Here is a 138,294-nt window from a genome sequence, read left to right on the forward strand (position 1 = left end):
GTTGGAGAGGTCAGTACTATGCAGCAGAATTCAGGTGCACTAAGGATGTAGAATCTGCAAGCATACATCTTCCACTGCATTGACTAGCAGCATACAGAATGCCAGGCTGGATGGCTTCAGGGAAATGTGGTCATTATTTCAGGAGCAAAAGGCTAAAGTGTTCACAGAACTAGTCTGCTCCAAGCCGTCACAAAAGTAGCACCAACCCCCTTTCAACATCATGAATGTCACTATTTCCATGCCACTTGCTGCCTTGTCTTACGAGGATCTGCTGCAAAGACAGAATTCCAGGTGCTTTGGTTACAATAGGTTCCATTTATAGTTTCACACAAACTTTAAAGAAAGTCATTTCCGACTTATCAGTACAAAATTATTTTTAAAACTTGCCAGAGTTTATTTTCTTATCATACACAGTAATGACTACTAAATTTCAGATGTGGTAGCCCCCCGGTTAAAGGCAGATGTTTTTCCTCTCCCCTCCACAGTGCACTGTACAGAACCACCAGTTATGCAGATTATAATGGATTACAAACTGCATTATGTGAAAGGACATTACAATTAAAAAGTGGATTTTTACCCCAATTTGCCCTGAAAAATCATTTCCAAATGTTTCACTTCCCTAGGATCATGCCGCCATCTCTCATTTGTACCACTGCCTTTTCAGAGGCAAAATTCAAAAGCTCCCAGTTGTGTTCCTTATTACCTCTCCCCCACATAAAACATCACTGAATAGTTCTCACTATATAGAAGAAAACAGTGTGAAGTTGCCATATTTACTGGTTGCGAATATGGTCTCTTCCACCAGCACTTCAAGACAGTACTACAGCGTGCACCAAAAAGACACAGAACAATACGCATCAATCTCAATGACTAGAGTGATGAAGCTGTAAATAATACACAAGAATAGTGGTCCAAGAGCATGAAGTCTTGTTGTTCTTGCTGTGTGTTGCAATGCCTTTGTAACTTACAAAACTTGACAAATATTCCAGCTATTTAAGAAGCCATGGGGCAGCAGGTGGCATCTACAGACACACATTTGGCCTAGTATAGAAAAGTCTGTTCCATACAACAGTTTCCTCTCCTGCCAATGAAAAGCATGTAGACACCCACAGAGGCAAAAGTACTTTGTTTGGCAGTGTCAAAATTCCACAGTTGTCTGTACATTCGTTGGCCTGGAACAACAAACTGAAAATTCAGGACTGATGTTTCAATCCTCCCTTCATTCGTCCACAGCCAATTTATTATTTGTTGGGTTTAAAAAAAAAAAAATTAAAGTATCATCAGATTTTATTGCTTTTCGTGGTCAACAGAAGTTAGAAGCGGGCCGAGAATTAAGCCTAACCAGAGAGCTTTGGGATGTCCATAGCAGGCCTTGAATTGTTACCATCTGTCTTTTACAATCCCTTTTTTTCCAGTTTTTCCAGTATGGCCTGGATTCTATGAACAGCCTCCTTCCTAGCCTGTCGAACATTGTCCTGGCCACAAGTCTCTATGGAATCCAGTTCCAACAGCTCCTTGGTCAGCATTTCCTCCAGGAGCCGGTATGCTTTGTCTGTCTTTTTCCCTACAAATTCATCCACCTCTTGCTCCAACTGCTCAACTTCCTCCATAACTTGCATAACTCTCTGAATCCCTGGCTGCTTTCCCAGGGAGTTTGACAAAGGCTGGTTGCTGGGTTTAAAACCTGCATCCTGGTTCAAAGGTGGTTTCCTAGGTACATTATCATACATTTGGGGCTGTGCGCTGTATTGCACTTTGGGATTGAAATGGGATGGTTTGGTGTTTAGTTGAGTTGATTTGTGATCATTCATAGTCCCAGAGGGCTGATGATTGACTTCTGGAAAGTAGTTGTTGTGGTTTGCTCCTTGGTCTGGTTTGTCATAAGAAGTATCCTAAATCAGAAACAAGCAGAGGTTTTAAAATTTGTTTCCTTCAACACCAGTTTTCTTATCCCACATCCTGCATCAAAGAGGGAATGCAAGCAGATCTCTGAGCAGCAGGGCCAGTCTGCCTCCCTGCTCATTTGGAAGATGTGCATGCCCAGGATGGCAGCGCAAAAAGGGTTCGGGTAATGGAAGTTACTAAGGATGAGGCCTGCACTTTGAGACTGTCATCCACCGTGATGTCATAATATTCTGTGACCTAATAACGTGAAACTTACACAACTTTCTTCAATAAGCATTGCTGCCCATAAACAAGCCCAAAAAGGAATGCTCAGAGACAGCTAGTGATCAAGTCTTTGACCTATTTAAGAACAAACTAGTTAGAGGAACCACATCTGGTTCACAAAACTCTGTGTCTGCGGAATGACAATGTGACAGTTGTGAAACAGCCCACAGCAAGGTCAGGATTATACTTGCTACAGCTATGTTTAGCCATGATATTTGCTAGCAGGATTCTAGCACAATTCCTCTGGTATGTGTGGATGTATTTGAGTGGATCATGAGAGATACTCTCTTTCCAGGGAGTATATTACACAATTTTATAACTATTCCCAGATGACAAATTCATGGCCATACTATTCAAAAAAATCCACATTAGAATCCTGCTAGCAAGTACTTTGTCAACACAGTTGTACCTTCTAGAGATCTGATCCTGGTGTGGCCAGGGCCTCTAACTGTAAAGAGGAGAATGGTGAGACTAGGAAGGAACAGAATCCATTATTCCCACAACACTAATTTTTAGCGACGTCTAGTAAAGGATTCCTGTGCCCAGGAGTTCACTTGGACAGGAACACAACAATTGCGTGTGGATCAGGACAGGCCCTTCTAGCCCAGTCTCCTGGCTCCCAGTGACCAGCACCAGATGCTTCAGAGGAAGATGCAAGAAACCCTGCAGCAGGCAGATATGGGATAATCTGCCCCCCATAAAGGTCTCACCCTAATCCCTACTAATGAGAGACTGTTTTAAGACCTGGAGCATGAGATCTGATATTCCCTCCAGTACCTCCCTTTAGTTTTTTGCATTAAGTATAACTCTGTATATTCTTTATGAATATCCAAGTTAATGGATCTAAAAGACCATTGTGAGAATTCCTAGTTTTAATTAGTTTAGTTCTATGTAGTATGAACCCATTACTTTAACAGAGGGGGGAAAGGTGGAAGCACTTCAAAGAAATGAAAAGTACATGTGTTTTTCAGGGAAGCAGTGTAGTCTAGTGGTCTGATCACAGACCTGCAGTCAGAGAGCTCATCCTGACTGACGGATTCACTCTACAATTATTTAGCATTGTACAGCGTTCTGAAGCTGTAAAAGCAGTATGTAAATACCAAACAGTATTGGATTTCCAAGCAAGATCTTTTCTTCCCTGCGCCAGCGGGAGCTAGAAGCACTGTAAAAGCAGCATGCTAAGCTTCTGGGGAAGGGGTTTTTGCACTGCTGTGCAGTGACCCATACGGCCGAGTTAATATAGGCACCAGTAAGTGTCAAAAAATTAAATCTTTACCTTTGTATCATGAGCTGGAGGATGAGGAGAAGGAGCTCCATTGCCAGGCCAGGATGGAGATGATTCTGAAACAAATGGACTTCCTTGGGGTGTTGAAGCAGCAGGCCAGGCATAACGTGGCTGCATCCCATAGATGCCAGAGGAAGCCCAAGATTCATCCTGGGGTCTTGGTTGTGGTGGTGGAGGCCCCTGCTGTGGAATGCCAGGGTTGGTATCTCCTCCATATGGATAGTGGGGGACAGGCATACCTGGGGTCTGCAGGAAGAGGGAAACGAAGGTAGTACTTTCAAGGTCATGTTCACTCAGTCATTGGAAATACCTTTGGACATGCTTCTCCACTCCTACTAAACACTCCTTGTTAAGAGCCACAAAGTCAGACCAGCTACCTTGGCTCTGACATGTCAGCCTATTAATTCTGAGTCCTAGGCCAAGGGAGTGGTTACACATCTTTATAAGAGTGGGCATGGCTGGCTCTCTTGGCAATTTATGTAGTTTAGCTGCAGTCTAAGTCAGCACAGTGTCAGTCAAAATACTGGGCTGTGTTGGAGAGATGAGAGACCTGGGGCATGAGATGGACCTCGGGGTAAACATTTCCCGTGCTGGAGCCAAGAACAGCAGCTATGTAGTGCACTTCTAGGGCTCAGACCTGACTAGCTGGTAGCTGGAAGGGCAGACTGCCCTTAGGCTAGCGCATGCCAACCTTTGCTTCAGAAGGGCTATATCCAATACTGAGCTGGGTTGTACTCACACCAGCCCCAAGCATATTCCCAAAGGAAGCATGTATTCCTTGTATTAGCTTCCTTACCGATGGTGGGGAGTATCCTGGGGCCTGCCTCCTGAGAGAGGGGCCTTCCGGGGGGCAGTCTGGTGGGGGATAATTCCAGTGCGAGGCTGGCGATGGCGGCCGGTACATGCTCGGAGACTCTGCTGGATAGGCGGCCCGAGGGTGCCCAGAAGAATAGTAAGTGTTTGACTGTGGCAGATTAGCATAGTGTGGAGCAGCCCCAGGGGCTGAGGGGTAAGGGGCGCCATAGGCTCCATTTGTGTAGGGAGACTCCAGTCCCTGAAAAACAAGCAGAGAACATATTTGAGAGATGGACACAGATTGAATGTGGACAACACCAACCGGGGGGGGGGGGGGCTACGAGCACTTTGGAGGACAGGAATGAATGCCAATTTGTCAAGATTGCTTTGAAAACTGGTCTGAAATAAGTAAGATAAAATCCAATGTAGAGAAATGCAAAGGACTGCACCTAGGAAGGAAAAAATCAAATGCAGAAATACAAGACGGGGAAATAACTGAGTAGGCTGCAATACTGCTGAAAAGGATCTGGGGGTTACAGTGGGTCACAAATAGAATATGAGTCAACAATGTGATGCTGTTGTGAACAAGGCAAATGTCATTTTGGGATGTATTAACAGGAATGTTGTATGTCAGACATGGGAGGGAATTGTTCTGCTCAACACTGGTCAGGCCTCAGCTGGAAAACTGTGTCCAGTTTTGGACACCACACTTTAGGAAAGATGTGAACAAACTGGAGCAGTCCAGAGGGCAGCAATAAAAATGATAAAAGGTTTAGAAAACCCGATCTCAGAGGAAAGGTTGAAACAATTAGGCATATTTAGTTTTGAGAAGGCTGAGGGAGGATATGCTAAGTCTTCAGATATGTGAAAGGTTGTTACGAAGAGGACAACACGCAATTGTTCTCCGTGTCCATCAAGGGAAGGACAAGAAGTAATCGGCTTAATTTGCAGCAAGGGAGATGTAGGTTGGATATTAGGAAAAAATTTCTAACCAAGTATTACGTACTAGAATAGGTTACCAAGGGAGGTTGTGGAATCTCCATCATTGTCTAACCTGTCCTTAAACTCCCAAACCCCTGTCTAGGTACACTTAAATCCTGCCCCAGAAAGACAGGAGGTTGCGGGGGATGGATTAGATAACTTCCTGAGGTCCTTTCCAGCCCTCCATTTCTGTGATTCTATGAGTGGCCAAAGGCTCTAGGGTCTGGAATAGGAGCAGCAACATAGCTGTGTAGGAGAAGAGTGGAATAGGTTTTAGACAACTGCAAAATAGGGATTTTAGTCTCAAATCAGGAAATTCAGAGTTATGGTTTCCATAGCAACTGTGCACACACCAGCAAGGAATATTAATCTTGTTGCTGTGGGAACCATAACTCTTTCTCACTGGAGTGATTAAAGTTTTACCATTGAAGTAGGATAGAGGTTTTGCATTTGAAAATTTGTGGGTTGGGGAAAAAATATAGGGTAGAAATTTAATTGTCTTCCTCCTGCCATGTCTTATTATCAAGCATTACAGAGATTCCAATGAGAGGCTGACAAGAATGCTTTACAAACATTAAGCCTCTCCACCACCCCTGTAAGGCAGGTCAACATTATTTCACTGTCAGGTGCTGCTCAGCACACTGCTTGCGATCCCTACCTTGTGCCCAGGTATACTGATTAGTACCGATTAGCCCTCTACAGGCTTATCCACATAACTGTTTCTGGTGCTCCATGGCCCTAGAATCCCTGGAAAAGGTTGATTTCTATCACCCTGACAACCAAAGAGGTCAATCTCTTTTCCATTTCAACAGACCCTCATGATAGAATACCCCTTAGCCCCAACAGCCCTCTTCCCTCCGCAACCCCCTCTCTGGTTTTCACAATCCCTGCCTTTATACAACACTTACAGTCAGTGAAGGATTTGCAAATACTACTCCACATCCTGATTCCCCAAACAACCCCCCCATATCTATCAGTTTCACAAGCCTTTCCAGTTCTTGCTTCCACTTCCTGATTGAGCTGGCCATCAGCACTGATTGTCTATCTCAGGAGCATACACTTGTTTGTCATATTGTATTGTCACGTCAATCACAGAAGCACCATGATTACTGAGCCCCTATATTTGACACTGATATTGGATTTGGAAAAGTAAGGAGAGTCACATAAGAACCAAGTTAAAGTTATACAATGTCATTGTGATACCCACAAGGTTATATTCTTCAGAAACTTGGCAACAGGAAACTTAACGCATTACATAAGAGATGCTTACAGAGAGTACTTGGTGTCCACTGGTGGGATAAAGTAACTAATGCTGATGTGTTACAAAGGACTGACCAACAGACTGTAGGGACAATGATTTGAGAAATAAGGATGAAAGTGTTTGGGTATCTTGTACAGATATGAAAAGACTACGGCTGTCAAGTGATGAAAAAAATTAAATGCGTGATTAAAAAATTAATCACGATTAATCGCACTGTTAAACAATAGAATACCATTTATTTAAATATTTTTGGATGTTTTCTACATTTTCAAATATATTGATTTCAATTACAACACAGAATACGAAGTGTACAGTGCTCACTTTATATTTATTTTTGATTATAAGTGTTTGCACTGTAAAAAATAAATAGTATTTTTCAATTTACCTAATACAAGTACTGTAGTGCAATCTGTTTATCATGAAATTTGAACTTACAAAGGAAGAATTATGTACAAAAAACTGCATTCAAAAATAAAACAATGTAAAATTTTAGAGCCTGCAAGTCTACTCAGTCCTACTTCTTGTTCAGCCAATCGCTCAAACAAGTTTGTTTACATCTGCAGGAGAAAATGCTGCCTGCTTCTTGTTTACAATGATACCTGAAAGTGAGAACAGGCATTCTCATAGCACTGTTGTAGGCAGCGTTGCAAGATATTTACGTGCCAGATGCGCTAAAAGATTCACATGTCCCTTCATGCTTCAACCACCATTCTGCGGGACATGCATCCATGCCGATGACAGGTTCTGCTCGATAACAATCCAAAGCCGCGCAGACCGACGCATGTTCATTTTCATTATCTTATTCAGATGCCACCAGCAGAAGGTTGATTTTCTTTTTTGGTGGTTCAGGTTCTGTAGTTTCTGTATCGGAGTGCTGATCTTTTAAGACTTCTGAAAGCATGCTCCACACCTCATACCGCTCAGATTTTGGACAGCACTTCAGATTATTAAACCTTGGGTTGCGTGCTGTAGCTATCTTTAGAAGTCTCACATTGGTACCTTCTTTGCGTACTGTCAAATCTGCTGTGAAAGTGTTCTTAAAATGAACAACATATGGTGGGTCATCATCCGTGACTGCTATAACATGAAATATATGGCGGAATGTGGGTAAAACAGAGCAGGGGACATACAATTCTCCCACAAGGAGTTCAGTCAAAATTTAATTAATGGATTATTTTTTTAACGAGGATCATCAGCATGGAAGCATGTCCTCTGGAATGATGGCCGAAGCATGAAGGGGCATATGAATGTTTAGTCTATCTGGCATGTAAATACCTTGCAACGCCAGCTACAACAGTGCCATGCGAATGCCAGTTCTCACTTTCAGGTGACATTGTAAAAAAGAAGCAGGCAGCATTATCTCCTGTAAATGTAAACAAATGTGTTAGTCTTAGCAATTGGCTGAATGAGAAGTAGGACTGAGTGGACTTGTAGGCTCTGAAGTTTTACATTGTTTTATTTTTTGAGTGCAGTTATGTAACAAACAAAAAAAATCTACCTTTGTAAGTTGCACTTTCACGATAAAGAGATTGCACTATAGTAACAGTATGAGGTGAATTGAAAAATACTATTTCTTTTATGATTTTTACTGTGCAAATATTTGTAATAAAAAATATACACTTTGATTTCAATTACAACACAGAATACAATATATGAAAATGTAGAAAAACATCCAAAATATTTAATAAATATCAATTGGTATTCTATTGTTTAACAGTGCAATTAAAACTGCAATTAATCTTTTTAATCAAGATTAATTTTTTGAGTGACTCACGTGAGTTAACTGTGATTAACTGACAGCCCTAGAAAAAACACATTCCTAGATAAGCCCTTGACTGGACACCACTTGGTGAAAGATGGAAAAGAGGAAGACAGCAGATGACATATAAGAAAACTATTGACAAAGATGTTGCTGTCATGGAACAGACTACAATGGAGTAAGAAATGTGGCAACCCTGGGTTGCCTCATGTGTCATAGGGATGAGAGCATCCGCTTTGAGCAGGGAGTTGGACTAGATGACCTCCTGAGGTCCCTTCCAACCCTGATATTCTATGATTCTATTATTCTAATCCAATCCCCACCCCTCCACCCACAGTGCAGCACTCTCAGGGTCGCAGTAAGCTATGTGACCATGTGTGCAAGCTTCCCAGTTTCTCATCAGGAAGCGCATTTGTGGTCCTTGAAGTCATAATCCCACCCCCTGCTTTTCCAGCCCTACATTTCTCCCTCACGGGACATTCTGGAGGCCTTACCAGTGTTGAGCACTGACCATGCTCCTTGATGGCCAGGATGTACTCCGCCAAGGACACAGCCCTACTCCCAGTGTCTGGCCTGTTCCTCCTAACCCATGCCTGAACATCATGTGGGAGGATCTGCAGGAATTGCTCTGTGATTAGCATGTCAGCAATCCGTGCTGCACTCGTGCTTTTGGGCTGGATCCACTTGTGGCAGAGCTCAGATAAGTGAGTGTAAGCCTCCTGGGGCCCTCTGCCTCCTGGAATCTGTACTCCCTAAACCTGTACCGACACATTTCTGCATAGTCGTCAGCCTCCCTCACATCACTGCAATGAGTCTCTTGGACTTATACGTAGGGACCACTGCTCTTTCAGCCACTGATATGCCCTCTGAATGTGTATCCAGAAAGAGCGTGATGGCTGTAAGTGGTCTGGAGAAGCTAGGTGAGGAGGGAGTGCTTCTCCAGGTCTGACCTGGGAGCTCAGAGCCAACCTGTTCGCTCTCTTTCCTAGCTCCAGGAGAAATTGCTGAAATTTTGTTTCTGCCTCCTCCCACCTTTTCTCTGCCTCCTTGCGCCTCCTCTCCCCTTCCAGAAGCTGGAGGAAGAGCCACTTCACCAGATCATCTCTTTCCAGAGAGCCTATATCCTGTTTTGACTGTGGGCAAGCAGCTGCAACACCCTGGATCAGACTGTCTCCTCCAACATCCCCATCTAAACACAGCGGAGAGGATTCAGAACCTTTCAGTGAGTCTTCTCCTTCCATCACCTCCTCCTCTTCTGGCTGCAGAGCTGTGGCCATGTCCCTCTCCAGTGGATGATCTTATTCCATCATTACTACTTCCCCCTGTAGTGGACAGTCTCTCTGCTTTACCTCTTCCAGGGGCAGCAGGTGCTGTGCTGCAGCACCTTCCAACTTGCCTTTGCTCTTCAGCCCTGCATCCTCAAGCACATCTGTCTCAGCTGGCTTTTGGGGGGGGCACTTTCCCCTCAATCTAGCATTTTTCCTATAGTAATTGTGTATTTTCTCTTGCGCAGAGAAATGGGATAGTACACTCTGCCTTCAGCTGTTATACGTAAGTTTCCTTCAGCCCCCAAAATGGGCTGTCTTGGGGCTTCAGGTTTCTCTGACCCAAATTGGAGTTTTGGCAACTTGTAGCTGTCTTTGGACTGCCCACAGTGAGTGGTCACAGGGGCCTGTAAAATCACGATGGCTCCCACCAGCCTTGAAATCTCTCCTTAGTCTTACTACATACATCTTGGTCATATGCAACATGTATATGTAATAATGGTGGTCAGTGACACACACCAAGGCTCTTAGCAACGAAGCATAGGAAGCAATGAGAGGGAATGGAATGCAGTGACATCCACAAGACAGTTGGAGAAGGTCAGTTTTGTTCTGACCAGGTAAGCTGGTAGAAGAGTCTGGTGTAGGACTGAGACGTGGGAGGCTGAAGTTACTGTCTGTGGGGAAGCTGTGTTTATAGCCTAACCCCTCTCTGTCTCTGTGCCTAAATCTGCTGCACTGAGAAAGGCATTTGTTAGTTCTGTCTCATCCTCACAGTATACTTCGTCTTTAGAGGAAGAGAGGGCCACAGCGGTCACAGCAATAGAACAGTCAGAACTAAGAAGGTGCTGACTTTATAATGGTTACATTCTCAAGAGTAATAAATAAATTAGATAATTTTGGAGGGGAGAATAAACTGACAGCCTTAACTGCGCATTGGCAAATTTTGTTTGGAAACATCCAAGCAACTTAGATACGAAATATCTTGGAGCATGTGATCTGGTGAATTAATATTTACTGATGTGGCTATAACACAATGGGATCCTGGTCTGTGACTCAGGCTCCTTGGCACTACTACAATACCAATAATAAATAATACTAACAGCCAAGAAGAGTGAGTCATGGGACCAGAGAGTAGAGAGAAAGTATTCTGTCAGTTCCCTTTTTTCTGCAGGCAAGCGGAAGTACAATGCCCTCTACTGAGGATTAGACTATTCTTTTTTATTATTTAAAGTGTCAGCCATTCTTACAGATTATCAGGCATTTCACTACCTACACAGCTGGGGCCTTTTATTTTGTTAATCTCTTTAAAAACGAGGAAAGTCATAGGAGTCGTTCTCAAGCACTAAATTCCCATCCTCTTCCCCTCCATTGGAGGACGCATTGAGTTCCTAGATTACTTTGGCTGTAATGCAACTAGCAGTTGGGACCAGACTCTTTCCCTACATGCACATCACATGTGTATTCCCAATCGTGAGGTTTGCTAAACAGTTTCCATACGCTCATGCCTGATGCAAGTCCTGTCATTTATAATGACAACAGCTGGCTGACATTTTTCAAACAATTTATTCCAATTTAAAAAATGGCCTATTTGAAGAGGGAATTTTTTGCAAAAAATTCTCTTATTTGGAAAAAATTGGAAGAAAAATTTAACTACTTTTCATTTTGTTTTTCCTATCCCCACCTTTTTCAATTTTGCCAATGAATAAGACAGGGAGGAAACTGCTTTCCATTCTTTGTGTAAAATGTTGAATAAATTAAGTTGCTCCTTTTCAAAAGCTGGGAATTAAAATGATGCATTTTCTGCAAAAAGCGTTTGTTATCTTTTACTAGTGCTAATACTGACTTTGCGTATGAGTAAGTGTTATTATTCCAATATTCCTAATAAGAAATATGTATTATTTGTAGTGCATTAGCATCACAGGGCCCATTGTGCGAGGCACTACACACCCACACTTGCCATTGCATTTATACCTTTTCCAAATAGCAACCGTTTGACCTGTGCATATCCAAAGGCTCAAGTTGCTTTTCCTACATGGCTTGTGTTTTTACAGATTTTACTGTACATCCAAGTTCATTCAAGGAGCATGAAACACACCTTATCCATAGTCACCAGAGTGAGGGTGTTAGTGTTCCCAAAACAGAAAAAGCTCTTTCCTTTTCAACCAAATAAAAAACGCACTAACACTGTCAGGTAAGAAACACGGTCACTCTGGTTCTCAAAAAAAAGAAGTGTAAAGTCCTTAGAGAATGACTGCTCCAACCACAATCACGATGGGAAACCAAATTCATCTTGTAACACAAACCCTAGCGCATCTCATGCTATAGGAGCATAAGGTGAGATTTTACTGTTATACTTTAAGCAGATGAGATGCAAGTATGAAACCCTAAAGCAACACGTGCTTTGTAATTAGCTAAATAACGTTTTCCAATGAGAGGAGTGTTCAAACAGAACATACCAGATTGCTATTGTATAGAGTAGGGCTTTATAAACAGGGTCACCAGCCATACCAATGTTGTATCTGCTTTAGTGGCAAGATAAGAGCGAATTTCTTCAGCTGGCAGGATAAAGAAACCAGAAGAATTTGCCCAGTACCAGGGTGCAAGAATTCCAAACACACATCAAGGATGGGCAGGGAGAGAAGGGCAAGGAAGAGTCTACTCTGCCCGCAGCTTTCGGGGAGTGGGCAGAATGTGTATGTCTTTCAGCATTTTCAGTCTATAGGATTAATTTTGGCTGCAATGTTAAATTACACAGGCATTTTCTTGCTTTCCAGAGCTCTAGTTTCAGATTGTAGCTTCTAGGGTGATCTAATGGTAGGGCAGAGGAGTAGGTTCTATTCCCACTTCCACCACTGACTCACTGCGTGACCGCAGGCAAGTCACTTTTTCTGTCTGTTCCTCAGTTTCCCTATTTATAAAACAGAATAAAAACCTGCCTAACACATGACTGTTTTAAGAGTCTGTAAAGCATTTTGGCATCTTTGACTGAAAGACACTAGAAGAGTCATTTGGGATTCTTCATTTAGTTGGACCACTGATAAAAAAATAATTACCCAAATTACTCTCAGTTTGCTGGCAACAAGACACAGTGCATTTCATATCAAGCAGCTGGAAGTCACCAACACTGACAGCAAAGGAGATTAATACATTTGCACTGAGCTTCAACAATTAGCTAAAGAGTTTCAGGCATGGATGCTAAAGTAGTTTAAAGTTTCAGTGTCCAGTTCAAACCCAATTTAATATTTTCACATCAGTATGTGGGATTTCCTGATGCTAATGCAGTCAGGAGAAATGGGCAAAGGAACCAAGTGCTTAGGAACATCGCCTGTGGGGGATTCTTGGGTCCTTTCTTTTCAAGGGAAACCAGCCCTTTAGTATTGGGGTATGGCTTTAACCTCACCCCAACAAGACAAACCTTTCAGATTCAAAAGAAACAAGAGGTGAAAGAGTTGCCCTTCTACTATACCTGGCTTTGTAACTCAGGTCCAGCGGGGTACGGACTTGGGTAGGGAACTCTGGGCTGCACCGCAGAGTTCCAGTAGTTGGAACCATAGCCAGGATAAGGAGGCTGCTCCTAAGAAGGAAAATAAAAACTCATTTGCAGATAGCAATGGTCACAGTCCAAGGGCAACTGCACGTTTATTCCTCCTTCATGGTCCAACAAGAGCACCTTACTCTCAGATTTCTGGCTCCCCAGCCATCACCTCTCTTGAGCAGAGACACGTCTCTCCCCCATTACTGGAGTACTTCCAGGCTGCACAGATCCCTGCCTACACTGTGATTTCCCCAGCTGTCAGACTGCCTAAACAGGCCTGCTTTACTTTTCTCCTCAGAGGCTATAAACAGTGTAATTGCCTACAATAAAGTTACCACACAGCTCTAAGCAAGCAGATTTTATTCTTAAAGTAAAAATCATTACAGAGAAAAAATATAAAAACAATAAAAGAACCTACACGCATGCTAATAAGCTTACCAGAGATGTCTCCCTAACTCCAACAAGGCTTCTGGCCGATGAACAGTCCTCCCAACCCCACACAGGAGTTTTTCTGTGGCCACAAGTTCATAACAGCTTTTGCTCAGAACAAGTGCAACCCCCTCCCCACCTGCAAATCTGAGAGTCAGTCTTGTATCCAGTTTGGGCTTCTGAGCTTGTCCTCGTGTAACAGGCAATCAGCAAACAACACACTTTCCTCAGGGCACAGCTGCTAAAAATTGGGTGAGAAGGCACCTTCCCCTCCTCCCAAGTATTTCCTAGCAAGCCCACTTAATTTGGTTTGTCTAACACAGTTTCAGAGTCCTCTGAAGCTCACAGCACTTCCCAGGGTTTACATTAGTCCTGTCCCCCTCCCCCATTAAAGAAGCTGCATATAATCCCACAATAATACATAAACATTAGCATTTTTATACAATCAACTCCTAAGATACTTAAACTTCATTCAAGTGAGGTTTGCCCAGGACATTGCCATATCGGTCACAGTAACGAACAGAAGTCTCCCCATTCGGGAAAGAAAGGGGAAGAGTTCATTCCGTGTATAACGAGGAACAGCAGCCCAAGCTCATTAAAGATACAGCAGCCACAAAGAATTACAAGAACTCATGCTGCCCGTTTGCTATTAGCAATACACAGATGCAGTTAACTCCTCATGAAAAAGGCTCTTGGAATGTGCTCACTGACATTCATGCTAGGTACTGCTGCAAACAACACTTTTACAGACGCACCTCTCCCCTGCCGTCCTTGCCTTTGCTATATTCAAGCTTACTAGGTGTCTTTCACTGTAAGAGCTGGCTGCTGGCAGCCAGGGTCAGCCTGATGTCAGGAACTGATGTGGAACACTGGCAAGCCTTGCTCTGAGCTGTACAGGTAGCAACACAGCCCCTGCTGCAATCTTCAGTCCCAGGAACCTGTCTGTGCTTAGGGTGAATCAGACTGTTACCATCTTACTGTGACAACAGAGCTAGGAAACCGTTCTTATCTGACACCCTTTTCAGCACTGCACTGTAATCCACAGCCCTTCTCTAGCACCTTCCATCAGGGGATCTTAAATTGCTTTTCTAAACAAATGAGCCTCACAGTTCCCATGGGAAGAAGTTACTCCTCTAATTGTACAGGATGCAATGAGATCGCCAACCTGCTTTGTTCCTCTGAGCACGTATTGTGGGGGTCTGTACAGAGAAAGGAATTGAAAGAGACACAACCCCTTTCTAAAAGCATGTTTTAACACATCTTCAAGCTAGCTCTGCTCTCAGCATACTTCTCACAGCTTACAGGAGGACAAGCTCCCAAGCTTGTGATCCCCAACTCTCAGACCAGGGCAGGGTGCTGACAGCACCACAGAAGTTGGATGCTCTGGGTAATTTCACTTTTGACCATGAATAAAAACCTGAATGTTCTAGACTCTAAAGTAGATGAATTAACCTTTGGAGTCCAACAAGCAGTGTTAACTCTAGAAACCACCGTTTGATCCACTAGTTCTCTGCTGCTTAGGATAGGAAAATTCAGACCTCATTCTGTTTTTCTGATGTCTCTTTTCCTTCTACAGTTCTTCCCAAGTCACATAAAGAGTGAGTTACCAGATCCCACTACCCAGGATAACTCCACTCACCAGCCACACTTCATCACCCCTTAGCCTGCCTGAAGAATTGTGCCTGTGGATTCTGAGATGATACTTGGCTACCACCACAGTGATGTCTAGACCCACATGCCTTAGGAGAGAGATTCCCTTTAGCCTGGTGACCCACCTGCTAAAAGGACCAAATTAAAATACAACCACAGTCTATTACCTCTTTGCCTTGAACTATATGAAAAATGGGCTGTTTGGGGGAGGAGGTTAACTAGGGGAGGGGAGGGGATGAGTGCAGACTTAGGAAAGAGCACATGATCTGCATTCATGTATACCCACTGTCCCAGAGGGGTGAAAAGTGACAGCACTAGAACTAGCAGAAGATTAGACAATGTCTAATCAAAAACATGCAAAGAGAATCCATAATAAGATATGTTGCAGTGCTGTGAATCCTAGAATACCAGGGTTGGAAGGGACCTCAGGAGGTCATCTAGTCCAACCCCCTGCTCAAAGCAGGACCAATCCCCAACTAAATCAGGGAAAGAAGAGCTTGCCTGAACAGTCTGCTATATGTGACTTAACACATTCTATAAAGGCCTGAAAGCATGTTAAGGTGTCAGCTATTTTCAAATCCTCACACACAATGTAATTACAAGCCTTTCCAGGCTTCTTGCCTCTCCAGGCTAGCTGCCAAAACCAGAATTCCTCCCTCTCCGGCCTTTGAGGTGGCATTGCACAGAGGCACTTTCCAGTAGCTGTAGGCTCAAGCCTCTAAGATAGTGCACCAGCTTAAGGGCGAGCTGATGGAGAGTCGCCTTGAGTATAGAAACAGCAAGAGAAATGTGTAATCAATTAAGCAGAGGAGTGCAAAGGATTCAGGAACACAGCAACTATTTAGCTTAATTGCATCTTAGGGCAGTCATCTTTTCCACACCAGGCTAGTGACAGACCACTACACCTGGGGCATCTGCACCCTGGAACCCCAGGAGCCTTCCCCAGCTCCCTTCAGGAGTGCTCATAAGGTACACCCACACCCCCGGTCTCTAGGGCAGGAGCATGCCCGGGGACGCCCCCAGCGATGCTCCCCTCCCAGCCCCTAGGGGCCTTCCAGGCTCTGTCGCAGGACTACCCCCCACAGAGCTCGCTCCAGCCCCGGGATCGCCCCCCACAGAGCTCGCTCCAGCCCCGGGATCGCCCCCCACAGAGCTCGCTCCAGCCCCGGGATCGCCCCCCACAGAGCTCGCTCCAGCCCCGGGATCGCCCCCCACAGAGCTCGCTCCAGCCCCGGGATCGCCCCCCACAGAGCTCGCTCCAGCCCCCCAGGGGGTCCCAGTTACCTGGGGGCCGCCGCCCCGGCCGGGCCTGTCCCAGTAGCTGCCCCCGGGCCAGGCCGGCCCCATCCCAGCCCCGCGGTGCTGCGGGCACGCCCGGGGCTCCATGCCCCAGGGGCCTGGGGGCGGCTCCGGCTCCGGCCGAGCCCGCTCCGCCTCCGGCCCGTACAGCAGCCGCCGCAGGGCAGACATTACCAGCCCCGCTGCCGGCTCGCTGCCACGCTACCGCGCCTGCGCCAAGGCCGCCCGCTGCAGCCAATCCCCATCAGGGATACAACCTCCACCAGCAGCATAACCAGGTCAGCCAATGGCCCTGACGGTGCCATCTCAACTCTACAGCTCCTGCAGCCTTAGCCAATCACTGAGATGGTACCGCCCACGCCGTGCATATCAGCCAATCAGCCCTAGCGTTCCGCATCTAAAGTCTCAAACAAAAATTTAGCCAATCAGCGTCAACTTTCCGTCCGTCCCAGCCCGATCCACCAATCAATGGAAACCGGGCTGTGCACAAGGCACCCGTTTCTTAAAGAGACAGGCACACGATGCCCTCGCCGAGTCCCCCGTCTTAACTCAGCACAGCCCCGCCCGAGCCCTACCCGGGGAGCGCTGGGCGAGGCTGTGGGTCGGGGGGTGCCCCACCCCCACCCCCGTCACGCCGCGCTCGAGCGACGGGAGCCCAAAGGGGCCCCGCCCGGCCCCTCACGCAGCCGCGGGCCCGCGCCCCGGGGGGGCGGTGATCCCGCGGCGCGGGGCGGGCCGGGGCGGGTCCATCCGGGGGCAGATGGCGGCGCTTCCGCTGCGTGCGGTGGGCGGCGGGAGCGGGGCGGGACCCGTCGGGCTGGGGCCGCAGGATGAACTACATGCCGGGCACCGCCAGCCTCATCCAGGACATCGACAGTGAGTGGCGCCCGCCGGGGGGAGCCGCCCCCTGGGCCCCGGACCGGCCCCAACCCCCCGGGCCCCCCGCTCCCGCCCCAACCCCCCGCTCCCGGTCGGGCCCCGCTCCAATCCCCTGGGCCCCGGCCTGGCCCCGCCCCAACCCCCCGGGCCCCCCTGCCCCCGGCCTGGCCCCGCCCCGGGCCCCGGTCCAATCCCTTGGGCCCCGGCCCCCCCCCCCTCCGCCCCCGGCCAGGCCCCAGCCCCCCCTCGGCCTCGCTGCAACCCCCCGGGCCTCCCGCCGGGCCCGCTCCCGCTCCAACCCCCCGGGCCCCTGCCCCCGGCCTGGTCCCGCTCCAATCCCCTGGGCCCCGGCCGGGCCCCCCCGCAACGCCCCGGATTCCGGGCTCTGGACCCCCCCAGCCGGGCTCCGCTGCCGCCCCTGGACCTCGGGTCCCGCTGCCGCCCCCGGGCTCTGTAGCTTCACGTCCTTTCTCGAAAGGCTCCAGGTCTCAGTTCTTGAGCCTGAGGGAGACCCGCGGACTCCCCCCGGAGTGCTCGGCGCTGTGCAGGTGGTCCGGGTTCCCCGTGTCTCCCTCAGGGCTGGGCTCCCCTCCCCGGGCGCCCTGCCGAGAACCGTGTTCTCCCGTCGGCCCAGCTCTCCTCTCCGTTCAGCTTAATAACGGTCATCTCGGCGCTAACTGAGCCGGCTGGGGCTCCCTTTCCTTTGGGAAGTCCCCTATTTCCTCCTCCCTCCCCTGCCAGGCTCCGTCTCACCTTGGCTGCCTTTTTCTGGTGCTGTGTGTAGTTTGTGAAGGGCTGCAGCATCCTCCAGGGTGCCGGGTGCTTCCCAAGTGTACCTTTTCAATCCTCTTCTGGGGTGGCTGTTTCCAAATTTCCAGTGCTGTAACTTTCTAGAGTCTCAGTATCCTCATTTCAAATCTGGGTGGCACTTACAAACTAATGGCCTGGTCTTTCAGCAGTGTGTCACCTGCAGCAGCTCCCCTTGATTTCAGTGGCAGCTGCATATGCTCAGATAATCCGGCTAAAAAACTATTGTAAAATCTTCAGAGCAGAGCCCTTCTTGTTATCTGTCTGCGCAGCACCCAGCACAATGGGGCACGGGTCCATGACTAAGCCTCCGAAGCACTGTCACAATGCGACTAATGCCATTTAATGCTGATTAAAACCTTCTTGTTCAGCATTTTAGTTGCTCTTTTGAATTTGGTCTATGTATGAATTGTAATCATTGCTTGATATTTTCTATAACGACTAATACTGATTTAACATCTCTTCCAGAAAAACACTTGGTCCTCCTTCGAGATGGTAGAACACTGATAGGATATTTACGAAGCATCGATCAGTTTGGTATGTGATCACATGGCCTCGCTTTTCCTCCAGCCCTCTCTGCCTCATGCAGCAGGTTTTCCTTCCCCTTATGTATGTCTTTAATGATGATATTTTAAAAATATCTACTTTACCATAAATCCACTGTTCAGAAGTCTCCAGTAGACAGTGCTGAAAGCTAGTATTCCATGTATGATGCATGTGCGTCCCAAGCCTTTGACCTGTGACAAATAGAAACATTCTTGGAAAAGTTACATGTGCCAAACCCAGTCCATGAGGTGTGGAGGGAGGTGAGGAATGCTCATTGTTAGTAATCAGCATTGGTTTCTATGGTACTGCTGCTTGGAGAAGCTTGCTGACAGATTTTAAAACGGCTGTTACTCTGAGTGCTGTAGAGAGAAAAGGGAGGAAATTTCACTGTGTGTGTTTGACTTTTAATTCTTCCTGTGTGCTCAGACATTTTTCAGCACTGTTTTGGTATGTGGCCACCCCTTCTTGATTGCAAAGATCTGCATCTTGCATCAGAACTTAGCTCTGAAAATGCTTCTAGTTTCAAAGTTGTCCGTTAAAATGTTTTTTCATTTAAAAAGAAAAGGAGGACTTGTGGCACCTTAGAGACGAACAAATTTATTTGAGCATAAGCTTTCATGAGCTACAGGAAAGGTGAGCTAATTCCAGCAGGAGAGTGGGGGGAGGGGCGAACTTTTTGTAGTGATGATCAAGGTGGGCCATTTCCAGCACTTTACAAGAACAGTAGGAGGGAAAATAAACATGGGGAAATAGTTTTACTTTGTGTAATGACCCATCCACTCCCAGTCTTTATTCAAGCCTAAATTAATTGTATCCAGTTTGCAAATTAATTCCAATTCAGCAGTCTCTCCTTGGAGTCTGTTTTTGAAGTTTTTTTGTTGAAAAAAGAATAAATGGACACAAATCAGACGTCAAGAATGATAACATTCAAAAACCAGTCGGAGAACACTTCAATCTCTCTGGTCACTCACCTTTCCTGATCACTCTTGTTACAGTATGTATGGTAACACCCATTGTTTCATGTTCTCTGTATATATAAAATCTCCCCACTATATTTTCCACTGTATGCATCCGATGAAGTGAGCTGTAGCTCACGAAAGCTTCTGCTCAAATAAACTTTAGTCTCTAAGGTGCCACAAGTACTTTTTACGGATACAGACTACACGGCTGCTACTCCCACCTGTTGATCACTTTAGATAAGCTATTACCAGCAGGACAGTGGGGTGGGAGGAGGTATTGTTTCATATTCTCTGTGTGTATATAAAGTCTGCTGCAGTTTCCACGGTATACATCTGATGAAGTGAGCTGTAGCTCACGAAAGCTCATGCTCAAATAAATTGGTTAGTCTCTAAGGTGCCACAAGTACTCCTTTTCTTTTATCATTTAAAGACTTTCTTAGCTCACCACTGGGGGGAGCCAGACACCTCCCAAAAAGTGCTTTAAGAATGGAGAGGAGCCACGTGGTGCACAGTTTTCACCAGCATCATAAATATTTATCTACTTGATGACTGTTGGCAGGGAGGAGGGAATGCCTTGGATGGGGCTCTTCGTGCACATTTTGGGGGGTAGAGGGCTTATAAAGATAGTAACTTGATAAGGATCAGGAATAATCCTGGTTGCAGCATTTTGTAAATGTGTAGAAGATACAGCAGTTGTGGGTCTGGGCTGTATGTCCAGCTGATGTCAGAAATTTAGCTGTGCTGCGGCCTCTTTCGATATGTCTACACTGCAATTTAAGTCCAGGGTTAGTGGGACTGGAGCCAGCTGACCTCTGTTAGGCAACCCTGGGTTTGTGTCTACATTGTATTTTAACCCCATGTTAAGACTTGTCTAACCCGTGCTCTGGCAGACCTGAGTCAAAGTAACGATGTCCCAGAGTCCCTAGTGTCCCTCTTCTCCCCCCCCCCCCCCCCCCGAAATGTAGCTGCTCTAGCCCTAGGACCATGGTACACTGTGAGAAAAGTTTACTGCCCCCCTGCACGGTACCAGGAAGGCGCTCGCTTGCAAAAGTCTTGATGGGTTCGCTCTCCGTTGCAGGCCCTGGAGGCGCTCTGACAGCGTGCTTGCAGATCAGAAGAGTCTGGGTTAACTCTGAGTCCTGAGCTGCTAGCATTTGCAAAGCATCGGGGCTTTCCTTTTTCAATAGAGTGGATTGCAGATTGTTGGGAGAGGGATGACTAAGGAAGTTGTCCCGTGGAATTGTGGGATACTTCCAGCTGACTCCTGGGACCCACGTCAAGTGGTGCTACATCTACACTGCAAAGCAATAGGGCTCGGACCCTTGTGCTTTAAGCAAGGTAACTTCTGTGGTACTTGAGCTTTCCAGTAATAGGAGCAGTATAACAGGATCTATGCTACCTTGCCCATGTTTAGACAAAGCTGTATGACATAGCTGTGGCAGATTTTAATCCGTGTAAAGATTGGAAAATATAGGTTGTAGCCATCTCTTAACTCAGGGAGATTCCTAGGCTAAAATATGGTTCTCTAGTACTAGAACAGGCTCTTCGGTCCCATAGGCAAGGGCAAAGATGTGGTATAAAATGGCTCTGCCCCAACTCTCCCCACACCTGGTTATTTTTGCAGTGTGGACAGGGCCAGTGAGTGCTACAGCATGGGACATGAGGTGACTCCCTGGGGCGGGGGGGGGTGCACGCTGCTGAGATGACATCTCACACTGTGCCCATTCCTACTTTGCCAGGCTTGTGAGTCAAGAGCTCTTCACCTTTTCAGGGTGTTGCTCCTCATCTTTAAAGCCCTGCAGGACCTAGGTCCATGCTGTCCCAGATGCTGCCCCTCCCTCCACATCCAGCCCTGGCAGAGATAATTGACGGGTGTGCTGCAGCTGGAGTGGCTCCCGAGGTGCAACTTTTTGGGGTACGGGGCCGGGCAGTCTCTGGGTAAGGCTACGGGGTTTCCTGCCAGTGGAGATCAAGATGAGTCACTACTTTGAGTGTGCAGTGCAAGGTCTGTAGGTCTGCCCAGCAGTGGCAAAGCACTGTGCAGACACTACTGCACTGTGAAGGTTCGCTGGTGAGGATCTTTATCCCCACTGCAGTGAAACACACAGGGGACGGGACTCATCCAAGGGCTCTGCCAGAGCCAGGACCTCTTGGTTCCCACCCCTGCGTCGCTCTCCAAGCTGGGCTGCTACAGACGGGATGTGGAAGGCAACTGGCCAAGTTGACCCTGCTTGTGTGTTTGGCTGAAAGGAGGGACGGGGAGAGTTTGGGTTAAATTTTGGACAGAATTCAGTGCCAGGCTTGGTTATGTGTGCAGAGCCTGATCCTTCTGTTGACTTAAATGGGGCATGATCACCTGAATGGTGCTTAAATACTGTGGTGGCTGTTAATGATACATAGCAATCCATAGTCTTAAGGGTGGGCAGCTCGAGGGATTAGGAATGCATAGGCTGAGAGGGTGCTGAAATTTTATCACAAAGAGCAACCAGGAGACCATTTTTCTGCAAGATCTCTGAGCAAAAGCAGTGAAACAGAAAATCTCCACTGAGGTTAAAGACATAGTGACTTTGTAAACAGCAAGTTTGGATCTGATGAGTTTCCTGTTTCATTTCTTTCCTGTGTGATCTTGGGTGCAATAGCTGCATAATCTCGAATAGCAGTGCTGATTTCTTGTCATGTGCCTGTCATAAACAGTACTGCACATTTCCTCAACTCCAGTCAGTCAAGGCTTAAAAGCACTGATGTGTATAATAAAGTGGTCTGACTTGAAATCTGAATTTAAACCTTGTTTGTGTTTTTAAATAAGTGTGTGTACTCCTTATGGTTCAGAGCTGGCATTATAAGCATTCTTATCTGCATAATCTTTCCCCTTGAATTTATGTGCATGTTGGGGTCTGGTTTTCTTCAAGATAAGCTAGTTTAAGATTTAGCTTACCAGATACTGGGTTTTATATATGCAGGCATTTGGTTGGTAATAAAAAAACAAAAAACAACCCTTTAATAAATGATGGTTATGTTAAAAGAACATGTCAAGATGTTCTTACTTTCTATGGTTTGTTAAAGCCTCTTTTAAAAGCTGGCTAATATATCGTCCCTTTTTTTTCTAGTTTTTTTTTTCCCCCCCTGCTTTTAATTGGCAAATGCTGACCTCTTTTCTCTTTCTGTGGATGTTGACTGAACAATTTTATTGAGTCTAGGACAACTGCAATTTAAATAGCCACTGAAGATGAAACATCTTGGTCTTTACCCCAAAATCAACAATTGAGTCCATACAGCTCCAGGGACCGTGTGACATTTAATTGCTGCTGCAGATGGAGCACAGGGTTCGTTTTCATACGGCTTGTACAAACACCAGTGTCTTCAACTTCACAGCGGTCCATAGAGATACAAATGAAAATATCGAGACTTTGCCACTTTTTTCCCTTTCGGATTCTGACAGACTTCAGTCACACGTGGACTGTGGAAAATGTGGAGTTTCCGAGTTTCAGGAAAAGGAGGATTAGGATGGGAAACCTCCAACCTAGACACGTGTCGTAGCTTCAGGACGTGGTGCCAGTGACTAGCTTCTGTCGTGACTAGCGCCCCGTGTGGTGCTGTACCGCTTGTGGGCAGTGCTCTCGGGTGGGTCTTGTGCTCATCAAGGAGCTGTGCTGCTGCCTGTAAGAGTAGGTGTTGAGCCCAGAGCCCTGGCAGCCTTGGTCACTTCCCTTGCAGTGGGGTCTGGTGCCTAACGCCAGGGCCTGGATGTCAGGTGACCTGCGTTCTCTTCCTGATTCTGACACTTTCCCTCCCTGTGCCCTTCTCTCCTCCCAGCCCTTGTCTTGTCTATCAAGGTCTCATGCACACATGAAAGTAAATTCAGATTGTGGTAGGGTGTGAATTTAAAGCAGATTAACTATTCCTGGTTAACTCTGTGTAGACACTCTTATTCTGGAGTGTGAGTAGTGTGTCCTTTAAGGGGAGTTCTTCTTGATTAACTCCATAAGTCTGTAAGCTTTTCAGGTCAGGGACAGCCTCCCATTCTGTCTGGAGAGTGCCTAGCCCAACAGAGCTCCAATCTCAGGTGGGGCCTCTTGGTGCTAAGCAATACTGCAAATTGAAATACTGCAAATGGATACAGTATTGTGCATTGAAGTGGTGGGTGAAATTCAACTGCCCTTTGCTAAAATGCTCGGAGATACTGGATGCTACCAAAGCATGAGCATTAGGGTGGCTTTGCAGTGCATGTGCAGCCCCTCTGCTTTGGGTTGGGACCACGACACTGTAGCCTCATTCAGACAAAGTCACAAAGGAGTCTGTTTTCTTCCTCCCTTGAAAACTGCAGCAAACTTGGTGTTACACCAGACGGTGGAGCGCATTCACGTGGGCAAAAAATATGGCGACATCCCTCGAGGCATCTTTGTCGTGCGAGGCGAGAACGTTGTCCTGCTGGGGGAAATAGTAAGTAACCCTCTCGTCTGTCGCTGTGCTGGACCGCGGGCTCCCTTTTTGCCCGGGATTGTAGTCTGTTACTCTGAGCAGCATTGCCAACAAACCTGACACTAGAGCCAGGCCTCGTCAACACCTGGCATGCGGGTCCCTTCCGTGTCAGTGATGATATGGTCACGCAGTGCCAGAAAAACAAGCACAGCGGGAATTATGTAACCCTTTACCCTGGCTCATGGAATGTGCCGTTACGTAGGCAAAAGGGCCGACCCTGCAATCGAGGGTCCTGAGCTTTTATTGTCCCTTCAATACTGTAAGGAGAAACCTGGTGCCTTCCTCTGGCTGCTCCTGGGGGTGGGGCAATGCAAAGAGTTTGGTGCAGGTTAGTTCATCAGAGCCAAGTGGGAAAGTGGGTGCCCGCAGAAGCTTTGAGACATTTCCCACCAGCTCCAAGGGTAAAGTGACCTTGAAGCACAGGGTGTGTGTGTGTGGAGGAATCTGCCGTGGTCCCAGGCTGAATGCAGTACTCCAGGTGCAGCATGGTCAGTGCTAGACAGAACAGCTGTCCTCTCCCTCCTCCCCCGGCCTTGCCTTTTTCCAGGTCAGATTTCCTCTTGATTTCAGGCTGGGGTCTTCAAGGAAACTTAAGGAGTAGGTGCCCAAATCCCACTGTAATTCATATGTACTCGTGACACTTCGTGGCTTTCTCAAGTGAAATCTGGCATTTAAGAATCCACATCCCAGAGCTGGGATAAAACATTGAGATGGTTCCCATCCGCCCTCGTCGTGGGGGGAGTTGGGCGTATCCTGGGAGACAGATCCTGCCATGGCTCAGCTTCTCTGATCAAGCAGGCCAATGAACTGATCTTTGGGCAATGCTAGGTGGTCACAGCCAGAAATACCTAGCAGGTCCTTAGGGGTGAGCACAAAGCCCTCTCCAGAGTCCATAGCATATGCCCAGGCATCTCTAAAGTGCAAGTGTGTAAGATTTCTGTTAGTACTCTTATGACTCTGATTGCAGACATGCCTTCCCTAAAACCTCTCTGGTGTGGGTCTGCCCTGACCATTCAGAGCATCAACAAATCATACATTGATTCCTTCACAGCTGCCGCTGGCTGGGAACAGTGTTGCTCCAACAATTTGCCGTCTGCAAAGGTGGAGCATGGATTGATTTTTCCCCCTTTCCTGTGCTCCATTCTAAGGAGGCAGTGTCAGCTGCAGCAATTCCCCCTCCTTGGGAAATGTTAAGCCCAGTACTAGGCACACAGTGGGTCCTGCATCAAATGACTCGAATTGAGAGGAGGAGATGGGTGAGTACTTGACATCCAGCAGGCCCCGTGGGATTCTTGGAGTGTGAGCAGATCCCGAGAGCTGTGATCTCAGCTATGACACATTCCTGATTTTGTTATGAGAGCAGAACATAATAGATTAATTGTGAAGCTGCTAAGGACCAATTCAAGTGAAACCTCCGTGATGTACCACTGGGTTCATGCCCTGCAGCACAACGTTTGTACTGAGTGAAAGTAGAGAGCTCCTGCTCCTCATACACTGAATCCCTCCATCCCTTTTGGGATCACGTCTCCTCTCTCACCTGGGGTGACTGTGTAAGCTAGGGATCTTGGGCCACAGGGACTTGCTGGCCACTGCTTCCCACATCTCCGTGCCGTGCCTGCCGACGGTCAACATAAGCAAAATGTCTCGTGGCCTGCCAGCGGATTACCCTGATGGGCCGCATGCCGAAGGTTGCCGACCCTTGCTCTAGGGCAGTGCTGGAAATCCTGGGACTCTTATCCTGTCCCATGCATCTGCATTGCAAAGCGGTGGAGCTGCCTGGGGACACATGGATTCTCGGCCAGGTTGTTAATGTGCTGCTTGTGGTCCAGGCCGTGCTGTGTTAAGCTCTTTCTATAATGTCACCGGTGGTCAGAGCAAGCAGAGCCTCAGATCTCACTGCTAGCTCCCTCCCGGCAACCCTGAATGGTGCTTCTTTTGCAGGACCTGGAAAAGGAGAGTGACACGCCTTTGCAGCAGGTGTCAATCGAGGAGATCCTGGAGGAACAGCGCGTGGAACAGCAAGCCAAGCAGGAATCGGAGAAGCTGAAAGTGCAGGCACTTAAGGAACGGGGCCTTTCAATCCCGCGAGCAGACACTCTAGATGAGTATTAGGTGTTCTGCCCATCGGACAATTCGCTCTGTCCGAGCAAGCAGAGCACTTTGTGTTTAGACCACACTTGGTCAGAGGGTGTGTAGGTCTGTTTGGAAAGGCTGTTTTTTGTTTTTAATTTTGGGCTTATCTGTTTTCCATGGCACAGATACACTATTAAAATCATGTCATTGTTTTCACAAAATCATTGTTTATGAAGAATGAAGGTGTCTGCATAGCCTTGAACATACCCACATGCAATGGTGCAGTTAGAGCATGTGTGCATGGAGAGAAATCTATTTTTTATTTTTTTTTCCCCCCCTCATGTGATTTTGGGGAAAACTGCTCTTCAACATGTAAATAAAACCTGGATCCTGACAATGTAATCAACAGTCACCTGTACTGGAATCTGCTTTGTTTTCTGGGCTGTATCTATATGGAACAAACAGAACATGGTACTGATCACAAATGGGATCTTACGCCCGCACCGCTTCCTTCCAACCTAGAGGGTTTCTCATATCACAGTCCAGGGAGCTGAGGAACCAATGCACAATGGAGCACTCTTCTTTCTAGCTTAGTGGAGGGGGTGGGAGTGGGGCACTTCCTGGTTATCGGCAGAAGGCTGGAGCCTGTTGCTGTCTGTATTTCTAGAGGGAAGAGCAGGACTCTGCTTTCACTGTAGTCAGGTGAATGGCTGGTGGTAGCATAAATGTGTCTGATCCTACAGTATCAGTGGACAAGTGACTCCAGTGGCTGTCCAGCTAACCCTCCTTGTCACTGACTGTGCCCTTGCAAGTATGAACCATCCTTTTGTCATTAAAGCAGATACTGTAACAGACAAGACAAGGAATCCACTAACTCTCTCCATTAGCTCCCTCTAACCTGGCTCTGCAGGGTCCACCATACTTTTTTCCTCTTAACAAGAAACTGGACTAGGTTTTGCTACTCATGATACACACCTGCTGCTTCTGTGCTGAACTGCCCAGGTGTGCCCAGAGCAGGCACTCGAATGGGCTCGCAGTGGCAGAAAGGACACCTGTCTTGATGCTGAATTGGCCAGGATGCTCTTAGATATCTTGGGCTGTATCACTCAGCATGTCTGTGATGTTACAAGGCCTCATCCACCCTGCAGCAAATGGTAACTTGGCAGCAAGAGTAAGGTTTTGCTGGGGGCAGCTTGTAAGGCTCTTCACTGTGATCTCCACAAAGGTAAAACCAGCTTCTGGTGCAGTGAAATGAGCAGTTCTTGCCTCCCCCTTGAGCTGCTTCTCAGAGCCTTATGTGCTCTTCCTCTGGAGGGACATTAGAGCTCGGAGACTTATTTTTCATGGAGGTAAATGTGTGATGCAAACTGATTCTCATCCCCTTCACTGGGAACTGTGTGGGCACTGTGCACAGAGATTCCTGTGAGAGGACTTCATGGTATAGTGTTAAAATCAGATTGGCCGTGAGAGTTACAGTAGTTGCCACTCTGTGCCTCTCTCCCAGTGCTCATGCTAGAACAATCCAGCAGCATCAGGTGTTCAACCTTATCAACCTGTATAGATTACACCTGAACCACTCTCCGTGGCTACTGTCCAACCTATGCAAATGCTCTAGGAAAAATAGTAGGTATGGTTGAGGCTGGTGACATTAAAGGTACAAATTACTTAAGCAAATGCAATTCCTTTTAAAAAAATAAACATTTTCTTTACAGCTCAGAGCTTGGGCAGCACTACTGGGACCACCCTGTACCATAAGCTATGAACCATACACAAACTGAACAGGGACTGCATCAATTATAAACCATGCTTAACCAGTGGGAAACAGTTCTTCCAGTTTTGGAGACTTTCAGTGAGTTCTACAGCCTAATCGGTTGGCAGCCTGTGACGTTCCTGTAACTGGAAACAATTCTACAAAGAGGAAGTAGCCTTTTTTCCTCCAGTAGCGTCTAACCGTTGCTTTCCTTGGGCATAACACAGCTCCTGCTTTGCAGAGTGCTAAGGGCCATTTTCCTCCTGTTTTGTAGATGCTCAGTTATTCTGTGGCACTCCAGGCCTTCGTGCACTGAGGAGGAAGAAAATGTAAGAAAGGATGAGGCAAATTCTGGCATTTGATACATTTCTTTACTTGTGTTACTAATCCACCTGGATGGTGAACAGTGAGAATTCAAAAAATCATGTGGTTGTCACACCCGCTGGGGGTTATTTTATTGCAATTCTGTCATCTTGGCCAAAGAAAAATCCATGAAGTAGGTTTTGTTTGCATGTTCTGTAGTCCTGCTGGGCTTAGGTCTCAAATACTGCAGGGAAATGTTTTCAAATAAATAGCTGTTTTGTTTGGAATACATTGTGGAAACATTTCTGTGGATTTATGCTTCATCTACGTGGATTATACTGGTATAACTCCCCACCTTATTCTGGTAGAAGAGTGGTTTTTCTGTATAGATTAAACCTCTTCCCAAGCAAGGTGAAAAGAGGCACTCTTATTTCAAAATTAGAAGTGTCCAGACTGGTACAACTATATTGGTTTAGATTCATACCTGATGTTATACCCAAAACACTTTCTCAAATGCACAAGGCTTTAGATTATGTAATATCTTTTTAAGTTGCAAGTGTCCTTTCCAGTTCCATGGGAACAAATTAACAGTGTGCTTAAATTAAATTTGGTTCTTATTGAATTCACTTTACATGTAATTTGTTTGTCAGATATCACCTATAAGGAGGCTCTAGAATTCAGGTGCACTTTGGGAATAAAAATAGCTCTGTAACTGTGGCTAACACCATCCTTCTGAGGTCCAAAGAGTTGCTATTACAATTTGACCCAGAAGCCAGGATTTAACACCTCGAGTCCTGTGAAAAATGCCATGGGCTCTTTAATAGGCAGGTTTTGAAATGAGCTCTTATGAGCATATCAAACCCCTTTCTGCCAAATCTTGTGTGTGAGATTCCTGGGGTCGTGGGCAATGAAGGTGGAGAAGCCCAAGTAAATCCTCTATCCCAGGCACCTATGCCTCACACTGCTGCCTCTGTTTCTTCATGGCACTCTATATATTTCACCAGTACGAAACCTTCCTATTTAGCATTAATTCTCTTCCCTTCCCCGTCAGTCCTGTTTACATCCTCTTGGGCCAGCAATCCTGGCTCTGTGGGCCTGGTTTGGCTTTTGTGGTGCCAGAGGACAAGCGAAGACCATAAAGCTGCCTGTGGAGGTGAACAGCATGTCCCTGGTAGTGTGTGCAGCCTTTTCCATGCTGCCTAAAATCCCCTACTTACGATGAGCCAGTTTGAGAAGCGTAGGCAGCACCAGCTGGGTTAGGCTGAGAGCTAGGGAACGTGGCAAAGCCGCTAGGCCTGTCTGTGTGTCCAGCTGCCTTCATTAAAACAAACAGAAACTTCCCCATAGTAGTATAAGAACATAAGAATGGCCATACTAGTTCAGACCAACGGTCCATCCAGCCCAGCATCCTGTCTGCCGACAGTGGCCAATGCCAGGTGCCCCATTAGGGAGTGAACCTAATGATCAAATGATCTCTCTCCTGCCATCCGTCTCCACCCTCTGACAAACAGAGGCTAGGGACACCATTCCTTACCCATTCTGGCTAATAGCCATTAATGGACTTAACCTCTATTAATTACAGGGGAGTGCTGTCCATTCTCTTGCTGTGAGGGCAAGCCACACTCTGGCCTTGTTGGTACAAATGGGAGTGCCCGGCATTGCACAGCACCCAGCCTAAAGAACCCTTTCAAAATGGTCTGCCTTAGACGTGAGGAACTGATCTGGCAAGGCTGGGTGAGAAGATTGTGGGCCCACCCAAGTAAGTTGTCAGGTGACATGGTATGGTGTGCACAGCCAGTCCCTAGCCACACTCCAGTGCTGTGTCCAGTACAGCTGGGACCTCACCTCACCCGCCATACTGGGATAGCCAGTCCTGGCTGGAATGGGGTCATCCTTCCTGTATGCAAACCACAGATAAAGGTAGCAGAGGGGAAAAGCCATTCCCAGCCTGGGGTGGTTAGCAAGCTGTGTGTGGGGGAGAGATTGCTGTCTTATCCCCATCATAAATCACAGCACGAGGGATTCAAAAGTGCAAATAAGGGGAGGTGGTGGTTGAACTACGTTACCCAGGATGCATTTGTGATTCCAGGCTTTATTTTTCTTGGGGGGGAATGGGGGAGTTACATAAATCCTAGTGCGTTGACCATCTGGTCCCGCCCTATGGAACGTCAGCTGCACTAAGCCCCGCCCCCATGGAACGTTTTGTAGCCAGTCAGTTTCAGATTGCTATAGTCTGTTCTATTCCATGCTATTTCCTGCTGCTGCTGGGGGATAGAGGATACCAGTCTTCTCCTTCCCCTTCGTGGGGCGCTGGATTTACACTGGGGGTGGGGGGGATCCTGAGCCCCTAACCTGCTCTGGACTCAAGGGACTGAACCCAGCATCCTCCCCTGGGTATGGTGCGTGGGGGTGGGAGGTGTTTTTCCCCCCAGCGTTGATGACCCCAGTGCCCCCAAAATCCGTGCAAGGGGCTGTTCTCACGAGCCGGAGATCTAGTTCCTGGGGTGCGGGGGGTGGAGGGGGGGGCTGGGGAGGAGGTGGAGGGGAAGGAGCCGCGGGGAGTCCTGTATCCTGGATTGCAGTCGTTCTAGGAAGGATCCTTTCCTCCTTTTGGGTTTGTGCTGCTGACTCTTTACCACCAAAGACTCCAGATCCTGGCCTCTGCGACTCCGAGTGACTCTTCTAGAAGAAGACGGGAGGGTTTTGATTTTGTTTGGGGTGATTGCTACATTCAGATTTTGGGGGTTTAGCCACCTCGTAGACTGTTCTCGAGGACACAGCTACTCCTTCCTTTTTCCATCTCTTTCCTCTTCTTCCTCCGGCAACATATCCAAATCTGGATCACTATGGAGCTGGAGAATATTGTGGCCAACACAGTCCTGCTGAAAGCCAGAGAAGGTAAGAGAATAACTTGGGTCATTTTGGGTGTATGATCTGAGTGTCTCTGAACATGCCTTGACACCGTGACTAACAGAAGGAAATTGGGAACAGGGAGTGAAGCATCTGCTGCTTTGTTGCAGCTCTCTTGATTTTACTGAGTGAAAGCAAACTGCCCGCGGGGGTGAGAACAGGATATTTTGTAACCTGAAATGCAGCTGTAGGAAACAGACCTGGAAACTGGGGTTTAGTGGGTTTCCTCAGTAGTTCCACAAGATGCTTTATAATACCAATATTTAGCATTTATAGCTTCATTTACAAAACATCCCCTGGTGTTTTCACCTACTATATACAGAGCAAACGTTTGAAAACCAGGCTTTTGGTTTTTGTGTAAAGTTTTCTCTGCAGTGACTATGGCCTGGGGATGGAAATTTTGCATCTCCCCTCCACCTCTGAACTGCAATGTGATTTTCTTGTGTGAGCTAAGAATTGGACTCTGGCTCTGTCTTTGAACAGGAAGCATGAAATGCATGTTTGCTGCTCTGTCTGATGCAAAACTCTGACAAGCAGATAAGGAAAAACATAGAAAGCATGTTGTGACTTTTGTTTACCACAGAAAGCTAATGCTGTGTTGCAAGACAATCCCAAGACTGTGTGTTATACCTGACCTGTCATTGATATTCTACAGATGGTCTGTTTCATGAGATTTGATCTAATTTATTATGCTAGGGAAAAGTGGTCATGCTGCTGACCTGGTGTAGTGTGGTATATTTTGTGTGACTGTGCTGTAGACATCACAGCAGAAATTCTGGTTGTGGTACATTTTAACCAGGCGTGGTGTAGTGGGAGATAGCTTCTCTTTATTTTCACCCATTGCACCACAAAAACGGTTTGACCTTCCTTATCTTTAAACCCTTAATGTAAAGTGGCTGCTGATTGTTCGAGTGTGGTAAATATGCGGGAAATGCAGAGGGATACTGTTGGAGGTGAAATTTTCAAAGGCATCAAAGTCCCATTTCCAGAAGGGAAACAGGGAGTTAGCAGCCAGTTCTCTTGCCTTTCATTGAGACTTTGGCCGGTTCTACACCGCTTTGCTGGTGTAGCTACCTAGGCTATACTGGCAAAGCGCTGCTAGTGAGGACACGGTTTATACCAAGGTTGTTTTGCGCTTTGCCAGCATAGCTTATTCCAGACTTCTTGAGCGAAATATCCTGTTCTAGCAAAAGCGCAGTTTTGCTGATGTAACTACATCTGTGCTGAAAAATGCTCCTAGTTCAGGTATGCCAGTCACAAATTGCACTGCATCACACCCCTAACCAGGGTAGCTATGCCAGCAACCGTCTGTCCTGCAGACCTGGCCTCAGGCTCCTAAGTGCCTACATCACTTTTAAAAATGGGACTTATGTTCCTAAATCACTTGAAAATTTTACTCTATGTTCCTAAGCTTTCATAACTGAAAAGCAAACAGGAGCTTAGAGTGACTTGAAATAATGAAAAGGAGGACTAGTGGCACCTTAGAGACGAACCAATTTATTTGAGCATAAGCTTTTGTGAGCTACAGCCCACTTCATCGGATGCACGCACTCCTTTTCTTTTTGAGAATACAGACTAACACAGCTGCTACTCTGACACCTGTGAAATAATGACAGGTTTCAGAGGAACAGCCGTGTTAGTCTGTATTCGCAAAAAGAAAAGGAGTACTTGTGGCACCTTAGAGACTAACCAATTTATTTGAGCATGAGCTTTCGTGAGCTACAGCTGATGAAGTGAGCTGTAGCTCACGAAAGCTCATGCTCAAATAAATTGGTTAGTCTCTAAGGTGCCACAAGTACTCCTTTTCTTTCTGTGAAATAATGAAATCCCTTAAAGTGACTGGGGGAAATATCTTGCTTTTAGGATGATCCCACAGCAAGCTAGTATTTATTGGAAGGCACATTCTTCTGAAGGGAACCCTCTCTTATCAGTGAACGCAGTGTGGGAGAACAGTGGGAGAACTGCTTGCCACACACTCCTATATTTGTATTCACCAGCTGGCTTGCTTGCTAATTGTGCCTCAGCCTGGAGCTTGGGAGAACCATCTCTACAGAAGAGAGTTCAGACTCTGTGGCTCATTTAGCCCTTTGCCTTCCAGCCAAGACCCGCATTCATAGGCGTGTGTGCTTTGTGAGCTGCCTAGCTACTCGTATGGGCACCTGTCTACTGAACTAAGCTCCTCGGCTCTTTTCACTTAAGCCATCGGATGTCCGATGAAAGCTCCTTTTGGCCCATGCTAACTCAAGTCAAAGTTGAGCTGGTGTGAGTTGGCTTCACCAGAGCACTGTAGCTCAGACTCTCTGCTTATTTCTTTCCTCCGAGGAAGCTCATTGTTAGGCAGGTGAACACCAGGCAGGAATGTGTAGCTTGTAAATTACTAGTATCAGAAACACAGACCGTTTTAATGGGAGGCAGAGCAACTATAAAAGCTCAGACAGAAATAGTGTGTTAATTTCAGCCCAAGATGACAACAAGCTGTTCTCTGATGGAGGCAGGAAAGTAACTCAACTGCCGGTCCTGCTATTCAAGTGCAGTGAGGCGATTTCCTTTCAGGCTTGATAACGGTTACTTTCCCTGATTTTTCATCCTGGGTGGGGTGGGTGCGGGGTCCCCTCGTGCATTCTGACCTTGGACATCTCCAGAGTCTACTTTTTCCAATTCCCAGTCTTCCAAGGCTGGAAACCTGAGCTACTGGAATCCTTCAGGAATGATTTGCACGAATGAGCTGCTGCTGCTGCACATCAAAGCAGCGAACAGTTCGTGCCACTAAGGAGCAGCACCAGTGTACAGTAGAAAGAACAGGAGGACTTGTGGCACCTTAGAGACGAATCAGTTTATTTGAACATAAGCTTTCGTGAGCTACAGCTCACTTCATCGGATGCATTCAGGACATTACTGTAGCTAGCTCATGGCAAAAGTGTCTCAATTGCCAAGCAGATCTGGGCCATTGTAATGTTCAAATCCCCTGCACACCCTAGGTCATGATCTATTCCAATGGGCTTATTGTGGATAAAAGTATCTGGACTGGGTCTTTCAAAGATGCTTAGGGGATTCAGATGCCAAGATCCCATTTAATTGAAACAGGCGCTGGGAGTCCAAATGCAGCTTTGAAAGTCTTCAGAGGTGGATCTGAGCTCAAGTCTGGCTTCCGAGGCATGAAAAGGGTCACAGGAGGGATTTATTTTTCTCAGGCTTGTGACTCCTGTATATTTGAGGTTGGGGTGAGCCTAGGGGTAAATAACTGGTCCTACAGCTTCGGGCTAGTGTAAGCGTGGCAGAGATGGTTTAGGTCTCTGACTTTGCCTCTCCCTTCTGCATGCCAGCCAGCATGACACCTGGAAATACTTGATCCAAATGTCATTGCAGAAATATCCCTGCTGCCATAAAATGCACTGGAGTTTAACCCTGTACTGACATACGTGCCTGTGTTTCTGGAATCCTGAGTCTCCTTTAAGTGCTGGGACTTGGTCAATATCCCATGGAAAAGGCCTGGAAGTGTGTTTAGCAAGGTGTTGGGTGCTCTCTTTGCAGGGCTTTTTTCCATTGTGTATTTGCTGTGGGCTCGGATGGAGTCCTGGCTCCAGGCTGAGCTGCTGGTTCCAGGACTATAAAGCAGCAGCTAGTGTCTTCACAGCAAACACATTAAAATGGCAACTGTGCGAAAACCCCTCTGCCTCAGTGGCAATTGACTGCCCCAAGGGCAGCATTGGGGGAGCCTTGTCTCAGGGCCAGAAAAACACTTCTGTATGCGCTGCGGGGGGACTGAAGCATGGGTGCGAGGCAGAGTCAAGGTCCTGCCTGCGTGCAGCCATTAGAGATCATGCGGAGGTGTTAACCCTGGAGCCCTGGCCAATTAGACAAGGATATTCTGCCTCCCTATATGTCCCCACTCCTGCTCTTCCAGCCGGCGGTAGGAGTCTGGTCTGGAGCTGCTGTGCTGGGCACTAGGAGAGAAAACAGCTGCTGCCTTCTGCCCCAGTGTTGGTCAAAGGGATTCTGCTCTGTGGACACACGATGCCTGATCCTGTTTCTGTTTAAACTTCTTGCTGTGGTGGGATGACTAGGCCCGTTACCTGTAAAAGCCAGGTTAGTCCCTTGGGCTCCTTCTGGGGAGCTGGCTACGTGTTGGTCGCTGTGAGTGGCCTGTCAAAGAGGGCATCACTGGGGGTGAATCCGCAGTGACCTGACTGCCCCTGCCAATTCTGGCATGCAGGGCCTTTGATCTAGCTCGTGCACTCCTCCCCATGGGGACCATGGCACTTGAAGGTGTGTGGCCAGGCCAGAGTCTGTGGGCAAGGCCTCATCCTGGCCCAGGGCAGATAGAGCTGTGTGTGTGTCAAGCTGGTTGGAGTGCAGCTGGAACGGACGTCTCGGTCTGCCAAATGGTTACTGATCAACAGTGACCTGTGCTAAAGGAGAGGCTGCAAACTCCGGAGGGTTTAGGGATCTGGGAGTGCTTTCCTGGTGCCATCGGTGTTCCCGGTGGAGTCTTTAGAGGCCGTGTGGTTCAGGAGCCAGAATTTCCTGACTCCCCTCCCCAAAGCCAGTGCCCTCAGCCACCTTCAGTGAATCCGGTTGGGCGGGATCCTCATATGCTAGGGCCCCTTTACACCACTCTCACAGGCTGCTGGGACTTCACTGCACTTTCAGGGCCCTTTGCGCTGTCAGCGGTATTCCCAACCTCAAGCGTTCACAAACCATGAGCCCGGCCCTTCTTAAAATCCTGAGATTGCACCGGGCATCTGTCCATATTCCAACCACTGCTGTAGCTTCCCTGGTGCGCGCCCCTGCTGGGAGCTAGGGTCAACGGTGCCAGTAATTGCAGGATAGCAGCGCTTTGCCTGTCTGCACTAGCGGCTGACATCTGGGCGAATCCCAGTGTGGGCAAGGTCTGTGTCTTTGCGCCTTCAACTGGCCCCTAAATGGGGGATGGCTTAGAAGACTGTGTGACATGAGGAAGTATGGAGCGTGAGTGACGTAATAGACTATGAATCTATGTACTTGCCGTGAGCTTGAGTTGCAAATTGATGCTCATAGGGGTGTACCTGCAGCATTTAAACAGTGGGAACATCTGGCCCAGGGTCACTAGATGGGCCAGTTCAGGTGTGAAGCAGTGCAGCGTGGGATAGCAGTGGGAGGACTCAATGACGCGGTGTGGGCAAATAGGCATGAGGATGCATCCACGCAAACCTTCCACCAGTAGGACACCTACTGAAACAGCAAAGCTGCTTCTAAAGAGGTTTAACAATTATGGTATGAGGCACAAGATAAACCACAAACAAGACAATTTGTGGGTGGGCTCAGGGCAGCTTCTGCTGGAAAAAGCTAAGTTACACCATGTACCTCCCATGTAGACATGGGCTGAAGTCCCCCCCCTAGTGTTAGTCACAGCCAGGTTCACGCATGCTTAAGTACGCTGGCTTTAGCTTGACTAGAGTGTTAGAAGCTGTTAATTAGATACGCAAAAGCCATTGTTACAAAACAACAGTTCACAGGTGATTTCTCTGGCATAACTCAAACTTTCACATGTGGGGGGGACGGGGACAACTTTGTCCGCAGTTTGCTGAATCCACATGGGCAGTCCTGGGAACCTGTGTGCAGAGAGGGCCTGTTGGCTAACTCCCTCCCCCAAAATCTTCCTGCTTTACAGCTAGCTTCTCTCTCTCCCCTGCAGCTTAATGGACATTAATGCTGGGGGTGAATAGCTGAAGTGGTGACAGGTAGGTCAGGTGACAAGGAAGTTGCTAATTTTACACTTTGTAAAATGAACAAAAATAGGCAAACCTGGTAAGCAGTTGCTGAGTTAATGATTTCTCTCTGGCCGTGTGTGTGTGTGTGTGTGTGTGTATGTGTGTGTTCTAAAGTGAAAGGTAATTTCCCTGATGTGTGTGGTTTGTAGGGGGTTGGGAAATGAATTAAGGTCCCACTGCCCCCAACAGATTGTGGTGCATAACAGAAGGGTGAGAGATTTGTAGAGAGCTGGTGCTGAAGGGGAAACGTGGTCATTTTAGGCCCTTTTTAAAGATGTTACAAACTAGGGATTTAAAAATGGGCTTTGTGTCTTTTTTTAGCTGCTTTATGGTGGAGAAGGAAGGCTGGAAGATGGGTCTGGTTTTTTGCTTTGCGTGCGTGGTTTTTTTTTTTTTTTTTTCACATTAGAAATTCAGGTCCCATCTAGATGGGAAGACTGTGGTGGTGAGACTTAGTGAAAGGAGACCATTGCAAGAGCCAAGCATGGAAATTGAGCAATGGGGAGAGGAAAGGATTTGTTGGCTTGCTTCAGACATATTTTAGTACATATTTAACTTCAATGACTTATCAACATGTTGGAGAAAGGAACTCTTTGCTAAGATTTAACACTGCTGGCCTTCAGTTAGTGTGAGAGCTCATAACATAAGTCCTCTGAAACCCACAACAAATCCCTCCAGTGAGCCAAGCAGTATGGCCTAATAAATAGAGCCCTGAACTGTGACTCAAGAGACTTGGGTGCCTCTGCCACTGGCCTGCTGGGTAACCCATGTCACTTCACTCTCTCTTTCCCCATCTGTAAAATGGGGATAATGAAACTGATCTCCTTTTGTAAACTCCTTTGAGATCTACTGACTAAATGTGCTGTCAGAGCTAGGTGGTGGTGTTTTCTTTCTCTCTCCTGATATTTTAAAGGTTAAAAACCAAACAGGAAAAGAAAAACACCTTAAAGCCAGGTTTCAGAGTAGCAGCCGTGTTAGTCTGTATTCGCAAAAAGAAAAGGAGGACTTGTGGCACCTTAGAGACTAACAAATTTATTTGAGCATAAGCTTTTGTGAGCTACAGCTCCAATGAAGTGAGCTGTAGTTCACGAAAGCTTATGCTCAAATAAATTTGTTAGTCTCTAAGGTGCCACAAGTACTCCTTTACTTTAAAGCCAATCACTCTTTCAGACTTCCTTTCTCCCACGTAAAGAGGGGGAAAAAGGTACAAGCCCAATTTAAAAGAGGGGGGGGAAAATCCTTACCAGACTCTTGTCAGAGTGATGCTATCTGGGCTGAAAGGTGGCCATGGACTAGCAGCGTGGTTTGCTGGCAACTGGGGCAGGGAAGAGGGTAATAATTGCTGCAGACAGCTTCTTAGTAGGGACCTACACCTCGTTTAAGTGAGCAAAGAGCATTTCAGGGAACAGACTTGTATTTAACAAAGAGGGTATTACTCTGCTTGATTCAAAGGGAGCTATTGTAACTAACAGTGATGCTCTTTCTGGGTCTAAGAAAGTGGTTGAAGAAGCAACTGCAAGCCTGTGTGAAGCCAAGCGAAGCCAATATTTGTGAGAGTGTTTTAGAGTGACTGGGGCTGTGTATTTTACCTAGATGGTCACTCAGTGTCACACTGGGATCAGGCTTGGAGCCTAGTTTTGGTAGCCCCATGAATAACTAGGTGATTCTTTTTTTCTTTCTGTCTGACATCCTGGAGATGAAGGGAATAACACCTGCTCACCACAGGCAAATGTTACAAGGATAAGGGCCAGATTCTGATCACTGCTGCCCAGGAGGAACTTCACCGACTTCTGTGAAGTTACTCTGGATTTACAACAGTGTGACAGATCTGGATCTGCCTGGCTCCAGGCCTCTGCCCATCCTGTAATTATGTGGGATTGGAACTACCAGGAAAAGTTAACATACAATCTCCATACACTAGAACTCCTCTGAGACTGTTCATTGGTGGAGTTTTGAGAGCCAGGCTGCATGCAAAGCAGAAATTAAGGGAGTCTTAGGATGGGAAGAGGAGCTCTGATTGGACATCAGATACTAGGATGATCTTGGATCAAAAAGAAAAGGAGTACTTGTGGCACCTTAGAGACTAACCAATTTATTTGAGCATGAGCTTTCGTGAGCTACAGCTCACTTCATCGGATGCATACCGTGGAAACTGCAGCAGACTTTATATACACACAGAGATCATAAAACAATACCTCCTCCCACCCCACTGTCCTGCTGGTAATAGCTTATCTAAAGTGATCATCAAGTTGGGCCATTTCCAGCACAAATCCAGGTTTTCTCACCCTCCACCCCCCCACACAAATTCACTCTCCTGCTGGTGATAGCCCATCCAAAGTGACAACTCTCCACACAATGTGCATAAAGTCTGCTGCAGTTTCCACGGTATGCATCCGATGAAGTGAGCTGTAGCACACGAAAGCTCATGCTCAAATAAATTGGTTAGTCTCTAAGGTGCCACAAGTACTCCTTTTCTTTTTATCCTGCTGGTAATAGCTCATCCAAAGTGACCACTCTCCCTACAATGTGCATGATAATCAAGGTGGGCCATTTCCAGCACAAATCCAGGTTTTCTCACCCCCCCCCACCCCCATACACACACAAACTCACTCTCCTGCTGGTAATAGCTCATCCAAACTGACCACTCTCCAAGTTTAAATCCAAGTTAAACCAGAACATCTGGTGGGGGGGGGTAGGAAAAAACAAGGGGAAATAGGCTACCTTGCATAATGACTTAGCCACTCCCAGTCTCTATTTAAGCCTAAATTAATAGTATCCAATTTGCAAATGAATTCCAATTCAGCAGTTTCTCGCTGGAGTCTGGATTTGAAGTTTTTTTGTTTTAAGATAGCGACCTTCATGTCTGTGATTGCGTGACCAGAGAGATTGAAGTGTTCTCCGACTGGTTTATGAATGTTATAATTCTTGACATCTGATTTGTGTCCATTTATTCTTTTACGTAGAGACTGTCCAGTTTGACCAATGTAAATGGCAGAGGGGCATTGCTGGCACATGATGGCATATATCACATTGGTGGATGTGCAGGTGAACGAGCCTCTGATAGTGTGGCTGATGTTATTAGGCCCTGTGATGGTGTCCCCTGAATAGATATGTGGGCACAGTTGGCAACGGGCTTTGTTGCAAGGATAAGTTCCTGGGTTAGTGGTTCTGTTGTGTGGTATGTGGTTGTTGGTGAGTATTTGCTTCAGGTTGCGGGGCTGTCTGTAGGCAAGGACTGGCCTGTCTCCCAAGATTTGTGAGAGTGTTGGGTCATCCTTTAGGATAGGTTGTAGATCCTTAATAATGCGTTAGAGGGGTTTTAGTTGGGGGCTGAAGGTGACGGCTAGTGGCGTTCTGTTATTTTCTTTGTTAGGCCTGTCCTGTAGTAGGTAACTTCTGGGAACTCTTCTGGCTCTATCAATCTGTTTCTTTACTTCCGCAGGTGGGTATTGTAGTTGTAAGAAAGATCTTGGATCAGTTACCAGCTCAGTCCCATACAGTTTTGTGGCATTCTCAATCATCTCCAAATTATTGTTTTCTTCTAACACTTTGTGCTATGGCAGTGCCAGGTGACCCCAGTGGAGACCAGGGTCCCATTGCGCCAGGTGCTGATGCAAACCCAGAGTAAGAGTCCCTGCCCTGAAGAGCTTAGGGTGGGAGAGAAGACAGAGGCCCAGAGAGGGGAAGTGTCTCACCCAAGCAGCTCAGTGGCAGAGCTGGAGCGAGAATCCAGCTCCCCTGTGTCCCAGTCCATGCCTGGCCCACTGCACAAGAGGCCTGCTGGGCTCATATGGGCCTAGTCGGGAGTCACGGCTGGCATCCAGGCAGTTAGAAGGGGTGAGGTTTCCAAGTGGATGTGCACTTTGGCTGTTTGAAAAGCTCCAGGTGAGTAGCGCTTCTCAACTGGAATCAGCTGCTGTGCATCTGCCGACCTAAATTCCAACTGCAGTTGGACTCCCTGTGGAATTCCTGGGTTTGGTATTTTTTTCCAGGGGGCCATGTTCTCTAGAGATGTTGGAGCCAGGACTCCTGGGTTCTATTCCTGGCTCTGCCCCTGACTCACTTGGGTCGGTCATTTAACTTCCCTACTGTGGGGATAATGATCCTTCCTTACCCAGCTTTGGAAGGGGCTTATAGATCCCTGCATGGCATGAGGGGTCGTTACTGCTAGTTGTCGGTGTTGGTAAGCAGAAGCTGCATTTCGCTCCACGGGTGGCTCCATTTCAGCAGTGGGTGGGCGGTCACTGGGGAGAGCACAAGTTCGTGGAGGGTTTTGTGTGAGATGAAAAGGTTTCGTGGAGGGTTTCCTGTGACATGAAAAGCCCCATTTCAACATGTGCACTACTTTGCTCTGTGGCTTTTACACCTCATCTGAAAATAAGGGCTGTTCAGTTGCATTTGGTGCCTAAGTCCCTTGGACTCCTGTTGGAAATCAGTCTAAAACAGCTGGCATTACTGGGGCGGGGGGGGTCTGTCTCTGAAAAGCTTCCTGGCGTGTGGTCCTGTGAAAAGCCTGAGAGCAGACGTCGGAGTGACAGCTCCCTGCATGCAGTTCTGTGACAGCGCAGGGTAGCACAGGTGGGGGCCGGGGGTTTATCTCTGAACAGGTTTATTGGTGTAACAGACACCCAAATGCTTATGTCTTGCCATTTGGTATGTGGGCTTCTTTCCTAGGAGAACAGTTTTATTTTACATTCAACAGCTTTTCTGATTTCACAGGTCTGATTGGCAGGGGATCGGATGGGTTTCTGGTTTGGGGGAGTTTCTGAGACCCTTCAAATGAAGTAATTTCTTTTTAATACATGAAATCTAGGGCCAGCTGCTGGAAGCCAACGGCGCTTCTCTGCTCTATGCCAGCCATGGGTCTGCCCCAGCTCCTTCGGGTCCTGTGGCTGCCAGCTTTGAGTGTGTTCGAGTAGGACTGCCTAGCAGCTGCCATTGAATAAGGGGTTATCAGATGTTGCTTGCACAGTCCCCACATGTTCCAATTAGAGAGCGAACATAGACTCCGTGCGCCGCAGTCAAGAGTGTGCCACCTCCCTGCTCCCATCTGCTCTGTGGGTACACTCAGTCCTATCCGCGGCTGCATCCACGCAAACACGGTCTGGCCACCTTAGCCCTGCAGAAGTCACTCATGCTTTGGGAGTGGGCAGTGAATTGGATTCTCTTCTGTGTCATGAGTCACCGACTTGTCAGCTCATTTCCAACGGCAGGCGCTTGATCCCTGGTGCAGTAAGAAGCAGAAGGAGTGCTGCTTTAATATTCCCATCCGAGGGCGGGGTCTGACTTGTGTGTTGAGCTGGTCTGGCGTGGGCTTGCCAGGAAAGAGCAAATGGGGGCTGCATGGGTTTGGTTGGTTTGTTGGTTCATTTTCAGTGAGTCGTGCCCTTTCGAACTGTGTGATCGCTGCTGTACTGCTTTCAGAAGAGCCCACTGCCCTGGGATTACCCGAAAGGAAAACGTCATCGTTAGGGAGCAGTAAATTTTCTGGCTGTTTTGCTGCCATTTGCTACAACAAACCGCAGCCCCGCTGCCTCCTCTGACCAGCCCCTCTCCCCTCAGCTGGCTTTAGTGGACATCCATCCATGAGAATTTTCCTTGGAGAACGTTCCCTTCATGTTTTGTAGCTTGGTCCTTGGCTTGGTCGTACTGGAGCCGTTGAAAGAAAGAAAGGATCCCTTCTCCTCTTGTAGGACGATCTGGTCTAAAGATGCACCGGGGTCTGTGGCACATAACAGATCACTCCTAGTTGGGATGCGCTAAGATTTCAAAGGCTTTGCGAGGTGTCTGCCCTTTTTTTTCTCCTACAGAGCCTGGATCCATCGTTACATGGTCCCGTGCTGCGTGTCAGATAGCTGGGGAGAGTGCTACCATGTTAATGCACTTCCCTTCTTTATGGTCCTTCTGGGTTTAGCTTAGAGTGCTGGCCTGACCTGAGCTACGAAAGAAAAGCTGCCGGTTTGAAGCCATTAGCACTTGGCTTGGTTATGGGTTTTTTGTGGGAGGGCGACTGATTGCAGAAAGCCAAGTCCGGCGGCTGCAAAGAATGGGGGCGACGCTGACACAAGACGCTCTGCTAGCATGTAGCCATGCTGCCGTTTGGGAAGGAATTATTTCTACCTTTTAGGAGAAGGGGAGAGTCCTCCTGTGCTGGGCATTCTCAGGCCAGCCGGGTGCTGGAATGGCCCTCGACATTGGAGTGACTGACTCAGTGGCTGTGGTGTTATTTACATTACAGTATTGCATACAAGCTCCATCCCTGGCCGGCCCCCATGGTGCCAGGTGCTGCAGTCCCAGGCTTCCTGCTCCCTTTCTCTGTCTCTCTGCCGCACACACAAGAGAGGGGCAGAATGAAATGCCTTACTGCAGCCAAGCAGAGCTTCTGCTCTGACTCAAGTCGCCGGCTGGCTCCTGGCTGGTGTCTCGGATGAGAGTGATGCTGAAGCAGCCCTACTTCCATGTGACCTCAGAGCTTTCCGAGTCCCTCCCTGCGTAGCCAGCAGCCTGAGTGAGGGCAGACACATGCTTAATATGAGAAGGCGTTTGCTGGGGGCCTGCATCAGAGGAAATGTTGCCACACTTCCTGAGCCATTGGGCACTGCCTAGAGCAAGAGGAGCCCAGTTCCGGGTTTTGATTGGATGCTGGCACCTGGTTTGAGACCTTTAAACAAACTGCGTAGGTCGCAGGTCACTCAGTGCACGCTCCCTCTTTGTGCTGAATTCTGTGGGTTGCATGACACAAGAAATGGGGGACCAGTTCTGGTTTCTGTTGCCGTTCACTGCTAGGCAGCTGGCTCAGAACTGGGCCAGGTGGGCAGAGGCTAAAAGCTGCTGGTGTCTCTGCCATGTGTGTGGTGTGAAATGCATGCCACGGGTCCTTGCCTGCTGCTCAGGGGACAGGTGTCCATGATACAAAAAATTCACAGCTGGCCTCTTGTTGGCTGACTCAGCAAAGAGACCAGGACTTGATTGGAAGGAAGAGTGAGGAACCCTGTTCTCTCTCCCTGCCACGCAGGTGGAGGGTGGCCCGTAGGGGTGGGGTTGAGACATGTTCACCAGCGTAGGGAAAGCTCACTCTGCCACTAGCTGCTGCGTCAGCCCCGCAGATTCTAGTCTGTTACACACGCGCGCGCACACTGCTATCTGCCAAAGGCAGGTCAAAGAAATGAGCCTGCTACTTGGTGCTGAAGGGGGGAGGTTTGGGATACTCGTTAGTTCTTGAGGGCGTTAGTTCCACAGTCTCAGGCCTGCCCTGGAGCAAGTTGTCTCCTGCCCAGGCGAGCGTCAGTGCTGCTGTGCCAGAGGAGTGGAGTCGGCGACCACAGTCCTCGCCTTGCAGCTAAACAAGGACTTCAACCTCCCAGCTCTTTCTCCAGCCCTGAATTCAGATCAGCCCTGAGAGCCGATTAATGTGCCCCTGTCTCCCCTTTGTCCCAACCCCTGCTTTCTCGCCAAGGATGTTCCCTGTTCCCATGGATTCTGTACTGGGCAGTGCTCTAGCCAGGCCTGTCTCCTACGGTCAGCCTTTCAGAGGGCTTCAGGCCAAGTTAGGGGGAAGAGGGGGACATTCAAGGCCTCTCATGCTGCAGGTCAGGGCATAGGAAGCCCCAAACAGAGTGGTAAGAACAGGCTGCTCTCCTCTGAGTGCTGCACTGAAGTTAACACAGCCTCATGAGCGTAGGGTGAATTGTTTCCATTGTACAGATGGGGAGCCTCGCTCAGCTTGGGTCGGTATAGGGAGCCCCCCAAATCCATATTGATTTCAACTGGAGCTAAGGGTTTCCCCATCTGGAAACCTGCCCACTTGCTGCGGAGCCTCGATATGGGGTTAGGTGTCGAGCTACATCTGTCTGAAACGTGAGGGCCCCAAGTGATTTGCCCATGCTCACTCACCACGCCAGTCAGGGACAGAGCTAGACTGGAACCCAGGAGTCCTGACGCCCAGTCCTGTGTTCTAACGGTCAGAGTTTAAGGCCAGAAGGGACCCCAAGATCCTGAGGTCTGACCTTCTGGACATTGCAGGCCGCCAGCCCCCTGTGCTAAACCCAACAGCCAGAATGACTCCGAAGTATTACCGCCCCCAGGAGACGGGACGACAACGTGCCAGTTACTGACGGCAGAGGGGGAAGTTCCCTGCGAGGGGGAAGGGTGTGACGAAGTGGGACTGTTCTTAATGTTTCCTCTGAATAGTGTGGGGGTGCCTCAGTTTCCCCTAGGCAGTTCTTAAGTATCTAGGGGGTGGAGTAAGGGTGTATGATCATTGCAGAGCCCTAGAGGGCAGGTGTGTGCAGGAGTCTGGACACAGAGAATGGCCGACACCCTGTTTCCTGGCAACTGATGGCCTGGGCCCTTCCCCCCCTGCAAGGTGAGAGCTGAAGGGTTGGAGAACAAAGGAATCAGGTGACCTCCTGGCCCGGGAAAGGAACAAAGCCCAGAGGAGGAGGGGCTGGAGGGGGTTTTCAGTTTGGGGCTGGCTGGGACATGGAGTGAAGTGCAGACGTGGTTGTCTGGCTCACTGCCCCCCAAAATGGACCCAGCTGAGGGGTCCCATTCTCTGCACCTGCAAGCTCTGTTTTAGACCATGTTCCTGTCGTCTAATAAACCTTCTGTTTTACTGGCTGGCTGAGAGTCACGTCTGACTGCGAAGTTGGGGGGCAGGACCCTCTGGCTTCCCCAGGAGCCCCGCCTGAGCGGACTCGCTGTGGGAAGCGCACGGAGGGGCAGAGGATGCTGAATGCTCCGAGGTCAGACCCAGGAAGGTGGAAGCTGAGTGAGCTGCGTGTCCTGAAGACAGGCTGCTCACAGAAATGCGACTACCCCAGAGTCCTGACTGACTTCATGGGGAGCAGTTCCAGAGCATCGCCCAGGGACTCCGTGACAACTGGTGGCAGCGGTGGGATGTTCTGCACCCCGTGGATGGCGCTTCCTGCAGTAAGTGACTGGGGAGCAGTAACACGAAGGGGGATTGCCGAGGACCAGGCCTGCTGAAGGCTCAGAAAGGAGCGGTTTCGGGGGGCGGTTAACCCCTGGGAGTGTGTGACCAGCGAGAAGGACTGTGCAGTAATGGGGTCCCCCTGGGGACTGCAGTGAGCAGTCTCAGGGGCGGAGGAGTCTGCAGCTCGACCCTGGCAAAGAGGTGGTGACCTCGAGAAGGGCTGGCACACTAGGGGTTCTCCCTGGAAACCGTGGGGAGCTGAGAACACACAGGCCTGTGAGTCCACAACAACTTGGGAGGAGCGGAGTGATGGCCTGTCACCGTCTCCTGAAGAAGGACATTGTAACCCTGTGCAAAAAGAGAGGGTTGAGCGTTGGAAAGTTCACCAAAGCAGAGTTAATCGTGCAGCTGGAGGAGGATGACCGCTCTAAGGAACAGACTCCTGACCCCAACTGGGGCTATAGCAGGATCTGGGAGCAGCTGGAGCGGGAGCCAGGCATCGCCAAGACTCCTGTCCCCGACCAGACGGGGGTCTTCACGATCGGGTTCCCCATCTAGGGATCGGAGACGGACGGGATTGGAGCTGAGTCTGAGAGAGCAAGAGGACCGTGGGAGACAGCGAAAGCCCGAGAAAGAGCTGCAGAAGCAGCAGCAGCATGAACTGGCGGTGGTGGGGCGGAGAGGCCTAGGGGACCTCCCCGGGGTGAGTGGGGATAGACCCCGGGGGGCCAGTTCCACAGGGAACCTCGAGACTAAATTGCTGCCCCTGGTTAAGGAGGGGGGGGTGTGGATGCCCACCTCACTGCCTTTGAGCAGGCTGGCGATTTGAACCAAGGGGACCCTGCGGAAAAGCCCCGGTGTCTAGCTCCCTTGCTGGGTCCCAAGGCCATAGACTCCGTCAGCCAGATGGTTGGGGATGTGGACAGGCTCCCACTCCTGACCCCAACGTATATGTCTGTGTGGAGTTTCCTGGGGCCAGGCCCCTCGGACCTCCAGTGGGAGCAGAAGGTGATGGTCAATGGGGAGACATTCTTGGGGTGGCCAAAGGGCATGGGCTGCATAAACCTTCCCACATGCGGCCTGCGAGTGCTATCGACCACCCCTGACCTAAGGGAGGGTGTGAAACTGGAAGGGCCTGGTGTAACTCCTACCAAGGAATGGGAGAGATGCTGGGGCATCCATGGGAACGTTGGTGGCTTCGAACTTCCCCAGGTCACCGGCTAAAGTGACCCCGCTCAGTTCGATCTCGAAGGGGGGAGAGATGTGACGAAGTGGGACTGTTCTTAATGTTTCCTCTGAATAGTGTGGGGGTGCCTCAGTTTCCCCTAGGCAGTTCTTAAGTATCTAGGGGGTGGAGTAAGGGTGTATGATCATTGCAGAGCCCTAGAGGGCAGGTGTGTGCAGGAGTCTGGACACAGAGAATGGCCGACACCCTGTTTCCTGGCAACTGATGGCCTGGGCCCTTCCCCCCCTGCAAGGTGAGAGCTGAAGGGTTGGAGAACAAAGGAATCAGGTGACCTCCTGGCCCGGGAAAGGAACAAAGCCCAGAGGAGGAGGGGCTGGAGGGGTTTTCAGTTTGGGGCTGGCTGGGACATGGAGTGAAGTGCAGACGTGGTTGTCTGGCTCACTGCCCCCCAAAATGGACCCAGCTGAGGGGTCCCATTCTCTGCACCTGCAAGCTCTGTTTTAGACCATGTTCCTGTCGTCTAATAAACCTTCTGTTTTACTGGCTGGCTGAGAGTCACGTCTGACTGCGAAGTTGGGGGGCAGGACCCTCTGGCTTCCCCAGGAGCCCCGCCTGAGTGGACTCGCTGTGGGAAGCGCACGGAGGGGCAGAGGATGCTGAATGCTCCGAGGTCAGACCCAGGAAGGTGGAAGCTGAGTGAGCTGCGTGTCCTGAAGACAGGCTGCTCACAGAAATGCGACTACCCCAGAGTCCTGACTGACTTCATGGGGAGCAGTTCCAGAGCATCGCCCAGGGACTCCGTGACAAAGGGAAACGCCCCAGGAGTTGTGCGGGCGATAGCCCTCCCAAGCACAGGACTCCATGTGCTATCAAGCAGCTGCTTTGAGATTAGAAGGTACCCAGGCCCTTGGCTCGGGGGCAGTGGCTGCCAGCACTGGGTTAGGGCTTGATTAAAAACTGGGGCCTGCAACGAGAGGAGGCTAAAAGCTTTCGTGAATCTGGGCCCAATGCAACCAGCAGCCTGCAGTGTAGGTGGCCACAAGGGCTGCTTGTGCCATCTCCAAGCTAGAGATCTTGCCTGTGTTCCCACTGCTCACTCCCTTGCCGAATGTTATCAGTCACAGCAGCCTAGGTGTCTGACATCGAGTGTACTGTATCCTGGAGCATGCCAGCTGTTGCAGCCCTGGCTCCCAGCTGCAGTCCACTCCACTTTCGAATAATGCTCCACGCATGCTCTCTGGGAGGCTCTCATTCCAAGGAGGAAACGTGCCGCTTTCTCCCGCCCACCCCCACATGTCTGATGCAGCAGAGGTACCAAGGGATGCAGCCACCCTGCAAGGACAATGGCTCTTGTTACCTTCTCACCGCCCTGGTGCAAGCTCACACGTGGTCTTTGGAGAGAATGAACAACAAGCTTAATGGAGGCCAAGGAATTTTAGCTTAAGGGCTCTTAAAAAAATCATTAAAAATATATACTCTAGAAGGCAAATAAAAGCCCCCTTTGCCCCTGCACTGTGGTTTCCGGCACACATTGAACTTCCTGGTGCTGGATTTCATTATAGCTGCAAGAAGGGAAAATAAAGAGAGCCAGCTGTCCCGCACTCCGCTTCGTGTCTGCGTGGCGGGATCACCGTGTGCTGCATGCCAGGAACATTCTTATGGACGTCGCGGGACTGAATGGGCTTCCTGTTGGAGAAGTCGCCCAGGCAGGGAGGAGCTAGGAGCGAGTTGTGTTTGGTCAGGTTGTGTAGTGACCTCTGCGGCGAGATGGGGCTGCTGGGGCGGATGTGCATGCACCCTGGATTACTCCAGTGTCGCGGGGGACAGGGAGCGATTGTGGGAACTCTCAGCAACATTCATGGTGGCTGTGGGCTGGGATCCTGTTTTGGGAGAGCAGGGAGTTCTGAGGGACGGAGGGTTTGCATAAGTGAGCTGGAGCTGTGTGTGTGATGCTGCCAGGGCTTTTAACTGGGTCACTCTGGGGCCAGGCGTCCCACCCCAGGTGTTACAAAAGGGGTGTTGGGGGAACACAACCCTCCCGACCTTCCTCTATTGCTCAAAGCAAGGAGCTCCTGGCTAGAGGCGGCAGCAAATGTTCAGGAGTTAGGCCCCCAGAATCAGGGGATTTTAAATATGAATCAATTTTCTGGTCCATTTTGGGGGCTTTTTTGAGCCTTTAGGTCACACTTGGGTTGTGGGTTTTTTTTTCCAACTTTTCAAGCCAAAAACAAGGTCTAGACCCTTACTTTTCTTCTCTGCAATGAAAGCTGAAATAGTCATGTGAACACTGGGCTTTAAGAAAACTTCCCCTGTTGCACCATCCCCCAGTAGGACAATGAGTTGGCAGCGGTGGGGGGTGGGGATGGCTCAGCTTAGACAGGAGCAAGACCCAGTGCCTAGGAAGACTTGCGGCGTGGCAGGAAGCTGAAACCTGCGCTGTGCGTCCAAACGGCTGGCGAGAGCCTATGTGGATGGTGCTGTCTGTCCCTGCTCGTGCCCGCAACATGCTAGGTGTTGCACAGGCCTCAGGGGAGGCCTAGGCTGCGAGCTCTCCCCATCAGGAAGAGACCACACAGGGACTCCTGAGGAGTCCAGGCAGGGAGAGGTGGTGAAGATGATGTAAATTATGGGGGGAGGGATAGCTCAGTGGTTTGAGCATTGGCCTGCTAAACCCAGGGTTGTGAGTTCAATCCTTGAGGGGGCCATTTAGGGATCTGGGGCAAAAACTGGGGATTGGCCCTGCTTTGAGCAGGGGATTGGACTAGATGACCTCCTGAGCTCCCTTCCAACCCAATTCTATGCCAGAGAATTGGCCTCCATTTGATGCCAGAACATGTTTGTAAGTGTTCCCAGCTTCCTCTCACCATTGTGAAGTGGCCTGTCACAAGCAGGTCTTGGGGAGGAATTTCAGTGCTGACTGGGGAGTTGCCTCATTGCCCAGCCCCGGAGGGTGCCCTGTGTGTGGGGAGTGGGCAGGTTGGGAAGCAGGTATAGAGGCAGTTATGGGAGATGGGGACAGGCTGGCATCGTTGGCTGGGCCGGGTGGATTCGCTAATGAAAGGCCCCAATCCGGCTCCAAATCTGCCCCAAGTTCTGGAGCATTTGTACGGTCTCCAGGAGCCCAGCCCATTCTTTGCCGATCCAGCTGCCTAGGCCAGGCATGCTCTGAGTGTCCTACGAGTGTCCTGTGGCCGAACCCTCTGGGCTCAGGGTCCAGGCTCAGCCCCAAGGACCTTGGCTGCACTGGGCTGGTGCTGCTGCGCCTGAGTATTCCCTCCACCAGGACATGCCTTATTTACTCTTTGCTAGGCAATTACAAACGGCTGTTTCAGCAGCTCCCCTCTCCTCGGGCGCCAGAGCATTGCCTGGCCCTCTCTAACCCGAGGTGTGTGCTCTGCTCGGGAAGGAGGTCTGGCTGCTGCAACGTTGTTCAAAATTCCATTTGATTTAAGCTCATCTCCCTTTCTCAGCTGGCTCCGAGCCCCAGCCTCGTCCCTTGCCGTGGGAGGCTCCATCTGGGCCAGATCCAGCATAGGCCTTTCAGTGAGGGGCTCCGTTCCCCTGTCCTGGTCCCTGGGGGGGTGGGAGAGAGCTGGCGCTCGCTGGAAGTGGAGTCGGAGAGAAGCTCAGCAAGTGCGTCAGGCCCCTAAACCTGCCTTGGGAAAACATCCAAAAGGCAAACACTGCTGATGGGCCAGCTGGGCAGAGGCACCTGCGGTTGTTTACCTTCCCGTTGGGGGAGCGGCGTTGCTGGGCATAACCTGCCCAGCTCTTCTGTCTTTCCCATACAGGAGAGGGGCTGGAAACCCACTGGGAGCGGGGAGAGGTCAGTACTGGAGTGAGGGCCAGGGGGCTGGGGGAGGAATCCAGGGCTGAGGTGTGCTGGAATCACTGAGCCCATCCGAGATATCGGGTCCTATAGAGACTAACCGCGTGCAGCACACTCGCTATGGTGTCCCGGGAGGGACGGCATCTTTCCAGGACCCTGGAGGATGCGTGGGATGCCCTTACACAGCTACCCTAAACTTCGTTATGGGCTGGGGTCCCACAGACTGCAGGTCCCAGCGTGCAGCGCAGCGAGGCCCATCAAAGCATGGTGTATGCCAGGGCCTGTAGTTGCCATGGGCTGCCCTCTCTCCCTTTAGGGCAGCTGCAGGTCCTGTCTGGCAGTGCACCGTCAGCTTGTTAGCACCTCTGCGCAGCTGTGCTGGTCATAGGTGGGACCCGTCTCCTGCTGTGGGCTGCATGGCCGCTCCCCAGCTGGCTGTCAGGTGGATTTTAGGGGTTGGGAATGCTGCTCCCTCTGTAGCTACTCTCATCCGAGGGTTTTGGAGCACTTGGGTTAATCCTTGGCAGCTCCCTGGGGGCCTGGTGGGGTGTCTCCCCATTTTGCAGAGGTAGAAATGAGACCTTGTCCAGTGACTTGCCCAATAGCACCCTGCGAGTCTGGAGCTGGGCTGGGAATGATAGCTGACCCCACAGGCCTATGCTCTAGCCACTAGGCCCCACGGCCTGACTTGGGAGCTCTCTTTTCCGTTCAGAATGCATAGCTCAATCCTCCCGCCACCAGACTGGCTCCCTGCCGTCACAGGCTCCTGGTGAGACTCAAATGCTACTTGCTCCAGGTCAGAGGAATGTTGGGGGCTGGCAGCTGAATCCTGCCCCGAGGGCTTGCAAGCGGAGTATTGGATCCTCCTTTGCAAATGCGCAGAGCTGTCAGGAATCCCTTGGCCTTGCCCCTGGTGTTGTGCAAACACTCTAAAGGTTTGATGGCAGTGTTTACACTGACCTGTTTAACAAGGCTCCTCGCCTTGTTTTGAGATGTCATTTGAGCCGATCCTTGACAGCACAGAAGCGGACGTTGCCCTAGGCCAGAAAACAGGAGGACAGTCGGTGTGCCACGCAGCAAGGCCTGAATGTTCTTCATAGCGCAGCACCACTGTCCCACTGACTTCCAGCCTTCTGGGGCCGCTGATCCTTCTTGAAAAAAGAAAAGGAGTACTTGTGGCACCTTAGAGACTAACCAATTTATTTGAGCATGAGCTTTCGTGAGCACGAAAGCTCATGCTCAAATAAATTGGTTAGTCTCTAAGGTGCCACAAGTACTCCTTTTCTTTTTGCGAATACAGACTAACACGGCTGTTCCTCTGAAACCTGATCCTTCTTGGCTTCCTAAGGACACAGCTTGGCCTGGTGCACTGGGCAGGCGGCACCAAGAGCTCCCGACTTCTAGTCCCAGCGCTGCCACTGTGGGCCTTGGGCAGGTCACTTAACCTCTGTGTAAAACAGGGAGGGGATGAGCCCACCCACGCCCATGGGGCGTTCGCTCTATGGAAGTCGTTCTCCTAGGAGAAGCCGAGACGTGGAGCTTTGTGGGACTGGAAGGAAGAGAGGCCTGCAGTAACTTACAAACCTTTGCTGATGACAATTGCTGGTGTGAGTATCTAATAATACTGCAGCCCTTCCATAGCCCCACTCCTGTCCAAAGGATCCCAAAGCATTTTACACACCGCTCAGCTGAAATGCAGCTAGGAGGTATTACATCTGCACACAGACGTCCCCCCTCCCCAGCTGTCTTGTTGGAGGCAGGAACCGTCTCCTGTTTGTGTTTGTACGGCGCCCAGTGCAGCGGGCCCCTGATCCTGGCTGGGGCTCTACTGATGCTCCTACAATACTGGTTTTTTGTGGTACCTTTAATGTCCGTGCAGAACAGACGGGGCCTCTTTAGCTGGCAGAACAACAAAGTGACGCCCGCTGCCCTCTGGAGACACACGGCTGGGGCAGGGCGCCGCACGAGGGCACGTGCTGCGGAGCACGCAGAGTCACGTGGGGTCCTCCTCTCTATTTTACGCTGCTGCTTCTGAGGCCGGCCCGGCGCGCTCCGCAGTGTCCTTTCTGAGAGCAGACCGCATGCGCTCAGAGCTGGGTAATGCACGTCAGTCTCCCAGGCCCTTGCAGGCTCCTGGTGGGCAGCTGGGAGCTCGCAATGGAGGACAATGTCCTGAAGTCACCTCTGCGGGCCAGTTGCACGGCAGCTGCCGCTGTGGCAGGGAGTCACAACGAGTGGGGGGTGTTACCAGGCTGCAGCACAGACAGGCCAATGGGGCGAGCGAAGGAAAGCTGGCTGAACTCGCACCTCTGTTTAACCAGCGCCCTCAGTGAGCTCTTAGCGTGGGGTTCCTGACAAACGGCAGGATGCCGCTCGGCCAGCAGGCGTGCATGCACAAGCGACCCCTCTGCACAGAAGCTTTGGCAGTGCTCGTGGTAACACCCGGCCTGGCGTGCGAGCAGCATTGTGTGGCGGATTCGCACGTGCCGTGTGGGGATTCCTCCCTCCCCCTGCCTGGGGTGGCTAGAGGAACGCTTTCTCCAGCCCTCCGGAGCCGGCTTCAGCCAAGTGCTATAGCGGTTTCTAGTGAAGGGGAGCCTTTGTGGTCAGCTGCTTCAGGTGACGGCGTGTCAGACTGAGCAGCCCTCTGCGGCTGGGAACCGCCGCACCTGCCCAGGTAAAGCAGCAACCTAGCCTCAGAACAGCCTAAAGGAAAATGCCAGGCGCTAACCGCTCTAGCAGAGCACACACCTCGCCCGTAGCGTATGATGTCAAAGCAGCGAAGTCACTCACCGGGTTTGCAGCGGCTGAAGCGAATGTGCTCCGTGCTGCTACCCAGCTCTCACCAGACTGTGACTGATGACAGGCTTCCCCGTGGCTGAGAACAGACCTTCCCTAGCCACCTGCAGACCTGCGCTGGGAGGGCTCGGCTTATCTGCAGCCCCCTCGTACTGCGGACAGGACCTTTCTTTCCCACTGCACCCTGGGCATCAGACTCCCTCTGGTGGGACCCAAATGATCTTCCCCCCCTGGTCTTGCGCACAGAGTGGTACTGGGATCGGGCTGCCACAGCTCCGGCTTCCTTGGCCCCGGGGGTATTGCCTTGGCACAGCTGGACTTAGTCTTGGCTGGGAAAGCTAATTCCAAGCTCTGAATGTGCATAATTTCCTCTGGGCCATTACTCTGCCCTCCTCCTCCAAGATTCTGTCATAACCACGTCCTTCCCCTAACAGGAAAGAAATAAAACTTCATGTAAGGAACATTTATTTACGTGTGGGGCTGGCTCCCTCCCCCAGCCCCACCTTTTTTCCCCCCGGTAGGTCCCATCATTGCCTTCTGGGCTGCGTTTTGTTTGTGCCTGCGAGGTGCGTACTAGCTAGCGGAGGGCTCTCGCGTGCCTGGGAGTGTTTACAGAGCACAGAGGAGCTGAGCCAGCTGCTAGCATGCAGGGAAATGGGTCTCTCTCTTCCATCCTAGCTTAGATGTTTCCACCAAGATGTATATCTCCTGGCTGCTGTTCTCCTTGGGCCTTAATGGCTGATCCCTCCTCCCCCCATTTCCCCAGCCTTGTGCTTCACTGCCCTGAGTAGATCCTACCAGCAGAGGCAGCCCTCTCTGGAGCCCTCCTGGCACTTGGTGGTTGCTCCAGACCCTCCGGGCATAACTGGTGTCAGATGGGCCACATAGAGGGGAGGGGAGTTTGCAAAAAGAAGAGACGGTGTGGTACAGGCTGTAGGGATCTGGCCTCTGTGTGAGGAGCCCTGGGTTCCATTCCAGCTTTGCACTGGCCTATTGGGTGATCCTGGGCAAGTCTTCGGGCCTCAGTTTCCCCACCTGCACTTCTCTAACTCAGGGGGTTGTGAGGATAAATACACAAAAGATTGTGAAGCATGTTTTGCTGTACTGATGGAAAGCTATATAAGAGCTAAGTATTATTGTTATGCGGGAAAGGTTTTCTCGAGAGGAAGGCCTTGCAATATTTCCTAAAGATGGTTAGACTCTGGCTTCACCTGATCTCTTCTTGAAGATTGTTCCATAGCCAGACCCGCTATGTCAGTGTCCAACACTCTCTCTCTCTCTCTCTCTCTCTCTCTAATCCTACTGAGCTCTTGGCTTCAGTGTCTTGTGGCAATTAATTCCACAGGCTAAGGGTGCAGTGTTTTTGCTTTTTTCAGTCCTGAATGAATGCACGGCCTTTCAGTGTCCTAGATTACAAGCCCTTTCCCCTGGGGCACTGGCCCTCCTCTGCCCTAGGACAGGAAATGGCACATGCACAGTGTGATGTTGTCTAAGGGCTCGGTCTGCTGCTAGCTGCACAGTGACTGGGCAAAGGTTCTGGGGGAAGGAATTTTTGAGGAGGGACAGTTGATGTCCTTCCCCGGGCAGTCTCCTTCCTGCAGGGTTCCAGAGATGCACCTGCCCTTCATGGGTAGGGAACAAAGAGTCCGGCCCATACTCGATCCAGCTCCCTGTTTGGAGGGGAGATGCCATGCCGAGACGTTCCCCTCTCGGATGGAGAAGAGGCAGCACGAGCGGTTCTGTCAGAGGCAGGGTAGATGTCGGGGCTGCAGGTTGCCAGCCCTTGGCTCTGATTCTGGGGCTCAGTGCGTCCCTGGCTTTCCTTGCTCAATTCCACGTGGAGCCTCACAGGGGACAGACCCGTTCCAAAGCACGGGGCTGCTGTAAGCCCGAATTGAGCTACAAACTAATGAATGCTTTAGAAACTGGACAACAGTGGCACAAACCTAATGGGTGGCCCCACGAAAGCAGCTGCAGGGGGGCGGCCAGCCTGAGCAGCAGGGAAAGCCCCAGTCTGGCCATCTCTCTGCTCTAGTCTCCCGCTGCCTGCCCCAAAATGAAACCAAGCTGAAGCTCAGGTCGCTCTGTGTCTCCTGGCTACATGTAGCTAGGGTGGGTGTGGGTCGGGGAATGCAATTCCTTTTTAAGGCAAGGAAAACCAGGGCAGACCCTGAGGCTGAACTCTGTCTCCTGGCCCCTCATGCCCTGTAGCCAAGGGATAGGCAGGATGGGCTAGTGGTTATTGCACTCGACAGAGAGCGGGGGTTCTATTTCCGGCTCTGCTGTGTGACCCTTAATCTCTCCTGTGACTCAGCTCCTTATCTGGAAAAGGGATGATAACCCTTCCCTGCCTCCCGGGGCTGGGAGCCTCAGCTGCGGGAATGAGTGTGAGATACTCAGTGACTACAGCGATAAGGGCTGTAAAAGTGTCCAGGGAGATCCCAGGCCGGGGAATGGCAAGCCTCCCAGGATTTGCTCTAGATTAGGGATTAAAGGGCCAGTGCAAACCCAGCTCTTGCTCTCCCGCTGTGGTGCTCTGGTAGTGCGGGAGCCTCTAGCTTTGGGGTGTCTGCTGCAGTCCAGTGCCCCCGGGGAAGCGGAGGGAGGCAGCTGCATGTAGCCCTCCCCACTGCCAGGCAGTGGATAAAGTGCGCTGGGGTTTGAAGGTGCCAGAGAAACATGTGGTTATGTTCCTACCCAGAAGATGGAGAACAACCTTGTGGATCAGGACTCCTGGGTTCAATTCCCGTGTCTGTTTCCGATCTGTTGTATTACCTGGGGTGAGGGGAGTGAGCCCTCGGCAGTTTCTCTATGGCCAAGTGAAACCTGGGCTCCTCTGTAACTGTGTTTAGCTGTGCTAGTGACCTGTCCAGAGATTGGCATGAATCTGCTCCCCTACTCCCCATCCCTCCAGTCTGTCTGATATTAGAGCATCGCTCCAAATTCCACCTACCGCCCGTAGGCAGCACAGCGAGGCCCCTCCCTCCGAGGATTGTAGTTCTCTCTCCAACGCTTTTAATCAAAGCTTCACCCCGCCCCCAAACGACAGTGCCACAGCTGGGCCTGACCACCTTTGCTGCCCCACAGCGTAGTCAAGCCTGGGCACCGCAGGTCCCCAGTGTGCCGGAGGGAAAGCAGTCTGCTTTGCCAACCCGGGTGCTCCAGATTTGTGGGTTTTCACAACCAGGAGGGTGGGAAACTCGCATGCCTCAGTGACAGCTGAGATTCTGGCCTCCTCCCATGACTCTGGGAGCAGGGGCTTCAAGAGAAACCGGAAATATTGTGAGATATGTGATAGGCTGGTCGTGCCAGGCAGCACCTGCGGTGCCCCAGGAGCTCGCTCTGGCTAGGCTGGATAGATTCTCCCTTTGGGCCGTGTCTGGGCTTTGTAGCGGAGCTGGTGGAAACCCCAAATACAGGCGTATTCAGCTGCCTTGCAAGAGGCTGTGCATGAGGGAGCTGCACTGGGGGGTTACGAGGAGGGCTGGGCATGGGGCATGACGCTCTGCCGGAGCGTCATAGGGGCTCACGTGTTTAAGGAGGGCTCCAGAAGGATTTGGGAGCCACGCTGGGGTGGACTGATTTACTACAGTCTCTTGTATGGCACCCACCATAGTGGCTGGGCCTGTTGTACCTACATTGAGACACAAACAGTCCCCATGCGTGACCCCCCTTGGCTCTGCAGTTCTACGTGGGGGATGTGGCCAGCAGCAGGGGAGATGCTCCAGGAGTAGGCATGCATTTTAGTAGGCCTGGTTCAGGTCAAATAATTTGGCCTGGGGAGGTTCTGCTCATCGCCCTGGGCTCTTTGTCTGCACCACCCAGTGTGCTGGCTCGGCTGGGACCCACAGGAGGGCTGCCCTAGGACTTCTGACCTGATTTAAGCCAGGCTGCATGTTGGGAATCTCGCCAGAGACCCTGCTCTCATTGGGCTCCCGAGCAGGACACATCTGGCCAGTGGCCGGGGGGCGAGGTTCCCAGCTATCTGTGTCGGGAGCGTGTCAGGCAGCCCTGAACCTGGTTGCTGTCCGCATGCTGGGTGCTCTGAGGGTGTCCTCCTCGGGAGAGGAGAACAGGGATCCCGGCTGCGTAGGGAAACGTGTGAGAAAGTGACTGGGCTTGTCCTGTTCTGTGGCAAGCCAATTAGCCAACATGGACTTGTTAATGGGTTACAGACTCTGCCGGCTGGAGGGTTGACTCACTTGAGAAGCTTGTCAGCGCTGCTCAGGCACAGGCTGTGGCCAGGGTGCGGGTTGATTCCTTCTTCTAGCTCTTGCTGCTGTATCCCGGAGTCCCCCTTCCAGCACAGGCCTTCTAAGGAGATGTTGGCTTCCCTCGGGCTAACAGCTAGGGGCCGGGGTGGGAGACGATGAGTAATGTGGCTTTGTGGCCTGCACTCCCTAAACTTCGCTGCCTTCTCTCATGCACACGCATGGGGGGTTCTCGTTCTGCAGCGGGACACGGGCCCCGTGCAGATGCGGAGCAGCCTGAATGAAAGAGCGAGTGAGTCTTTCTCCCCTGGGAGCGCTGAGGGGGGGGAGAGACATGGTGAGGGCAGATGTGGGACTCGGGGTGGGTGGGGAGATCTCGCTGCGATCTGGAAGGCGGTTGGGACGAATGGAAAGTGTGAGATCATTGCTTGAAGGACTCTGGAACGCAATTCAACCCAGTCCCCAAACTCTGCCACCCTCTGACTGCGTCCCGGCCGGCTTGGCGCGTGGCCTATCGAGGCCGGCGCTGTGTTCGGTAGGTGAGAGTGCATTTCTGTTTGTAAACACGCACCCCGCCCGCAGGTGCTAAAAATAATGCACAGGAGCATAGTGCAGTGCAGTGTCTGCCAGTCGGGGGGCCAGCCGTGGCACAGAACCCGCTCCGTGTGGGTCAGGAGGGTCTGCTCCGGGGCTGCAGGCACAAGGCCGGGTGCCAGAGTGTAGGTTGGGTGGGGGGTCTGATGCCAAGGGGTTTGGTGAAGGCTGTCCCAGTGACTGGGGCATGGGTGGGATCTAGACCAGTACCATGATGGGACTGGTGCTCGGGGCCATGTGTGTGTGTGGGGGGGGAGGGGAGCACGTTGGGGAGCACGTTGGGGGGAGGGTGTCTCTGCCTGATGCCATGGCTTGCGTGTGGGCTCATCTGGGTGGGGGACTTGGCCGGGTGTTGTGGGGCATGTGCACGGAGGGGGGATGCAGGCTGGTGCTGTGGGGGTGGGGTATTTGTTGGGGAGCGGGGGAGACGTGGCTTGGTGCCCTGGCTCAGTGTCCATTTGCCATGACCACAGCACATTAGCCATGCTGTGCAGGGCGGGCTCTCCCGGGCCTGACCCACCCTGGCTCTCCCGCGGTTGGTATCCGGGAGCACGGAGTCACCTCTGGGGCTGACAACACGAGAGGCCTTATCCTGGCTTATGGAGCTGCTGGCCCAGGAGCTGAGCAGACCTGCCTGCTGGATCTGACTGGGGTGTGCTGGCCCAGTCAATTCCTTGAGCCCCTCCCTCCGAGGCGTTAGTTTGCCCCTCATGTCTGAGCTGGGGGTAAGTGAAAGGGGTCACCTTGGGTACGTGACTACCGGTTTCCGCAGGCTGTGATTCAGGGCAGGCTAGTGCTCTGGGAGTGGAGCTGTATTTCCAGGAGGCATGTGTTTAGAGAAGGCAGGGCGCATGACCCCATCTGGGCGTCACTCTGATTGCTGCAGGTAGGGATGGGTTAACAACCTGTGATTGTATGCTGGCACTCAAGCTGAGTTTACGATGTTTCCCTTCCACGGGCCAAAGGACCCAGCAAGAATCCTGGCTGCCTTCCAGCTGATAGAGCCCGGTTACTGGCCGGCACTGTCCTCACTAGCCCAGCCTGCCACGCATGGGGCATGGATGACCCATGTGTGCGGGCTGAGCCATGGAGAGCCAGCCCTCGGGCAGTGAAATACGGGGTGCCCAGACAGAGTCCCTGGGTACTGCAGGGGGGGCTGGGAGCACAGGCGCTCTGAGGTGTGTCTGGATTTGGTTTGCTTGCCCTCCCTAGCCTGGCTTGCGTCAGGTTCCCTGCCTTTTCAGGTGATCCTGGAGTTTGGGGTGTGACCTGGGCTGGGCCTGGAGTTGGGGGTGTCAGACCTCAGGGAGGGACTGGCATGCATTCCCCATTGCCGTGTGTTTTACATCCAGAAATCGGCTTCCAAATATTTTCCTGGAACAGCCCCCTCTATGTGGCTGAGTGCGGGTTCTCCTGCAAAGGGGCTGGGCCGGGCAAAGGGCTCCTCGCTGGCCGGCAGTGGCAGAGAGCGGCTCTGTGCTCCCCTCAAAGGTTCCAGGGGGTTGAGTTTTCAGGCTCAGCGTGCGAGGGACCTGTGAAGTGCTGAGACCGGTCACTTGGGAAGAGGGATGCATGTGTTCACACTGCGTAGGCTCTAAGGCCAGAAGGGAGTGTTGGGATCGTCCCGGCTGCCCTCCTGCAGTGCACGAGCCAGAGAGTTTCACTCAGTGATTCCTGCCCAGCAGCCAGCGCGTGTCTCTGAGAAAGGTGCCTCTGCTCACTCCTACCCAGAGAGGTGAGCAGGAGTAGAGTGCGGGAAGAAATGCCAGGGTTAAAGCAAGAGGGGGGGTTATTGGCTTACATCCATTTGCTAATGCTTATGTAAATATTTCGAGGGAACTGGAATGAGCAGTGCAGAGGGATGGGGAGGCTGCTTTTAACTTTTGGCAAGGCAGCAGCAAGCTCCATTCTGCTTTGTGATGGCCCGGAGTGCCTTGTCCAAGCATTTCCTAGTGCTTTGCAGGTGTAACCGAGCTGCCTGGCCCCTCTGTTCAGGAGGGGGGAGAGAGATGTCATTGCTTCCCATGCCCCACTGCTTTGCTTACCAGGGAAATGCAGCCTTCTATAGCATGGGACTGAAGCTGGAGGGGACTCCCTCAAGGGGCTCCCTAGCAGCTTTCCAGGGCCCCCATGGTCCCCCATCTCTAGCTGAGTGGGGTACTTGCTCCCCTGCACTGCCCCTCCTCCATAGCTGGTCGGGGGGGATGGTGTCTCGCTCTTAGACAAACTTTCCAGTCCTCTCTCAGTGATTCGCTTCTGTGCCTTTGTATTGGAATCCAGCAGAGGGACTGCCCCTCCACTTGCTTCCAAGGTGAGAGGATGGCCGGGTGGCCAACACACTGGGCTGGGGTTAGGAGAACTCGGCTCAAGCTCTGCCTCTGCCACAGACACCCTGTTTGATGTTGGGCAAGTCACTTAATGTCTCTGTGCCTCGTTCCCATCTGTAATGGGTGGTAGTAATAACCCTCCCCCAGCCTGTGTCTGCCCTGTCTGTTTAGGCTGTGAGCTCTTTGGGCCAGGGACTGTCTCTGACTACGCAGGGCCCAGCAAAACAGGGCCCTGATCTCCAGGCTGCTTCGGTGTGACCCTTGCTGGCCCCAGTGATCAGACGCTCTTGAACTGAGTGTTGTTTTGGTCCAGTGTAGTGGCCCTGACCCTAGCACCTGCAGCAGTTTCCACCTAGAGAGAGAACGGTAGGGCCCTGCAACTGCGGTTCTGCGGGGAGAGAGGCCAGCGGGAGCTGGGCAGGGGCCTCAGGATCCGCCCGAAGGGAGCAGTTGGAAGGGGGTTAGTGAAGAAGAAGGCGGAAAGAGTTGGCGCTGTGGTGAAGAGAGGATTTGCTGAGGGAGCTGGACCGTGAAGGGAGCCCGGCTGCGCAGGACACAGAGCGTACGGCTGGTGAGGTTGACCTTTGGGACATGGGGGCCTGGGGGTGCTGTCTGGGCACCTGGAGTACGGGGGTGGTGCTCCAGGCGAGGAGCTGTCATTCATGGGTGGGCTTCTTGGAAAGAGGGGTGGCCAGTGCAGCAGCGAAGGGAAGGAGCATCCCTGCTGCATAGCAGGGATGAAGCTAGACTTTGCAGCCGGAGAGAAGAGGGGTTCATTCCCTCGTGGCTGTGACACAGCCTGTCGTTGACACATTTCTCTTATTGTGATGGTAATTTTACAGTTTATTATTCTCCTAAATGAGCATTTGATGTTACTTCATATTATTTATGTTCTTGCCAGATTTCTGGGTTTTCCTTTATAAAGTTTAAAAATGGAAGGTTCTCCATTATCTTGGTTTGCCGCTGCCTCTCGCACAGCCAGCCTGGGTCACTGCCCAGCTCTATCAAAACGTCCTCTTGGTAAGAGGAGAGGATGAAACTATCCCCTCTGGCTGGCGGTTTGAAGCAGCAGTGGCCAAGAGATTGCACGTGGGGTGTTTGGTTTTTAAGTAGCTGATAAGCTGCTCGGTGGACCCCTGGTGAAAATGTGAGGAGTGTCCATCCGTTTGCTAGTAGTGCTAAGTGGGGCCTCGGTCTGAAGCCATGTCTTTCCTGCTATAAAAAAAAAAAAAAAGTGTCTTTGACATCGGGGAGCTAACTAGTGTGTACACTATCCCGAAGTAGGAACACAGAGAAGACAAGGCGCTTTGGTTTTACTGAGAAGCAAACTAGGCGAGGCCCACCCCAGGTGAGGAGATAGCGCTGACCTCGCCTCCTTTCACTATCGCCGGTAAAAACACTCTTCTTTAGCAGCAATGACAAGGCCGTGGAGGTGGCTGAGAGCTGAACGGGCCAGAGAGGAAGGTCAACCTGGCACCTTTCAACAACCACGCAAAATTCAAACTTGAATAAAAGTGAAGGGAAAGAGGAGGAAACAGCGGCATCTTGGCAAAGCCTAGCACTTGCCACCCTTTCCATTTAAAATCAATTTAAAACACATGGAAGAATGTAATTTTATTATAACTCCAGACGTCTACATTCTTATCGTGGCTTAGTGCTGACGACAGAAATGAAGTATGACTAGCACTTAATAAGATTGTTATCGAGCTTGATTAAAACGTACAGGAGGAACTGCCTGGAGGTTTCAATTCCTGTGTGGAGTGAAAGAGGGAGAAATCTGTCCAAGAACCAGCAAATGCAAAGCTCTTTGCTGTCTCGAATCAAAGAAAAGCCACCACCTGCACCCAGGGGGTAGATAACCAGAGCTGAAAGCCACAGGCCAGAATTCACTGGCATGGTGCTTCTTGTTAATATTGCCCTGTGTGATGGGAGCTATTCTTGACTTGCCAAACTTTGGAGCCTCTCTGCTTCAGACTGAGTCCTGCTCAGGTGCTGCTGAGCGGTCTAGAGGAAATAAAACAGGGACTTGCTCCATAAAAGCCACTTGGAGCTCAAGAGGCTATGAACTGACAATAATTCCACTCCCAGCCTCTGTGCTGGGCGCCCACCTCTGGACATCAAACTAGCTACTGGCCGATTCTGCCATTAGCTTGGGGCTGTTCCCATCCTGCTGGCTAAAGCCAGCAGAGAGACCAGTGAGGGGTCTCAAGTCCAAGCTCTTTCCCATCATTAATGAATTTCAGACACAAATGCTTTAGGGATCATTTTCCTCTCCTGATTATTGCCCGAATCGGAAACCTCTTGTCTGAGCAATCACTCCGCTTTAGATCTGGTCAGCACTTAGAAATTAGATGGACCTAGCTACGTCGCTCAGGGCTGTGAAGACGTGTGCACCATGTGTGATGTAGTTAAGCCAACCGAAGCCGCAGTGCAGCACAGCACGGTCAGTGGATGAGGTCTTCCATTCACCTCGCTACTGCCTCTGGGAGAGGTGGATTAACTGCGGAGACGGAAACCCCCCTTCTGTGGATGGAGGAATGTTGATGCTACTGCTGAGCCGCTCTAGTGCAGCCCTACCCTGGGACTAAAATTCTGAATCTCTGTACGAGGCTGAAAGAGAGATTGGTTCAATATCGGCACCCTGACTGTTTAAAAAATCATAGTTCCGGGCCCCAATATAATGAGATTTTAATAAATGTGGTGGGGGGTTCTTAGTTCTCTCCCGCCAAGTCTCCCTTCTGTAGGCATGCCCTGGTCGTGGCTCAGATTTGGAGTTCTGGCCTGCCTGTGTTCCCTCTTGCAGGGGGTGATTCACTCTGCCTCCCCAGCTGAGGTGACCCAAGCCTGCAGGGAGCCTGGGCCTGGGACCAGTGATCCCATTCGTATCCACAGTGTCCCATAGCCCTTAAAAATTCAGTCCATGGAGAGCCTTCACTGAGGAGCAGTGGCAGAGCTAGAAGCCCGCATGACTCCAGGCGAGTTGGGGTCTCCACTTAGCACCTCCGTCCAGAGCTGCTGGGTAAAGCTAAGTGCAGTAAAGAAACAGACTCGTGGGCCAATAGGTATTGGAGCCGAAGTGGGTACCTAGGAGGCCGGTTCCTCCATCTCCGGCCTCTGTGGCCCCGTGATGATGAAGGGACTAGAGACTGCACCCCGCCCCCATCCTTGCTGTGCAGATTTCCTGCGCTCTAAGGCCAGGAGGGACGGTTAGTTTTGCTTTTCATCTATCTCAGCGAGTGGGGAGCCGCTGCCTCCTGCCAGGGCTGCCCCTTAGCTGCAGAAGGAGGGAGCTGGGAAGGGAGGAAGGAGGAAATGGAAGCTCTGGTGAGTAACTTGCAGGGGCCTGGGGCCGGAACGCTCCCCCCCTCGCACCCCCCCATCCGGCATGTTAAACTAGTTGTGGATTATTCATGCTGAGTGGGAAGCTGCACTCAGAGCTAGTGCTACCAGGCTGTGCAGGGGGAGAAGGGGTGGAGCTGAGGAGGAGGGGAGCTGCGGAGACCTTGCCTATGGAGTGGAAGGGTCCTGGTGGGCTAAGGGACGGGCGTGAGCGCGTGGCGACAGGCTGGTTGCTCTGAGCCTCCATCCCACAGGCTGCATCCACACCTCCCTGCCAGAGATCCCTCCGGGGCGGAGAGTGTCCCCATGGGCCGCTGGCTCCTCGGTGTCTCTGCTGAGCCTGCAGCGATGCGAGATCAGCACGATGGGCTTGTCTGTGAGATGAGGTGCCCTTGACGTTAGGAACTGGACTGAGATCCCGCAGGACACCACACAGCTTTGTGCATCCCCAGGCTTAGGAGTTGGGGAGCTCCGTGCCAGCATGCGAGCCATGCCCATGCTGTGTGCTAGACGAGAGATCAGGAGAGCTGCCCTGGGGACACGCCTTGCAATGGGCTGCTGCTGTATGGGGGAGTGGGAGCCGGCTCCTGTTCATAAGGGGGGCAGAGAAGGGCCATGTCCCTTGGGCCTCTTCCTCTAACACCTCTCCTGGCGTGAGAGTGTCTGGCGGAACAGAGGGTCAGGGCCACCTTCTCAAGCCGCGAGGCTGAAGTGTGTGTTTGCACACATGCACTCTTTGGGGGCAGTTACCCACGTCCCCGAGAGCTTGGGACCCCAGCTTTGGCCACAGCTTCAGACAAGGAGGCTGGGGTCCCAAGCCCCCGGGGATGTGGGTAACTGCCCCCACAGAATGCAGGGAAACTGAGGCGGGCGTCTGTGCTGCCTGAGCAGTGCCTGCCGGCTCTTGGTTCTGCTTGGCACCCCCTCAGCCGCTTGCGTTTGTGCGGGGGGGAGGGGGGGGCACAGCGTGAATATGGGGGGAGGGTGAGTTTGTGAGGGAACAAACACTGTGCAGGACTTTGAGCCACGCTCAGCCATTCCCAGCAGAAATTCCAGCAAGGGGTCACCGCCAGAGGTGGGGGTTGCCTGTGGTGTTTAGAGCCAGTTCAGCTAATAGCACAGGCTTTCTCGCTGCGAACCCGAACATCTGCAGGGTGCAGTGGAACAGGCAGAGTCCTCGTGGGGAGCCAGGTGCGGGGCAGGTGGGGAGCGTGGCCTCTGGCAGGACAGGGATCCATTGCTCTTCTTAGTCAGCGAGGGCAGAACAAGGCGTCAGAGGCTCCCCTGGCAACAGGGAAGTTCAGGATTGGGGATGGGGCAGCCCTCTGGCTCTAGGAGCTGCTCCGTGATGGATGGGACAAGCTGCTGGGTTCTGGTTTCCCCCTGGGCTGCCTCCATCAGGGAATTTAGGGACACTGGGAATCATCCCTGCTTGGGTTGAGGGGGTGAAGTGGCGTGGCATGTTGGGGAAGGAGTGGCCCTCTCCCCGTGCTAATGACCCAGTGTTTGGGTGGCTTTGCTGGGCCCTTGGACCCTGCTCACTTGGCTAGGGCAGGCAGCAGCAGTGGGTTTGCTTGGCAGCTGTTCTGCCTAGCCCCCAAGCCCTCTGCCACGCCAGAAAGCCCATGGTATCCCGTCCTGGAGGTGCTAGACTCTGCACACAAGGCTGGCCCAGGCACGTCCGTGCAGCTCTGAGCATGGCAGGCTCCCCTGGGGGTTAGCCTGGAGATCAGAAGCCAGCATCCGTGACCCGCGAGGCCCAGGCTCTTTCTCTTACTAGCTGGAGGAGTCTTCCTAGCAAGCAGCTCTATGTCTTCCTTTGGTGCCAGGGAGCAGAGTCTGAAAGGCCCGTGTCTGCCGCTGCCACTCTTTGGATAGGAGCTGGAAGAGCATTTGTCCCACTCTCTGATGTGACAGTGTGGGGTTTGCTGGCTTTGAGAGCCAGGGAGGGGAAAGGGGCTTCAGTCCTCATTGCACCAGCAGCCTGCTTCCCTGGATTATTGTCATATGGCATTTGCCAGCAGCCTCCAGGAGTCCCAGGCTCCTTCTAGCAGCGAGCACCTTTCAGCTGCCGCCTCCTAGGCAAACGGTGGCCATGGAGCTATGCAACCTGGCCTGTGCCTGCCCTGGTCTGTAATGCAGTGGAGCAGCCTACAAGTCCCAGCTTGCAATGCTTCGGCTGGGAAGTGGCATTGAAGGCTGTGACTTTTGCATTGGGCTCCTTTGTGCTAATTAAGGGTGGTCCTCGGGCTGCCAACATGATCTCTTGGCTGGACAAAATTTGGTCCCATTGGCCTAAAAACTGGGAGCAAACAGCCAGTGCTTTGAGTTATTGACCTGTAACTCCTTAAGGGTTAGGAGTAAGGGGGGAGTATTTGGAGTTGATGCCCTTTCCGCCGAAGGGCACTGCCTCGTCCCCCATGTGATTCCTGCTGCTCAGCACAGAGTTCTTGTTTAGCTCCTAGGCTCTTCTTAAGGTTGTGCTGGAGGGTTGTGCTTGGTTGTCATGTACCTGCTGTTCTTAAGTCTCCTTGCCATCTATGTTGCTTCGCCTGGCCTGGTCATGGGAATAGCTTCTTTGTTCTTTGGACATGCGGTCGTATAGTAAACAACTTGCTCTGTTTGTGTTATCTCTGTCCGGTTTCCTCTTGACTGCTGACACACCACCAGAGAGCTGTTCGGAGCAAAATCCTGCTGATGTAACACATCTCGGTGCACACACCACACCTGCATTGCTGTGTTTCCAGTGACTTATAATAACCTGAAACTACCAGCCAATTTCTTCTGCTTCTCTTATACTGTGTCTGTAGAGCGCCTAGCACAACGGGGCCCCGATCACAGCTGGGGCTGTTAGGCGCGACCATAATACTAATGAATAAGAGAGTGCATGGTCTTGTCTGGAGGGGAACCCCGGCCCGTTCCTGCTGAGTTTGAATTTCTGAGGCGGCCTGGCTAGAGAATTATTAGCTCACAGAAGTCTATAAAAGAAGATAAAGAAATAAATCCACACGGGAAAGTAGGCAGTTAGCCCGGGTTATCCAAGGCCTCGTCACTTTAGTAATCCATATTAAACAGCTTCTTCAGCGGCAGCATGCCAGCCGTGGAGGGGCTGGGCAGGAAAATTCCCCTTCGGTTTCGGGCAGGTATGCTGCATCTCTCCTCTGCTTGGTCCATCAGTGGCACTGTGGCATTGTGGGGAGGTGTAGCTTGCTGTTAGCGGAGGGCAATGGAGGAGCGGCCTGGGCCCAGGTGAGGAGCAGGCATGTCTCCCATTGGCTCCCAGGGGAGTTCTGGGTGCTTGGGGCTTTGGAAAACCCCGGCTGGTAAGGTGGGGCCTGGCACGTCTCTGGGCTGCACCTCTGGGTCTGTCCCCACCTGGCTGCACAGCGTTACGCAAACCTGTGTGGCCCCCAGGCTCCCCACCTTGGCTGAGCAGAGTTCAGACATCCGGGCTGCTGGGGAAATCCGTTGTGGCCTCAGGCGCTCTGGAGGCCAGTGGTTAGTGCTCTATGGAAAGCAGGAAGCCAGTTGCTGGGTCACATGGACTGCGTGATCAAGGGATTCCACATTAAGGAGCACTAATTGCCATGCAACCACTTGACAGCTAATCAGCTGCTCTTCACCGCGGCAACCGTCGTGTACACAGCAACATTGGAGCAGTGGCATTTGCAGGCCCTTGGAATTCCACCCTGGGTCTCGTCAAGCCCCAGAAGGGAGGGTATCCATGGTGCCGCCCATGTCCGTGACAGACAGGGCTGGGGTCCCAGCGCTGGCCGACGGGGTCCCTGGCCCTGGGAAGCTCTCACCAGCTGGCTGAGACCTTGGCTCTAAGGAGCAGGCTGAAAGCAGCAAGTTAGCCTAGCATAGCGCGGTCTTCTCCTTAGCCAGATGTCCGCAGGGAGGCAGAGAGGGGCAGAGGGAGGAGGAGCCCCCTGGCCCCAAGGAGGTTTCTAAGAACCCTGCAGGGGTAAAGCAGATGGTGACTTCTCTCTTTCTTGGGTCTGTGGCCTGGACAGCTGAACCCTCCTCCGTCTGAGTTTTAGCAGCAGCCTAATAACTGGTGGTGCTGGCAAAGGCTAGCACAGGGCCATTGCTAACTGTGTCCTGTGCCCTAACCCTAACCCCCCAAGGCTTTGCACAGCATGGCAGCAATTCAAAGAGCCGATGGCTGGGTGTAGGATCCAGCTCCTTGGACTGCAGAGGGGCAGCTGCCTGTACCAGCTGGGGGCAGAGCATGTGACTGCTCCTGCAAAAAGCCGCCGTGTTCCCTGTCGTGCTCTCTCCTTGTTCAGGACTTACTAGGCCTTCCCCCAGGGAGGCTGGTACCAACAGCAAGTCCCCGTGGGAAGCTCCTCTTTGCCGAAAGGAGGCGGCTGGCCAAGTACTGAGTGACGCTGTCCTTTTAAGCAGGACTGAGGGGAGATGCAGCCATCCTACTGCTGCAAGTGAAATCTGTGCCCCGGGTGGCTGGCCGACAGCATGAACTGAGGGGTGAAGTCTCTTCCCTGGCACTAGGCTCCCAGCTGCACTTGCAGAGCCCGTCTCCCCGGGCCAGAATGCTCTGCCTGGAATCCACCGGGCAGCTGGCCTGGCTGCATGTCTGCTGCAGCAGGGAGGAGACCCACCCAGCATCATGCCGCTCCTTGGAGCACGCTGATGTGGCGCTCTCAGAAGGGCTCCTCAGGGAAGCCCTCGATCAAGCCAGCAAGGATGTTACTGATCTGAAAGCGGCTTCGCCTGCTCATGGGAGAGTTCCAGCCCAGCTATTCACAGTTGTCCTTGGAACGCAGCTGCCTGGGAATCTGTCTCCAGCTGACACCTCCACCCCCAGTGCTAAACACTCAGCAGAAGCCACCTGCAGGCTCCTCGCCCCTTCCAAATTAGAGACCATCGTCCTGGCAGCCAGCACCCAACCGCCTGTCGCGGAGTGTGGGGGAGTCCAGGCCCTGCACCCCTCTTCCTGGGATCCACTGAGACTCTCAGCCAGCCAGTAAAACAGAAGGTTTATTGGACAACAGGAACACAGTCCACAACAGAGCTTGTGGGTACAACCAGGACCCCTCAATCACGTCCTTCTGGGGGAGCAGGGAGCTTAGACCCCAGCCCTGGGGTTCCCTGTGTTCCTCTCCCCAGCCTCCCAAACTGCCAACTAAACCCACCCCGCAGGTTCCCTGCTGCAGCCTCTGTTCACATTCCCGGGCAGAGGTGTCACCTCCCCCTCCCCCTCCTGGCTCAGGTGACAGGCTCTCAGGTCTCCCATCCCCAGGGCACATTCCCAGGTCAACACTCCCCCCTCCCTGCTGAGTCACATCGTCACATCTCTCCCCCCTTCGAGACTGAACTGAGCGGGGTCACTGTGACCAGTGACCTGGGGAAGTTCGGGGCCCCCTCTCCGGGACAGCGCATCCGCTATCAGGTTGGCACTTCCCTTCACGTGGACCACGTCCATGTCGTAATCCTGCAGGAGCAGGCTCCATCTCAGGAGCTTGGCGTTGGCTCCTTTCATCTGGTGCAGCCAGGTCAGGGGAGAGTGGTCGGTGTAGACGGTGAAGTGTCGCCCGAAGAGATAGGGCTCTAGTTTCTTGAGGGCCCACACCATGGCCAGGCACTCCTTCTCGATGGCCGCGTAGTGTTGCTCCCGGGGTAGCAACTTCTTGCTCAGGTACACGATGGGGTGTCTCTCCCCCTTTTCATCCTCCTGCATTAACACCGCCCCCAGTCCCGTGTCGGAGGCGTCGGTGAACACCACAAAGGCCTTGTCAAAGTCCGGGTTCGCCAGAACTGGGCCACTGACCAGAGCCTCCTTCAGCGCCCGGAAAGCCACCTGGCACTGCTCGGTCCAGACCACCTTGTCTGGCTTCCCCTTCTTGCATAGCTCAGTGATGGGGGTGGCTATGGCGCTAAAGTGAGGCACAAATCTTCGGTAGTATCCTGCCATCCCAATAAAGGCTTGGACCTGCTTTTTGGTGTGGGGAGCGGGCCAGTCTCTGATCACCTCCACCTTGGCTGGTTCCGGCTTTAGGCGGCCGCTCCCCACCCGATGGCCCAGGTAAGACACTTCCGCCATCCCCACCTTGCACTTCTCCGCTTTTACAGTCAGCCCAGCCCCCTGGAGTCGGTCCAGCACTTGTCTAACCTGGGACACGTGGTCCTCCCAGGTCTGGCTAAAGACACAGATGTCATCAATATACGCCACGGCAAAACTCTCCATCCCCCTCAGGAGCTGGTCCACCAGGCGCTGGAAGGTGGCCGGCGCTCCCTTGAGGCCGAAAGGCAGGGTCAGGAACTCATAGAGCCCCAGAGGGGTGATAAAGGCCGATTTCAGTCGGGCATCTGCATCCAGCGGCACTTGCCAGTAGCCCTTTGTAAGGTCCATGGTGGTAAGGTACCGAGCTCCTCCCAGTTTGTCTAGGAGCTCGTCCGGCCTGGGCATGGGGTAGGCATCAGATACAGTGATGGCATTGAGCTTCCGATAGTCCACGCAGAACCGGACCGACCCGTCCTTTTTGGGGACCAGCACCACCGGCGAGGCCCAAGGGCTGGCCGATGGCTGGATCACCCCCAAAGCCAGCATGTCCCGGACCTCTCTTTCCAGGTCCTGAGCAGTTTTCCCTGTGACTCGGAAGGGGGAGCATCTTATCGGCGGGTGCGACCCTGTCTGCACCCGGTGGACAGTCAGATTAGTGCGTCCAGGCTGGTTGGAAAACAGCTGTCGGTACGGATGCAGCACCCCCCTGACCTCAGCTTGCTGGGCAGGGGTTAGTTGATCCGAGAGGGGGATTGTTTCCAGGGGGGAACCAGCTCTGGTCCCAGGGAATAGATCTACTAAAGGGTCATCTCCCTGCTCTTCCCACTGTCCACACACGGCCAACACCACATTCCCCCTGGCATAATATGGCTTCATCATATTCACATGGTACACCCGGCGGTGGTGCGCCCGGTTCGACAGCTCCACCACATAGTTTACCTCATTGAGCTGCTTGACGACCTTGAAAGGGCCCTCCCAGGCGGCCTGTAGTTTGTTCTTTCTCACAGGGATGAGAACCATCACCGGATCCCCGGTGGCGTAGGCACGGGCCCTTGCCGTGCGGTCATACCAGACCTTCTGCTTCTTCTGGGCTCTGGCCAGATTCTCCCTGGCCAGGCCCATGAGTTCAGCCAGTCTCTCTCGGAAGATCAGGACATACTCCACCACTGACTCTCCATCGGGAGTGGCCTTCCCCTCCCACTCGTCTCTCATCAGGTCCAGGGGGCCCCTCACCCTCCTTCCATATAACAGTTCGAAAGGCGAAAATCCGGTAGACTCCTGGGGCACCTCCCTGTACGCGAACAGCAGGTGAGGTAAGTACTTGTCCCAATCCTGCGGGTGCTGGTTCATAAAGGTTTTCAGCATCATCTTTAGCGTCCCGTTAAACCTCTCCACCAGCCCGTTGGACTGGGGGTGATAAGCTGAGGCCCAGTCGTGCCGGACCCCACATTTCTCCCACAAGCACCGGAGCAGGGCCGACATGAAGTTGGAGCCTTGGTCTGTCAAGACTTCCTTGGGGAACCCCACTCGGCTGAAAATGGTCAGGAGCGCATCGGCCACGGTGTCTGCTTCAATGGAAGCTAAGGGCACTGCCTCGGGGTAGCGGGTGGCAAAATCTACCACCACCAGAATGTATTTCTTCCCCGACCGGGTCGTCCTGCTGAGAGGCCCCACGATGTCCATGGCCACCTTCTGGAAAGGCTCCTCTATGATGGGCAAAGGTCTCAAAGCCGCTTTCCCCTTGTCCCGGGCCTTCCCCACCCTCTGACAGGGGTCACAGGATCGGCAATACTGCCGGACCGTGGTAAAGACCCCGGGCCAGTAAAAGTTCTGTAGCAGCCTCTGCCGGGTGCGCCGGATTCCCTGGTGCCCTGCGAGGGGGATGTCATGGGCCAGGTACAGGAGCTTGCGGCGATACTTCTGGGGGACCACCAGCTGCCTCCTGATCCCACAGGACTCTACTTCCCTTGTGGGAGCCCATTCTCGGTACAGGAACCCCTTCTCCCACAGGAACCTCTCCTGGCAGCCTCTCCTCATGGTTCGTACCACCCTGAGGTCGGCCAGGTCCCTGAGCTTCCGCAAGGAGGGATCTTTCCTCAACTCGGCCTGGAACTCAGCGGCTGGGGAAGGGATGGGGACCGGTTCCCCCTCAGTGGCCAGGTCTGAGGCCACAGCCTCTCCGAGCCGTGCCCCTCGGCCCTCCCTTCCCACCAGGGTAGGGTCCTGCGCCTCCGGTGCGGTACCCTCCCCGAGGTCAGGGAGCAGTGGCCCTCGCCGGCTCTGGCTACGGGTCACAACCAGGGCGGTCTGGGGCTTGCTTGGCCAGTCCTCTAGGTCTCCCCCCATCAAAACTTCAGTGGGCAAATGGTGGTGTACCCCCACATCCTTGGGGCCCTCCTTGGCCCCCCATTTCAGGTGTACCCTTGCCACGGGCACCTTAAATGGGGTCCCGCCCACCCCTGTCAGGGTCAGGTAGGTGTTGGGCACCACCCGATCTGGGGCCACCACCTCGGGCCGGGCCAGCGTCACCTCCGCGCCCGTATCCCAGTATCCATTGACCTTCCTCCCATCCACCTCCAGGGGAACAAGGCACTCTCTCCGGAGGGACAGCCCCGCGCCCACCCTGTAAACTGAGCGCCCTGAGTCCAGAGCCTCCAGCCCTCTGGTGGAGCTGGCCTGGGGTACTCTTCCCTCCTGAGCAGGTGGTAAACTGGTAGGCCCCCTTTCCTGGGTCGTCTGCCCCTCGTCCAGCTGGGTCCCTACCCAATTAACCCTGGGTAGGTTGGGTCTGCTCAGTTTGTCCCTGAGCCCAGGGCACTGGGACCGTATGTGGCCTCTCTGGCCACAGTGATAGCAGCTCAGGTCACGTTGGTCCCCTCGAGCGGGTCGGAGGGGCCCGACGCCAGGCGTTCCCCTTGGGAGGGGGTTCTCCCTATTTCCCCGCTGGGAGGCCCCCTGGTGACTCTCTCTCTGCATCGGGGGGGGCCTGTTCTTTTGGGACTCCTCCCGGCTACCCCCTGACCGACTGTTCACAAACTCGTCGGCCAGCTGCCCTGCGTGCTGGGGGTTCTCGAGCTTTTTGTCCACCAACCACAGCCTCAGGTCGGAAGGGCACTGTTCATACAGTTGCTCCAGTACGATTAGGTCAAGCAGGTCCTCTTTAGCTCGGGCCCCCGCTGTCCACTTGCGGGCATACCCCTGCATCCGGTTGGCCAGTTGTAGGTAGGTGACCTCAGGCGTTTTACGCTGACTCCGGAACCTTCTCCGGTACATCTCGGGGGTCAGCCCAAACTCACGGAGCAGGGCCTGTTTGAACAGTTCATAGTCCCCTGCCTCCGGCCCTGTCATCCGGCTGTACACCTCCACGGCTTTGGGGTCCAGTAAGGGGGTGAGAAACTGGAGCCTGTCTGCAGGGTCAACCCTGTGCAGCTCACAGGCATTCTCAAAGGCCGTCAGGAAGCTATCTATGTCCTCCCCCTCCTTACGCTGGGCCAGGAAGCACTTATCAAAGTTCCTTGCAGTCTTGGGTCCCCCCTCACTCACCACAGCCGGGGCCCCACTGCTCCTCAGCCTGGCCAGCTCCAGTTCATGCTGTCTTTGTTTCTCCTTCTCCTGACGCTCCCTCTCCTTCTCCTGACGCTCCCTCTCCTTCTCCTCCTGCTCATGTTGACGTTGTTTCTCCTTCTCCTCCTGCTCATGTTGACGTTGTTTCTCCTCATGTTGACGTTGTTTTTCATGATCCTCCAGCTCCCTCATTTTCATCTCCCTCTCCCATTCCAGCCGCCTCCGCTCCAGGGATGGGGAGCTCCGCCGGGAGGATCCCCTGCTGGGTGCTGGGGTCAGGGTGCCCTCGGTATTCGCTGGGCTTCCCCCAACCCCTCCCCCAGGCATAGGTAGGAAGGGTCTCGGGATGTCCTCGGCAGCAGTCTGACCCCTCCCAGCCCGGTCAGGCCCCGGGGCCCACGCTGCGTCTGCCGGGCGGCTCCCCTCAGGGACAGGGATCGGGTCCTTCAAGCGATCCCTCTCCTCCAACTGGGCAATCAGTTGTTCCTTGGTGGACCTCCCGATGCGCAGCCCCCTCTGCCTGCACAGCTCCACCAGGTCACTCTTAAGGCGTTTAGCGTACATCTCCCTGCTGGCCACTCGCAGGCCGGGCAGCTTCCCACGGTTTCCAGGAAAAGCCCTTAGTGTGCCAGTCCTTCTTGAGGTCACCACCTCTTTGCCAGGGTCGAGCTGCAGACTCCTCCGCCCCTGGGACCGCTCGCTGCAATCCCCCGGGGGACCCTGTTACTGCAAAAGTCTTTCTCTCTGGTCACACATTCCCAGGGGTTAGCCGCCCCCCGAAACCGTCTCTCTCTGAATCTTCAGCACGCCTGGTCCCCGTCAATTCCCCTTCGTTTTACTGTTCCCCAGTCACTTACTGCAGGAAGCGCCGTTCACGGGGTGCAGTACATCCCACCGCTGCCACCAGTTGTCGCGGAGTGTGGGGGAGTCCAGGCCCTGCACCCCTCTTCCTGGGATCCACTGAGACTCTCAGCCAGCCAGTAAAACAGAAGGTTTATTGGACAACAGGAACACAGTCCACAACAGAGCTTGTGGGTACAACCAGGACCCCTCAATCACGTCCTTCTGGGGGAGCAGGGAGCTTAGACCCCAGCCCTGGGGTTCCCTGTGTTCCTCTCCCCAGCCTCCCAAACTGCCAACTAAACCCACCCCGCAGGTTCCCTGCTGCAGCCTCTGTTCACATTCCTGGGCAGAGGTGTCACCTCCCCCTCCCCCTCCTGGCTCAGGTGACAGGCTCTCAGGTCTCCCATCCCCAGGGCACATTCCCAGGTCAACACTCCCCCCTCCCTGCTGAGTCACATCGTCACACCGCCGATCCCAGAAGCAGAGTGTGAGTGGGCGTCTCCAGACAGCAAGTGGGGCCTTGTCCCTCCTCTCCATCCCCAACCCTCGGTGCCCAGGATGGGACCAGGACTCCTGCAAGCCGTTCGTATCCTGCATGCTGCTCGCCACCTGTTGCAGAGTGTGGTGTGCTGCCCTGGCGTGGGGTCAGCTCCAAGGGAGCAGCTGGGATCACTTTTCCGGAGGCTGTAGAAAGAGGCTTTAGAAGTAATGGGCCGGATGACTGCCCAGGAAAGGCTGGGGGCATTTATTGTTAGTTCTGGTTTGGTTGGTTCAGTAAAGCTACTTTGTTCCTGTCCCTGTTTGGTGCCACAGCAAAGTCCTGCTCCAGTGTCCCCCTCTGGCACTCTGAGCTATCCCTGTTGCCCTGGTTTGTTGCCTGGCTGTCCCTTGGCTTACCTCAGCTAATAACCAAGCTGCTGTGCGTGTCCGCGAGGTGAATAATGTCCCGATACTCTGCATTAAAAGCTGAGTGAGATAATACTGCCCCGAGCAGCTGCCCTGCACTTCCCATCACAGATGGCTTTGCTCCTTTGGATTTCCCTCTTTGGTGGAAAACAGATGAGTTCCCTCAATATCCCAGGGCTCAAGGATGAACTCTTCAGCACACTGCAAATGCTAACAAAGAAGCTGAGGTGTCCACTGTTTTCCCCAGCTCCTGAAACCACATAAAAGCAGAGAGATGCAGACTCTTTTTCCAGACAGTGTGTCTACCATGCACAGCCCCGTTGGCTGGGAACGGAGGGAGGCGAATTAGCGTAGCGGCAGAAGCTGGTGTAATTCCTGCATGGTATTTACTGCCAGGCCTGGGACTGCGCCGCTGCCCAGTTCCAGCTCTCTGACGTTTGGCCTATTCATGCATGAGGAAGTGAATTAATTACGGCAGGAAGTTCTGCTGGACCAACTCCCGAGAGGACTTGGTGAAACATGGGCCCTCTGGGGCCTTTGGCCAGGAGTCTGCAGACAAGACCCCGGGATTCTGTCAAGCAGCATTGTAGTGGGGTCCTGGCTTCCTGTTGGCTCAGCTTGACGTAACTGGACCTTTAGATGGCAGCTGGTCAACGGTGGAGATTGTTATTGGCTGACAACCAGCCCTGAGCAGCCGGAATGAATGCTGATGTCAGATCCCCACTGGGATTACTTCATAAGTGTAGGGCATGTGTGCGTGCCTATGGAAAGAAAGAGTCCATAGAAACCCTTCAGTGATCCTAAAGGCTCCCCAAAGCTCATTCCCTTTCCCCACTTCAAGGAATTTGCCTTGTTTCTGCACTCAGTTGTAACCACGAACTGGCTTGTGAGCAGAGTGGGGGCGGGAGATCTTTTGCAAAATTTCTGGAAAACTTACAGGGGTCTCCTGGGGCGGGCAGGGCAGGGGTTGGCTGAGAGCTCCCAGCTGTGCGGGGCCCAGGTGTGAAGTGAGCATGGCGGGATGGGTTCTTGGTCTAGTCCTTCCTGTTGATGTCACAGCTGGCATTGACCCTCCCCTGGTTTGCAGACTCAGTGGCAAGGCCAAGGACTGACTGGGCCATGGCGTTTGAGCCCCCTTGGGGCTGTCGAGGGCAGGACGAGGCCTGCTGGTGGGGCAGGGCCATGCCGTACCTGTACAAAGGCCAACCCCCTCCCAAAGGCCACATGCTCTACGCATCGGATGTGCCAGCCCCGTGCAGCACCCTGCAGGGCAGAGTGGGAGAGCAAGGTCTGGTGCCTTTCTGGGTAGTGGTATGCAATGCCGATCGGGTTGCCAGTCCCTGATGCTCTCAGGCTCCTAGGGCAAGTTCCAAGGTAGTTGCTCTGTGTCTGCAGCCAGGAGTTGGGCCCAGGAGTTGCCGGGCGATAGCGTTGGAGTCTTGGAGGTGCAGCTCTGCGGGTGGCTGCTCTGTCTGGGGCAGGTGTCTCAGGCCAGGGTCCGGCAAGGAGCACTGCAGGGAGGGAACTCCAACAGCTGCTCCTCGTTCGCTCTCCCTGGGGGTCGGGGCAAGGCTGGGCTCGGCTGCTCTCCTGAGAGGGAATAGCCAGCAGCCCCATCCTATTGCCGTAGCTTTGGGAACCGTAAAGGCACCCGTGACAGGATGGGACTGGGCCACTGCCCATGGCACGCCGTCCAGTAACTCCATAACGAGCAAATCCCAAATGCTGCTGTTGGAAAACTTCTCCCTGCCAAGGAGGGCCCCATGGTGAATGTGGGTGCCCTCCGCCCAGGCGTGGTGGGTACTGCGTCGGGCTGGGAACATCTCTTAGGGCTGTCTCTCCCCTCTTGGGGTGTTTGCAGTGGGGTGATCCCGCAGCGTTCCCTGCGGTCCCCCCACATTCCCCCCCCTTCTGTTGTTTTAAATGCCAGGAATTCCCAACAAGCCACTGCCTTGACACTGTAGGAAGGGATCTCGCAGCACTTTACCCTTCCTGCCTGGATCTTCTGTGTCTCCCTCCCTGGCAAGCTGAGAGCTCTGCTCTGGATCTTGAGGACTTACTATTTATTTGCACCAGGGAGACCCTGTGCTAGGGGCTGTACATTCGTAGAGTAAAAAGACCACGCCTCCCCACTGAATACACTCCCTGGGTCCCGGTACTCCTCTCCAGAGCCCCTGCTTGACCTGCAGAACTGGGACAGAGCGGGGATGCCAGTGGGGCGAGGAACACATGGCTTGTGGCGGACAGGCAGCTGCCAGGGAGGCTGAGCATGTTGTCTGTCCCCTGGGGAAGCATGCCAGGCCATGAGCTCATTCCTCCAGAGTCAGGCCTGCATCCTCTGCACGCAGATGAGGGCAGATAGCAGCCAGCAAGTCCCGGCCGGGCAGGGAATGGCGTGTGGAACAATAAACCAGCCCAAGAGATAAGGAAACCAGATGGTTATTAGCAAGCTAGCACGGAGGACGGGGCATTGTTCTTGGAGGAAGCGCAAACCCTCTCTGGCTTCTAGGCTCAGCTCCTATGAAGAAAACCTATGTTGTGTCAGAGCTGGAAGCGGGGCTGCTCGTCTGCTGCCCGGACCTGCAGTCAGGGTACGGTGTGCACTGTGATCTGAGTGCTGCTGGATGGGGAAGAGCCAAACGTGTGTGTTCCTGTGCTGCCGCTGGCTGCCGGGGGAAGCCAGTCGCAGGCTGGTGCGTTCAGACGCAGCAGAGCTGAGGGGGCAGCTCAGGCCATCGCGGAAGGCCAGGCTGTGCGGAGCTCGGCAGGCTGGAGGACTTGGTTCCTCTGCATCTGCAGCCAGAAGCAGCACCATGCGGCTGCTGCGCGCTTGGAAACCGGGGCTCTTTCCTGCCGAATCCTGCAAGGTGCCTAGCCCCTGGGAGAGGTGCTGCGCTCCGCATGATGCTCAGCAGCTCCTGGGTGTACTCAGGACCATGCACAATTGGACCCGGCAGGATTGGTGTCTTTGGGTCAGGCAGGCGGACCAGGCAGAGGGCTGGGAGCCAGGAGTGCAACCGCTCATGTGTTAACACACAGAAGTGTGGCCCTTTCCCTTCCAGCCACAGCAGGGCTGTAACTTCTTGGGCTGAATCCTCATCTGCCCCACCTGCAGCACGGGATGACAGTAGCTGCCTGCCTGTGTGGGGCAGGGAATAACCCGTTAACAGCTTGCGAAGCACCCTGTGGCCAGGCCAGGCACAGGAATAGGCGCCTCCTGTGGACGGGCATGGGGCCTGGGAGCTGCTCTTTGTGGGGCCCGTCAGGCTCTCCCCTGTGCTTGGGAGCAGGAAGCTCCTCTCCACGTCGAGGGCCTGCTCCAAGCCCCATAGAAGTCAAGGGGAGTCTCTTTCCCTTTGGCTTTGGATCAGCCCCGTTCTGCAACGTGAAAAGGAGGCCGTGTGCTCCCTGATTGTGCGTCACCCCCGCCTTGCCCTGGGTGCCCGGTGTGAGCTGGGGCCTTTTGGAGTACAGCTGATCCTGTCCTCCCAAATTCTGATGCTCCAGCAATGGCGGGGGGCAAGGGGGGCAGGGGAGGTGGGGAGGGAAACCTGCAGATCTAACTGGGGGGGTGGGGGGGAAGTCCTGTAGAAACTGCTGAGAAGGAGCATCACCTTCGCACTCTCTCCTTCTCCCACAGTGTCTGAAGCTGGGTTCAGGGCCAAGGTGAGGCTCAGAACTGGGCCAAGCCCCTTCCCCTCTCTGCACCTCAGTTTCCCCTGGGGAGGAGTCTTCTCCCCCATATCTCCAGGGGGGTTGTGAGGCCTGGGTTAAGGATGTGTTGAGGCCCGTGGCTGGTGGGTGAAGCATCGCTATCCTGATGCCATGAGTGCTGTTCCTCCCTTCGGTGTCCAGGCTCTAATGACAATGGTCAGTGTCTCCGGATTAATTTCTCCTTCCCCTGCCCCCTTCTCTGTCCCTTGCAGGAGGTGGAGGGAAGCGGAAAGGGAGGAGTAAGAAATGGAAAGAGATCCTCAGATTCCCACACATCAGCCAGTGTGACGACCTCCGGAAAGGCCTGGGTAAGCGAGGAGCCCCAGCCCGGCTGCTCCCCGGAGCTGGCCAGCGAGATGAGCCTCGTGCAGGGGCATGCGGGGATTGTGTTGCAAGAACTGGCAAAACCTGCTTGCCGCAGAGCCTGGGTGTCTGCTGCGAATGAGCAGGTACAAGCCAGTGGGGAAGGAGGGGAGCGTGCGGGGAGAGCAGGCTAGCACACCGAGCTGCACTGTGCCCCGCGGCCTCCTGGTCAGCAGAGAGGCCAAGAGCACCAGTGTGGCGCTGTAATGGGTACAGAGAGAGCAATGGGAAATGCCAGGGGCCCATGGGGAGCTCCATGCTACGGCTCTTGCGCTTGACAACAAAGACTGTGATCATTTCCTGCCAATGCAGAGGAGAGATGCTTATCGGGAGCCCGAGGAGGGTGGGGCAGGGAGTCAGGAAAAGGGTCAAGGCTGGGGCTGGTAACTGCTGCTGGAGAGAGGGTGTGCTCCCTGCATGCAGCTGGGGACACCTGCGCTGCCTGTGAGAAGCCAGGCACTACCCCCATACACACGCCCGCGTCCCGTGTAAGCGGGGAATGGGGTGTGTGTGGCAGAAGTGCAGGTGGGAGGAAAGCAGCAGGCTGGGGCTGGTAACTGCTGCTGGAGAGAGGGTGTGCTCCCTGCATGCAGCTGGGGACACCTGCGCTGCCTGTGAGAAGCCAGGCACTACCCCCATACGCACGCCCGCGTCCCGTGTAAGCGGGGAATGGGGTGTGTGTGGCAGAAGTGCAGGTGGGAGGAAAGCAGCACCTCCCGCGGGGCAGGCCCAGACACAGCTGCAGCGCTCCCTGACTCTGCGTCACCCGCACCTTGCCCTGTGCGGGTCCCAGACCCAGCTCTCCACTCTAGCATCCTGGTGCACAAATGTCCCTGACCAGTGTCAGTGACTAACCTGGCCTTTCCCTGGCAGGGGTTGGGGCGATACATGTGGGTTTAGGGGGAGCTGCACTTGGGCACAGGGAATGAACTCCCTGGGTACAGCCAGCCTCAGCGGGGTGCAACTTCTCTGGAGCTTCCTTCCTGCATCCGCAACGGGGATTGGGCCTTTCCCTCGGGTCTCCTGCTGGCCTCAGGGTCCCGCGTGACTCTAGGTGTCGGGGAGCCATTAGCTGCACAGTGCTCATCCAGCCACCTGCAGTAGCAGGCGGGCAGGTGGGTGTCAGTGTAACGGCGTACAGTTCCGTGTACTAGGGCACCATATCTGCCCAGAGAGACACGTCTCCTGCACCAAAAAGCTGGCGCTTCCGGGGCACCTGAGAGACCTGAGCAGGGCAGCACAGGAGGGGCAGGGGTGTGGCTCTTGCTGTGGAGGGGGAATGGTTGGTACGAGAGGGGGCACGTGGGGAGGGAGCCGTTCTGGGAAGGGGGCCGTGCTCCAGGACCAGGGCAACAGAATGCCTCTGCATTCCCAGCATTGCCCCTAACCCCCCCCCGCACACTCCCCTGCTGTCACACGGCCCTGTGTGCCAACGTCTCCCCCCTGCATGGCCCACTGCTATCGCACGGCCCTGCGTTCCCGGCATCGGCCCCCCCTTCATGCTCCCCTGCTATCACACGGCCCTGTGTGTCTGGCATCGTCCACCCTCCCCTCTCCCCCCACACACGCCCCTGCCATCGCATGCCCCCACCCTCGTTCTCCTGCCATCGCACAGCCGTGTGTGTCCGGCATCGTCCTCTCGTCACGCTCTCCTGCCATCTCACAGCCGTGTGTGTCCGGCATTGCTCCCCCCCCCTCCACATGCTCTCCTGCCATTGCACAGCCCTGTGTGTCTGGCACCGTCCCCTCCCATGCTCTCCTGCCATCGCACAGCCCTGTGTGTCCGGCATTGCTCCCCCCGCCCCGCCCCCCCACATACCCCCTGCCATTGCACAGCCCTGGGTTCAAACCTGCTGGTAGTCCAAGGGGGCAGCTGGGCGATAAGCCCTTGGTGGAAGGGCTGTGTCTCTTTGTCTCTGGGAGGTGCCTGTCCCAGCTGCCGGCTCTGAGTCAGCTCCACTCTGGAGCCATTTGCTCCAGGGAACATGCAGCCTTAGTGAATCTTCCCTTCCTGGCCCGCCCCTCAAGTGCAAGCCTAGCCTTGTCAGTAGTGCCCTGGGAACTAGGTGCTGGGATGCCTGAGGTCTGTCTCCAGCGGTGGAAGAGGAGCTGGGTCTAATGGTTAGAACAGGGAGGTGAAGCGTTTCTCTCACTCCATTAGTAACCTCTGGGTCCCCAGTGAAACCTCATGGTCAGCAGTATCCAAGGCAGCCGATGGGATGTAATAGTCGGGACAGACCTGGTCCTCATCCCTGGCTGGGACGATCCACGCATGGCACCATTTCTACTCCTAGCCTTTGTCTGAATCATGACTGGGCAGGGCTCAGGAAGCCTGGCCCCAACTCCCCTGGGACCTTCCCCCAAAGCAGAAAGAGTGATTTGAGAAAGTAGATGGTGAGTGTCCGCATCGAGGGCATTTTCCCTTCATAGAATCATAGAATATCAGGGTTGGAAGGGACCTCAGGAGGTCATCCAGTCCAAACCCCTGCTCAAAGCAGGACCAATCCCCAATTTTTGCCCCAGATCCCAAATGGCCCCCTCAAGGATTGTGAGTTCAATCCTGGGTTTAGCAGGCCAATGCTCAAACCACTGAGCTATCCCTCCCCTCCTCAGGGCTCAGGCCAGACCCTCTATTAATGGGGATTTGATGGGGGGGTGACATCAGCAGTCCCCATTCGGAGCAGACCTGGTACTTCCCCGCTCGGAGAGTCCCTGGCTCCCCCAGAAGCTGGGCTGAGCCGAAGAGGAGAAAACTAGCCCCGGCCCCCTCCAGCCTCTGGAAGGCACTTTACATCTCACAGAGCTGTTGAAACCCTGGGCAGATCTGCTACTGCCTCTTTGAGGGTGAGCGTAGGAGCCATTGTCCCCTGAGCACCCAGCGGAGTTTGGTGGAACTAAGGTTCTTGGGAAGCCCGCATTGGGGCAGGCGCGCTCAGAATCCAAGATAAGTGTGTCCTTCTCCCATGCTCCCTCGGAGATGTCAGTGACTCTTCCCGTAATGCATGCTCGGCTGCTCCTTCCCCTGGGACTCAGGCTGCAACACCAAGGAGTGGGTATGTTTATATGGCCTGGGAATGTGGTTAGGCAGAGGCCGGGGGGCAGTTTCCAGCTCAGAGAAAGGAGAGGAGCAGCGGGAAAGACATTTGCAATGTTTTAGTCTTGCTAGAACACAAAACTTGCAGCTGCTGGGGGCTTTGGCCTGGAATTCATTGTGTGCAGCTGGGCCCAGCACGGAGCTGGGCCCCTGTCACGCTACACAGGGGAGATGCATGAGAACCCTCTGCCTGGGGAGTCTCATGCATTCTCTGGAGAGAGAGTTGCAGCAAGGCCTGACCTAGCGTCCAGACGCACTCGAGCCTCTGGGAGGTCAGAGGCCACAATCGTGGGCCACAGAGGTGTTTGGGCAAAGGGGGCTGTGGAGGGGGCTGCCTGAGGGGGGCACACACTGTCTCGAGGAGCTGGTCCCCTAGAAATCCCGGCCATGCTGTGCAGTGTCAGCTCCAGTGACTTCAGCGAAGGCGACAGGTGCAGTTTGTGCAAGCCGGCGTTTGACTCTTGCCTGCCTGTTCCTTGAACCAAGGCAGTGACATGCAGGTGCTCTGAGCCCTGCTGGCTGGGGGAGCAGCTTCCTGCCTTGGGGGCTTCTTTCAGAGCCTTCACAGCGGGAGGCTGCGCAGTGGCCAACAGATGACGACGTTCATGAGGCAAGTCCGGTGACTCGGTGCGTGGATCCTCGGGCCAGGGAAGAGCCCCATGGATATCCCTATGGCTCTGCCTCAGCGCAGGGGCTCACCTGTAGAGTTACCTGCTGGATCTGGGCTGAAATCACTGCTGGTCTGCGTGACTCATCAGCCACAGCAATGCTCCCTGTCTCCCGCTCCACTGCCCAGTCCCCACCAGCTCAAAAGGCAATCCAGGTGTGCGCAGGAGAGTGGCCAGTGGCTCTCATCCCACAGCCGGGTTGCACTGTTGCCTGATGCAGCAGTGCTCTAAAGAAGCGCTTCTCTCCAGAGCTGCGTGCCTCCTTCGTCAGTGAGCCGCAGAACCCAGTCGTGTGGGAACAGAGCTGTGGAGGGTTACAGGCTGGGAGGACTCACCTGTCCGCGAGATGATCTCTGGGGCGCAGCGTCTGCGGAATGGGCCGGTACGGACCATCGTGCGCCGTGCTTCTGTCCCATCTCCTCCTTCATTTTCTTTTCCAGAAAGGGACTACAGCAGCCTGTGTGACAAGCAGCCCATCGGCAGGCTGCTCTTCCGCCAGTTCTGTGAGAGGCGGCCGGAGCTGCAGCGCTGCATCCACTTCCTGGACGCTGTGGTAAGAGCCCCGCTAGTCGCCAGCAGCCCGGGGACTTTGGTGCTCCTGGGGTCGGTGCAGTTTGAAGCTAGGGCACCCTGCTGGTGTTCCTGACCTAGGTTAGGTTTTGGGAGGATCACGGCAGGAGGGATGTCTGTCTTGTATGGATTGCAGGGGGGATGACACTGTAATATATGGAGTGTAGGGAGTCCTGGGTTTGCTCTGTCGGGGGACGAGACAGGATGCAGCAAATGGAAAGCAATGGGATTCCGAAGGGAAGGGGAAAGTGGATGTAGGGGTGTGCTAGATGGGGGGTGTGGTGCGGGCCCCGGAGCTGTGGGAATTCCCATGTAGCATTGGCTCTGCCAATAACGGATCTGTCTGGGAGCTGGAAGTCTCTCAGGAACATGTGCAGTGAAACCAAAAACCCACCCTGCAGTGCGCACATAGCTCCTGATTGGAACAGTCCTCTGGAAACGTCCCACACTGCTTCCCGGGGACTGGCAATTGCTCTTAAAGCCTCCGAGGGATGTAAGATCGAACAAGGATCTTTTGCACCATCCTACAGCAGAGCTGTGAGGGCCCAGTGGGGCAGGGCTTTGGGACGACGCATGTGCTTCAGTTAGACACGGATGGTTGAACTGGGGCCATAGAGAATATCTCTGCCGTTGAATTCTGTAGGAGGGTTCAAAGCTTCTCTCTGGCTGTTCAAATGGCTTTGTAAATACCAGCCTACAGAGGTGTGATTTCCTAGGGCATTCACTAGGATGTTTCCATGAGGGAGAAGAGGTCACTTGCCTTCCGTCTACGTTCTTTCCCCGTTGTTGACTTGTTAGGTGGTCGTGATAGACAGGTGGCTTCTTAGATGCTGGAGAAAATGAAATTGCTAAAGTGCGCCCCTAGCTCCAGTGGTGTGCGGGCAGTACATTTCACAGCCCTTTCTAAGGCAGCCGTGCAAAAATTCCACCCTGATAACATGTAGCTTCAGTCAGGCCTTCTAGTGAAATCATATCTTTGTGTTCTCAAGGGCTTTTTGTTTTTCCCTCGAAGGTTTCCTGGTTCTGGAAGCATGGTCTGTCCAGTAGGGCTTGGTTTCACTCTGGGTCACACCAGAGGATTTGGGCTTTTTTCACTAGCTGACTTGAAGTTCTGATCTGAAATCCGTGTGCATCTGCTGTTACTCTCCTGATGCCAGGAGGCAATTTTAGATGCTGTTTAATAGAAAACGTAAGCCTCCTAGAATGATCTGTGTTTCCCATTACCAAATTGTTTATGTAACTAAGGGAGCTTTTGCCCTTCAGACTGAGAGGAGCTTGCTGAGTCCCATTTGGTTTGGGTCAGGGGAAAATCTCGCTCTGTGTTGAAGGAAGCAGCCAGTCCTGCCAGCAATTCAAGCTGGTGTACGAAAACTTAAGCATTTTTCTTTTTTTGCATAGTCTTGATGCATCTGAGCGGCAGAAAGGCCGATCCAGTCATATGGGTGTTTAATGGGAAACACATGCCTGAAAAACAACCCTGGGTTTGTGTGAGGTTCTTTGAGCTTATGGAAGATTTAATAATTTAAAAAAAAATAATAAAAAAAGTTTCTTGCCCATCTAAGTCAATTAAATAGAACTCTTCCAACCAAAGTTGGTCTGGTGGTTGCTGTAAGTGCAGGTATGTAACAAAGCCACAGGCTTTCTGTACCTTCTGGGACTCTTCCATGTCTCCAGATACAAACCCTTTTGTCTCCAGCTAGTAAAATTCTGCAGGATGTTCCAGCTCTTCCTTCCACCACTGTCCTTCCCTTTAATCCCCTCCTGCCTCTCTTGTGGGCTGAAAGAGCAACGCTGCGCTTCCTCCTGACCAACCTCACGCTGCCTTCCACACCTAGCGTCTGCCCTAGCCCCTCATTTGTTGCGATTCAAGGTGTTGATTTCAATTTTGCAACGTGAAGCATGTAGCTTCTGATGTTTCAATAAAATTTCGCATCCAAATGTCACCCGGAAAAATGGGGAGAACGTTTTTACTGAAGCCTTGGTGAAATTTGTCCCTGTTCTTGACCCAGCTGTGATGTCAGTCTCTAAAGCTCCAGACTGTTTGAGACTGGGCTGCTTTAGAAGCAGTCTCTTCTATTTCATACCGCGAGCAGTCCCTGCATTCCCACACCAGCGGCTGACAACGGTTAAGCATCACTGTACACCAGGGTGATCGCCACGTTATCAGACCGTTCTCTTGCATACCTGGAGAGGAAAAATGTCCCTGAGCTATCATGCTGGAGAACTAGGTCTCTAGGCTAAGGCACAAGCCTCTGCCCTGGTTCTAATGCATGCTGTAACCACTTAGCTATGGACAGGGTAGGGCCCTCTGCTTGGGGAGTCCGTCTCCCACACAGCTGATAGAATGGGGTTCTTGTAGGGCACTGTAGGCAGGTCATATATTGCTTTACGCTGTTATCTGAGCTGGCAGAGCGGGGAACGCTTGGCTCAGTTAGCATGTAGAGTCCCTTTGAGGCTCATGTGAGTCACTCTGAGTCTGGGCGCACTGTAGAAACTGAAATGGAGAAGTTTCACAGACTCTGGCCTGTCCCGTCCATTCTCTGTGGATTGGGAGAGACAGTCCCTGGGGTAACTCCAGGCTGGTTCAAGATTCCAATCCTGGCTCTGGAATCTCCTCCTGAACTTGGGAGCTCTGCCTTGGAATGGCTGCATCCGGATACCCCTGGTCTCTGGCTCTCTGACCCTGATCTGGCGGGCGCTGGTGGGTGGGCTACAGTTCTCTGGCGTCAGGTGGGTTCTGAGTCCTGTGTGCTCTCTCCCAGCTGGTGTTTGGTGCAATCATGAGGTCAGATTCGGTTTGGCACAGCCCAGGGGGAAGGCAGCTTTGAGCACAGCATCATAGAGATGCCCCCTATGCTTCTGCACTTGGGAAAATTCTCTTCTGGCCTCTTCCTGGGCCTGGTGTGCTGCCAGAACAGTGTCTAAGGCCGGGTGGGGGCAGAGCGTCTCCATTGGCCTGAGCGTCTGTGCATCCGCTGGTCTCATTTCGCTTGGAAATGTCCCTGCCTGGCCCTGGCAGCGATTTGCAAAGGGCGTGTGGCTTCCTGGCTGGGATTACGGGCACCCCGGCCCTTTGCAGTGTGCATGTCATTGTTCAGGCCGCGCTCAAGGCCCTCCGGGCATGTTGGAAATTACAGAGAAGCTAATGACCGCGGCAACTGCTAACAGCTCGGTAAAGCCTCCCCAATGCCCTTCTTGTCTGTGAGAAGCCTGCGAACAGGGGCTAACCCCTCCGCACAGCTGTGGGTTTTCTCTTCCTGGCAGGGCTCCAGGTCTGTGCTGCTGTTGCATACCTCCCAAGCCAGGCAGCCTGGCATCATACCGGGGCAGTGTGGCTCTGCATGCATGGAGTTCTGTCGTGAGTCCCGGGAGGGTACTCACCCCGCCGTCTCCGTGCTGACGGTCCCAGTAAAGAAACCAGTTTCCAGTCTCGAGTAGTGTTTGTGATGCGGTGGGGCCCCGTTGTGCTGGGGAGTGGCGAACACAGGCAGTTCCTGCCCTACAGCGCCTACGATCTAACAAGGTGACGAGGGACCACGGGGGGAGCCGGAGGTGACACGGAGGTGGGTGCTATCGGTGTCACGGGCAGCAGACCCAGCACAGCAGTTGCCTAGCCATTGTCGAGTGTGGTGTAGGCCTCATGGCGGAAGGGAGCTGTAAGGAGGGATTGGCCAGCAGTGATTACTCCAGAGAAGCCAGGTGAGCAAGGCAGCGCGTTAAAGATACTGGTTAGGCTGTCCCCCACTCTCACCTACCTGCCTTTTGGTTTCTCTTTCCAGTGGTTCAAGAACAAATTTTTATTTTTATTTTTTTTGAGTCCTTGCTGGTGGGTTTCAAGTGACCCCCATGACAGTCGGGGGTGGTGTAAAGTCCCGCCTGGCTTACAAGGTCTCCGTCAAGTTGGAAGAGAGTAACTCTGCCAGTGCGTTGCACCCACTGGGTGGAAGAGACAGGTGGGCGGAAAAATTGCAACCCCAAGTCCCAGCCCAGCACGGAGGTGGTGGGGATGTGGAGCAGCGCCGAGGGGGTTTTAATGCCCAGTGTGTGTAGTTTGCTTGCTCTACTGGTGGACTTACAATTGTGGGGGCTCTGTCAAAACATGCACGGTGCACTGGGGTAAACTCAGGTCCACTTAAAGCCAGTTTAGTGAAACCTGGGCAAGCCCCAGTGTGGACACACTGATATTCACTTAAAACTGGGTATTTCAGTTTAGCTTGTGCCTGGAAATTTACCACTTCAGGCTAACTTGTTGAAAGCAGGATTAAATTAACATTTTGGTCCACACAGGGTTTGGCACCGGATTCCCTTGCTCGGCTTGCAGCCTTTCTGTGAGGTAACCCTGAGCAGCTGTGTGTGTCGCCCAGGCTTGGGTTGGGTTTCTGAGCCCCTCTTCCTGGCCCCAAGGTAGAGGCTGGACTCTCCCGCAGCAGCATTCGAGCTAGTGCAGTCGGTTTAGTTGCTGAGGAAAGTTTCACATGAAGCTATTCTCCAAAATGTGCTTTGGAGCCCTGATGAAATGGGTTTGGTCTAGTCACGAAACTGCTCTTCCACCTGTCCGTCCACACGCTCCCCTCTCGGCACTGACGGTCCGGCTGAAATACAGGCTCTGCAGCCCGATTCTGCCCCTGTGGGGCCTGTGCAGCCCCATTGTCTTTGCTCTGGTCAAAGACCAGGCACCCCTAGTTTTCAAACTGGTCAGGATCCACAGCAGTTGCTGAGGGCCTGACCTAGCCTGGCCGGCAGATCCTCTGTTGCGGGTGGTGTTGAGTGGGGTGGAAGAAGCCTGTCAGATCCCGAGGGATGTGGGGACCAGGGAAGCGTTTTCACTCCCAGCTCGCTCCTTGCACAGGTAGAGGGGTGAGGCTTCACCTGCCTTGGAAGGCAACAGGGATTGGGCACTACGGGATGCTCCAGTGATCTAGCTTGACGTATCGCAAAGGGGAAAAGACGTGCCATGTGTAACACTGCGGTGTGCATGAGGCTGTCCTGTGGAAATGCTGCAGGACAGGGCCTGCGCCTGCCCGGTGCTGCATGCGGGGTCCTGGTCCCAGGGGCGTGCCTCTCTTCTTTCTGAAGGAAAGAGAAACTGCAGTGCTTTGGTCTCCTCCGGCCCCTCCAGCGTGCTGCCATCCGGCTCCAATTGTGAGCGACCCCCACAGCCCCTTTGCACGGCGGGCTGGTGCCACTCACGCTGGCAGAGCTGGCTTGTCGTGTTGTGACATCTCCCCGTGACATCCACCCTGCAGCGTGGGCCCCTGGGACTTGCTCCGGGATTACTAGCAGTCTCTGCGCACATCCTTGCCGGGTGCCAATGGGCTGGTGCCTCTTCACGGAGTGTGTTTTTCTTGGCACGTTGGCTCACGGAGGCTGCATGCCCAGGGGCCCTTGCAGGCTGTGCTGGCTTGTTGCTGGTGCTGGGGTTTGTTGCCTCTTTAGGAGGCTGGCTGCTGGCGGGAAATGTCACACCACATAGGGAGGGGAGGGAAATAGCCTGGGGCCATGAGGAGGCCCACGAGGAGTGTCATGCCTGCAGTGCACCGGGTCACATGTGGCACTGATGCCAGAGAGTTGCTTTCTGTCCACAGATGAATCGCTGACCTTGCGGATTGTCCTCCCCCGGGGGGTGGAGGGGTCCTAGTGGATTAAAGCAGTGGAGGCTGGGAGTCAGGACTCCTGGGTTCTGTCTCTAGCTCTGGGAAGGGAATGGAGTCTAGTGGGTTAGAGCGGAGAGGAAGGGGGCTGGATGCTGTCCCCAGCTGTAGGAGCAGACATGGGGTCTAGCAGGTTAGAGCAGGAGGCAGGGAGTCCAGACTCTTGGGTTCTATTTCCTGTTCTGGGAGGAAATGTGGCTCTGTGGCTAGCGCAAGTGGGAAGCCACTGGGTTTTATTTTAGACTCTGCCACTCACTGTGTGATCTTGGGTCCTGTCACTTAACCAATCAGTGTCTCAGTTCCCCATCTGTAAAGTGGGGCTATGGACAGCACCCTGGGTCGTGGGGGCTCTAATTGCCAACTGCTCTTGCTGTATCCTGTCTCGGCAAAGTGGACTGGTAACAGCTTGGTCCCTTTACAGCCCCCTCCCTTTCCCTAGCTTCTCGGGGCCTCAGTGGTCCTGCCGGAGCTGCCCTGCAAGGAGACCCCCCAGTCAGCGCTGTAGTTCAGGGCTGGCTCGGAGAGGCTTACTCAGCTCCTCATGGGACATTCCAGCCTGTTTGTTTCTCATGGCTGTCATCCAGTGGTCTTTTTATTAAGGAAAACACAGATGTCACTTGAGCCTTGAGAATGAGGGCGACCCGTGAGCCATCCCCGCTATGCTGGCCCTCCAGAGCCTATTTCCGTCCTTCCTGTTTAAGGCGGCCGAAGCCTGGGACAGTTTTGAGAGCACCTGCTCCGTTTTATTCCCCTGGTTGGCTCTCTTCCCAGCCCCCCTTTATTAGGGGACCGGGTGCTTAGCCAGCTTCACACCTGACCCTGCTGCACTATGGGAGAGGTGAGTTCTGACCGAACCCTTCGCCCGCGGCTCATCCCTGCCTCTGGGGGTCATTCCTGTGTCCTCTGTCTCCTAGCGCCCGGCCGAGTTCCCAAAACACTGGCCGAGGGAGCAGCAGGTCAGATTTTAATAGCCGCAGAGCGTGGCTCTTGGAGGAAGGCAAACCGCCAACACCCAATGGGGAGGCGTGGGTGGGGAGGTGGAAATCAGGGAGGAATGCCAGGAGGGGCTTGCAGGGGCCCCATGCCGACAAGAGCAAAGTGGGAAGGAGACACCAGGGAGGTTGTCCGGGTGCTTGGCCCAGGGTAGGTTTTTCCTGGTGCAGTTGGCTTTTTAATGAGGGTTTGGCCCAAAGTCCTGGCTGCTCCTGTGTCTGGGAGCTCGTCCCCTGCTCTCTGCCGGTTCAGACCGTGCAGGCCCGTTAGTGTTGGCGTTAGCGCCAGGTGGGCCACCGGAAGAACGAGCGGCTCTTGGGCGGAGTTGGCAGAGTCCGTTGCTGCCTAACAAGCACCGTCATGGGGGTGACCGGGGTGTTTGAGCCCTGGTGGGGTCCATGCCCGCTTGCCGGGGGGAGCCGAGCAAAGCCAGGTCTCCCCTGCTCCTCCGCCTGGAGCTGTGTCTAGGAGGCCTTGCAGCGAGTGCTTAGCAGAGCCCTGGGGTCCCCGAATGTGGGTGAATCCCCCCGAGCAATGTGTCATGTTAGCTCTCCCCAAGGCAGTGTGCGAATCCAGGCTGTTCCGGCTGGCGGCTCCCCCGCCTTCGCAGTTGCTCGTTGTTTGGTTATAAATGGCTCCCACTGTCCGTACAGCTGTTCCTTTTGTTGGGCTGGTGGGTGGGAACATTTGGCTGTACACCCCCCGGCCACGCTGGCTTCTTGCCTGTCCCGGGAGCCGTACTGCAGGGAGGGGATGGTTAGCCCAGTGCCAGTCACCCTGAGTGTGGGGCAGAAACCCACGAGCATCTACACTCGCCAACAATAATGTCACGCAGGTAAATGCAGTCAGGCCCTGTAGGGGTGCCCAGGTCACCTGGGAGCCGTCCAGGGCACCAGCCGTGATGCCATGGCAAGCAAATAGGTGCTGATCCCATGAGCTGCAGCCTCAGCCCCAGTGGTGCCCAGCACAGGGACTGGGTCTGTACCTGGGGAGTGTGAGCGCCGCACAGAGCCTGTCCCAAGACCATGGCAGGCAGGCCTGACCTGGCAAGGGGTGTCGTGGCCAGACAGGGGGGAGAGCGTCTCGGCAGAGCTCCAGCACAAAGGGCGAGAAAGGTCAGGTCAGGCCAGGCCTGCTGGCCCTGGGACAGCTGGGGCAGGGCCTGGTGCTGAAATCCCTTCACAGCCCGGTTCTGTAATGCTGCCGGCCACTTCAGCCGTGGAGCCCGTGCTTGGTGCCAGTAACCCCCTGAATCCAGGGCAGCGTGTGGCCCACAGGGTGGAGAGAGGCGAGGGCTGGCGCTGCGGGGTTTGGGAGGAGTCCCAGGCCATCCAGTCTTGTCTCCAAGGCCAGGTCCTGATGTAAGGGCTGGAGGGGGAACCGTGGCGCCTCCAAGCACTTGGCAGCGTTCCCTCTGTCAGGAGGCTCCCTGGCAGTGCCAGGCAGTGGGAGGCAGAGGTGTGGAACCAACCCGGTGTCAGCCCTTTGGTGTTGGTGCCATGGTGACATGGCAGAGCCCTGCCTTGCCCATTGCTGGGGGGTGGGCCCTTGGGGCCAGCTTCACAGCTCTGGGCTGTGCCTGTTTGGGTCTGGGGTTTTGGTTTGAGCCAGGCAAACCCTGGTGTGGTTCCAGCCAAGGCTGGAGCGGTGCTGAAATGTACCAGGCCTTGCAGAACAATGACCGCTGGACCGTCCAGCCCGGCTCAGTCTGATGCCTCTTTATGCCCCGCCCAGATCGATTACGAGCTCTCTCCGGATGAGCGGCGCAAGGAGATGGGCGACGAGATCATCCGAAGGTTCTTTAAAAGGGAGGTGAGTGTGTGCCCGGTCCCCCCGCCCCCCAGGGTGAGCACAAGGGGAAGGAGGCAGGCAGAGGCTGGCCAGAGGGAAGTGTGCCTCTGCCGAGCAGCATGCGCTCTCTGTGAGGGGAGGGTGCCCCTTGCTGGCAGCATGGAGAAGATGCAGGTCTGCGTCCCTGCCGGAGCGTGGGGTCTCAGCTGCACTTTCTCTCACGCTGCCCTTGCTGGGCTAGACAAGGTGTGAGGAGCCTCGCTGTAAGGCCCTGGGCTGCCTGGGGCTGGGCAAGGCAGCTTGGTGTCTCCCATGATTCCTACCCAAGAATCAATCAGGTAGGTGGAAAATACCCAGGTGGGGAGCTGGCTGGGCTTGGGGGCTTCAGCCAGGACTCAGACCTGCCGTGCTCTCCTTTCACCTCAGTCTTCAGACTACATGCCGGAAATCAGCCAGGCCCTCATGAAGCAGTGCATGGAGAACCTGGAGAAAAGTGCCTGTAAAGACCTCTTCAGCAGCTGTCTGGCGTGAGTACTGGGCTTGGCCTTGAGCGGCGCTGTGCGTGATACAGCGTGGCCATGATCCGCGGGGCTGGAGAGGGGTCCTCCAACGGGGCAGCCGGGAGAGCAGAGCTAACATCCCCTTCTCTCCCCTAGTCCTATGCACGGGTACCTGAGCGGAGCGCCCTTCGCCGACTATCGGGACAGCATGTACTTCGACCGGTTCCTGCAGTGGAAGTACTTGGAGAGGTGAGTGAGGGCTGCTGTCTCTGGGCTGCATTCGACTGAGCTGAGCTGGGATCTTACAGGCCTTAAACACGCCTTGCGGCTTTGTCATTTCAGGCAGTCGGTGACCAAGGACACCTTCCGGCAGTACCGGATTCTGGGCAAGGGGGGCTTTGGAGAGGTAAGGCTGTGTCGCCGGAGCAGGGGGCTCAGGGGCTGGGCAAAGGCTGGTTTCCCTGAGGCGTGGCACAGGCTCTCCAGCCTTTGTGGAAAATAATCCCCTTTGATGGCAGCACCAGCCCGGCGGGCACTGGTGCCTGGGAGATGCTGCCAGCTGGTGAGGCTCTGGCCTCCAAGCACTGCTAGCCCCAGGAGCACTGGGCAGGGGCCTGTCTGCCAGGCTGAGGGGGCCTAGCCCAGAAACGAGGTGATTCAAGCTCTGAGAGGCCAGTATGTGGGCACAGCCCTGTGGTGAGGGGGATGGGCACAAGGGCATTGTCTGTCCCTGTCCACCACGGGGGAGTCTGGGGCTAGCCGATGGGAACGTGCAGCTGGGCCCTGCTGGCTGGCCCTTGGCTGGCTTTGTGTGGCCAGGGGGCTGCTTGGGGCTGGCTGAGTTGAGTGGCCTGCACTTGGCACGTTGCCCCAGACGCAGAGGAACTTTGTAAAGACAATTGGAGCAGATAAGTCAGTTTACTGCCGGCCAGGAAACCCCATGATCCCCTGGGGGAAGGCCCCTTGCCTTTTGCCCAGATGGGATCAGGAAGCTGAGTTGTTGCCCGAGAATCTGTTCTCCTGGTGGCTCTGGACAGAGACGTGGCTTTGGTCGGGCTGGAAGGATAATGCCAGGCCCTTGGCCCAGGGGTCTCCTTCAGCTAGTCCAGTCCCATCTCCCAAGCACCAGGCACTGCCCTTCTCGGCCTCCTCACGCTGCGCTGTGTCTGTGCCTCCAGGTCTGCGCCTGCCAGGTACGAGCAACAGGCAAGATGTATGCCTGCAAGAAGCTGGAGAAGAAGCGGATCAAGAAGCGGAAAGGGGAGGCCATGGCCCTGAACGAGAAGCAGATCCTGGAGAAAGTGAACAGCAGGTTTGTGGTGAGTGTCGCTCTCCTGAGAGCTGGGCTCCCAGCCCCTCCTGGTGCTGCTGCTTCCTGCCTCCTCTGGCTCCGGGACGGTTCGGGAGCCCTCCTCCCTGGAGCTGGCCATCGGGGGGACCCTGCTGGGTGTCAGTGGGATGGAGACGCCCCCACTCTTCATCACGTGGGTTGGGACTGGCTGTGTTTGCAAAGGGGTGGCTGGGTTTGAAGTGAAGCACGCAGAAGGGGGGTGCCATGGGGACCCAGCTGGCATGCACCCCTGTGCCCTCCGGTCCGTACAACCCAGCGACTGCCCCCACCCGTAACCCCGATGCTGCCATGGTGACAGGCAGCTGTTGGAGGCCTGCCTGTGGCGAGGGTGCCAGCTCTGGGGTGTTCTCGCAGGTCAGCCTGGCCTATGCCTACGAGACGAAGGACGCGCTCTGCCTGGTGCTGACCATCATGAACGGGGGTGACCTCAAGTTCCACATCTACAACATGGGCAACCCCGGCTTTGAGGATGAACGCGTCGTCTTCTACGCGGCCGAGATCTGCTGCGGGCTGCAGCACCTGCACCAGGAGGGCATTGTCTACAGGTGAGCGGGCCTGGGGCAGGGGGCCTGACTCGGGCCGGCCATGGCTCCCCGCGAGAGCTGCTGGGGAGGAGCTATGCAGCGGCAGTGCCCGTCTCCAGGCAGCAGACTGGCAGTGCCCAGGCTGTGGGGTCAGGAGCATGCCCTGTCCCGCTACTGAGCACTTGCTCACCCAGGGAGGAGATGGTCCCCGAGGCAGTCCCTCTCTCTCTCCCCATGCCAGGGGCTGCAGGGCCCCTCCTGATCAGCTGGGCACTCACGGAGTTCTGCATGCCGGCCCCGGGCCTCCCCTTCCCTGCGCTGCTCTGTGCCTGTCCTTTCAGGCTCTGCCCGCTGTCAGGCCACAGCTTTCCCCAGGCCTTGGGTCTGTGCTCCTGGCACGAGATGCTGGGCCATGCCCTCCCTCTTCTCTGACTAGGATCTAGCCCATCCTCACAGCCTGGGATGTGAGACCCAGCTCTCACGAGTTAGTGGCACCAAGCTGGCCAGCAGCGTCCGAGTGGCTCTCTGGGTCCCCCAGTGTACTCAGCTGAGCCAACGAGCCCCAGCTGGCATGCACTGCACGTGCGAATGTAGCCGTGCCTGGGCTGCCACGGTTGTCTCGTTCTGAGCTGGGCCTGTCTCTCCTCCCCAGGGATCTGAAGCCAGAGAACATCCTGCTGGATGATGATGGTGAGTGGGGAACGTCCGGGGGGAGCTGCCAGGGTCTACACGGCCCCTTCCCAGGCTGGTGGGAGCGTGAGCCCAGCTTGCTCCTCCTGGCCGTTCCTTGGCTCTGGCTCTCTTCACTGCGTCGGCTTGCACTGCGTATTCCACCCCGGCTGGCCCCCAGCCCTGAGCCGCCTCCGGGGCGGGGGACGGGCTCCCTCCTGCCCCGGCTGGTACGGCTCACCCCACAAGCTGGGAGTGGCAGTGATGGCCTGGAGGCGGCCCCAAAGACAGCAGCCCCCGATCCACATTCATGTCAGGGTGAAGGGGGCAGACAGGCCTGCTGGGGGGAGCGGCTTCAGGCTCTAGGCATCGGGCCTGAGATGCCCCCCTGGGAGCAGTGTCTGGGCCCACGTGGGGCAGGGGCGGTGACTCCCAGGTCAGACTAAAAGTGGAGGCTCTGTCTGCTCCACGCTAGGGGGTGCGGAGCTGGAATTCCCCACCCAGCCCCGTGCTGCTGCGCTCACCCATTTGCTGCATTTCGCTGTTGCTGGGGGTAGAGGTGGTGCCATGCTCTGGGATGGGAGGGGACGATCGTCGTGTTTAATCAAGCTGGCATCAAGCGCTCTGCCCCCTTCGGGAGAGACATCGCATGCATTGCTTTTCTCCTGAGGTCAGTGGCTCCCTCTGTTCCCCTCTGGGACTATCTTCCCGAAACCCATCTCCTTAGAACAGCCCAAGCAGCTGATGCCTCAGTCCCCGAAGGACTGCCTGCTGAAGGGAGGCAGCAGGCCATGGAGCTGGGAACCCCGGATGGCTTGGGAGTGGTGGGCAGTCCCACCGCTGAGCCTTCTGATTTCCCTCCCGCGGCAGGACACATCCGGATCTCGGACCTGGGGCTGGCCATTAAGATTCCGGAGGGTGAGATGATCCGCGGCCGCGTCGGGACCGTCGGCTACATGGGTAGGTGTTGGGGCTGCCCGCGCCAGGGGTAGAGCGGGAGGTGGCGGCTGGAAGCCAGAGCTCTGGGCCAGGTGCTGGTGTCAAGAGGGAAGCCGCTAGGCAGGACGGCTGTGCTCTGTGGCGGGGCCCTTCTCCCACCTGTGGGCAGCCTGGCCTCAGGGCCTGGCTGGGAGCCGGCGAGTGATTCCGAATGGGGTTTGTTTGAGGGCTGTCCCCTGCTCTCGCCCCGCCAGCTCCAGAGGTGATTAACAACGAGCGCTACACCTTCGGCCCGGACTGGTGGGGGCTGGGCTGCCTGATCTACGAGATGATCGAGGGGCAGTCGCCGTTCCGTGCCCGCAAGGAGAGGGTGAAGCGGGAAGAGGTGGAGAAGCGGGTGCAGGAGGATCAGGAGCTGTACTCTGACAAGTTCACCGAGAACACCCAGGCCATCTGCAAGATGGTGAGTTGGCAGCTGGAGCCGCCGTGCCCTGTGCCCCTCCCTCAAGGCCTGTCTGTCCGCAGTGGGGGCCGGCGCCCTGCAGCAGGGGTGTCCAGGCCTGCTCTGCTGGGGGCCCTGCCGGCAGGGCCAGATTTGTGAGTATGTGGCTCCTCCCTGACCCCAGGCGCCCGCTGTCTAGAGCCTGCTGCTGCTCAGCCGCAGACACTACCCAGCTTCCAGCTCTGGTGAAGAGGGGAAGCGCTGAGAGGAAGTCCCACGCCCCGAGACATGGCTCTGCTGACCCACCCCCCGGGGTAAACAGCGTTGGGTCGAATTCTTCCCTCGACCGGGCAGCCGCCTCTCGGGGAGGTGGGTTAGCTCCAGCTGCGGGAGGACGTCGCTGCCGCGTTCAGTTTGTGGACACCGCCCCAGCCCCTCTGTGAATGGTGGGTGATGAGACTCTTGTCGGTGCAGCGTGAGCTCGCCAGGCAGGGACCGTCTCGCTGGGGCTCTGGGCTCATTGGGGCCTGGAGGTGCCCCGTCCGTACACAGGCTCCTCCCCAGCCCCCTGCCAGGCCGGGTGCCACCCCAGTGCTCTCCTGCATGCCAGGCTGTGGGGGCAGCGCTGGGTCGCTCCATCTAGCCCGCTGCGCTGCGTTCAGTCCGCATCACCCCCCCGTGTGACCACGGGGCCTCGGTCCGTCTCCCCAGCTCCTGACCAAGGACCCGAAGCAGCGACTGGGCTGCGGGGAGGACGGGGCCGCCCAGGTGACCCAGCATCCATTCTTCAGGACCATCAACTTCAAGCGGCTGGAGGCCGGGGTCATAAAGCCGTCATTTGTGCCAGATGTAAGAGCCCAGGAGGGGCAGGGTGGGGGCAGAAGGGCAGGCAACATGGCACAGGCCAGGCATCGGCGGGGAGGGCCACAAGTCAGTGCTGGGCCAGTGGTGATGGGCTGATCCTCCTGTGGCTGCTGGTTGAGTCTGAGGGGGCTGCCTCCCCAGCCCAGGGGAGTGGGCCCTGGAGCATGCTGGGGGCAGTCAGTCCCATGCACCATGCTGAGCGCTCTCTGTGGGTCATTCAGCTCTGGGGTATGGGCCCTGGGGTGATCAGTCCCCTGCCCCACGCTGAGCACTCTCCGTGGGCCCGGCACTTCCCTGGGGCGGTCAGTCCCCTGCCCCACGCTGAGCGCGCTCTCTGGGTCGTGCAGCACTGGGGTATGGGCCCTAGGGCGGTCAGTCCCCTGCCCCATGCTGAGCGCTCTCCGTGGGCCCGGCAGTGCCCTGGGGCGGTCAGTTCCCTGCCCCACGCTGAGCACTCTCCATGGGCCCTGCAGCCTCGGGCCGTGTACTGCAAGGACGTGCTGGACATCGAGCAGTTCTCCACCGTCAAGGGCGTCAACCTGGACCAAACGGACAGTGACTTCTACGCCAAATTCGCCACGGGCAGCGTCTCCATCCCCTGGCAGAATGAGGTACGGGGCGGGGGGAGGGATTCAGCCATAACAACCGAACACCCCCCTCACCCCACTATGTGTCCCTGCAGACAGTGCCCCCATGGCTCTCTCTGGCACAGCAGCTGGCAAGGAGGGAGGCTGAGTCCATATTGCTGGCCAGGGGGCTCTGGCCTGTCTGCTTTCCCCATAAGAAGATTGGTGCCCTGATTCCCGAGCCCTCTGCCTCCGTGCCAGGGCTGTGGGGCGCGCCAGGGTGTGCAAACTCCTCTCAGGCAGGATGGGTGGTGGGCTTCCCTCTTGGGCAGCTGGTTCCCACGGCAGGGTCTGGGAGGAAACCATGCTGGGGTAGAGCCTGGGGGAGCTGGGATCCAGGCCTCTGCCCTACAGCTGCAAGCCCTTAGGAGGGTGGGTGGGAATGGAGGCTGGGTGACCCAGCAGGAAGGAGCTGCCCTGGGAGGAGGGGCAGGAGCCCCATGGCTTAAACTGAGGAATACAAAGAGCCTGATCCTGCCCTAGCCCCATGGGGCTGTCCCTCCTCTTGCTGGCTCCCAGGGATGGCACTAGTGTGCTGTCACCCCAATGTATCCAGCTTGGCCAGCCCCCTGCTCCCAGACACACAGGGAGACTGCCCTCCCCAGGGAGCCTGCCTCTGATCGCCTGGGGAACGGTCCCATCTCTGGGCTGCCTGTGGCCCCGGGCGCCTCCCGCTGAGCTTTCCCCTGTGCGCCTCTCCCCAGATGATCGAGACCGAGTGCTTTAAAGACCTGAATGTGTTTGGACCAAATGGGTTGCGCTCCCCGGATCTGGACTGGAAGCAGCTCCCCGAGCCCCCCAAGCGCAGCCTGCTTCAGCGGCTCTTCCGGCGGCACGTAAGGCCCGTTGTGTGTCCTGCCCACGGTCCCTGAGGTGTTTGCCCCGCCCTGGGACCCTGGCCTTGCTGGGGTTCCCCCATGCACTGCAGCAGGTGCTGGAGACTGCCCCGCTCCACGCCTGCTTTCAGCCAGCACCTATAGCCAAGGCTGGCTCGACGCTGACCCACTCCGGCCCAGGGGAAGCCAACGCCCCTTCAGACCAGCAGAAGGCATCTCATGGCTGAGACTGGCCCGGTAACCCCCCGTCGGCTGTGTGGACGCCTTTGGCCCACGCCGGCCCCGGCTGGTTTCTGTGCCGTTGGTATGAAGGGCTCGGGCACGTAGCCAGCCCTGACACTTCCCTCCGTGGGTGGGTATCTCTGCCCAGCTGGGCTGCTGCCCTTGCAGACGTCCTGGCACTGAGGGAAGGTTCCTGGGGTCTCTCTAGTAGCCCCTCCCCTGTCCCTTGCCTTCCTGGCCAGGCTGATCGTGGGGGAGCCCGTGGCTCGCAGGCGGGAGTGGCTGAGCCCCTATCTGACGCTCTCTGTCCCTGTCTCCCCCGCAGCCGGCGGACTACACCATCAGCACCAACACACACTCCAACCTCACAGCGGGCGTGAACTCGCATCCGCCCACGGCCAACTCCGCCGGCCAAGGCCGGGCCATGGCGCAGGCGCCTTCCTGACCCCCCTGCTCCCATGGAGACCCTGCTCCGTTAGAGCCAGCATGGGCAGGCCCGGAGCCCGCCCGTGGAGCTGCCGTCCTTGCCGTCTCAGGGTTACCGTGGATGTGAAGCTGAGGCTGTTGGCGCCAGAGCTGGGGTGAGGGGCTGTTCCGTCACCCTGCCCTGCTGGGCTGAGTCACTCCTGGAGGCCGAGTGGGAAGATGCAGCCCCCGCCCAGGACTGCGTGCCAGATACTCTCACTGCACCTCACCCCATCCGCCTCGCCTCTGGGTAACCGGAGCCCTCTCAGCCCTGCTCCCGGGGGCCCGTCGCGCTGGCAGGACCTGGCACGGCTGCATGCCAGGCACAGACTGCTCAAGGGAGCCTGGATCCATCTGTGTGTTCACGCGGGAGGGTGGAGTCGGTGTTTGTTGTTGCCAATAGCTTCCTTGCCGTGATCACTGGGGTGGCCTCTCCCAGCTGCTCCCGCTGTGTCCCCCCAACGCGGTTCCTGCGGCAAACCCTGCCCTGGGAGGTACTGTCGGCATTGTGCCCACCCTGCATCTGTCGGGGAGAGGGGGGCTCCCCCGGTGTTACACCCCTGCCTGTGGGGTCTGGGTGAGAGGAGGGGCGGGGCTCACAGCCCAGGTGGGAGCCCCTAGCTGCTCAGGCTGAATAGGGGCTGGCCATAGCCAGCTGGCTGCAGAGACCCGGGGGCAGGTGTGCAGTGTGTATTGTCACTGCTTGGCTCCTCTCAGTCCCGGCTGCAGGTTGGGATTGAGGGGCACCAGCAGGGTTGGGGAAGCCCAGGCCGGGGTAGCAAGGAGGCTGTTTGAGTGGAGTAGGACCCAGGGGCCCTTGAATTTGGGGTCACGAAGGCCATCAGTCAGTTGCACCCACGCTCCCTTGCTGGAGAGAATTGGTGAAGGGAGCAATGACCAAACCCCTTCTCCTCTCACCCTCCCCGCAAACCCAGCACCTCCGGCTTCCCGCACCGCTTCTGTTCTCTAAGCAAGTGTCCCAAAGAGTCAGTCAGTTCCCCTCCGACTCCTGCTCCTGCCCTCGGCCCAGCGGGAGGTCGCTCCTGGTTCTCTCAGCTGCCACCTACCCAGGGTCTAGCAGCCTACGACGATAGCTCATAGCCTGGCCCAAAGGGTGAGACTAAGACCCCCTGACCCTGCATGGGAGAGTCTTGCCATGGGACTGGCCACGGGCCCCTGGGCTGCCACTTGCCTGGGAGCAAGCCATGGCAGGGAAGTCGTCTTGGCTTCGGGCTGGAACGCAGGCGGCTGGGAGGTGCTGTGGGCTCAGGTGGGACCTGAGCGCTGTTGCTGAGTGGGGATGGAGGGGGGGCAATCTGTTTTCATAGCACCTGAGCCCCAGAGCTGCTTGTTGTCTCATGGCGAGCATTTGTGTGCTGTTAGGGGCCTGGCAGCGTGCAGGGAGCCCGGCACTGGGCCAGACATGGTTTGTGTTTTTATCTTTAGGGTCTGTGCTGGCCTTGTGCCTGGGAATCTGTCACTCTTAACATATTTGGTGCTAAAGCAAGAGCTGCTCTCAGCGGAAGAAACTCGGGCTGTAAGCAGGGGAGTGAAGAGTTTTCCATGGAACCACCCCCTAGCATGAACTGCTGAATGCGCACCCAGCATTCGCTCAGACTTCAGCGTGACTCAGATGTCTTCATACAGCCCTGGATGCCTCTTTGCTCCCCTGCTGAGGCCAGAGTAAAGACCCCCTCTCTTGTCCCACTGGCTGGTGTCCCCACCCCCTAGGGCTGGGTAGGGAAGGAAGCCCCCAGTTCTGCCTGGTGCTAGCGACATCATGAGCTGTGACAAGGGAAACGCTTTTCAATTCCTCTTTATGTGAAACAATTCCTTCGTCTCCACCCCCCAGGTCAGTAGTTGCCAAAAGAGCTCCTTTGCAAAGGCTCCTCTCTCGAGATTGGCCCGTGAGGCTTTGTTGTCCCAAGAGCCGGGGCTGGCAATAACAGACTCCTGAGCCGTGCCAGATCTGCCAGGCCGAGAGTGGCAGACTCGTTGCACTTTGTGGCTTTGCCCTGATTCCAAGTCCAATGCACAATCCCCCTTTTGTTCTCCGGCCTCACCGCTCCTTGGGGAACTCGATGGCGGGAGTGGGCCACAAGGTCCAGAGGGGCACGTAGCCCAGCTCTTCCAGCCCCAGCTGCTGGCTGTTGAGGGAGCTGCACGTTCTGCCCGGCTGCTTGGCTCATCGGAATCCAAACAAGATGCTCCATGTGGACAATCTGCCCCATGGGACTCGTGTCCCAAGGGAGGGGCTCTCTGATGTGGGGACCAAGGTTAAAGGCAGGCTGTGCCGTGCAGTCCCACTCGAGCTCTCCCTCTCATCATGCCTAGAGCAGCGGGTAAAGCTGGCCACCCAGCTGACCCCTGCCATGGTCCTCTAGGCCTGACCAGAACGCACCTTGAGAGCCGTGCCCCAAAGATTAGCCATTTCTGTCTGACTGACACCTGCCCCCTGTGGTAAGAAAGGGTATTACAGCCTTATGCTCCTCCCCTTTCTCAGCTGGAGCGTGAGCCATGCCTGTGGTGACCTCAGCAGGTCCCACATTCGAATTACTTCCAGCGTGAGCATGTCTCCTCTGGGGAGGGGGAATCTCTGGGAGCACAGCAGGGTGATGGGGTTCCAGGCCTGGCTGGACTCCTGATTACTTGGTGGTTGTGCGGGAGGAATCTTCACCTCTCCAGTCTGGTTTGCACTGGTGGAACTGGGAGCTGAGTCCCTGCTGGTGGCAGCTGCCATGTAGGCGGGCTGGGGCCCGTCTCTCACCCAGCTTTGAGCCCGGCCCGCACGACAGCTCTCGCCAGCGGGGCTGTGGTGCTGGTGACTTGTGGGTCCCATCTTTGCCAGTGCGGATAGAGCTGTCATTGCTGGTGAAATGTAGGGTGATGGCACAGGAGTAAGGCTGCTCCCAGGGAGCATTGCTGGAGCTAAGCAGTTGGGGTCTGGGTTTGGTCTCTGGAAGTGTCTGTGACCCAGGCCTTGGCTTGGCTGGACTGGCGTGGATCTCGCTTTGCCCTGGTCTTGGCAACCTGCTTGGCTAGAAGTGCAAACAGATCGGGGGAAAACAGTGCAATGTTGTAGGAGATTTAGATGCATCAATGGAAGATGTGTCTAAATCCTCTAGACTGTTGAACAGCCTCAACCCAAATTAAAAAAACACTGATCCCTCTGCACTCAAGTTACCAACAGGAACCGAAACAGAAAATGGTTGCAAAAAGTTGTATTCTTGTTTCCTTCATGCATTTCGCTCAGCTTGGAGGCAGAAATTAGGTAGGTTGGTGTCAGTGGGTTTCACTTCCTAGTTCTCCAGAACCAGCCCAAGATTGCAGAGTGTGGGTTGCAAATGCTGCAGGAGGAGGTGTAAAACCAGACTAGGTGTAGTTCATTGACACTTTCAGGCTGCTCCAAACAATTGTTAAATTCTGTGAAACACTTCATTTAGGAAAAAGTAACTCTTGGGCCTAGATGACATGACTGTCCCTCTGAAAAATACAGACTGATGGCTTTGGTGTAAATGAACTGGGAAAGATTGTTTCAGATGCCATGTCTCTTATCCCTGGAGCCTCAGCAGACATCCTGAAATAATCCGTGCTTGGTTTTTTGAATTCTGTTTTGGGGGCTGGGCAGAGAAAGTTTCTTGAATATGATTGTATCCTGCTCCATCTCATCGGAGAGGAAAGTGTGTTCTGATACCATTGAAAACAAGGTGTGTGAGAGAGAAAATGGGTGTGTTTGTTTAACAGACTGAGAACTGCCTTTTGCTGAAAAGATGCTCCGTGACCCACGGACCTTGTCCAGAGAGAGACTGTGTGCCGCATGGACAGTGTCTGTTTCTATGCAAGGACAGGGTGGTGGTCTCATGCCAGTTTCTCCAGCGGGCAGCCCTGGGGATTCCAAACAAGACTGAATTTCCCCCTTGCAAAAGGACACCTGTATTTTTGTATTTTCCTTTCTCTCAGCATCCATGGGCTTTGGATTGGTTTTTTACACTGTAAATTCCTGGTTCTGGTGTATTCAGTTTGGTTTTTGTACATTTGTAAACATTTGTAAATACTTATATGGTGAGTGCCTGGATGTACATTTTAAAGCTAAAAGCAGCAAACCAAGCCATGTGATGACTTGTACACTTCCATGTTTCAGGGATATTTTTATAGGGAATTTAAAACAAAACAAACCCAACCTCTCAGAGGAAAAAGGGGATGTCGCTTCACCCCAGTCGAGGAGAAGCCCTCTTACTCCGCTGTATTTTTGTAGTAAGCTTTTACAACTTTCTAATTTGTAATTTAATTACAGGACTATATTTTAGGTTGGTTTTCTTTTTTTCCGCTTCCATTTTGTAAAGCACTGAAATTACATGCGTGGTCATTTTTATTTTTTGGATTGTGCCCTTGTAACTTTCGGATATACAGGTATTTTTGGTTTTCCTGCCCCCCACCAGTAACAATATACACACCTTCCCCTAGAAACATGAGTGCTGTGTGTGTATGTGATACTTTCCATTTCACTGATCAGCCACGCAAGTTTGTCAAAGCCATTCAGTAGGGAGTGCAAAGAAAAGGCTGGGTCCTGCAACCAGATCCGTGCAGCTGGACTCTTTGGGCTTCATGTGGGTGTTGGGGCCAGCCCAGGCAGGTGCGATCGCAGGATTGAGGCCATAACCTGCAGCAGCAGTCTGGCTGGCTGTCAGTGCTGCTCCGTGGAGTGTAATCTGCAGGCTTCCGGCCTAGCTGAGTTAACTTCAACACACAAGAATCTTCTGAATAATGAGGGGAGAGAGCTCCTTCCGAGGGACGTTTTCCTGCAGCGATAACACTCCTTAGCTCCTCAGCCATGACTCCCAAAGCATTTAACAGAGGTAGGTGCCATCATCTATCTCACAGATATGGGGAAACTGAGGCACAGAGCGGGAATGTTCCTTAAGGTGTCTTAGGGACATGGTGACCGCATCCGCTGCTGTGCTCTCAGCACTGGCCCATGCTGCCGCTCTAGAAACAGAGGCTGTTGGTTCTCTGCCAGGCCCCCATGTGCCCTAGCAACCCGTCACTGGTGCTAGGGGTACATGGCGACTGCATAGCTAGGACTCTGCTGATCTCCCCACCAAATAAGATGAGTCCCATAAGCCCTGAGCCCCTTCATCCTCCGTGCGGTTCCTGAGTGCTTCCCCTGTAGCCCATTAGAGGGGTAAAACGGTCTTTGAAACAACCCACCCGGCTTTACATGTCCTTTTTTCAATGAATTGTCAGACCCCTGAGCTGCAGGGAGCTCTCTTGGCCACTGGGTGGCCCCAGCGGGAAGCAGTGCAGGGCTGTCAGATTTCAGCTCCGCACCCAACGTGGGGGGTGCGCCCCATGAGCTGGGCTCTCCTCAGAGTCTGGCCGAGGCCCTGCAAGCAGGCCAGGAGAGGCTGAGCAGAGGGTGAATGCCAGTGCAAGCGGGCAAGGAGAGGCCGGGCGGAGGGGAATGCCAGTGCAAGCGGGGACCCTGGCAGGGAGACGGGCTCTGGTGGACTTGGCCCTTGCTAGGGGACACAGGTGTCTGCAATGCACACAGGCTGCTGCTGTAGCCCAACTGTGTCTGCAGGAAACGGGACACCAGGCCCAGCTTCTGCTCTGGCCCTTTTACCCCCTCTTGCGCTGCAGATGCCTGAGGGCCTGCTGCCCTCTGCAGAACTCCATGAGCCGCCCCTCCGGGAGCTGCTGCCCCCAGCTCTCTGGGCCCCCAAAGTGACCACGCTGAAGACACGTCCCCTCTCTGCTGGACAGGAGCAGCAGCAGGGCAAGCGTCCCCCTGCTGCATCTCACAAGGGGGTAGCAGGGCCCATTGCAGCCCGCAGTGGGGCGGTTGGGGCGCTCCTGGAGTGCGGTGCCATTTCCCCCATTGTTGGCCAGCGCAGGCAGGGGGTTACGCTTCTCGCCGCTTGCCCAGGCAGGGAAAGGAAAGCGCCCCGTAGTGCAGACCCCTCGCCTACACCCCCCTGGGGCCAGTCCTGCAACCTGCGGTGTTGAGGGTAGCGCCCTGAGGGAGCGTTTCCACCCCTGCCACGGGAGCAGGCCGACGGGGTGCTGGCTGGGGTGGCAGGCTCTGTGGTAGGGGAGGGGGAGCTGACAAAGGGGCCCAGCTGCCTGGAGGGGTGGGGAAGCTGGATTCTAGCATCTCCACACCCCTCCCTAGCTGCAGGGCCATTGGCAGCTCCCCGCTTTGTGCCGCAGTGTAGGCTGGTGGCAGGTCCTTGCTGCCCCGCCCTTGGGAGCGGTCTGTGCTCCCTCCTGGCGCTCTTGCCCTCTGCACTGTTACCACATGGCTCCCATGCAGCGCTGTGTGGGCAGGAAAACCAAATGGCAGTGCCCGAGCCCCTACCCACCCTTGGTGAGTGGGTGGGGCAGGCCTGCGGAGAGCTAGTCCATGGATCAGCCTGTATCGGAGCCTGGCACAGGTTTCAGACTGAAGCCAAAGCCCTGTCTGCTAAAGCCCCTCACACACCTGCAAGCTGCTGCCTTCCCCCTAACGATCAATTAGCACCAGCCTCCTCCCACAGGTGCCACCAATGGGCCCCTGGTGCAGAGAGGGCTGAGCTCTTCTGCTTGTTCCTGTGGGAAGGGGAAGCTCCCAGGCCTACTTGCAAGGGGGATTTTTCCTGCAGGCTGTCTGCCTTTGCCCTCTGGCTAAAAGCTCCTGTCTGGAGCCCGGGAGAAGACTCAATCCCCAGCTCCTGGAGAACAAGGTAAACCACTGTAGTGACTGCAACTTAAAAAGCTTCCAGTACCTGCAGCTGGGTCTGGGATGGAGGCTACTGCAGGGAGCGGGTGTGCAGGGTTTGGATCCTGGAGGCTGTTTCAGTGGCACTCAAGGCCCCTTGGTGCTATACATAGCAAGGATGGTCCCTGCCCAAGAGAGCTCACAGCCGGACTAGCCAAGCCAGACCAAGGGAGGTCCTTATCCCCATCGACTGCTGCGTTGGCCCAGAGTAACCGAGGCAGCGTGTGGCAGAGCTGGGACTTGACCCTGTGTGTCCCGCGCCCATGCACAAGCCCGTCCTGCTCACCACGTGTGCTGTGTTCATGGAGGGGAGCGTTGTGCATTGGGGCTCTCCCGGGAAAAGGCCAGACGCCAGCCCCACGAGCCAGGTCCTGCACCATGCCCATGGGCTAAGCAGCACTCGTTCCCCCAAGGTTGCAGGGTGGCTTTCCCCTTGGATGTCAGACTGCCTGCTCCACCCATGCTGCCTGGGGGGTGACACCGCTTTTGCGCCGCCCCCTTTGGCGAGGGGCCCCCAGCAGTACCAGGTGCAGGGAGGGGGGCAGGCATGAGCGGGGGCAGGTGGAACAGTCTCCCCCACTAGGACGGGTGGAGCTGGTGAATGAGCTTGGCCCTTTGTCCCACGCTGAGACCCTGCTGGGCCTGGGGAGAGCTCCCTCGGGGCTGGCCTGCCTGGGGCTGCCAGCCATGGGTGTCGCCAGCCATGGGTGTCCAGGACTGTGCTGCAGTCCCTAGCAAAGACACAGTAGGCTGCTAGAAGCCACGATTTAGCCCCCTCTGTGTCACACTGGTGCAAACAGTGGCTGGGCCCTTAAACCATGTCCTCCACTTGGGCCGGATCCCTAGTGGATGCAAATCAGCTTTGCTCCATGGAAATCAGCAGCTTCCCTGACTTACATCAGCCGCAGAGCTGGCGTCGGCGGTGTCTTGGCTTCACCCTCTTGCTGCTCTCGGGAGGGGTTGGCCCTGGCTGGCGTATCGGTGGCAGAGGGGGACGGCTGGAAGGTGGCAATCTCGTTCTCCTCGTAGACACCGGGGCTGGCAAGGCGGGGGGCTGGCCTGGAGTGGCCCTGGATCTGGAAGCAGATGGTGTACAGGAAGGCAGATAAATGCAGCAAGCACACGCAGCAGAAGATAGTCACCGCAACGATGGTGTGGGACTCCCACGGGGACGGCTCCGGGGCCAACGGAGACCATGTTGTGTTCTCGCTGAGCTGGGGACCGCTCCCCAGCCCCTCTGTGCGGTTCATGGTGTCACGGAGTCCCTGGGCGATGCTCTGGAACTGCTCCCCATGAAGCCAGTCAGGACTCTGGGGCAGTCGCCTTTCTGTGAGCAGCCTGTCTTCAGGACACACAGCTCACACAGCTTCCACCTTCCTGGGTCTGACCTCGGAGCATTCAGCATCCTCTGCCTCTCCGTGCGCTTCCCACAGCGAGTCCGCTCAGGCGGCGCTCCTGGGGAAGCCAGAGGGTCCTGCACCCCAACTTCGCAGTCAGACGTGACTCTCAGCCAGCCAGTAAAACAGAAGGTTTATTAGACGACAGGAACATGGTCTAAAACAGAGCTTGCAGGTGCAGAGAACGGGACCCCTCAGCTGGGTCCATTCTGGGGGCCAGTGAGCCAGACAACCACGTCTGCACTTCACTCCATGTCCCAGCCAGCCCCAAACTGAAAACCCCTCCAGCCCCTCCTCCTCTGGGCTTTGTTCCTTTCCCGGGCCAGGTGGTCACCTGATTCCTTTGTTCTCCAACCCTTCAGCTCTCACCTTGCAGGGGGGGAAGGGCCCAGGCCATCAGTTGCCAGGAAACAGGGTGTCGGCCATTCTCTGTGTCCAGATCCCTGCACACACCTGCCCTCTAGGGCTCTGCAATGATCATACACCCTTACTCCACCCCCTAGATACTTAAGAACTGCCTAGGGGAAACTGAGGCACCCCCACACTATTCAGAGGAAACATTAAGAACAGTCCCACTTCGTCACATCTCTCCCTCCTTCGAGATCGAACTGAGCGGGGTCACTTTACCCGGTGACCTGGGGAAGTTCGAAGCCACCAACGTTCCCATGGATGCCCCAGCATCTCTCCCATTCCTTGGTAGGAGTTACACCAGGCCCTTCCAGTTTCACGCCCTCCCTTAGGTCGGGGGTGGTCGATAGCACTAGCAGGCTGCATGTGGGAAGGTTTCTGCAGCCCATGCCCTTTGGCCACCCCAAAAACCCAGGGGGTCAAACTGGGATTGGGTTTTCTCCCAGAGCTCCAGTCTGGAGGGCTGCAATTCGGGCTCTCTTGGTTAAGGGCCACCATCTTGACCTGGGCCACATACTGTTCACTTACAGAACTAGCATGGAGACATACCTTTCTCAACAACCTTGTCTCCCCAACAAGCTGGCCAAACACAGCCACTTGGTTATAGGACGGTATACCTTTCTTAACAGCTTTCACTCCATCTGAGACCTTCTCAAAGCTATCCACACTGGATCTTTCAACAGCAAAGTCAGTGGATCCATTCACAACAGAAAATTTCTGGCTGTTAGGAACTGAAACTTTCTTGATTAAATCACTTTCACACCCTTCAGTTGCAGTAAACTGCTTGCAAAGACTCCATGAGGATTCCTTTCCCAAGGGCTTTTCTATGCAACAATTCACCCCTCCCAGAAATTCTGCTCTTACCCTCTTTACCTAGGGCTTGCTCTAGGGGAGCACTTTCCTGAGCAACAACAGACTCTTTCTGGGTCTCCCTTACATCCAGAATCACCTCTGGCCCATCAGGCGGATTCCTACACAATCCCCTTTCAGGCAAACTTACAGACTTCCTAGATAAAAGGTTAGAAGCATTCTCCTTCCCTTTGCCACACACAAGTTCAGGAATCTTTTCCTCCTTGCTACAGGTTTCCACACCCTCAGTAGGTAACACAATCACACACCTTCATGCTCTCCTTGTGCCCTGGCTAGGATCTCACCCTGATTAGACAGAGTTGCTCCACCCTTTCCAACAACACAGGAGCAACAGGCAAAATACAAGCACCAGAATTGTCTGGGCTCTGGGATTTTACATAGACCCTAACTGGATGCGACCTAGTTACAGGGCCATTCTCCCGAGCAGACAGAAACTTAGGACCCTTCCCTTCCTGGGCTTTAGCTGAGTCCAGAACCAGCTCTGAGACAACTGCACGACCCTCAACCATCACAGGCTGAAAGGCCCCTTCTGTCTGCTCCACAGACCAAGAAGAGCCGGACACACTTTCTCCTTTACCAGACACACAGCTTGGGATCTCTTTCCCCTTGTCCCAGCACACAAGGCTGGTCACAGACAACTGCTTGGAGATCAGGGTAGCTCCCTCCATAGGCAAGTCAATACCCCTGACAGACAGAGACCCATTTCCTTCACTGTCCCAATTCTCCACCCAGCTAACAGGTAAGGTCCAGGGACTCTCATCTTCCACTCTCCTCGCCTTCCCACCCTGCTGACTGGACACAGCCATCAGCTCACAAGGCTGCCTAGGCTCATCCAAACTTCCCTTACCAAGCACCTTGCCACTCCCCACAGATCCCCTGCCCTGCCTGTGTCTCCCCCCACTCAGCTGGGGTCTCAGCTCCCCCCATGCTCAGCGCTGCCCTTGCTGTCCCAGTGGGGGCAGGCAGCGAGCTCGCTGCTTTCCTCACTGCATCAGAGCCAGCGACAGTCCCCAGTCTGGTGTGCAAGGGGGCAGGGAGCATCTCTCTGTCCCACCGAGTCCCAGGGGTCTGGTTACAGGCAGGCAGGTAGCCTGAGCCTAGCGGCTCCTCCCTGCTGCCAGCCAGGTCATCTGCATTTTCACTGACCATTTCCCTCTCCACCGATTGGTTCCCTGGATTCAAATTCAAACCCTCGGCAGTTACAGGAGCAGGGCCTGGATCCTGTCCCAAAGAGACACAGTCACCCCACAACAGGGTCTCGCAGCTGGTGTCCTGGGGCACCCCAACGGCCAGCCAGCCCAACCCCTCCTGGGTCTGCACAGGGATCTGGGCCATAGGCAGGGCGAGGGGCTTCGTCCCTGGGACCCTCACCCAGCTCACACAGGCCCTCAGCCTCTGAGGCTGCACCACCCAGGGTCTGACACCAGTTCTCTCTGTCCCAGGATCTCGCCACCCCAGGAATGTCTCCCTATTGACCATCACCTTCCACTCCCACTGGGGGTCCGAGGGGCCCGACCCCAGGGAACTCCACACAGACATATAGGTTGGGGTCAGGAGTGGGAGCCTGTCCACATCCCCAACCATCTGGCTGATGGAGTCTGTGGCCTTGGGACCCAGCAAGGGAGCTAGACACCGGGGTTTTCCGCAGGGTCCCCCTGGTTCAGATCTCCAGCCTGCTCAAAGGCAGTGAGGTGGGCATCCACGCCCCCCCCCTTAACTAGGGGCAGCAATTTAGTCTCGAGGTTCCCTGCGGAACTGGCCCCCCGGGATCTATCCCCACTCACCCCGGGGAGGTCCCCTCGGCCTCTCCGCCCCACCACCGCCAGTTCATGCTGCTGCTGCTTCTGCAGCTCTTTCTCGGGCTCTCGCTGTCTCCCACGGTCCTCTTGCTCTCTCAGACTCCGCTCCAATCCCGTCCGTCTCGATCCCCCGATGGGGAACCCGATCGTGAAGACCCTCGTCTGGTCGGGGACAGGAGTCTTGGCGATGCCTGGCTCCCGCTCCAGCTGCTCCCAGATCCTGCTATAGCCCCAGTTGGGGTCAGGAATCTGTTCCTTAGAGCGGTCATCCTCCTCCAGCTGTACGATTAACTCTGCTTTGGTGAACTTTCCAATGCTCAACCCTCTCTTTCTGCACAGGGTTACAGTGTCCTTCTTAAGGAGACGGTGACAGGCCATCACTCCGCTCCTCCCAAGTTGTTGTGGACTCACAGGCCCGTGTGTTCTCAGCTCCCCACGGTTTCCAGGGAGAACCCCTAGTGTGCCAGCCCTTCTCGAGGTCACCCCCTCTTTGCCAGGGTCGAGCTGCAGACTCCTCCGCCCCTTGGACTGCTCGCTGCAATCCCCAGGGGAACCCTGTTACTGCAAAAGTCCTTCTCTCTCCCCGGGCCAAGCTGCAGGCTCCTCCGCCCCTGAGACTGCTCACTGCAGTCCCCAGGGGGACCCCATTACTGGACAGTCCTTCTCGCTGATCACACACTCCCAGGGGTTAACCGCCCCCTGAAACCGCTCCTCTCTGAGCCTTCAGCAGGCCTGGTCCTCGGCAATCCCCCTTCGTGTTACTGCTCCCCAGTCACTTACTGCAGGAAGCGCCATCCACGGGGTGCAGTAGATCCCACCGCTGCCACCAGTTGTCACGGAGTCCCTGGGCGATGCTCTGGAACTGCTCCCCATGAAGCCAGTCAGGACTCTGGGGTAGTCGCCTTTCTGTGAGCAGCCTGTCTTCAGGACACACAGCTCACACAGCTTCCACCTTCCTGGGTCTGACCTCGGAGCATTCAGCATCCTCTGCCTCTCCGTGCGCTTCCCACAGCGAGTCCGCTCAGGCGGCGCTCCTGGGGAAGCCAGAGGGTCCTGCACCCCAACTTCGCAGTCAGACGTGACTCTCAGCCAGCCAGTAAAACAGAAGGTTTATTAGACGACAGGAACATGGTCTAAAACAGAGCTTGCAGGTGCAGAGAACGGGACCCCTCAGCTGGGTCCATTCTGGGGGGCAGTGAGCCAGACAACCACGTCTGCACTTCACTCCATGTCCCAGCCAGCCCCAAACTGAAAACCCCTCCAGCCCCTCCTCCTCTGGGCTTTGTTCCTTTCCCGGGCCAGGTGGTCACCTGATTCCTTTGTTCTCCAACCCTTCAGCTCTCACCTTGCAGGGGGGGAAGGGCCCAGGCCATCAGTTGCCAGGAAACAGGGTGTCGGCCATTCTCTGTGTCCAGATCCCTGCACACACCTGCCCTCTAGGGCTCTGCAATGATCATACACCCTTACTCCACCCCCTAGATACTTAAGAACTGCCTAGGGGAAACTGAGGCACCCCCACACTATTCAGAGGAAACATTAAGAACAGTCCCACTTCGTCACACATGGTAACCCGGGCCTTTCCTAAGGGAACACACATTCTGGCATCTTCTCAGCACTGTCTGGTTGGTAGCATGGTCTCATGGGAAGGGATTTCCAGGTACCTGCAAAGAGAGAATGCAGCAGCTCTGGGCTCCCCGTAATTAGCCCACCCCGCCCCACCCTCCGAGTCGGAGAGAATGGGCTGGTTGCACCATGCCAGGCTGAGCTGAGAGGAGTCAGCCCAGCTGGGGATCCTGTTCTCTCAACGTATGTCCTGCGAGAGCCCTCTAGACATGCAGCCAGTGCGGGGCTGGCTGCCAGATGTCCAGAGCGCACGCTGCACAGTGGGCTGGGGAGAGGACAGCTTGGCCAAGGATCCTGGGGAGCCCTGACTCGGGAAGTGACCTGCGATCCTTGGTGTCTGTGGAGCAGGCAGGACCTTGGGATTCGAGGGCTGCGCGCATGGCAAAAGGCCCTGGCTGCTTGATGTATCCACCTTGGAGGGAGACGGGGCTGGGATCCTTCCATCACCATCCCAGCCTGGGATGCGGGGATTACAGGGCTGTCAGGCCTGAGTTGCCTTCCTTCCCTGGGAAGCTCAGAGGGGTCAGGCCTGGTTCGCAGGCTCACTACAGCCCCTGCACACCGCTCTGGCAGAGAGAAGGAGTTTTAATATGGGAGCAGCTTATCTTCCCCCCTCCCCTTGCCAGGGTGAGGTGGGAATCGGGCCCATTGTTTCCAAATTCCTTCCTGCACCCTGCATTGGGGAGCCTGTTTGCAGCCCCACCTGGCTGGATTCCTCCAGCTGGGGGCTAGAATCAACCCCCTCTGCCCCTGCTGGGCCCCCCGTTCCTGGGGAAGGGTGCCCTGTATCTCCCTGAGATGGCTGCTTGCCAACTGAGCCCCAGGAGCCATACGTGTTGTGGCAGAGCTCTGCCGTGGGGTACCTTGGCTGACAGGCTCTTGTTTGGGTGCCAGACCTCTTTCCCTGCGGGCCCATTGCTGGCGGCTGAGCCGTGAGACTAGTGAGGTGAGTCACAGAAGCCCAAAGTGCAATGAGGATTGTGTGCCGTGGGTGTAGATTGCAGTGACACCGGGCTCACTTGGGAGCCGAAGTACAGAGCCCTTAAATCAGGGCTGCCCATGGGCTGCAGACCCCCATGGGCAGCTCCACAGCATGTCCTTAGGAGAAGGGCCTAATGCTTTGCTGGTGGTGTCATGTCTGGGCAGCAGGGGGTGCTGTTTATGATCTGTGTTTAGTACATGGCTGAGGCCACAGAACACACGATTTCCATCCGTTTGCCAGGAGCTTGAGGCCTGTGTCCACAAGGCAAGAGTCTAAATGCAGCTGGTTGAAAACGTTGCATCCAAACAGTTTTCGGCCAGAAAATGCAGTTTTTGCAAAACGGTATCGACGTGGATAAAATCTCCCACGAAAACAAACGTTTTGAAACGTTTCTTTTGTTTGTTTTGGACAGAAAAAGTAGGAAATTTCATTTTGAAAAATTTCCAAGGCAAAATTGTCCAAACCCAAGATTTGAAGTGTCCCGTGAAAGGCAAGTGTCCTTCCAATTGGAACAAACCCCCTAACTTCTGCATGTTGCCATTTCCACCCTGTTTGGAGCAGCCCGAACTGTGAGCGCTTCGGGGCAGGGACTGTCTTTGTTCTGTTTGAGCAGCGCTTCGCACAAGGCTCCTACGTACTGTGTACAGAGCACACGCAAGACTTTGCCCTTTGGAGACTTCAGGGCCCAGCGTGCAATGTTCCAGCTTGATCCCACTGCCCTGCCGGGGCCCTATTGTCCATCACTGTGTCGAGGACGGAGGGTGAGCTGCATTGTAAAATGCTGGGGGGGGAGGCTGCCTTTTGAAACGGCCAGGGTGCTAGTGACCAGCTCTGGGGGCCCCGGCGGGGGCCCAGAACGGGCTCCTCCAAAAGCCGCCTGTTTTTATTCCTGCGCGTGCCCCTGCTCCGGGGGTGTCTGGGAAAGGTGACATCAGCCAGGCTAACGAGAGACTTGTCAATGTCTCTCGCAGGAAATGGGCCTTTTCTCAACCCCAGCAGCCAGTTGAGCTCCCTGCTCCCAGCTGCAGGAGAGAAGGCGAGGACCCTCCGGGATGTTGCTGCTGCTGTTTTATCTCTCTATGCAGTAGCACGTAGAGGTGACCAGGCTGGGCGCCATCATGCTGGCCGGGGGCAGATATGGGGTAAAGACTGGCCTGGCCCCAAAATGCTCAGAGCCTGCAAGCAAAGTTGTGCTGAAGGCTACAGCCGGATGGGAGATGGGAAACGGTCTGTTCCAGACAGTCCTTTCTGGGCCTTTCATGCTGGGAGCCTGGGGCCCGACGAGCACATCCCACCTTCCATGCCAGCCTCCACTAGATGATCCCGGTAACGAAAATGACAGCCTCCCCTACCCTGCATAACCAGCCAGCCTGGGTGTCCGACTGCCCGTCCCCGAGCGAGTCCTGAGGAAACCGGCTGCATCCCCTAGCCGGGAGAGCGTTAGCCCTAATGCTCTAGGCATCGGCACCTACCTCTCCCTCTCTGGTGCAGCAGTTGGGCATCTGGTGCTTCCAGCCACGAGTACCTTCTGTCCAGGCAGCCCTGCCTCCCATGCCTGTCTCCCCACCGTCCGGCTGCTTGGAGGCTCCCTGCAAACGGTGAGGAGAGCAGGGGAAATCGCCTCTGTTCCTGTTGCTCTGGAAACTGAACGAGCCAAAGAGCCCTCGGCTCTGTGTGAGGGTGGGCTCGGGCTGGGCTCGCGGCATCCCCCTGCAGCGGTGAGCCGAGCATGTGAGCCCCTGCTCTGCTCCATGGGGCCGGTGCTGGATCCTCAGCACTTTGCCACTTCACACCCCAGCTCCAGGCTTTACAGTGTGTCTGCTGTCACGAGCTGATTGAAACCCCTGTTTACTTCAGTACCTTAGCGGCTCGGCTCAGTTTTAGGGGAACCTGCTCTCCCCTCTTGGCCCCAGTGGCTAATAGAAGGGGTAGGTGATTGCTGCCCCCTACAGTAACCCTGGTCTATTGGCCCTTCTCCGCCACAGGTTTCCTGTGTGACCCTGGGCGAGTCATTGAGCTCTCTGTGCCCCAGCTCCCAGCTGTACACAAGGGATCATAGCACTGCCGTCCCTCCCAGGGGGGTGAGGAGAAAACGGTGTCAGAGCCAGGCATTGTTACGACAGTGAGTGAATAACCTGTCTTGGGTCACTCCTCTTTCCCTGCCCAGGAGCGTGTAGGCCTCGAACATCAGGGCCCCCAGGCTCCCCCGATTCAGAGCCTGACGTCCTGGCTCCAGACAAACCTGGCAGCTTGACGCTCATGCTGTGGGCAGCCTGTTCCATCCTGGCTCTGAATTGGTCTCTCGGGTGGCATTTCTCCCTGCGCTGCCAGCTGGGCTGTGCCACTTCACCTGGGCACCTAGAGCCAATCTGCCTTTGCGTGAGGAGCCCGCCAGCACGCACAGCCCCTCCAGTTGCAACTGCCCTAGTCCCGGGAGAGTCTTGGGTGAAACAACGGACCTTGCTGAGCAGGTCATGCTGCAGCAAAGGCCACCGGGGCCCCATGGTGGGATGGTTTGCGCCGCGGCTGCTTTTTGTAAAACGGACCCTGTCGCTATGTTCTGAGCGCTGAACGCCCACCTGCTCGCTTCCCGGGACTCGACTGCTCGACTCAGAAGGTCTTGCTGGAGCTGAGGGCTCCGGGAATCCGAACCCTGCCGCTCCGAGACCCAGACTCACGCCGCTTTGGGAGGCGAGAACATTGATTTGAAATCGGTGGTTGTTCGTGCTGCGCGCAGTGAGCTGGCCTGTCCACATTCAGACAGCGCTCCTGTCTTAGCAATCCCTCTGCTGCCGGCCCCCGTGCATGGCGCTCTCCGGCATGTGTCACAGGGGGCCAGCCCACCATCCCTTCTGGCCTTACAACTGACACTAGCCGTCTGGGACCAGGAACTGCAGAGGTGGCTCTGTCCTGAGCTCTTGGGGGTGGTTTTGGTTTTGGATACTTTTCAAAACAAAAAGAACAGGAGGACTTGTGGCACCTTAGAGACTAACCCATTTATTGGAGCATAAGCTTTCGTGAGCTACATCCGATGAAGTGAGCTGTAGCTCACGAAAGCTCATGCTCCAATAAATGGGTTAGTCTCTAAGGTGCCACAAGTCCTCCTGTTCTTTTTGCGAATACAGACTAACACGGCTGCTCCTCTGAAACTTTTCAAAACAAAACCACGTCCTTGGACAGAGGCCTTGCCTTCGGGAGCGACTGCTTTGTGTGGATAAGTGCAGCCTGCACAACCACAGGGGCTCTGGGCTACCTCGTCTGACCAGCACCTCTGGGGAAGATGAAACCTGAGGGGTTCAGGGTACCCCTGTCTGGGATGGTTTCCTTGTTACCCACTGTCACAGCGGTCTGCTTCCTGTGCCTATGCACATGGAGACTCTCTCCCCTGCAAACACTGCTGTTCCCCAGCCATGCCTAGAATCTCTGTCCCTCTGCTGCTGTTTATCTGCAGCTCTGCGTCCTGGGGATGTGGTTCCTGTGAAAGACGCAATGCAAACAATTGCATGTAGACTCTTTAGCCACCAGCTGCAATGGGGGTGTCCAGCTGGCTGTCCCACTGAAGCAGAAGCTGCAAAACAAGCCCTGTTACCAACCAAGTAAGCCACAGACCAGCCATGCTAAGAGAGCCACAGTCTTGGGGTGAGGGGTGTGTGTTCTCTACTTGCATCTATTTCCCGGGGCAGTGGTGGGCAGCCCCATGTCTGGAGGCATGCTCTCACACACTGGCTTTCCCCAGTACAGCTGGAGCTGGGTGTTGGATGGTTTTTGCAAGAGTTAAAGTAACTGAATATGATCTGTCTGCTCTGGGAGGAGGTGAGGCAGGGTCAGTAGCAGCATTGGCCACCTGCAAGCTAACTGTGGAGAGGGGGCGCTGCTAGCCAGTGCTGGTCAGCATGCAGACCTGCACTCAGAGGTCTGGCTCAGCTTCTCTCTCAGGCTGGACTAGCCTCTGCTGTGGCCACCACCAGGGATGGGCCTTGAACTGGGATCCCCAACTGGAACGTTCTGAGCTGTGCGCCCCCGTAGGGAAAGCTGGGCTGAGCCGAGTGCCCATCTCTAGGGCAGCTTAGGGGTAGAGTGTGCCAGGGGGTGCCAGGCTGAACTCAAGGCTTTTTGGGAGGTGTCGGGCATGGTGATGGGAGCCATAAAGTCAGCCAGATAGATGCCTGGCCTGGGCCTTATAATTCTGGTTCTCTTGGAAAATCTTTCAAACTCCTGCGAATGGCAGGGTACATAAGAACGGCCACACTGCGTCAGACGAAAGGTCCATCTAGCCCAGGATCCTTTCTTCTGACAGTGGCAGGTGCCAGATGTATCAGAGGGACTGAACAGGACAGGGCAATTTATCGAGGGATCCATCCCGTCATTCCAGCTTTTGCTCCCGTGCTTGTGTTGTCAGCTGAGCTGCGAATTCCAGCAAAGAGCTGGCTGGGAACTTTTCTTCTTTTTTTATTTAAAAAAATTCTTAATTTTCACCAAAAAATGGCACTTTTCCCCCTGCATGTTTCTACCTGCTCTAAACAAAACGAAAAGAACCAGCCAAGCAATACGTCTGAGGTGAGTCTTCAATATTTGGGATAGGAGGGGAAAAAATCTTCGTGAGTGAAATGTGACCTTCTGACATACTGGTTTTTCCTTCTAGGGACTGTTGCTGACTTTATCTGGCCCCTGTACATGTAGATCTGCGTCCCTCTCAGGCCCCACATCTTCTTTCTGCTCGGTGGCTGCATCGCAAAATGGTGAGTCCTTTCTGTGCAAATACTTTGAAAGGGAAAAAGACCCTTTTCTCTGTATGCAGGGGAGGGGGAGTGGAAAACGGACCGAAATATCCCTATTGTTTGAAAAGCCGCTCTCCTCCCTCCCCCCCCCAAGACCTTTTTGCTCAGAGATGTTCGACTGGAGAGGAGCATGGCAGGGGGCTGGAATTGACCCACCTTGTGAGGAAAGCCGGCTCCAGGCCTGCTTCAGTTGCTTGTTGTGTAATTTTCAGCCAGGACTGATAGTTTATCTGTCTGTGTTAAAACACTTTATCCGAACCCTACCAGGCAGCTCTAGCGAATTGATTTTATTACTCACTTAAATGCTAGATATCTCTTATCTAGCATGACCGAAGAGGCTGTTTGTTTGTTTCTATGCAGTGTCCTTCAGGCATACAATCACTGCATGATTTAGAGGGGGAAGCGCATGCTAGCCAGAGGGAGGATGGGGGTTGTGGTAAACTAGCTTGTTATATATCCTGTTGGGAGGGGTGGCGGGTGAATTGGTGATAGGATAGCCCCATGGTTGTGTCAGAAATTCACCTGCCTGCTTGTCCATCTTCCCTGAGCCTCTTCCACAGCCCGAGCAGCATCCCCCAGCAGCTCCTTGGTTTTTAAATTGATCTGCCAGAGAGAAACGTTTCCCTCGTGTGGAACTGGCACTGAGTTTACCCTTGCCTGAGGCCTACGCTCATGCCTGGGCCAGCTGCAGGCTTCCAAGCTGTGATGCTGCCCTGGGTGGAACCTGTTATGGCCTGGCAGCTCGAGCTGTGCAGGGCTGAGGAACTGGAGGCTGCTGGCAGGGGAGGTGCATGTTCTTGCTCTCGGTAGCAGCAGTTGTTTGTATTATGGTAGCACGTAGAGGCTGGAACCCCATGCTGGATGCTGCACAGGATCATAACTGGAGACAGTCCCTGCCTCAAAGAGCTCGCAAGACAAAGGGTCGGAGGGAAAATGGGGGAAGTCACTTGGCTGGGGTTGCCCAGTAGGTCTGGGGAACAAAGCCCAGCATTCCTGAGTCCCAGCCTGGTGCCCTGGCCATGGGCCCCCCCAGCCCCATATGCTGGCTTTGAGACCGGACTGTGCAGAGGGGGCTGGCCTCATCCATTCTTGCAACATCAAGTGCGAAGGTCAGGCTCCCCGCACAAGGGTACGAACGCTGACGTCAAAGGAAGCAGCTGGTGATTCACTAGCTCTTCTGGTCCTTTGTCTCTCTGGCTGTAACTCATCTGGGAAATGTCATACCATCCTTGAGTGTTATCGTTCCACTGTCAGTTTGCCCACCCTGCTGGGAGATAATCCAGCCTCTGAAGGAGATATTGGCCCTGCCAATACAGGCTTTTTGAAAACCTCAGTGTAGGGGGACTTCCCCTTCCCTTGGATGACTGCATCTGTACTGCACTGCAGAGCAGTGCCTATGGGGAGACCTGGGCTTTGTCCCCTGCTATATTCAGAGATTCCCAGGCCAGAAGAGAATCTGGGGGGGGAGGGATAGCTCAGTGGTTTGAGCATTGGCCTGCTAAACCCAGGGCTGTGAGTTCAATCCTTGAGGGGGGGGCCAGTTAGGGATCTGGGGCAAAAACTGGGGATTGGCCCTGCTTTGAGCAGGGGGTTGGACTAGATGACCTCCTGAGGTCCCTTCCAACCCTGATATTCTAGGATTCTATGACTGCTGTGATCAGCTAGTCAGGCCTCCAGTGTAACAGAGGCTGGAGACCCTCCCGAAAATCATCCTTAGAGCAGATCTCTGTGGCCAGTGATGGAGAATCCACCACGCCCCTCGGCAAATTGTTCCCGTGGTTAATCACCCTCAGTGATTCATCTCCCAGCCATTGGATTGTTGAGCACGTCCCCCTGTATGCCTCAGTTTCCCCCACTGTAAAATGGGATGATGGTACTGACCTCTTCAAGCTCTATGGATGGAGGGGCATATAAAAGCCAAGTGCTACTGCTGTTCATTAAGGTTGCTTCGGTTAGTACATGCGGTCCTGCTTTGAGCAGGAGGTTGGATTAGATGACCTCCTGAGGTCCCTTCCACCCCTGATATTCTATGATTCTATGTCCTGCAGGGTTCGAATCCTGCACCGTGCCCTGGGGAGAGGATGAGCCAGTCAGCCTTCTCCGTCTCGAGGGGCAGATGTGCCGGGAGAACGCCCAAAGCCAATGGTTCTGTTCGTTCCCAGGAGACTCTGGGGGCAGCTGAGTTCAGAAGCCCACTCAAGGCACTGGGGGGTGTGGGGCTTCTGAGGGTGCAGGTATATACATAATGGGTCGGCCCCGTGCTCAGAGATGCCAGTGTAGCACCACGCCATGATTCCAGCCTACTTTCCCCCATCCTCGCTCAAACAGGGTGGGACTGCTGCCACCCCCTCCCCCCGCAGTGGCATCTTTCCTCAGCCAGGTCTGCTCCCGTCGCTGGGAGGCTCTGCTAACTCTCCAGGGGCTGGATCCTCTCACGCCCAGCGTCCAAACTGAATCCGCAGGGAGCTGCACTGACAGACCAGCCCTCATCATGGGATATGCCCCTTGTGCACACGGCTGGCTCGGGTACGAGCAGCACACAGGGTCTCTGTTTTGCTAATGCTCTGCCCAAGGCTAGTGACTCCACTGGCTTTCTAAGGCTGCTTCTCCCCCCCAGCACCTTCTTTAAAAATCATGTTTTCAAAGTTAAAGGACACTTCCACCAGCCCTGCCTGTTACAACTAGATCTGTGTTTCCAAATCCATGCAACTCGTTCCTTAGGGCACCGGTGCTCCATTCAGTTACCCTGGCCTGGCACTCCCGAGCCCCTCTACAATAGCCAGACAGTGCCTGTGAGCTACTCGCCAAACGGTGAGCTACTCTTCACCTGTGCTAGGTGAAGGCAGGTTCCGTTGCCAACCCCCTGAGCCATCCAGTGCCCTTCCCTGTGACCCCCCCACACCCACTGATCCAGGGTTACGGAGCAGCTCACGCCATGTATGACAGTCTCTGGGTCCTAGCTGGCCAATCATGGGGGAGAAAAACAACCCTGCTTGGGGCGAACTGCAGTGTCTAAGTCGTGGTGACCATGTCTAACTATCACTGCACTGTTTGGTCCCTCCCTGGGAGACGGCCGCTCTCATGGTGTGCTGGACACCTGCATTCGGGTGGCGCCAGGCTATCGGTACTCATAGTTCAGCAGGAACTCCAAGTACTGGCCTGCTGGCGGCCTTTGCTTTGGGACTAGGTCCAGCTAACTGTGCTCAGCCGTCGCTCTGGAGAGAGAACGTCTGGTTGGCTGCAGAGAGTTAACGTAGCCAAGGGAGGATATGTCTGTTCCCTTAATCAGCTTTGCCTCTTGTAACGCTGCCCACATGACATATGCATGAGAAGGGTTTGGCCTTGGCCCCCCGCAGGCCTGGGTAAGTGATGTCTTTTCTTATCTCTCTGCTGACTAACCAGCATCCTTCAGCGGGAGTATTTAAGGCTGCGAGTGAGGAGAGCTGCAGCAGAGAAGCGCTAGTCCAGCAGAGGCAGCCCTGGAGACACTGACGCTGGACGCCTGAGCTGCAACCAGAAAAGAAAAATGCTGCCAGCAACTTTCAAACTGTGTGCCGGGATCTCCTATAGGCATCTGCGCAACATGACCGGTGAGGGGGGTGTGCAGCTGTCACTGGGGCAGCAGCTGCCTTAGGAGCTGGGCTGGGGGCGGCTGGCTTGAAGGCCCCATTGCTGTGGATTCAAAGTGCCTCGTTTCTTGCTCCTTAGTAGTGATGTTTATTTCTATTACGGTTACTCTGTCTGCGACACCTGATTGCCCCAAGCACTGGGCAGCAAGAGGCACCCCTGCTCTGTGCCCTGCTCACCACCCAGGAAGCCAGCAGGGATCACTGGGGGAATTCTCTGCTGTGTGTTACGCAGCTCAGACCCTCAGCTGGTGTGAATTGTCGTAGTTCCCTTGGAGTTAAAGGTCTGTCCCATGTCCCCAGTGGTTCCAGCTGGCCTTAAAATCTATTCACCTCTCCCATTTTTGCTGCCAGGAGACTCTTTCCAGCTCAACAGGGGAAGGGTATGCCTGTTTCTGAATGCAGAACAGTCCTCTGTTTCCATGGAGGCTGTTATTTATAGTGCCATAAATGTACCTATGTATAGATAAAACATTCTCCCTGCCTTGAAGAGCTCACATGGAAAGGACTTAAGATTATCCACTCCAATGGCTAACCATTGGCTCTCTTTTCCAAACTGCTGGAGAGAGAGAGAAAAACTTCCAACAGACTCTTCTTGGCTTCTGGATGTCTCGGTTTCTGCTGGACCTAGGGATCAGTTTGAGGTCTAGATTACACGTTTCTTTGGCAAAAGTCATTCTGCAGGCTTGGCAGAAGTCTGCCTCCCTTCTGCTTGGTGTGGTGTTGCACACACTGCTCTCCAATGCTGTATAGGCAGAGTTTCTAAAACAGCTTCTAGTCTCAGTGTAAAGTGAATTTTCCGCTATGGTGAACTGCTGGATTCTAGAGCGTCCCCCCCCTCCCCCAAGGATGTGATTAGTCCCCATTCTCCATGTTTTGCATGTCCTAGGCTCTACATATGGTCCCCAAATACAATTGTGACTCTGTTGGGAAAGGGCCTACATTCTTTTTCTTTTAAAAGACCACCACGCTTGCAGAAATCCAAAGCAAACCAAATGTAGCTGCTGTATACACATGCTGCTGCTTCAACTGTGTGTGGATGATGATAAACCCTCTTTCTGTAGATATACTGACCCAGCCGGTGATGATGGAAAGTAAATAAAACTAAAAGAAGGATCAGCATGGGCCTGATGGGAGGAAATTGGCCAGGAACAGCTTTATCTTCAGGCAGGGTCACAAACAGTGAAGCATGAAAAGTAAACTGTGAAGTTCGTAGCTCTTTTCACTTCTATCTTACCCTCTCATTTCAAGGCTTGAGGAGGCAGGCTGCTGTTGCCATCAGCCAGGAACTGAATAAACTCGCCTTTGCTGGCCCTGGTCCCAGTAAATGGATCAACCAAGTTCGCAGGAGGAGCTCCTTACTTAGTAAGTACCAGAGTCTTACCATAGTCAAATGTACAGTGACAAGCAAAGGGGGTGATCCAAGCCTGATAGACTTGCACCTGGCTCCAGTGGGAGCAGGATTGAGGCCCAAGTCCTTTAAGAGGCTGCAGCTGTGGTATAGACTCAGACCTGCTGATGCATATAGAAATGCACAGCCTATGCTGCAAAATCTAAATACAGAAAGATAGCAGGAAACTAGCATCACTCCTAAGCCCCCCAGCACCGGTGCTGAACTGGAAAGGTTACTTAGTTCAGCTAAGTTATTCGGTCCTGTGTACTGCAGTGGTGATTTGGTGAGAGGACAGAGCTGCAACCAGCACTGTATAAATGCCCAAGTAAAACCCTCTACTCCAACCCCTTTCAGGCTCCAGGTTGGAGGAGAAGCCGTTCAGTGAAGTGGAGATGTCCTACATTAAACAGGGAGAGGAAGCCCTTCAGAAATCGCTCAGCATCCTCGGGGAACAGGATGGCTGGAAAACTGAGACCATAGCGGTACAATTTCTGACTTGTGGTGATTTCTGACTTGTCCTTTTTCAACTGCACCTACTGGGAATACTAACTCTTTGGGGCTTTGACTTCCTGTAGGGGAATGGGGACAAAGTGCTGAGCAAGATGCTCCCAGACGTTGGGAAGGTATTTCGGCTAGAGGTGGTTGTGGACCAGCCCTTGAACTCTGTGTATGATGAGTTGGTGGAAAGAATGGAGCAGATGGGAGACTGGAATCCAAGCATCAAGGAAATCAAGGTGAGAGACTCAACTGCATGCGTTCTCCGAAGAGGGAGGAATGCTTGCTTTGGCCCCGATGCAGCCAAGGACTTAAGCACATGCTTTGCTGAAGAGGGGCCTTTATGATTAAGCAGTAAAATAAAGGGGTTTTCTACTATATATTTTAAAGAGAGAAACATCTAATGTGCCCAAAGGGGTAAATACAGCTGGCCCGAAGGGTGTTCCAGCCTTTGAATGCCAGCTCCAAGCTTAAGCTGTTATCTTGGCTCCGCTGTGCAGCTGATATGGAGGGTGTTTGGCAATAGCCACAAGGTGTCAGCAAAGGGGAGAAGTCCAGTTCTTTATCTCAGCAACATGTTTCCAGGTGGAGGTTATGGAATCTTATTGCAAGGGGGTGGGTGTCCTTTATCTACTGAAGTGGTAACAGTGGTGGCCTGCTGCCTGACTGCCACATCTCACACAGCACAGCTTGCTCCTAGAGCGCTGAATACCGAAATCCATTTTCCCCCCTCAGTGTTGCAGGACTGCAGAGCCTATGAGGTAGACCTAGCAGGCTGTGGTTGGGGGAGGGGGGAGGCAAAGAACTTTATTAAATGCATTGCACGATTCCTAGTACAGGGAGCCCGAGAGAGAAGTGTGGCACAGACACAGTAACAGAGACATACACCACGACCCACGGGCTATTGAATGTGTAAACAGCCCCGTTACGCTGGCTCTGCCTAACGTTGTGTAACTGTCACCCTCCAGATTCTCCAGAAGATTGGGAAAGATACTGTGATAACCCATGAGACTGCTGCGGCCACGCCTGGCAATGTGGTGGGACCACGGGACTTCGTCAGCGTGCGGTGTTCTAGAAGACGTGGCTCAACGTGTGTCCTGGCAGGGATGGCCACAAACTATGGAGCGATGCCAGAACAGAAGGGATTTATAAGGTAGGGAAGCCTCCAGCTGTTGTCTTGCTTTACAAACCTGGAGCCAAAGCTACAGTAGTTGGACAGCCAGGAAAGGGCACATGTGCACAGCGTGGGGGAGGCGCCATTCCCAGCTCGGGTGCACATAGCAGTGTGGCCGCAGCTGCCCGAGTACGGTGCCGGGGGGTGGCTAACCCAAGAGGCCATGGCCTGGTTGCTGTTTGGAAGTAACAGCTTGAGCAGAGCTAGCCCATGGACGTCTGCCAGTCTGGGAGCTGCTGATGTACCAAAGTACAGAGGCTCCTGCTACCAGCCTGGGGTGGGAGGAGGGCTGTAAAAGAGGCGAGTATGTTAGTTTGGAGTCCTGCCTATTTTATACATTTCAAGCTTGCTTGAGCTGTTATCTTGTCCCATTAGCAAGTCCCTGCTATCACTGGGGCCTCAGGCAGTGGTCAAACCTCATGTTCTCCCCAAGGACTGAAATCCTGTAGTCTGTAGCATGCCGTTTCCCCAGTCCTCCCTTAACTAGCTCTTGGCATTCACCAAACAACCAGGACTAAAGGGCTAGAAGCTGGCAATCTCTCCTGTGGCTACTAGGCCACACTGCTTTTCCCATTCTCTGGTTTATCCCACTTAGGCCAGCTAACCCGGGTTCTACTGTACAGGTATCTAGGTGATGCTCTAGCCTGCCCTCCTATGTACCTCAACCCACCTCCTGGGGCCTCCTGGCCTTACGTGCCACGAAACAGGAGGCTCTTCACAGCCAGAAGAGACTATTAAATCATCTAGTCTGACCTCCTGCATAGTACACGCTATTAAATTTCACCTAATGTCCCTTTACTAAGCTCAAAGCCCCTACAGCATTTCACTCTTCAGTGGCAGAGAACTGATCTGATATCTCATCCCCATTACCAACAAAGATTCAAATGTGTAAAATAGGCAGGACTCTAAGGTCCCCCAGCCCCTGCCCCTTTTTGACTGGTACTGTCTCTCTCTCCTCTAGTAAATGCACCCTTCTTTCTCAACACTCATTCTAGGCTGTAGGAAACTATAGCTAGGCAACTTTTAAATTTAACTCCAGGAAGGAGCATGGGGGTAGCAGCCAGGCTTGGCACAGGTACTCATTACACACCTCCATTAAGCAGATATAGTCTTCAAAGTTCTTTATTTAACCTGAATTTTAAAAAAAATTGGCAGTCAAGGGCTAGAGAGACTTAAATCAGCAGAAAGACTCGTGGCCAAGTCCTGCTACCTGGACAGCAGTGACTTGTGCCATGGGAAATTTCTGGCTGCTGGGAGCACGCTGAAGCATCTTCTAGGGCTCTGTAGCAAACTCCAGCCTCAGAGGTGAGGTATTGCCACCCTCCTGCCTTTAAAACTGACTCTAGAGAAGACACACACATTTGGATGGTAAATCATTTGTCCCTAGTTTCCTAATGCAATGTTTTCCTGCCCTTCTCCAGAGCTGAGAACGGTCCCACCTGTATGGTTCTCCATCCACTGCCTGAAAATCCTTCACAGACCAAGTTAACCTGGCTACTCAGCATTGACCTAAAGGTAAGTGCTCATACGGAACCTCATTCAAACAGTATAAATGAGTCCTCTCAAGAAGGAGTCTGCCTCAGAAGGGGGTGGTTGTCTAAGGTTAGGAAATTAGGAGCAGCTGCTTAATTTCTTGAAATGAAATTCTCCTGATTGAAGTCATTCCCTGTGTGGGTCAGGTGAAAACTATTTCATAGTTCCAGCTCTTTCCAACCAGAAAGAAGTGGTTCATGTTTCATCCCAATCCACTTGTCAATCTCATTGCAACTTAAGATGCAAGGTTGGCTCCCTCCAACCCCCTACTCCTTAGGCTCAGTAAATACCTCTGCTTTAACACATGCCTGCTCTCTTCTTTTTCAGGGCTGGCTGCCTAAGACAATAATCAACCAAGTCCTTTCCCAGACCCAGGTGGACTTTGCCAACCACCTGCGCAAGCGCTTGGCTACTCCAACTGCTGTCAGCTGCTGAACCCTCAAGAACTATTAACCTTCAGCAACAGCCAGAAGCCTACCTGATGCTTAGATTTCGCCTCAGAGGTGATTATCCTGTGTAGTGTTACCTGAGACATGCTTTGGGGCTTTTCTGGGGTAAATGAATGGGTTCAGGTTTCTAATGCTGCATTGAGTTTGCTGGGCTCCCCTCTTAGCTGAACATATCAGACTTGGTGGTGTAGGCAGCCACTTCAAAATCCCCCAGAAGGTGTGTTTGACTGAAAAGGCTACTGCTCCGTGCTCTGCAACAGCTTGTGATAGTTTCACAGCGAAACTACTTCTGATCAAACAGGGGCTGGATGTCAAGGCACCCAGTAGAACACTCAGCGAGAGCTCCAGGTTAACCCTTGCTGTGCAGGAACACACTCTTTAGCTTTAAGATCAGAAGTGAGTTATAGGGTTAATACATAACTCAAGGCATCTTGCAATATCCAAAAAATCAATCCCTGTGCAGATCCTATTATTGAATTGTTAGTGCAATTTGCCAATTTATACCAAGCTAGCTTTGTTTAATTTAAATGTGCCAATGTAAGTTACTTTGCTGCTCTTTTCTGTTAGCGAACTCTAAGCAGCCCTGGTCTGTTGGGTACAAATTTAGCATGTACTTACACAGCCCCCTCTGAAAGTGGGCAGGAATAACTTGTCTTAGTTTTGAATAGGCTGGATAGTGTCTGATTTGATTTCTCATAAGACATTTTATACAGTTAACATCGTAGGACAGTGCATCTTTGTAAGCTTACACTTTTACCTAAGAACCCAATACACCAGCATTCGTTTTGCACTCAGTGGAATTCAGCTGTAGGAAGTTAATTTATAAAGCCAGTTTGCAGGTATTTATTTTTCATGCATAATGGACTATTTAATATTTATTCTCAGTGACCATGGAGCTCTAAGCAAGTTTATTTTAGGGGGTGGGGGTTCCTTATCCAGTAGGGAAATCTTAAGCAATGCTTGACTTCCCTAGAACCAACCAGTTCCTGTACCCTGCTGAGATAAGACTGTTGCTATGCAGAACTCTGCAAATATTTCAGTGTAATTCTGTAGTAGCCTAATGTACTGACTCAGTTTGATGTAAGATGTATAGATACTTTTAAAATATATAGCTGAAAAAGATTAAAATTCTTGCCTGGCTCTCTTTAATCCAGACCACAGAGTGCAAATGTAACAACTTCATTCAAAGCCTTACTCTCCATTATTAGTAGTGTTAGCTGTGAGTGGGAAGAAGAGACTTGTCTTATAATATATGTGCTGCTAGGCACCAAGACAAACCACTGTGATTAGAGACACACTCCTCCAGGAGAAGGTAGTGTTTTACAGGCACTGGATAACTAACTTATCTAAATATGCTTGAAAGCCTGGGCCCCGGAATTTCATCTTAACTTAGCTTGCTCTCTCTACCCACAACAAAATAAACCTTTAGATGGTTTGTTAGTGCCATAAGGCCTGAAAAGTAGCTTACAGCTGCTGTTGGTCTCTGCAAGTCAAACCTTAACTTACATCAGGTAAGCACAGTTCTAGTGAATAGCCCCTGCAGTATACATTTAAACTCAGCTGCCCAGTTCTTGGGACTAAGTGAAAGTGCACTCTGACTCACTCCTACACAGGATAAGGCTGGTGCACTGTTTCCTACAATGCCTGGAGAAAGGGGGGTCAAGCTAAGAGCACATCACATCCTTGGTCCGGCACACCACTTATGCTACTCTGGCTAAGGAGGTTTGTTAAGTCTTTAGCCATAAAACAGACAAAAGATGTAACAAGCTTGGGGAAAGTTTATTTTAAACTGGTTGCCAGTTAATATAAAAATCACAATCTCTCCCCCATAACTTTAGTTTTGGTACAACAAGATCCCTTTGTATGGAAGCTGTTTACAGTTTTAAAAATCCTTAACATAAGCATCTGTGTTGAAGGTATTTGGCTACAACTGCTCAATTGAAATGTATGATGAAGCAGGGCTGTATGGCTATTGCCCACTCCTGGTGCAGTGACTAATCTGGATATTAAATGCAGTTGTGATACAATCAAATACTCACTCCAGTAACTTGTTAAAAATACAGTTAGCTGAAAACTCCAGAAGACACCACTGAGTAGCACAATACATGTAACGTGGCGGAGGTTGGGTTTTCAAAATATAGCGTACACCTACCACCACCAATAACCCAAGCCCTCTATAAATACCTGCCAGTTAGGTAGCAGCTGAGCCTGGTTCATCCTTTACAAAGTAGTGATGTTGCAATTCTCTAGAAATAAACCATGTCTGTCCAGTGTTTAAGAAATCTGTATATACAGCATCTCCTCTAGGGCTCCCACGGTGGGCTTCGTCTTCCATCAACTTCGGTCTCCACATGATACAGGACATCTGCCAATGTGTGCTCTACAACAGCACCCCAGCCCATGTCGCTTAGCTGTCGGGAAGGGGAAGAGAAGAGATTACAGCAGCCCTGCTGTAATTACTTGGGGTGCAGGGCACAGCTTAGCACTGTGCTGTTTTCTATCACTTCTCTGATGGGAAATGGGTTAACTTCAGTATAAAGACTCCTTACTTCTGTCACACAACTCTTTGTGTATATAGCAATGGGCATAACTGCCTTCAAGGAACATTTTCTGCTAAATATACCCTATGGAAAAGGCAATAATCCTTAAACTACCAGTGTCTTACACTAAGCAATGAAATCCACATCCAGGGCTTTCACCCACTCTAATCTAGCTCATCCCTCTATTTTAATACCTGTTAAGAGTTCTTTAGACCAATTCCTTAAGATTTATTGGAAAAAGCACTTAAATCCCCCACCACACAATGAGGTTGGCAAGCGTACGCTCTTTTCAAAGTAGAGAGCTGGTGGACAAAGGAAAGTTCAAGGAATACCTGATGCAATACCTTCCATTTGTGACCGGGGTCATACTTTCACCGATGGAACACTGGAGTTGACATGCTCTCTGAAGCATCGCCTTAGAGGCAAAATGCCGCTTTCTACCTTCCCCAATATTTTTAGATGCAACCTTAACATCTGAAGGTCTGATCCAGTCTGGCAATTCCTAGGGCAGTTTAGTCTAGATGCTTCAATATAAGGGACTGGAGGCAGATGTGGGATAATGTGACCATGTTTTTTGAAAGATATACTCCAGTTCAAAAAGGAAGTAATTCATGTTAACCAAGTAAATGTCCAATCCCTCTTTGGATTTTTCTAACTTGCTCTCAATAGAGTCAGAAGTAGGAGTCTGCAATACAGGGTAATGGGAAAAATTTTAGATTTTTTTCCCCTAATTTTTACTTCCAGTAAATATTTGAGGTGAAGAGTGCCTTGTTTTAGGAACTGCACTTCGAGCACATAGTCTAAGGTTGCACATGTAAACTACAGGGAAATAATTAGCAGGATCCATCAAGTACCTCAAACTAAGATGAGGCTTTTGGACTTTTAAAACCCAGTGTATATTTCCCCTCAACAAAATGTTGCTCAAATACACACCTTGGTAATGTAGCTGTCCTAATGAAGTTAGCAGAAAGTTACTATTAACGCCTCCTTGCCACCCTCCAAAAGAGAGCCAGGTGACAACTGAGTGGTCCACTCATAATCTTGAGCTCTCTTGCTGACAGAATGGAGGTACAAAAGTTGAATTTAAACCCTATACCATGTTAACAGCACAAGAAAAAGCAGATGTAGCTATGAATTAGTACTTACGGGACGGTAAGTGATATCTCTTGGAGGGTATTTGAAGTACGGTCCAAAGTTTACTGAAACCTGTGACAGGGAGATAGATCTATTTAGCATCAGATGGATGTGCACAACAGGAAGCAAAGTAATACTAAAAAACAGAAAGAAAAGGAGTACTTGTGGCACCTTAGAGACTAACCAATTTATTTGAGCATAAGCTTTCGTGAGCTACAGCTCACTTCATCGGATGCTCATGAAAGCTTATGCTCAAATAAATTGGTCTCTAAGGTGCCACAAGTACTCCTTTTCTTTTTGCGAATACAGACTAACACGGCTGTTACTCTGAAACTAAAAAACAGATAGCAAGGGAAATTGCTCACTCAGCATTTAACAGGCTGGGCGGTTTTAGGTGACATGGAAAGCTAGGATCTCACTCACCACAGGTAAATGCTTTGCTTCAGCTTTATGGAGAGTGGAGTCTCTTTATAAATCTACTTGCAGCCCACAGTAGGCAGATGAGCTATTGCAAGAGTGCTCTGAAAACACTAGGCCCACATCACTGGAATAATCTTAGTTCTGTTTGACTCCTCCCCGAATGCACGTTCAGATGGTACACTGGTATAGGTGGGGACCCTTTTTGTTGTGTTTGCACATTGCCTAGTTCAATGCGGTTCTGCTCCATGACTGGACTTCCTACACACTACTGCAACACAAATAATTCACTTTCTGTCCCCCGAGCACCACAAGCTGTACCTACCGTGCAGCCCTTATACAAAGAAATGGCCGGGAAATAAACACCTTCAAAAATCTCTTTAAAGGCAACTCCTTGGCTGACACCATTTTTATAGAAGATTATCTGCAAAACGGAAACAGTAACGGAATCAAGAGGTGTTCATGCTTTACTGACTAGCCCTACATTATTTGTAGCCGCCCTCCCCCAATTTGTTGTCTTATGCATTTAGGCTTTATGCTCTGTTAGCAACTCTCTCTTTGCTTCATTTTGCAAGATGCCTTGTCCATTTGTGACTGAAAAATAAGTTAGTCTAAAGTCTTGCATTCCACAAAACATAACTAGCTGCAGTGTTATTACAGGTCAAAGAAGGTGTAACCCAAGCTGCATTGCTTGCTTATTCAAGTCTATGTAAGCCTAACAGAGACCATCCAACTTGACATCTTTGTAAAACTGTGTGATAAGATTCAAATAAATGAACACCAAGAATCTTAAGTGAAAATCTGCCAAGGACTGTACAGTGAACCTGTTCAAGAGATTGGTGGTGCTCTATGGATTTCTAAAGTGTCTGGGCTCAAGTTTCCACCCCACTCCAAACATCCAACTTACTTGGCTTCCAGGAGTTTGCTTTAGGCTTTTCTCTGCTTTATCCACAAAGTCCTTCTCTTCAAAATACAAGTAACTTTTGAACTTGATCAAAGCCTAAAAAAGGTAAGCAACAGATCCAGGTCTGCAAAACATTCACACCATTACTTTTAGTAATATTCTAATTAATGGTAGACAGATGCGATAGGACTGGTTAGTACACAAGCCCCTGGCAACTGGAGACCCAGATATAACAAACGTCAGGTCACCAATGACAAATGAGGCTCCATTAAGTATGGAATAAGAATTCTGAACTAGTCCCCTTGGCAGCATTCTGTAGATTGGCACATTCATGGAACCAAGACATTGATGTGCCTTACTGAATAACTGGGAGGTAGTCAAGCTCATCTGACCCTTGCTTGTAGCATCTGGAATTGAGGTAAGGACTGTTGTAAGGCATTTGGGGCTTTTAAAACTAGTCCTCTAGACCTTCACACCATGCTACTTCCTTAGTCAGTGGTAAGAGTTAACACATCATTATTTGCCTCCCATTCAGTTAGAGGGATGCTGGTTCATCATAGAGCCTGGGCAACTGCAAGACTGAGGTTTGGACAAGCCCATTTTCCACTGTGGGTTACTGCATATTCAAGTGTCGGGCCCCGTTTAGCATAGCCAAGGTCTGGTATAGTTAAACAAACTGAGACCAGCTAGGCACAGCCTAGAGGAATCCAGCTTACCTTATCTTTATAGGTATCAGGCAGTGACTTTGCAGTCTCTGTGTCTTCAGGAAGACTGATATAAAAACCCAGTACATCTCCTTGCCCATAGCCAGCTGAATAGTGTTTGCCTATGGACTGATGAAACTTTGTTCCCTTCTTGCTGCGCCAGGAGTAACTGAACTTGTCATAGCCTAGGGGAGCCTGAAGGTTCCCTGTAGAAAACCAGAGGTCAGCCCTGGAAGCACCAGACCCTTTTCTTCAGGACCTTGCATGAAAGTAACTGTTTCTACAAGCAGCTCGGGTTACCAGGCACTAACATCTAATCGTACGAGACATTTTTTCCATCCAGGCTACATATTTCTATGGGTTTCAGTGCAAAGTTTTCCACTTAATACTGAAAATATTTACTTCATAAATATTCATGACACACCTGCTGTTGGCTCTTAAAACTATGGCACGGACTGTTGAACTGGGCTAGAAGGAGTTAATAAACCCTAAATGATTAGCGAGGCCCAGCAAGCAACAGTGAAGCCAAGAATCTGCAGGACTAATCTGTACTCAAGCAGAAAACTAGGTGCTTGGGCACTATGACTCACTACACAATATTGCAAAGGGTTTGCGCCAGTCCTGCTCCAATCACATTCTCAGAAAAATACACTTAAGGGTTCTAGCACTTCCGTAACCAATCAACATCGACTTCCTCTCTCGTTAGCACTTGGGCTTATTGTTCAGGGGTCTGAGCTACTCAAAATGCAGGAAATGAAAACAGAAGCAGGAAGCTTTGCTTTGTTAAGGGGTCTTCAGCAATTACTTTACCTAGTGGCTGCGACCAGCCAAGTCTGGCAGCTGTGTCTGGAGGCATCTCATCCACAGATATCTCAAAGTACCAGTCTCCCTTCCGCACCCCATGCGAGGCTCGTACCATAGAGTATCCTTTCTCTCCAATAACGGTCAGTCTGTCATCGGAGATCTTTAGCTGAGGTGCTACAGTAGTTAGAAAGACAGATGCGATTTGTGATTAACAAGCAGGTGAGCGAACCGATCAAAGATTGCGAAGCTCAGTTTAACATCCATGTCTGTTTCCCAGCACAATTATGTCTTGAAGCTTTACTAACCAAGACAGTGAGGTTACAGAGAAGATCCCTCATGTGGGGAGCTGGCTATCCAGCTTACCTCGGTCATGCAATGCTAGGAGGACTCGTTCATATAGGCATGCTCTGTAGAGATCTCCAGGAATAGGTTTTCCTGCCCAGCAGTCTAGCTCCAGTTTCTCTGGATCAGGCGCATGGGGGTCAGGCTCAGCCAGAATGTAACGATATCCATCTTTATTAAAGGGGTGCTCCAGAGGGTAACCGTGAGGTGGCAGGCGCTGAGCAGAAAACAAGGGGTCACTGGAAGAAGCACAAGGAAAAATGTTAGCATTGACTTCAGCATAATTGCCAGGAACCACACACCCACACGAACAACATTCTAACAATTTCTTAAGCAAAGCCACCCTTCAAATACTTTCCCCTTCACTGCCTTTTACAGACATGCAGATGACTACACCTTCCCACTGGTGATGAGCTTAAGTGGTGCTCAAAGTGACAGTTTCTAAACCAGGTGGGCATATATTCACATACAGGAAGTTTATATTATATGATGGTCTATATCTTAGCATGAGGACAGATTATATCAAAATGTTAGTTTGAATGGTGGGAGATTAAAGTTTATAACAAGGTTGCACCCTCTTAATTTCCAAATAGCACGTGCAGAACTGCGTCAAAGATGGGAGGCACTTATTCTGTCATTAAGACAGACCATCCTCACAACCCTGGCCGATACAAGAGTGTTCCCTATATTTTCCTGTACTTTGTCCGTCTGCCACTTAAGTTATTTCACTTAGCCTGTGTCTTTCTATTTACCTTCTGGTTTTCTTGGCTGTTCCTGTGGTCCCTCCATCTTGCTGTTTGCGTTTTGCTCCTCTTCCTTTCCCACTACCTCCTGCTGGAATGCCCCCTTTGGAGAGAAATTACCACAAATCCACATCAGCTAGTGCTTTATATGCAACGGTTGGTTATAGAAGGAATCTATGAGTGCAGAAACTCCATGTGTGTCACAATCAAATGGCTTCATTAAACAAAAAACATTCAACTTCTATATAGAAGTTTGACATTGACACCATTCAGAGAAAACTAATCTAGCAAAAGAAAATTTATCTTCAGTCTCTAATCAGTTTTAAGAGAAACGTGTGGATAATAAAGTCAGTTTATCAAAACACATTTAACAAGAGGAAACTCAACAATTTTATTACGTGAATTACAAATCTTTACTTGCCCATAGTTTTCTTTTCAAATGGTATCATTTGTATATTTAGTTTGAGAACAAATATTGACACACTTTCATGGAAGTTCCAAACACACAAGGACAACGGATTTAATTTGTTTTTGCAGAAGTAACCGCGCTCCCAAAGTTGACTTTTTTCCCATTTTAAGCAGACTGTCAGTTGTCTCAATGATTTACAATATGCCTGCAATACACTTTGACACACAATATCTGCTTCAGCAGTAAGCACTTAACGTTAAGTTCAATATAGAAAATGAAATACACCAAAATGGGGAAAATAAAAAGCAATAAAAGGTGTTTCTCTGCAGTGTTTCCAAAATTGTTATTGTTTGCAATGTAAATATTAAGAGCAAGGCATTTCATGTTAACATTAATGTCTTCAACACTAGTTTCATCAAACTGCAGGGTAAGATAAAACATTGAACATCTAACACCAGAATTATGCCAAATAGTGTCTAACTCCTTTAATGTATTTGATAAACCAAATTACTTTGAACCTGTATTGAATATATTTATTATTTAAGTGATAAAATAAATCACATCCTCGGAGGAAAAATATAGCTTACTTACATTACTGACCTAAAAATGAAAGAATACACAATTTTGCTCTACTGCAGTGAAACACGTTTAACAACTGCGTAGTGTACTGTAAGAAGTAGCAAGCTTTTAAATTATCAGCATACCTGTTGCAGTGTAAGGGATTGAGATCTTTGAGGGGATATCATATTCTGCACAAACATGAACTGATCTAAACTGCACTTGTCCGTAGCTATACTGCAGATTACTAACGCCTTCGTTTGTCATAGTAGGTTTATAAATCGCAAAACTAAAGCTACCCTAGCATGTCTGAATTTTACCTGACCAATAGCACAGTGTAAATTTTGTGCTTGTGTTTAATACACCAATTCTTCAGAAGCCAGTTCTTACATTCTGAACTTGAGTTTGGTATCAAATCAAAATTGAATCCTACACAAGAGAACAAATTAAAGTGAAAGAGACACTTTATATCAGTCATGTGAGGCAGAATATGACAATTTAAAAGCTTCTAACTGCTAAACATTAAAAACTGGAATTACAGTTTCATATTAAATATTACTGCAATCATTTTTAGGACACGCTTTAGATTTTTACTTCACTTTAGCTTCTAAGACAATTGAGCAAAAAGCTTTTCCAAACCACAACAATACTTAAGTTTTAGAAGCTGAAAGGTAAATATTCACCTCCCAAAGAGGCTCCACCTGTAGGGACAGAAGTGGCACCATGTATTTCTCAAATTTTAATAACTAAAGTAAAACATCACCAGTGCATGAAATGGAGACAATATACACTTTAGAGATCTGCAGTGATGGACAGGTGCACAATTTCTTTTTTTTTGGTTTAAAAAGAGAACCACCTCAGGCTGGGCACTAGATAACGCACGTAGGGTTACTGAGAAAGGGTTTAACGCTGTGCACAACCAGCAGGTTTTTGGTGGCTAGTTTATATTAGGCAACAGTAAAAAGTCTGCCTCACACACAAACGCTATGTCTACACTTTGAGCTACGGGAGTGACTCCCAACTTGCACAGACGTTCTCAGGCTAGCTGGAGGAGAGCTAGCGTGGGTATAAATAGTTGTGTAGCCGTGGCAACAAGGGATGCAGCAGTGGAATACAGACCCACCTGAGCCATGCTGCCACAGCACGAGTACATGTTGGCAAGCAGGCGATCACTCCTCTAGCTCTTAGTATGGACAGAGCCGAAGAGATTACTCCATCGGCGTGGTCATTCCACTAAGAGAGAGAACACTAAGCTGCAAGTGATCGTTACTTGGAAATGTATAATGGAATAAAGCTTCCCAAGTGCTCCTGAAATCTCAGAATGAGGAAAATGGGAAGTTTGTGGGATAATGTTCTGTCACAATTAAACATCAACATTTTGGGGTTGGACAGGGAAAGAGGAAGGCACTTTGTTTTCAGTGATGATATCAGGTTTTAAAACAGCTATCTTACAAGCACGTGTTCTACTATGGTATGACCAGCTGTCTAAAAGTGTGATCATCTTACGCATCTGTGATCGGGTAAAGACTAATTGATATCACGACAGAAAAACAAGACAGATTTAAGTTGGCTCAATAAATCCTGGAAATAGCAGTTACAAGACTATTTACATACAGGCCAGTCGGTGTTTAATATTTATTAAGCTGTAAACGTTAAAGTTAATATAATCAAGGGTGTGTTCAGCTGTAGGACTTTAAGAAATGTGAAATATTCCCAAATATTCAGCACATTTTCTTTTAGTAAAATTAAAGAACTTGCCATTTAAGCTTCCACTAGCAGATACAGCATTGCTCTGCTTCTGGTTATCGTACGCTGGACCAATATTAGCAAGGTCCTGAAAAAGAAAAACTCAGTTTAACAATATTACAGATTTATGGGCAGGTTGGTACTTACCACTCATTCTGAGAGCGTGTGTCTGGTTCAAATTCTGAGCAAGAAGCTTTTGCTCTTCAGGATTTCCGAGAACTGAAGTGCTACTGAAACTTTAGCAGCATGGCATAAAACAAGTTCAGAGCAGAAGTCTTGCATCTTATACCTTGGGATGATTATGTTTTTTCTAGTTTTATAAAAAGGACCCAAACTACACAGCCACAGCCCCCTGTGGGTCAAGCTCTTGCCATTTTTATTTGTGCTAAGAAACTGTCACATAGCATCAGGAAGTTACCAGTCTCTGGGACTGTGTACCACATATCTCATATAAACAGCTAGGCATAAGTTGTTAGAGATTTTAAGCCTTCCTATATCCTAGACACATGCTGGCTGAGGGACAAGCTTTTTAAAAACAGAGGCAAGATTCCTGCCTGCATTTTGAGTGAATCACAACAAAAAGAATGAGGAAAACAACAGGATAGTCTCCATTGCCAAAGGCAGGAGATTACATCATAACATTACCAGAACAGCATGAAGAAAGGGTATTTTGATGCCATCAGAGAGTTCAACAAGGGCCATAAAAACAGAGATACCTTTTAAAAGCCCTTGCACACACTAGAAAATAAAGCATTAGCACCCAACAATAGCAGACTATCATGCATCCCTTCCAGAATTATTGCCAAATCATGTAATTGAGGCTGGCCAGGCAGCTGGTGGGTGGAACTCCCAACATTCCCATATTCTTTCCACTTGAATGTTCCTCCAGCAGAGTTGGAACAGCAGCACAGCACAACTGCACAGAATGTGCTAAAGAGGACAAACAATTGGAATTTGTATAAGAAAAGTTAACTAGGTCCCT

At 53.0% G+C, this 138,294-nt stretch overlaps 5 protein-coding genes and 2 long non-coding RNA genes across 15 annotated transcripts in view; 4 read left to right on the plus strand and 3 right to left on the minus strand.

Annotated features, from left to right (window-relative positions):
* Positions 1-370: 370 nt before the first annotated feature.
* Positions 371-18,126, minus strand: BAG4 (BAG cochaperone 4). 2 transcript variants are annotated; one of them, XM_048829143.2, is made up of 5 exons: positions 18,061-18,126; positions 12,982-13,089; positions 4,251-4,508; positions 3,446-3,700; positions 371-1,892 (listed from the first exon to the last, which is right to left on the minus strand). In XM_048829143.2, the coding sequence occupies exons 1-5, from the start codon at positions 18,109-18,111 to the stop codon at positions 1,395-1,397; spliced, it is 1,170 nt and encodes a 389-aa protein (XP_048685100.1). In that variant the 5' UTR covers positions 18,112-18,126; the 3' UTR covers positions 371-1,394. The 2 variants fall into 2 exon arrangements, with proteins under 2 accessions (XP_048685100.1, XP_048685098.1); XM_048829141.2 differs by lacking the exon at positions 18,061-18,126 and adding an exon at positions 16,414-16,969.
* LOC142070160 (uncharacterized) lies at positions 8,217-15,295 on the plus strand. Its single transcript, XR_012666148.1, has 2 exons — positions 8,217-9,472; positions 15,056-15,295. It is a non-coding gene; the product is annotated as an uncharacterized LOC142070160 (long non-coding RNA).
* Positions 17,163-26,583, plus strand: LSM1 (LSM1 homolog, mRNA degradation associated). Of its 2 annotated transcripts, none has more exons than XM_048829145.2 (4): positions 17,163-17,304; positions 18,583-18,651; positions 23,944-24,059; positions 26,040-26,583. In XM_048829145.2, exons 1-4 carry the CDS (start codon positions 17,259-17,261, stop codon positions 26,208-26,210), a joined length of 402 nt encoding a protein of 133 aa, XP_048685102.1. In that variant the 5' UTR covers positions 17,163-17,258; the 3' UTR covers positions 26,211-26,583. The 2 variants fall into 2 exon arrangements, with proteins under 2 accessions (XP_048685102.1, XP_048685101.1); XM_048829144.2 differs by lacking the exon at positions 17,163-17,304 and adding an exon at positions 20,698-20,957.
* Positions 26,584-30,772: 4,189 nt separating this feature from the next.
* Positions 30,773-104,099, plus strand: LOC125626408 (G protein-coupled receptor kinase 5). 4 transcript variants are annotated; one of them, XM_048829334.2, is made up of 16 exons: positions 30,773-31,122; positions 79,372-79,467; positions 83,725-83,837; positions 92,233-92,310; positions 92,716-92,816; positions 92,946-93,038; positions 93,132-93,195; positions 93,968-94,108; positions 94,495-94,685; positions 95,317-95,354; positions 96,204-96,293; positions 96,527-96,735; positions 97,426-97,563; positions 98,052-98,189; positions 98,909-99,040; positions 99,588-104,099. In XM_048829334.2, exons 1-16 carry the CDS (start codon positions 31,071-31,073, stop codon positions 99,705-99,707), a joined length of 1,794 nt encoding a protein of 597 aa, XP_048685291.1. In that variant the 5' UTR covers positions 30,773-31,070; the 3' UTR covers positions 99,708-104,099. The 4 variants fall into 4 exon arrangements, with proteins under 4 accessions (XP_048685291.1, XP_074979475.1, XP_074979477.1 ...); XM_075123374.1 differs by lacking the exon at positions 30,773-31,122 and adding an exon at positions 77,789-78,036; XM_075123376.1 differs by lacking the exons at positions 30,773-31,122; positions 79,372-79,467 and adding an exon at positions 79,556-79,608.
* Positions 104,079-107,738, minus strand: LOC125626409 (uncharacterized). The gene is made up of 2 exons (XR_007353768.2): positions 107,382-107,738; positions 104,079-104,526 (listed from the first exon to the last, which is right to left on the minus strand). It is a non-coding gene; the product is annotated as an uncharacterized LOC125626409 (long non-coding RNA).
* A 13,623-nt stretch (positions 107,739-121,361) lies between these two features.
* On the plus strand, positions 121,362-129,043 carry STAR (steroidogenic acute regulatory protein). 2 transcript variants are annotated; one of them, XM_075123463.1, is made up of 7 exons: positions 121,362-121,703; positions 123,219-123,332; positions 123,715-123,842; positions 123,936-124,094; positions 124,824-125,008; positions 126,451-126,544; positions 126,890-129,043. In XM_075123463.1, exons 1-7 carry the CDS (start codon positions 121,667-121,669, stop codon positions 126,995-126,997), a joined length of 825 nt encoding a protein of 274 aa, XP_074979564.1. In that variant the 5' UTR covers positions 121,362-121,666; the 3' UTR covers positions 126,998-129,043. The 2 variants fall into 2 exon arrangements, with proteins under 2 accessions (XP_074979564.1, XP_048685081.1); XM_048829124.2 differs by lacking the exon at positions 121,362-121,703 and adding an exon at positions 121,721-121,931.
* ASH2L (ASH2 like, histone lysine methyltransferase complex subunit) overlaps positions 128,772-138,294 on the minus strand; it is a 16,187-nt gene continuing 6,664 nt past the window's right edge. For 2 of the 3 annotated variants that reach the window (XM_048829119.2, XM_048829121.2), the window contains 10 exons: positions 137,325-137,400; positions 136,250-136,267; positions 134,609-134,702; positions 133,878-134,095; positions 133,521-133,688; positions 132,723-132,916; positions 132,010-132,102; positions 131,428-131,526; positions 130,698-130,757; positions 128,772-129,422 (listed from right to left, as the gene is read on the minus strand). In XM_048829119.2, the coding sequence (XP_048685076.2) occupies positions 129,315-129,422; positions 130,698-130,757; positions 131,428-131,526; positions 132,010-132,102; positions 132,723-132,916; positions 133,521-133,688; positions 133,878-134,095; positions 134,609-134,702; positions 136,250-136,267; positions 137,325-137,400 (1,128 nt within the window). In that variant the 3' untranslated portion in view covers positions 128,772-129,314. The remainder of the gene's footprint in view (positions 129,423-130,697; positions 130,758-131,427; positions 131,527-132,009; positions 132,103-132,722; positions 132,917-133,520; positions 133,689-133,877; positions 134,096-134,608; positions 134,703-136,249; positions 136,268-137,324; positions 137,401-138,294) is intronic. The other variant, XM_048829120.2, reaches the window with a different exon arrangement.

This window comes from Caretta caretta, chromosome 26, assembly GCF_965140235.1.
Source record: "Caretta caretta isolate rCarCar2 chromosome 26, rCarCar1.hap1, whole genome shotgun sequence".
NCBI classification, from domain to species: domain Eukaryota; kingdom Metazoa; phylum Chordata; order Testudines; family Cheloniidae; genus Caretta; species Caretta caretta.

Coding starts and splice junctions, on each gene's coding strand:
- BAG4 (XM_048829141.2), bottom strand. CDS start 16,599: ATGTCTGCCCTGCGGCGGCTGCTGTACGGGCCGGAGGCGGAGCGGGCT. Junction 3,701..4,250: donor CAGGATACTCCCCACCATCG/GTAAGGAAGCTA, acceptor CTCTTCCTGCAG/ACCCCAGGTATGCCTGTCCC. Junction 1,893..3,445: donor CTCCAGCTCATGATACAAAG/GTAAAGATTTAA, acceptor TTTCTGATTTAG/GATACTTCTTATGACAAACC.
- LSM1 (XM_048829144.2), top strand. CDS start 20,834: ATGACTAAGGAAGTTGTCCCGTGGAATTGTGGGATACTTCCAGCTGAC. Junction 20,958..23,943: donor ACCCTTGTGCTTTAAGCAAG/GTAACTTCTGTG, acceptor TGAAAACTGCAG/CAAACTTGGTGTTACACCAG. Junction 24,060..26,039: donor TTGTCCTGCTGGGGGAAATA/GTAAGTAACCCT, acceptor CTTCTTTTGCAG/GACCTGGAAAAGGAGAGTGA.
- LOC125626408 (XM_075123374.1), top strand. CDS start 77,979: ATGTTGTGTCAGAGCTGGAAGCGGGGCTGCTCGTCTGCTGCCCGGACC. Junction 92,817..92,945: donor CTCTTCAGCAGCTGTCTGGC/GTGAGTACTGGG, acceptor TCTCTCCCCTAG/TCCTATGCACGGGTACCTGA. Junction 93,039..93,131: donor CAGTGGAAGTACTTGGAGAG/GTGAGTGAGGGC, acceptor TTGTCATTTCAG/GCAGTCGGTGACCAAGGACA.
- STAR (XM_048829124.2), top strand. CDS start 121,868: ATGCTGCCAGCAACTTTCAAACTGTGTGCCGGGATCTCCTATAGGCAT. Junction 124,095..124,823: donor CAAGCATCAAGGAAATCAAG/GTGAGAGACTCA, acceptor GTCACCCTCCAG/ATTCTCCAGAAGATTGGGAA. Junction 125,009..126,450: donor GAACAGAAGGGATTTATAAG/GTAGGGAAGCCT, acceptor GCCCTTCTCCAG/AGCTGAGAACGGTCCCACCT.